The sequence below is a fragment of the Phocoena phocoena genome, chromosome 19, assembly GCF_963924675.1.
Source record: "Phocoena phocoena chromosome 19, mPhoPho1.1, whole genome shotgun sequence".
In the NCBI taxonomy this organism is placed as follows: Eukaryota; Metazoa; Chordata; class Mammalia; order Artiodactyla; family Phocoenidae; genus Phocoena; species Phocoena phocoena.
This window is the reverse complement of record NC_089237.1, coordinates 17,944,721-18,082,489: the sequence shown is the minus strand read 5'-3', so window position 1 is coordinate 18,082,489 and position 137,769 is coordinate 17,944,721. Positions and strand designations below refer to the sequence as shown.

At 52.5% G+C, this 137,769-nt stretch overlaps 7 protein-coding genes and 1 non-coding gene across 17 annotated transcripts in view; 4 read left to right on the top strand and 4 right to left on the bottom strand.

Moving 5' to 3' along the window:
* The first annotated feature begins 6,842 nt into the window (after positions 1–6,842).
* Positions 6,843–20,616, top strand: HROB (homologous recombination factor with OB-fold). Its single transcript, XM_065897969.1, has 10 exons — positions 6,843–6,944; positions 8,179–8,229; positions 11,391–12,560; positions 13,775–13,858; positions 14,976–15,116; positions 15,733–15,841; positions 16,030–16,115; positions 16,490–16,615; positions 18,453–18,573; positions 20,525–20,616. Exons 1-10 carry the CDS (start codon positions 6,843–6,845, stop codon positions 20,614–20,616), a joined length of 2,082 nt encoding a protein of 693 aa, XP_065754041.1.
* A 4,304-nt stretch (positions 20,617–24,920) lies between these two features.
* Positions 24,921–33,345, top strand: ASB16 (ankyrin repeat and SOCS box containing 16). Its single transcript, XM_065897242.1, has 5 exons — positions 24,921–25,470; positions 27,518–27,785; positions 31,289–31,781; positions 32,527–32,640; positions 33,160–33,345. Exons 1-5 carry the CDS (start codon positions 25,170–25,172, stop codon positions 33,343–33,345), a joined length of 1,362 nt encoding a protein of 453 aa, XP_065753314.1. The 5' UTR covers positions 24,921–25,169.
* Positions 33,346–42,415: 9,070 nt separating this feature from the next.
* On the top strand, positions 42,416–46,481 carry TMUB2 (transmembrane and ubiquitin like domain containing 2). Of its 4 annotated transcripts, none has more exons than XM_065896516.1 (3): positions 42,416–42,451; positions 44,417–44,965; positions 45,218–46,481. In XM_065896516.1, exons 2-3 carry the CDS (start codon positions 44,442–44,444, stop codon positions 45,582–45,584), a joined length of 891 nt encoding a protein of 296 aa, XP_065752588.1. In that variant the 5' UTR covers positions 42,416–42,451; positions 44,417–44,441; the 3' UTR covers positions 45,585–46,481. The 4 variants fall into 4 exon arrangements, with proteins under 4 accessions (XP_065752588.1, XP_065752587.1, XP_065752589.1 ...); XM_065896515.1 differs by lacking the exon at positions 42,416–42,451 and adding an exon at positions 42,584–43,117; XM_065896517.1 differs by lacking the exon at positions 42,416–42,451 and adding an exon at positions 43,083–43,117 and having other exon boundaries at positions 44,417–44,694; positions 45,218–45,249.
* On the bottom strand, positions 46,208–54,108 carry ATXN7L3 (ataxin 7 like 3). 3 transcript variants are annotated; one of them, XM_065896514.1, is made up of 13 exons: positions 53,989–54,108; positions 52,522–52,632; positions 52,091–52,223; positions 51,716–51,887; positions 51,427–51,524; positions 51,219–51,241; positions 50,847–50,892; positions 50,609–50,637; positions 50,220–50,288; positions 49,907–49,950; positions 49,560–49,631; positions 49,309–49,466; positions 46,208–49,195 (listed from the first exon to the last, which is right to left on the bottom strand). In XM_065896514.1, exons 2-13 carry the CDS (start codon positions 52,570–52,572, stop codon positions 49,047–49,049), a joined length of 1,044 nt encoding a protein of 347 aa, XP_065752586.1. In that variant the 5' UTR covers positions 52,573–52,632; positions 53,989–54,108; the 3' UTR covers positions 46,208–49,046. The 3 variants fall into 3 exon arrangements, with proteins under 3 accessions (XP_065752586.1, XP_065752584.1, XP_065752583.1); XM_065896512.1 differs by lacking the exon at positions 53,989–54,108 and having other exon boundaries at positions 49,047–49,195; positions 50,847–50,913; positions 52,522–52,572; XM_065896511.1 differs by lacking the exon at positions 53,989–54,108 and having other exon boundaries at positions 49,047–49,195; positions 50,609–50,694; positions 52,522–52,572.
* An 8,056-nt stretch (positions 54,109–62,164) lies between these two features.
* On the bottom strand, positions 62,165–72,859 carry UBTF (upstream binding transcription factor). Of its 2 annotated transcripts, XM_065896746.1 has the most exons (20): positions 72,802–72,859; positions 71,127–71,302; positions 70,483–70,566; positions 70,230–70,385; positions 67,776–67,840; positions 67,378–67,498; positions 66,885–66,995; positions 66,408–66,541; positions 66,112–66,253; positions 65,776–65,817; positions 65,531–65,644; positions 65,275–65,430; positions 64,790–64,924; positions 64,407–64,517; positions 63,926–64,014; positions 63,633–63,822; positions 62,790–62,837; positions 62,617–62,688; positions 62,376–62,519; positions 62,165–62,290 (listed from the first exon to the last, which is right to left on the bottom strand). In XM_065896746.1, the coding sequence occupies exons 1-20, from the start codon at positions 72,857–72,859 to the stop codon at positions 62,165–62,167; spliced, it is 2,274 nt and encodes a 757-aa protein (XP_065752818.1). The 2 variants fall into 2 exon arrangements, with proteins under 2 accessions (XP_065752818.1, XP_065752819.1); XM_065896747.1 differs by lacking the exon at positions 66,885–66,995.
* An 18,213-nt stretch (positions 72,860–91,072) lies between these two features.
* On the bottom strand, positions 91,073–99,702 carry SLC4A1 (solute carrier family 4 member 1 (Diego blood group)). Its single transcript, XM_065897573.1, has 16 exons — positions 99,525–99,702; positions 99,281–99,416; positions 98,725–98,848; positions 98,485–98,569; positions 98,138–98,334; positions 97,426–97,636; positions 96,996–97,202; positions 96,672–96,820; positions 96,363–96,557; positions 95,277–95,450; positions 94,743–94,832; positions 94,078–94,244; positions 93,328–93,581; positions 92,117–92,286; positions 91,844–92,020; positions 91,073–91,153 (listed from the first exon to the last, which is right to left on the bottom strand). Exons 1-16 carry the CDS (start codon positions 99,676–99,678, stop codon positions 91,073–91,075), a joined length of 2,571 nt encoding a protein of 856 aa, XP_065753645.1. The 5' UTR covers positions 99,679–99,702.
* Positions 99,703–113,750: 14,048 nt separating this feature from the next.
* On the bottom strand, positions 113,751–113,823 carry TRNAQ-UUG (transfer RNA glutamine (anticodon UUG)). Its single transcript has one exon. It is a non-coding gene; the product is annotated as a tRNA-Gln (tRNA).
* Positions 113,824–134,929: 21,106 nt separating this feature from the next.
* RUNDC3A (RUN domain containing 3A) overlaps positions 134,930–137,769 on the top strand; it is a 9,360-nt gene continuing 6,520 nt past the window's right edge. Inside the window, exon 1 of one of the 4 annotated variants that reach the window (XM_065896524.1) lies at positions 134,930–135,280. In XM_065896524.1, coding sequence (XP_065752596.1) covers positions 135,174–135,280 — 107 coding nt within the window. In that variant the 5' untranslated portion in view covers positions 134,930–135,173. The remainder of the gene's footprint in view (positions 135,281–137,769) is intronic. The other 3 variants (XM_065896522.1, XM_065896525.1, XM_065896523.1) reach the window with 3 other exon arrangements.

Here is a 137,769-nt window from a genome sequence, read left to right as displayed (position 1 = left end):
AACAAAAAGTTACCCACTTTAAGGATACAATTCAACATTTTTTTAGTAAATTTACCAATTTGTACAACCGTCACATAATCCAATTTTAAAACATTTTCATCACCCAATAAAATGCCCATTTACAGTTAATTCCCATTACCACCGTCACAAATGGCTTTCTAAAATATTTAATAATTATTTTTTTCTGTTGTAAAATGTCACAAACTCTTTTTTTCTTATTTAATTTTTTTTTTTTGGCCGCGTGGAGCAGCATGCAGGATCTTAGTTCCCTGACCAGGGATCGAACCCATGTCCCCTTGCAGTGGAAGCGCAGAGTCTTAACCACGGGACCGCCAGGGAGGTCCCAAAAATCACAAACTCTTAATGTAGAGGGAGATTAGAGAAGTACAAAGAAGAAAATAAAATCACTCCTAAGTGCATAATTCAATGAGAACAATTATTAGTAATTGGGTAAATGCTTTTCTAATCTTTTTCCTATGTTCATATTTTTTCAAGAAATGGGCTTCCCTGGTGGCGCAGTGGTTAAGAATCCACCTGCCAATGCAGGGGACATGAGTTCGAGAAGATCCCACATGCGCCAAGCAACTAAGCCCGTGCACCACAACTACTGAGCCTGCCCTCTAGAGCCCGTGAGCCACAACTACTGAAGCCCGCGCGCCTAGAGCCCGTGCTCCGCAACAAGAGAAGCCACCACAATGAGAAGCCTGCGCACCGCAACGAAGAGTAGCCCCCGCTCGCCGCAACTACAGAAAGCCCGCGCACAGCAACGAAGAGCCAACACAGCCAAAAATAAATAAATAAAGTAAATAAATAAATTTTAAAAAAAAGAAAAATTGTATCACACAGTATACAATATCTTACTATCTAATTTTTTAATGTAATACATCATGAAAATATTCCCATGGCATCAAATCTTCTTCCACAACATAATTTTTAAAGGTTGCACAGCATTCCATTGTGTTGTTTTACCAGTTTCTTTATTCAATCCCTTTTTGATGGAAATTTGGGTTGTTTCAAATTTTTCACCATTTTAAATAATGATGTGATGCACCCTCTTGTAGCTAAATCCTTGCACACATCAGTTTTTATTTTCTTAGGATAAATTCTTAGAGGTAGAGCTGTTTTGTCAAAGGGTCTACACATTTTTAAGGTGTTTGATGATTTATTTCCGACCCTGTAAAGGACACCACCGTGGGACCAAGTTGTCCAAGCCCAAGTGACATTCAGCCCAAGAGAAGAAGGCTGATTGACGCTGGGTGGTGGGGTTCAGGCTGGGGGTTGGGGAAACAGGTAGAGGAGGGCAGATGAGAGCATCTACCAGGTTCTGAAGATTATCAGGTACTGGAGAGACACTATGTGGGACTGGGACCTCCCTGGAAACCAGAGGAATGCTGCTGCCCCTGCCCCATCCCCTCCTCACCACCAGCCACAGGTGCTCCAGGCAGCAAGCTTCACCAACTCCTTCCCTGCTGACCCCTGTTGGTCTTGGTGCTCCAGGCAAGCTGGATGTCGGCTCGCAGAGACCCAGCCGGCTGCAGCCTGCCCTGAGCCCCGCCCACCCCCACGGTTCGGAGAGAGTCAGCCTCCCGTCCAAAGCCAGACCTTGGCGTCCCACCAGGTGTCCAGCCTCCTTGCCCCCACCTCCCAACCTTGGAAGAAGACCGTCTGCGAGAGGCTTGGGGGAGGTGGGTGTAGGACTGGAGGCGTAGATCTTGTCATGATTCACACGCCACCGGAGGGGAGAAAGGGGCTGGAGGATGAATGGATTGCAAACCAAAGGGAGGGGCCGAGGAGATGAGCTTTAGTGCCTTGATCCGCCCGCGTCAGTTTCTTCAACATCTGCAGTGCGTGGGGTTGAGCGATCCCACCGGGGGGTTGGGGGGTAGGACTGGGAGGCTGGCTGACGTTAGCTTCCCGCCTGCTGGGTCGGCCAGAGCAGTTCATGAATGACTCACCTCATTGTCAGGCTGATTCACTGCTCGCCTGGGGACTTGCGGGGGGTGGAGGGGGGAGCTGGTTGGGGGGAGGCGGTAGCAGCCCCCTCTGTACGTCTCACACGCGCGCACACGCGCATACACGCGCGGGCGGGGCTCCAGCGGGTCTATTTCCCTGCTGGGGTCGGGACGCGATGGATGGGTTTCCATGATAAGAGGGAGGGAGAAGCACATCACTTGGTCTGTGGAGAACAAGTTTGAGGTTTCTGTCAATAGTCTACCTGTGACTATTTACATTTAAATTGATTAAAATTAAATCCAATTAAAGCTTCAGTTCCTCAGTCTCACCAGCCACATTTCAAGTGTTCGATAGCCACATGTGCTCTTATTAATAGCTACTCTATTGGACAAGGCAGAAAGTTCTATGCGACGGTGCTGGTCTACACAGCCTTCACACACATAATGCCACACAAACAGACCAGCCCTTCCCCCACTCCCATACACTCAGACCCCCACCCTCGTAGGTAGCACACAACACACACTTAATTCCACACACATTCCACATGCTCATTCAACATGCAACACCCACCCACCAACACAGCCACACAAAACTCTCAGTGTGTGTACACACTTCCAGTGTATGCCACTGTCCATACCAAGACAAACGTAAACACATAAACACGCATCATCACCCCGAATCGCATACAACTGCTCATACGATCAAAATACAAATTAGGAAGAAATACACTTGCAAATATGCTGAAATAGATACAAACTCAAGCCTTGTGGTTCCCATAACAAATCTCAGCACAGGTTTGCAAACTCAAGTAGAGGGGGAAGGGAACCCACATTGTTTAGCCCCTGCCAATGTGCCAGGCATGGAGTTAGCCATTTCAATGCATTAATTCCTTTAATCTCACAGCAACCCTGTGAGGAAGATGCATTATTCCATTTTCATAGAGGGGACAACTAAGGTTCAGAGAGGGAAAGCAACTTAGTCAAGGTCACACAGCCAGTTAGCAGCAGGGTCAAATACGAACCAACATTTGCCTAACTCCATAGGCAGTGCAGCATGCTGTCTCCAAACACACACACACACACACACACACACATACACACACACACCACACACACACAAATACAGGTGTTCTCTCTCTTGTGTCTAAGAAGGTGAGGCTCCGCTTCCAATAAGTACGGGTACTGTACAGGGAAGTGAGCATGGATTTACCTAGACTCCTTTGCACTCCCTTCTGACAAAGGGCATTAGGTCATTCAACAAACGCTTACTGAGTGTCTTCTGTGTGCCAGGTCCCATGCCAAGTGCTGGCTCACAAAAGTGAAACCCTATGGTCAATTGCCCTGAAAGAGTTCAAAGGCCAGCAGGGAGGTGTCAGGGAAATTTGAAGGCAATACAGGGCATACAAGGGACCTAAGCTATCATGGAGGTAGCCCCCAAGTGCAAGGACCCAAGAAGGAAACCTGGGTCTGCCTGGGGCAGTCAAGGAAGGCTTCTTGGAGGAGGCAGCATGTGACATGAGGCATGAAGAATGAGTGGGGTGGAAAGGGATTGGTATTGACTGGGATATTGGTTGAGAGATGAGATAGGGCAGGGGATCAGATGACAGGGCATTGCAGTCCCTGGGGATTTTATATGTCATCCTCAGGTGACTGGGAGGGACTGAAGAATTTTTACAGTGGAAAAATAGTATGCCATTTGCATGTTCAAAGAGTGGACAGAAAGGAGGAGAGTTTGGACTAGGGAGACCATGCAGGAGGCTATGGATGGCGATAGCCCAGGCAGGAGATGGTAAGGCCTGATGTAGAATGTAAGGCATCCAGACAAGATAAGGGATGGAGGGGGATGAGGGGTTAGGGTGTATCCTGGTCCTGAGACAGTGCAAGGCAAAGTCTTCTGACCCATGAAAATGTAATAAAAGCCATGATTTTCTTTCAGAATAAGGCATATGTGCATAGGCACATGATGTTTTGGGCAATTATAAGGGATTCATATTCCCTAAATCCCCAGGTTAAGAACCTAGTTCGTTGGAATTCTAAAAGGCAAAACAATATAATGGGGACTTCCCTGGTGGCCCAGTGGTAAAGAATCCGCCTTCCAGTGCAGGGGATGCGGGTTCATCTCTGGTGGGGGAAATAAGATCCCACATGCCTCAGGGCAACGTAGCCCACGCACTGCAACTACTGAGCCTGTGTGCTCTAGAGCCTGTGGGCCACAACTAGAGAGAAGCCCCCGCGCGGCAACAAAAGATTGCACACGTCGCAGCAAAGATCCCGCGTGCTGCAACTAAGATCCAGTGCAGCCAAACAAATAAATAAAAATAAAATCAGGGGCTTCCCTGGTGGAGCAGTGGTTAAGAATCCACCTGCCAATGCAGGGGACACGGGTTCCAGCCCTGGTCCAGGAAGATCCTACATGCTGCAGAGCAACAAAGTTCATGCGCCACAACTACTGAGGCTGCAATCTAGAGCCCACGAGCCACAACTACTGAGACCACATGCCATGACTACTGAAGCCCGCGTGCCTAGAGCCCATGCCCCGCAACAAGAGAAGCCACTGCAATGAGAAGCCCGCACACCGCAACGAAGAGTAGCCCCCGCTCGCCACAACTAGAGAAAGCCTGCGCGGCAATGGAGACCCAATGCAGCCAAAAATAAATTAATTAAAATAAATAAATAAATAAAATAAAATTGGAAGATGGAAATTACGGTGTGAGTAGGAGTTGATATTATTCCTTTTGGCTTTTTGGGCTCTGTGGTGTCCCTTCAACTGGAGCTGACAGAGCCCAGATCCAGGGTGAGCTGTGCCTGGGATTCCTGGGAGGAGAGGGGGCCTGTAAATGGGAGGGTTGGGGTTTTGTCCTCTAGCTCAGAAGCACAGAGACCTTGAAGGAATTCCTAACTTGAATGAGAATTAGAAGTCCAGGTTTCCTCTCTCAGTACCATTCTGGCCTCTATTCTGACATATGACAGGTTAGCTGGTCCACATGGAGTAATGATGGAAGCCATAGGCTGCCCAGTGGCCAGGCCAGACCAAGCAGGCTACCCTAGGGAAGATCCATGGCTGGTTCAGATCAGATTGTTAAGAACTCGAGTCAGCTACCTTCCTTCTGCCTTTTGAGTCCTCAAAACCATGCAACTCTTGTCTCTCTGACTATCTCTCTTGTGACAAGCAAAAAGGGAAACTGAGGTTGGGCTGAATCAGTAACCACAGTAGGCTTTAGTGATAAGAGCTGGCCTTCCCAGATCTCTGGGCCCCTGCCCATCTGTCTGCACAGCTCTCCTGGACTCTATCTTTTGATCTCCCTGACTTGTTCATATTTTATTTATTTTATATATTTTTTGGCCACCGTGCGGCTTGTGGGATCTTAGCTCCCGAACCAGGGACTGAACCCATGTCCATGGCAGTGAAAGCACATAGTCCTAACCACTGGACCACCAGGGAATTCCCTCCTTGACTTGTTCATGAACTTGAGAGCACAAGGAGTCATTCATTTCTTCATCTCCAGTGTCAAGCACTGTGCCTGTTAAATAGTAGTCGCTGTGTCACTCATTCAATAACTCTATGGGTCATTGTTCTAAGTGCTGGGATACAAAATTGAACAAGCCAGACAAGGTCCCTACACTCATGGGGCTCATATTCTAGTGAGGAAGACAGACAGTAAAGATGTAAATCATGGGATTTCCCTGGTGGGCCAGGGATTAAGAATCTGCCCTGCAATGCAGGGACACCGCTTCTATCCCTGGTTGGGGAACTAAGATTCCACATGCCGCGGGGCAACTAAGCTTGTGCGCGGCAACTACTGAGCCTGCGCCACAACTAGAGAGAGAAGCCTGTGCGACGCAATGAACAGCCCATTGCACCACAACGAAAGATCCCGGGTGCCTCAACTAAGACTCAATGCAGCCAAAAATGAATAAATAAATATTTTTGGGCTTCCCTGGTGGCGCAGTGGTTGAGAATCCGCCTGCTGATGCAGGGGACACGGGTTCGTGCCCCGGTCTGGGAAGATCCCACATGCCGCGGAGCGGCTGGGCCCGTGAGCCATGGCCGCTGAGCCTGCGCGTCCGGAGCCTGTGCTCTGCAATGGGAGAGGCCACAGCAGTGAGAGGCCCACGTACTACACACAAATAAATAAATAAATATTTTTAAAAAGATGGAAACCATGACAATTATAAATAATGAAAAATGCTGTGAAGGAAATTAAGCGTTGTGATGGGGAGAGGGATGTTACTTGAGAGATAAGGTGACAGGGAAGATCTGAGATCTAAGCTGAAACATGAAGGATGAAAAGAGCCCGACGGAGAATACCTTGCTTAATATACGCGTGGCAAGAATAGATGGATGGATGGATGGAGAGATGAACAGACAGACAGAGCAACAGGGTAGATTCTGGTGTGAATGAGAGTCCCGCTGTAGTACTCAGTCCCTAGTATGCTTAACACAAGAGAGGAGCGTGGGCAGGATGGGATGCAATGGGCCCCAAATTCCCAACCTTGCTCTCACCTGAGCGCGCATTGAACAAGCGGATTGGGCCCTAGGGGCCGCTGGGGGGCGACCGAGAGCTCATTCGTTTCCCTTTAAGGCCGGGGCGGAAGACTGCGGTGAAGGGCCTTTGTGTCGGCGGGATAGAAATAGACCTGCCCCTTTAAGAGGGCGGAGACGCTGAGTGGCGGCGGCTTCGAAAGCGGCCTAGGACGCCAGCCGCAGCTTCCCGACCACCCACCTTCGGCCTCCACCTGGGCTGCGAAGACGCCTCTCTCCGAGCTCGCCCCAGAGACTCTGTCGCCCGGACTCTGACCCTGCCACCTGGACCAAGGCCGAGGCCCCGGTGACCCCTAGAGTCGGGGTCTACCCGGCCAAGCCGCGGCCGGAGACTACCGGCCGTCGCCATGGTAATGCCCTGCCTGGGACCACCCGGCCGCCCGGTCTCCTGGCCGCATGGACCTGCCTTCCGGGTTCCAGCCCCTCCCCCGTGCGAGCTGCAGGGCCGGGTTAGGGTTTAGGAGAGAGCTCGGTGGGGTCGGGAGGCCTGGGCCCTAGTCAGGGCTCGACGTGGACGCGCCCGGACCCTCAGGGAAGGCCTCTCCACTCACCTCCCTCTGGGCCTCAGTTTCCTGCCTCTTGCCTTCCATTTCATCCTGGAGAACTCCTGTTCATCCTTCCCGGTGTGCTCAAACGTCACGCCTCTTGGGCCCTCCTTCTCCCCCTAACCCTTCCAGTCTGATCCTTGACGTTCCGGGATCGGTCTCCCTAACTGTAGCTCTTGCTGCTCTGGCGTCTGAGGTTAGGCACAGCCCTTGACTCTAGGAGTGACACACTTTTAATGTTGGCCACAGCAGCCCTGCTGCCCAGAACGAAGGAACTGAACTGTGGACTGGGAGGCATCCCACCCTCCTGGGACCCTAGCTTTTGGGTGTTGGATTAGATAAAAACTACTAGCTTGACTCTCAGACTCAAGGCCACTAGGCTGGGCATGCTTGGATTTATGGGAGTGTCCTTATGTTTGACAAAGGTTCCAAACACCAAACCTTTGGGATGTTGCAAAATCCTTAGGCCCACTGCACAGTGCTGGGTCTAAAGAATGACGCAGGCTCCCGTGGGCAGTCTTCTCTTTGCTTCCTCCCTCTTATTACAAGATTAATGCAGGGCTTCCCTGATGGCGCAGTGGTTAGGAATCCGCCTGCCAATGCAGGGGACACGGGTTCGAGCCCTGGTCTGGGAAGACCCCACATGCCGTGGAGCAACTAAGCCCGTGCGCCACAACTGCTGAGCCCACGTGCCACAACTACCGAAGCCCGCATGCCTAGAGCCCATGCTCTGCAACGAGAAGCCACCACAATGAGAAGCCTGCGCACTGCAACGAAGAGTAGCCCCTGCTCGCCACAACTAGAGAAAGCCCGCGCGCAGCAACGAAGACCCAACACAGCCAAAAAAAAAAAAAAAACAACAACCAAATAAATAAATCTTAAAAAAAAAGATTAATGCAAATGGACCTGAGTGAATTATTTTACAAGAAAGGATTCTAAGTCATCTAAGTCTTTAAGTAAATCCCATCTCTTCTCTCCTCATCCCTTATTCCTCCCCCCAACACTAGCAGAAAAACAAACAAACAGAAAACAGTAAACCTGATGGTCTTGTTAGAATTGGGAAAAAGCAGAGTGAGGACAGAATGTACTTGCAAACGGTATTTCTCCTCCAACCTCAATTGCTTTGTTTTCCTTTCAGGCATGCAGTCTGCAGAAGCTGTTTGCTGTGGAAGAGGAGTTTGAAGATGAGGTAAAGAAGTGTTGGTGAACAGAGATGGCAGAGAAGGTCTTAAGATGTAAACACCCAGGCCCAGAGCCCAAGTTTCCTTTTACTTGACATGTATATCTTTTTTTGTCTGTGAGAGGCTGAGAAATGATGAGAAATGTAAACAACCCACTTAACTGTCTTGGAAACAAATGAAAAACCAGAAAGATGAGCTGCTTAATTGTCATACCTTTAAATTATAAGGGCCCTTGCCTGGAAGCTGTGTCACGTGGATGATTGGATTCACCTTCACGATGACATACTTTTTTTAAATATAAATTTATTTATTTATTTATTTTTTGGTTGCATTGGGTCTTCGTTGCCGCAGGTGGGCTTTCTCTAGTTGCGGCGAGCGGGGGCTACTCTTGGTTGGGGTGCGTGGGCTTCTCATTGCGGTTGCTTCTCTTTGTTGTGGAGCACAGGCTCTAGGCATGTGGGCTCAGTAGTGGTGGCTCGCGGGCTCTAGAACGCAGGCTCAGTAGTTGTGGCTCACGGGCTTAGTTGCTCCGCTGCATGTGGGATCTTCCTGGACCAGGGTTCGAACCCGTGTCCCCTGCATTGGCAGGCGGATTCTTAACCACTGAGCCACCAGGGAAGCCCCACGATGACGTACTTGATGTGGGAAGAAAATTTAGGGAGAGACAGCACAGTTACTGGACAGCAGGAGGCCTGGGGTCACCAACTGGCTACCTGAGCCAGGGCAAAGTACTGCATTCTGTGGCCTTCCATTTTCTCTCCTATCACACGTGATGGCCGTTCTTCTGCCATAAACACTCTTCCCTTCCCCCTCTCTCCTCAGAAGATGACACGTTAGACTAGATATGAAGCTGGCATGTTAGAATCACCTCTGCCGAGGCCCTACCACACACCAGTTACATCAGAATTTCTGGGAATGGGCGCAGGCAGGGGTATTCCTAATCTCTGGGTGCAGCCAGAGACCACTGAACTAGTGATCTGCACAGCTGTCTTCCCACTCAGATCTAACAGATATAGTTTCATCTAGGAGGCCCAAAATTGCTATCTCAAATCCTTTTCAGAAAGAAACAGGATTTAAATGAGTAAATCTCCAAAAGGTAAATAATTGCTTAAGAATACAGCACCAGGGACTTCCCTGGTGGCGCAGTGGTTAAGAACCCGCCTGCCAATGCAGGGGACACCAGTTCCATCCCTGGTCCAGGAAGATCCCACATGCCGCAGAGCAACTAAGCCGGTGCACCACAACTACTGAGCCTGCTCTCTGGAGCCCACGGGCCACAACTACTGAGCCCGCGTGCCACAAATATTGAAGCCCACGTGCCTAAAGCCCGAGCTCCACAACAAGAGAAACCACTGCAATGAGAAGCCCGCGCACTGCAACGAAGAGCAGCCCCTGCTCGATGCAACCAGAGAAAGCCCGTGTGCGGCAACAGAGACTGAACGCAGCCAAATAAATAAATAAATAGATGAAAAAGAAAGAATACGACACCAACAGCCAGGATGGCCTCCTGACTCCAGTCTAATGTACATGGAAACTATTAAACTACATTTATAGACTAGAGTTGCTCTAGTTTTATCAATGACAAGCCATTCAAGCCTACTTTTTTGTCTCCCAGTGATTTGCTTTAAAAATCACGTTTAGAATTTGTCCGGATGCCTAATTGGTGCCTAGTGAGATGGTGAATGCTGCACCAGGGACCCTTCTGGCAGCCACAGTCCCATGCTTCCCTTCCTTTGAGGCTTTTGGAACCCGAGGTTTGAAGGGAAAAGCAGACCTTCCTCAGACCTCTTAAAATTCCATCTCTGGCTTGTCTCATTCATTGAGGCCCCAAGACATAGTGACAAAGGCACTTATGGGTTCCAGTCCTGGTTCTGTGAAGTTACTTAACCTCTCTGAGTCTCCGTTTCTGTATCCATAAAACAGGGACAATAATAGTACCTATTCATAGGGTCATCATGAGAACTCATGGAGAGAATTCTGGTAAAATGTTTACATGGTACCTGGCACCCAGTGAGGTTTTTCAAATGTTAGATGTTTTGTTATCACTTGGGGACTTGATTTTTGTTTTTACAAATAATTCAAAACTGCCAGGTTTGTCAAGGAGATATGCGTCCTTGTCTTTGTCTTTCAGCTTTGGAGATGTGTAATTACGGGCTGAAAAAAATGACCCTCCTGGGTCTTACCAGGTCATGGTAGGACTGCTAGGCTAGTAATGGAATTAAGAGTGAAGGACTCTGACAGCTCAAGTTTCTGTTCCATGACCAGTCCCTTTCCCCTTTCCCAAGACAGATGACATCATGTCTGAGAGTGAGCTCTTCAGCGGAAAAGGGCTGCATCAACTCCCAGGGCCATCAGGATTTTATTGCTGCTGTAATTATAATATTATTATTACTAAGTCCTAAGGTAGTCCTGTTAGAGTATGCTACTCTCCTGATGATACACGAAGCAAGAAAGATCCTTTCTCTAGCCTGGACAGTCCAGTACAGCAGCGGGGGGTGGAGGTGGAGGGGACCTTCCTGTCAGTTAAATCAGCAGTTCTGACACCTTCGGAACAGGTCTGTTGCTCTTGAAGGTGTCAATCTCCCCTTGCTTCCCAACCGGAATCCATACTTCATTTACCTGCCTGAAAAGCTATATTTAACTTCTATCTATTTTGCAGGCTCCAAGGACTCTCTGGCTTACTGAAGACTAAGCGTGTGCGTGTGTGTGCGTGTGTGTGTGTGTGGTGGGGGTGAGGAGTGGGTGGAGGACAGGCAGCAGGACCAGATGGATAGATGCCTAGTGCACAGGCTCGACACCACGAAGCTAGTTTCCTTGAGATGGGTGTGTGACCTTGGATGATTTGTTTGACTCCTGGGTGACCTGGTTCCTTTGCTTCTCCTACTGCTCCCCCAACTGCCGCCACCACCCCTCCCCACCCCCCCACCTGAGACTGAAGAAAGAGAGAAGCTACCTGAAGACTTAACCTTAGAATGCATCTGGCAGAAGCCTCGTTGTGGGCTCCTGGGCGAGGTCAAAAGTGGTGAGAGAGTCCACCACTGCCTTTCACACCTTGGTTTCTTGTTTGCGAGTATCTGTACACACAGACACACGACGTGCCCGAAGCAGTAAAAGCAGAGTGTTCCTTGATTTCCAGATGCCAAGACCTGCTGTCTCTGCTTCTTTGTAGGATTTCTTGTCGGCTGTGGAGGATGCAGAGAACCAGTTTGTTGGCTCACGGCCTGTGAATGCTGGATGCTTGAGACCTGTCTCTTCCCGGCCACAGGAGGCCCAGCTACTGCCATGCCCCACTGCTCCTTCAGAGGCTGCGGGCCTGCCAGCCCTGGGACTCCGCCTTTCTACCTCCGGCATGCCCAGGGCCGTTGGAGGTCCACCTTCCACAGGAACAGCTCCCCTAAGGCCTGTCTCAATGTCCAGCAGCTGGACTGGCAATCAGGGAAGAGTGACACTGACAGAAGTGCTCAGTGAGACCCCAGTAAGACCCCAGTCCTCAGTCTCCCACCCCCAGCTCACCTTCAAGAGCAAACAGCAGGTGATTGGTGGCTTTGAGGGGCCTGAACAAGATGAATTTGATAAGGTCCTGGCAAGCGTGGAGCTGGAGGGCCCCGTCATGGAGCTGGAACTTGGAGTTAGCGGTGAGGCCACAGGAATCCTGCCCACCTGGCAGCGGGAGGACTCAACATTGGCTAAAAAGGCCCGGGCAGCTGATCTGAGCAGACCTTGCCAAAAGGGGCCCGTGTCTGCAACCCACATAACTGGTATCCCGTCAGCTCGGGATGTGCCCCCGTATCCTGTTGTCCGCTGTGGGACTCCACAGTCCCGCTTGAGGCCTGGTGCCACGGGTAACCTTCCTGTCCCAACTGCCTCAGTGGTTCGCGGTCAGCAGCCCCATTGGGAAGTCTCTCCCGGTGGTCCCCCTCCTCAAGCACCCCAGCCTCTCCAAGCTGCTGGCAGGCTCATTCAGAGCAGCCCTCAAAATCATTTCCCTGGTCAGCCATTCCAGTCTCCAAATGACTGCTTATCTGGCAAACCTCATTTTCTTACACCACAAACTCCCAACTCAAGCTGTGCTACTCCCTCAAGGACTATCTCTGGATTATTTCCTCGGGGCCCCTTCCAGCCCCGAGCTCCAGCGTCTTCTGTCAAGTCTCCTGTCAGCACCCTGAAGGGCCCCCGTCCTTCCCCAGTCCCTCAAGCTGCTCTGCAGACGCCCATCGTCACGAACCACCTGGTGCGGCTGGTCACTGCTGCCAACCGGACACCCCAGCAGCCCACTTGCACTTCCACCCGCGCCAAAACGCGTCGCTTCCCCGGCCCAGCAGGGCTCCTGCCTCACCAGGTGAGTGACAGCTTCTCTCTGGCCAGAGCCTGAGCTCCCCAGGCTGCTGGGGGCCCAGGAGAGCAGCAGAGTCCCAGAGGATCTTCACGCCCCCCAGGGAGGGGAGGAAGGAAGTGCAGAGAGGGAGCGTTTCCAAAGCTGTGGAGGAAGTCAGAAGAAGTGGGAAGAATTGAATGCTTGAAAACCCACATGTGAGATGCTTAAGGCTTGAGAATGTCACAATTTCCATACGTTTGTTGAACATCTACTGTTTCCTAGCACCAGGGCAGAAAGATTCATTCACTTATATTTGCTAAAGACTGGTATGTGTTGGGCACTTTGCTTGGACCTGAGAATACAGAGATTAACATAGAAATAATTCCCATCCTAAGGAGCTTCCAGGAGAGTGGAAGAAGCAGACAAACGATTACACATAAAAGGCACAGGGAGAGTAGAGGTCATTCCCTGGGTGCTGGGGAGACACTGGGCTCCTTGGACTTGCTGCGTGGGCTCTGGAGGGACGAGTAGGAGGTTTACGGAGGTGTGTGTCAGAAGGCTGTGTCTTGGAGGACATTTCAGCAGTGGAAAGACGGGAGAGCATGTGCAAAGGCACAGATGCTCTGGGAGATCCACAGAATCACTCATAGCTGGTGTGGGGTCAATGTGGGGGAGTTGGGGCTGAGCTGCGTGTGTAGATTTCGGCAGCAGTGGAGAGACAGGGTCCATCAAACTACTCTTGGATCAGATCCCAGATAATTGGACTCCGAGGATCTGGTCTGGTTGTGATAGGTTACCCCCTTTCCTCACATTTGAAAGGTGTTTGAAAAGATTCCTACCTGTTAACTTGCTCTTCCCTGGCACTTTTAAGAGAAATCCAAGGAGACCTGGGATGGATCTCTGTAGGGAAGGATGAGGTCCCTGAGAAGGGGTGTGGTTTGGAAAGCTGCCCCTTTACTCATCTCAGGCCTCTCTATTCAAGTCATCGCCCCCTTCAGGAAGCCCTGGGGTTTGTTCCTGGGCCAGCTCTAGCTTCCTCACACTCCCAAAACGATCCCCAAAGCATCTTTTTTGAGCTGCCAACGAGGCTCCTGAGACTTCCTTAGGAGAGATGTACTATGTGTTAATTGTCCCTGGTAGTTTCCTGAACTCATTTATGTAACCCAGACAAGAAGCTGTACTTGTAAATAACAGCTGCTGAGCTTGCTCTCGCCTTCTCCTCCTCTGTCCCCTTGTAGCACAGTGGGAAAAATCTGGACGACATCATGGTTTCCACGCCCCAGACTCCGACTCATGGTGCTCTGGCTAAATTCCGGACAGAGGTAACTAATTCCATGCAAATGTTAACTTCCTGGGGATCGTTTAAGAGTGAGGGACATCCCTACATGTTTCAGTAGCTGAGGATCAGAGTCTGTGCTGCTCGGCCCGTTCCCTGGGGTCACACACCACAGGGCATTTGGGGAGGTGGCAATTTTCCTGGCATAAACTGAAGCCTATCCTGATGCCAGAGGGGTGTGAACCGATACCATGAGTCCAGCCTTCTTTCCCAGCTAAGAAAGAAAGGCCCAGCTAACTCCATCTTCCCTCAGAGGAGGAGAGTGTAATAGCTGTCGGAATTGTATCTCAGGACCCCTGCCTTTCAGGTTTCTGGGCATCAAGCTGGGAAGGACCTGGCTTCATCTTGCCTCTGGTGGGTTCCCTCTTGGTGGGTGAGACCCAGCCTCCCTCCTCCCTGGGATTCTGGTTGACCTGCTCCGTTCCCAGACCCACTTTTGCTTTTAATTCTCTCTAGAAGTTTTTCTCTTTCCTGTAGCTCTGCAGATCCACCAGTCCATTTCAGCTCCAAAGCAATAAATACTCACCTGGATTCAAAGCATTTTTTTTTTTTTTTTTTTTTTGCGGTACGCGGGCCTCTCACCATTGTGGCCTCTCCTGTTGCGGAGCACAGGCTCCGGACGCACAGGCCCAGCGGCCATGGCTCACGGGCCCCAAAACATTTTTTAATATAATAAGGTGAATAGTTAAAGCCAGAGGCATCCCAGATAAAATATAATTGGTTTCAAAATTGCCTGGAAGCCTATAAATATATGTGGGAGCTCCCTAGCCCTAAGACTTGGCAAGTCCGTTGTAAGAGACAAGCATAGATAGCCTTTTGCATTAATGTAATTAAAGTCAGGGCCTGATTTAAAGTAAACAAATGCCTCAGTGAAAGTACTTTTGCTAGTGTACCTTTGCTATTGCTTCTCAGTGAAAGATGTGATATGCCACAAGGTTTCACACACCATTTTCTGAACTTGGAGATACACGAAGGGAGAGAGTGTGGCCACCGTGCTGCAGGGAATTCACCCTTGCTCTCCCACCCCTCTATCCCAGCTCAGTCAAGGCCTCTAGCAAAGCGGACCTGTTAATGCAGGCTCCCCTTCTGCTCTGTTGTGCCAGATTGTTACTAGTTCCCAGGCATCGGTGGAGGAGGACTTTGGGCGAGGGCCCTGGCTGACCATGAAATCTGCTCTGGGCCTGGATGAGAGAGACCCTACCTGTTTCCTCTGTACCTACAGCATCATCATGGTGCTGCGGAAGGTAAGGGTCCTGGGTGCTGAGACCCAAAGGGAAGACCATTTTTATCCCTTTCACCAACCTCCTGCCCTGTTCCACCTTAGGAAAGGGGCTCTCTGTTTGCTCCCTGCTACCCCAGGCCTGTCTCTGAGTGGCAACGTGAAGCCCCTTCGGTTGTGTCTTCCACTCACCTGCCTTTTCACAGTATCTGGCATAGGTGGAGGTGGGTTATGGGCATGTCTCTGCACATCTGGGCCCTGAATGGGGTAGGGTAAACACACTGCTACCCCTAGAGCTCCCCAGAGATCAAAGGTCACGTGCAGACTCACGTTAGTACGTGTGCTGATGTATTCCTGCCTGTGGCCTGTGAGATGGAGCTCTATATGAATACATACACATAAACACACAAAAGAAAGGAGGCAGGGCAGACAAATGAAAGGCCCGCCAGCTTCAGGTCTGCCAGAGGGAGATGGGATGAGCCCTGTAGACTGCCTCTTGGCCCTCTGAAAAGGAAGACCATCACCACACCAGTGCTCTGCCCCCCTCCCACTCCACCCCCCTCCCTGGGTTGTCCTGGCACACTTGGGAACCTTACAGGTGGGACGTGGCTGGCTCAGCAAATGCCTCTCCTTGTAACCAGGCAGCCCTGAAGCAGCTGCCCAGGAACAAAGTCCCCAGCATGGCAGTGATGATCAAGTCCCTGACCCGGAGCACAGTGGACGCCAGCGCGGTTTTCAAGGACCCCACGGGTGAGGAGTTAAGTCCTGGGAGTGTCTGACGAGTGGCCGCATTGAGGTCAGGAGCTGAGGAGGAGCCACCCTCTCCATTTGCAGTTGGGAAAATTGAGGCGGTTTCCAGCCCCCTTCCCCTCCAGGGCCCAAGCCAGTCACTGTGCTGCCCTTGGCCCTGATACTGATGGGCGGTGTGGCGTTTGCAGGAGAGATGCAGGGCACGGTGCACAGGTTGCTGCTGGAGACACGCCAGAATGAGCTGAAGCCTGGCTCAGTGCTGCTGCTAAAGCAGGTACGGGAGCTCCAGGTGGGGACCTGCTCTCCCGCCTCCCGCCCTGGAGGAAGCCCCGGGTTGTCTCTCTGGCTCCCTGCCCTCCCAGGGCCCAGGCAGAGTGGCTGCCCTAGTGCAAGACCTTGGCTCACTGGAGCCGAGTAAAGGCCTGACTGCCATCCTTCAGGGGGCAGATGGGGGTGGAGGTCGTGCTGTGAGGGGCTGGGGATGGGGTACGCAGTTCTACTCTGGCAGCAGGGCTGCGGCAGGAGTGATTTCTGTGACCCTGGTGCAGAGGCTAGCAAGGGTGAGGCAGGCGGGACTGGGTGGCCGTCCGGCAGCACCTAGCGCTCTGTCAGGACATTGGACACCTTCCCCCCCTTTCTCTACTCCAGATCGGAGTGTTCTCTCCTTCACTCCGAAATCACTACCTCAACGTGACGCCCAACAACCTGGTCCACGTTTATAGCCCAGATTCTGGGGATGGGAACTTCCTCAAGCCATCTCAGCCCTTCCCTAAGGTAAGAGGAGCAAGATGGAGTGGGGATGGGTAGAGCCGCTTTCCGCCTGGGTCTTCTGATTTCTTCCCCTCCTCTATCCTGGGGAGCAGGGATGTGAAGTGGACAGTTGCCCTGAAGTGAAAAGATGCCCTTTGGGGACAGGGCCATCTCCTCCTGTCCCTGGTCCAGCCACCTGCCAGATGGCACAGTAACAGGACCTAGAGGAGCAGCTGGCTTCTGGGTGGATCCCTGAGTGTCTGATGGCAGACCTGAACATTGGAGAGCATGGGAATCACTTGAGAACTAACCGAGTTGAGGGTCCACGATGGGGCGGGGCCCTCAGTGAGTGACTGAGGGTTGGATTTGCTGCAGGTGGCAATGCAGAGAACAGACAGCTGCAGATGGTCTGTCAGGTGAGCCAGTACTTGCTCTGCATCTTCCCTCCTGGTTTCCACCTCTGCTAGGTGAGGGGGCGCCGGCCCAGAACTCCTTTGGGAGCCAAGGGAGGCTGGGTTCCAGGCAGCTCCACTCCAGGGTGAGGGTGCAGGGCCCGGCCTTGACTTGACACACAGTGTCCCGTCTGTGGCCACCCCCACCTTCCTGGGATCCTGGGTTGTCGTCATGACCTGGCCTGGGGGTCAGGAGACCTAGGTCATGGCCCTGCTCTGCTGGAAATTTGTAACATGACCTTGGGCAAGTCCTGTCCCCTCCCCTGCTGTTGCTTTGTCTATAAAATGAGTGGGTTAGACTAGATGACATCTAGTCAAGTTACATGCTTAGTTCTAACTTGCTGCTTCTCATCTTTCTCCCTAACCTTCTTCATTCTCTCAATATCACCCCACTTCTAAAAATAGCATCTTGATTTCCATTTTTTTTTTTAATTATTTTTTTGGCTGCGTTGCATCTTTGTTGCTGCGCGTGGCTTTCTCTAGTTGCGGCGAGCGGGGGCTACTCTTCACTGCAGTGCGCAGGCTTCTCATTGCAGTGGCTTCTAGTTGCGGAGCGCAGGCTCTAGGGCGCACGGGCTTCAGTAGTTGCAGCGCATGGGCTCAGTAGTTGTGGCTCGCAGGCTCAGTAGTTGTGGCGCACGGGCTTAGTTGCTCCACATGTGGGATCTTCCCGGACCGGGGCTCGAACCTGTGTCCCCTGCATTGGCAGGTGGATTCTTAACCACGGTGCCACCAGGGAAGTCCCATCTTGATTTCCTTTTAAATTTCAAGTCACCCCAGGAATTCCCTGGTGGTCCAGTGGTTAGGACTGTGTGCTTCCACTGCAGGGGGCACGGGTTCGATCCCTGGCCAGGGAACTAAGATCCCCCTCGCTGCAAGGTGTGGCCAAAAAAAAAAAAAAATTTCAAGTCATCCATACTTGTTGAAAAAAATTGTACAGAATAAAGCAATGTGAAACTGACCCTTCTCCACTTCCATTCCCTAGGGCTAACCATGGTTAACAGGTTTAATTACTAATTTTAATTACCTGTTCATATATTAGCTAGTTTGGGGATTGTTAACAGCTCATTTTTAATTCCAGGCTAACTCCTCAGCATAATTCTGAATGGCGTCTTCACTCTCTGCTCCAGTTATAGAGATTCCCTAAAACATCAGATACCAGCAGAATTAGAAAAGAAAATCGGCCAAAAGTTTTCTGTTTTTCTTTTATTTTTTTAACTGTCTGCTGTTTGGGGTGTTTGGCGTTTCAGCCCCCTCCCCACAGCATGGGCCTGGGTGACTGGCCGCTGCCACGTTCCTCTCTCCTGTCTTTCCTGAGCCCCCACCTATTCCTTTGAGGTTGTTTGGGCAGAACTGTCCAGAGGGATTTCAGGGGCACAGGTATTGGTAACCAGATCCTCTGTCCCCAGGATCCAGGAAGCTTCCATGAACGCCTCCAGCATGAGACCGAGAAGCCTGGGAAAGGCCTCAGAATAGCACAGAACCCAGAGGCAGGGGCATCACCTGAGAAAGAACTACTCCCAGAAGCAGGTAAGGCCGTCAGCCCACCCAGGAGCAAGAGAGGTTCTCCTTCTATTTCCTCTTGAATAGCTCAGCCAGATTGTTCCTCTTCCTGTGAGTCTTTGGATCTTACAGAATCTTAACAGAAATCCGATGTGGTGTGTTCTCTGGCGAGGCTGCAGGCCACAAACTAATTAACACAAAGAATGTGAACCGAAGCGCCCCACTTTCCAGGCCATGTGCTGTTAGCCACAGGGGGAGATAGACTGGCACCATCCTTGAGTCTTCTGTGGACTGATGGCCAGACCTCAGAGGCAGATTTCCCCATAGTGACTAAGCTCCAAGGCCCTCCAGATGGTGCTGAGGGGTCGAACATCCATGAGGTTAGGGTGGGACCAGGATACATACCTGAGAGGCCCAAATACAGACCTTTGAGGGGAGGGCCAACTTGTTCCTCAGGAGGGAGCCTCACCCAGGTGAAGCTAACACAGTCCAGGTCTGGTCCTTAGCTCTTTGATTCAACCCTGTTTGGCCCGAAAGTTCGTGGGATTATGGATAGGTGTCTTGGCGTTAACCAAATTTCACAGTAGACCAATGGGTAAACCACAAAGCCCATTTCTTTATATTGTATGAAAAAGTATCTACCCCGTATGCTGGAATCTTCCCTAGAATCTTGTACTGTCTCCTTGTAGGTCAGCTTGATGACAAGCCGAGCCATCATCAGAAGGCTGCTGGTGGTCATAGTATAAGAGTGAGGCGAGTTGCCTGTAGAATGTGTGGTTGGTGTCATATCTCCACTGTAGGGACAGATCTGCCGGGCAGGCAGCTGCTGGTGGTGGCCGGGCAGCGCTAGGAGACACAAATGCGGATTCCTACTATGATTCCCGTTTTCCTAGGCTCACACTGGCTGGCTCACTCCCCTTCATTTAACCTAGTGTTTCTTCAGACGGTCACAGTGTAGCTAGTGAGGGGCAACTTTTTTTGTTATAATCAAATTGCCGTCCTGCTTCCCTGAGCACAGGGCTGGTCACCCTAATTAAATTTGAATGCCCCAAAACTGACTTCTGTCCTTCCAGCAGCAGTGTTTATCGAGTGCTCTGTGCCAGACTGGGAGCTGGCCTCTGCAGGTATAGTTTCCAGCCTGACTGACTCTAGGGCTGCCTGATCCCGTCCATTCAGCGGGAGTTTTCTAGTTGGAAGCTAGGGCTCTGGTGTCAAAGGGATGCTACTTGGGGAAGTTGTTGACCTCTTTAAACCCTGTTCTCTCAGGTAAAGTGGGGATTATAACATGAACTACCACGAGATGCCCTCTAAAGGGGCCCTGTGAGACCAAAATGAAGTGATGAGTATAACATGGGCAGCCCTGTGCTGGCACCCAGCATGCCCCCGGTATGTGTTAGCTGCCCTTGTTAACAGTCCGAGTAGCAGTAGGGCTTACTGAGGTCAGCTCTGTTTCCAAGTTCTCAGACAGAAGCACCCCATCCAGGAACTGTAGTCAGGGACAGTTACTTTTGTCCCCTCTGCCTACGAGGCACTTTGGGGGAGGGGATGATGATGTCTCCCACTCTGCAGATGAGAAACCAGGTTAATGAACTGTGTGATTCTGAACACATCTAGTGACTCTTCCTGGCCTTCTTTCTCCCTCTGTCCAACGCAGAGGTTGCACTAGGGGACCTCTGCTCAGGCACGGTACCTCTGGATGGAAAGAGGAGCCATGAAGGCCCGAGGGGAGACTCTTTCTTAGCAAAGTGGCCCGGGCGTTTTGCCTCTGCCTTTGTTGTGTGTGGGTATGTGGGGGGCAGAGGGGAGGTGGAAGGCGGGCCGGCCTCAGGCCCGTCAGTGTGGGTGCTGGCGGCTGGGCGAGCCACCTTCCTGACAGCCCTCCCGAGGGGCGGGAGCCTTGGCTCTGAGTCACGTGGAGCCCTAATATTATCACTAAGTCTCCCCGCCCTCTCTTCCTCCCCCACCCCTGCCACCGCAGATGACCTAGATGGACTCCTGAGCGAGCTCCCTGAGGACTTCTTCCGTGGCACCAGCAGTTGGGACTCCCCCAAGGCAGGGCACCCCCCATGAGCCGGCAGCCTCTCAGCACCCAGGAGAGAGGAAGACCAACACAATTGGAAAACAAAGTTCCGGGACTTCTCTGGCTGCTCCCACCCTGGACACTTACCCTGAGAACACCCTCGTCCCTCGGGTTCTGCAGTGCCGTCACTTTGGGTCTTCCTTTGGCAACCGGAACTCTGCCCAGGATCAACTCTCCAGCTCTACTGTCCTCCAAGCCCTCGGGTGCATATCCCTTCTCCTCTCCAACAGGGAAGGTGTGCCATTCTCCCACCTCAGCTTGAATTTAGGATGCTGGGCCTGGTCCCTTTACTCCCTGGTCCGCGGGCAGCTGAGGAGCTAAGAGGAGCCGCGCCACAGCAGTGGCGACCTGTCCCTCTGGACAAGGAAGGAACGCTCAGACTTCCCTCTGCGTCGTCTCTTGAGGCCTGTAGCTGGCCAGCTCACCTGTGCCCAGGGCTCCCAGGAGCGGGGGCAGGAGTACGGCTGAGGTGCCTTATTCTGAAATAAAGCAGCTGCCTGCTTCACCCACCTCCCTCTCGTTTCCAGCCTCGCTGCTCCTTGTTCTGTCTGCCCTGCTGGCCAGAGCAGAGCCAAGCCACTCGTTTTCTCTCTCTCTGTCTCTCTCCTTTTTTTTTAAACTATAAACTTTTTCTTGTAGACAGTTTTAGATTTATAGAATTATTGCAAAGATGTTACAGGGAGTTCTCATATACCCCACACCCAGTCTCCCCTATTGCTGCCATCTTACATTAGTATGGTAGATTTGTTGCAACTAAAGAACCAGTATTGATACATTATTATTAACTGAATTCCATACTTTATTCACATTACTCAGTTTTCCCCTGATGTCCTTTTTCTCTTCCAGGATCTCACGTTACATTTAGCCATCATGTCCCTTGGCTGTGGTAGTTTCTCCAACTCTCCTTGTTTCTTAATGACCTTGACAGCTTCGAGGAGCGCAGGTCCAGCATGTTGTCGGATGTCCCTCTATGGGAATTTGTCTGGTGTGCCTTCATGATTAGACTGGGGTTATGTGTTTGGGGGAGGAAGACCTCAGAGGTAAGGTGCTTTTCTCATCACATCATATCAAGGGTTGGTGTTGACCTTGATCACCTGGCTGAAGTAGGGTTTTTCAGATTGGCCAGATTTCTCCACTGTCAAGTTACTCTTTTTCTCCCTTTACGCACGATACCCTTTGGAAGGAATTCACTCTGCTGCCCACACTTAAGGAATGAGGAGTTATGTTCTGCCTTCTTAAGGGCAGAATATCTACATGGATTATTTGGAATTCTTCTGCATGGGAGATTGGTCTGTTTTCCCTTATCTTTTGTTCAACCACCCATTTATATCAGTATGGACTCATGGATATTTATTTTATACTTTGGGTTAGAGTCCACTACTACTTTATTTATTTTGTTGCCAAGCAACTCTTCACCACTGTAGCTTCTCTGTACCGCTTTTCAGGCAAGAATTGGACGAGGGTCATGGGTGGGGTGTAAAAGGTCTGATTATACCAAGTTGCCAACCAACCTTGTTTTCCTTTCTGGAATGAAGGGAGGAAAGGAAGATTCTCTCAACACATGGTTGAGGGGGTGTGGGTTAAAGACCCCAGTTTGACAGCCAGCCTTCACCAGGCAGCTGTGAGTCAGGACCTCCAATGGGCTTGGTACGGCTCTGGGAGAAGGTGCTAGTCTCCCTTTTTCCAAAGAAAAGCTGATCCCACGGATCCCAGTCTCAAAGCTGAAGTGAACAAGTGCTTTAAGAACTCCATGTTCAGCTGGCTCCTGGTGGCAGTGGGGCTCTGTTCTAGAAGGCTTTTGTGGCCCAAGCCCAGGAACAAGGAGGGGCTAATTCACCAGCACCCCTTTCACACTCTCACTGGGTCTTCCTACCTGAGCACACCACGCACTTCTTTCTCTTCCCCGTGCTGCGAACTCCCCAGCTCCACCTCTGTAGCTTAGATCTGGGCCGGAGCCGCCCATCCATGCCGGGTGGTCTTCCTGCACCTAAATCAGCCATGCCCCTGGCCTGCGGTGCCCACCCGCACTCAGCCCCCTTGAGCTCTGGTCTCTACTGCTCACGATCCTGACAGATGCCCTGGTTTCTTGTGTGCTTCATTCCCCGCCACAGGCTCTGAGCTCCCAGAAGGCAGGCTGGGTATCCAGTTGCCTGGCACTGTTCCTGCCAGTAAAACTGGGCTCCCTGTGGGTTCACGTGTGGGTTGAAGTAAAGGCCTCAGGAAGTTAAGGCTAAGGATAGGGGACTGAACTTAGGTACCTCTGAGGACTGATCTGCAGTCAGGGCACCTTCAGGCCTGTGACAAGAGGCTGCAGAGAGGCTGGGGAGGTCAGAACAGCCTCAGGCCCCACTGACCATGACTACCGTGAGCCTCGCGAGAAGGCCCCTCTTGGCCCCATCGCATTTTGCCAGCTCCCAACCCTGGGAGTCCAGCTCCGGGTGCTCAGCTGGGCTGTTGGCAGGGCAGTTAAAACATCGAACGGGCGCCATTCTCTGAGGATCTCCAAGCCCTCGCTGGGCATGATCTCATTCCTCCTCTGGGATCCCCCACCCTGGAATACCACAAAGAGGCTGGGGCCAGAGTGGGTGAACAGCAGGGTAAGGGCAGAGCTGGAAACAGCCCAGGCTGCTGCCACCCACTTGGGCAGGCAGATGAGTGTCTGCTCCGGCGGAGAACAGGGGCCCTCAGTCAACGTGCTACACATGAGAGGCCGGCCCACGACAAGCCAAGGGCTCCTCAGCACCACGACAAGATCTACTGTGTGCCAGGCCCTGCTGGGTACCAGAACCCCAACTGAATCCGTTCAGGTCCTGCTCTGGAGCCCGTATCCAGCGCAGCAGGCTGTGGTCCACGGTACCTGGGGACAGGGGCTTGACAAAGCACACGGAAGGTCCTCCAGGAGCACGGATTGGGGGGTGGCTGGAACCGCAGGGGTGGGCGACCTGAGCAGGTGTCTCCCACCGCAGGTGACCTTTGAGGTGGACTTTGAGGGATGAGTCAGGAGGGAATTCCAAGCAGAGGGAACGGCAGGGAAAGGCGAGGATCCGTGAGGGCACAGCTGCCTGATGTGAGGCCAAACCAGGGCATGGGGCTTAGTGGGAAAGGGCAGGGCTTGGAAGTCAGCAGACGTTTTCAAGCTAGGAAATGAACTGTTTAGATAGATCCTTCCGTTTGGGCAGTGGAGCAGAGGGGTTGTGGCCAGAGGAGGGAACACCAGGTAGGAGGCAGGGCTGGTCCAGGTTAAAGGCCTTGAGATGGTAACTGAAAATGGGAGAATGGGAGCTGGAAAATTTGTGTGTATGTGTGTGTGTACCGGGAAAGTGTGTGTGTGTGTGTGTGTGTGTGTGTGTATGTGTGTGTGTGTACCGGGGCAGCCATGGCCTGCAGCCAGGGCGGGATGGGGACAGACGGACCCTGAGGGGCCAAGGGGCTGCCCCAACATCCACTGGCTGAGGAGAGCTTCTGGGGCCAGGGCTGACCTCCCTCCTGCCCTCCCCTTCACTGCTCGGCGGCCAGCACCTAGCGCTGTTTCACGGCCTCATTCTTCCCCCTAGAGGCTCGTGGAAGCACAGCCACTTGGAGTGAGTGGGTTTGTGGCTTGAAGGTCTCCTTGGTCCCCAGAGTTGGGAGGTCAAGCCCTTGGTCCTCCTCAGGCAGGCATGTAAGCCCTTTTAGGAGCTGCGGGGGAAAAAAAAAAAACCCTAACCGAGACGCATTAAAGGCCGTGTTAGGGACCATTCTGTCCTGCTTGGAAGGTGGGGAGAGGCTCTCTCACCAAAGTGCACCATCTGCAGAGTCAGACCCACTGTGGTCCTCGTCTGGCTCCCCCGTCACGAGCTGTGACCTTGAGCAAGTGGTCTCACCTCGCTAAGCCTTGAGTTCCTCATCAGTAAAACAGAAACAAGACCACCCATCTCAGAGGCGCTCACACTGTGATAATCAGCCCGACCACATAATTTATTGTCAAAATCAAGCTTGCTGTTTACCTGGCAAGCCAGAAAATACGTATGGTCACCTGAGTGAAGATGGATATAAAAGTGATTTAAGTACTGTTAAGCCCTGTGCGTGTATGTGCAGATGCCAAGAGGAGGTGTTCAAACTCTGACTTCACCTGCCCTTATTTCCTGGGCAGGGGTCTGACCTCCGGCCAACATCAGAGAGACCCTGTCCCGTCCATTTCCCTGACTGACTGTTTCACTCACCTCGGACCCTGCCAACCCAAGATGCTCACTCCAGAGAAGTGGGAGGTGTGGACCTGGAGCTCAGCTGAGGGCCGGCTCCCCAGCTGGAGGGTATCTGCAGGGGCAGGGGCTGTCCCTAGCCGCGGGCTGGGGGTTGACCCAACACTTTCTCTGCACCAAGATCATGACTCTGGGCAAACTGTGTTTACCAGAACAGCAAAGGGCCTATTTATAGCCTCAGCTGCTCCTTTCTCTGGGTCACGGGTTGGGGGCAGGGTGGCTCCTCAGAGCAAGGGTGGCAGTCGGGCCGAGGGAACCTGCTCTGCCCAGCTGCCGCTGCCCAGACCCCTGGATCCCTCCCCATGGCAGGGGAGACCTTCCGCTTCACCTCCTCCACCCTGCGCTCTCTCCGCCTGAAGCGGGAGTGGCTGGAATGGGAGGACCGGCGGCGGGCTGCAGCCCAGCAGTACCAGAGCCAAAGGTGCCCCCCGAGTTCCCGGGCCCAACTCACTAGGCCGCGCCGCTCCTGCCGGGACCCAGCTGTGCACAATGCCCTGTTCTCCGGTGACCTGCAACAGATCCAAGCCCTGTTCCAAGATGAAGGCGCTGCCAACATGATTGTGGAGACAGTGAGCAACCAGCTGGCCTGGTCAGCCGAACAGGGTAGGGAGCACCCGGTGGGGGTAAAAGAGGAGGGAGAGGGAGGAGGGGAGGGTGGGGAGGTGCCTGGGCCCCATCGCCCCCCTCCAGACCATAGACTAGCCCATCGCTTCCCACTGCCGATTCCAGCTCCCTCCTAAACAGAGATGAGGCATACTTAGTGATTTGTATGTCTTTTCAGATTTCAAGTTATAGTAACATGTTATATGACTTACACAGGAACAGTTGTATTTGAATGCAATTGTTTCTCTGGATGTATCTCCACGCGTGAATATTTTTTCTTTCATAGAATGAAATTATACTCCAGATGCTATTTATAGCCTGTTTTTTTTCATGTAACATCTTTCTATGTCAATAACCATAAGTCCACATAATTTTTTTTTTTTTTTTGGCCATGCCGCGCGCGGGCTTGCGGGATCTTAGTTCCCCAACCAGGGATTGAACCTGGGCCCTCGGTACTGGACGCTCAGGGTCCTAACCACTGAACTGCCAGGGAATTCCCCACGTAATAATTTAAATAGGTGCATAAATTCTATTGTATGGGCGTGCCATGATTTATATAACTAGCCCCCAAATAGATTGGTTAGATTAGGCTTCTTTTTTGTTTTATTTATTTATAGCTAAAAATATTTATTTATTTATTATTTATTTATCTATTTCGGCTGCACCTGGTCTTAGTTGTGGCATGCAGACTTCTTAGCTGAGGCATGCGAACTCTTAGTTGCGGCATGCGTGCAGGATCTAGTTCCCCAACGAGGGATCGAACCCAGGCCCCCTGCATTGGGAGCATGGAGTCTTACCCTCTGGACCACCAGGGAAGTCCCTAGGTTTCCTTTTTAAAAAAAAACTATTTTAAATAACAGTATGACCAACACCTTTGTGTACTTGTTCGATGATCTTCCTTAGGAGCTATTCTGACCAGAAGGTTTGTCCATGTAAACCAAATGATTGCCCTGTTCTTAGGCAGGAGAAAAGAAACCACCCCCGCAAAAAAAAAAAAAAAAAAAAAAAAAAGATTGACAGGAGATTGCCTCACACCCCACCCATGGATATGGGGGTTCAAAATCCTTGGAGAGCTTATGCTCTCACGGTCACCACCAGGCCAAATTCCTTCAACTGTTAGAGATGTGACCCCACCCAGGGCACCCTGGTCTCCTCTTCCAGCATGTCCACCATCTCCATCTCCCAAATGGAACTTGGCCTTAATTTCAATCCTAATAAAAAACAAAACATGCTTTACCCAAGATTTAGGAAACCCAGGGATTTGCTTAGCTACAATGCAAACAACTGACAGCAGGATATTAGCCATCTGTGTCCTTCGAACAAGACCTTGGCGATTTCTACAATTCGGATTCAACACCAGTCCCGTGATCGACCCCTCTTCCCACTCTTCTTTTCTCTACCTCCATCTCTTATCCTCCCTCTCCGCCCTTCCCCCCATTTCCATGCCACCCTCCCCACCCCAGGAGCATCCTAGGACTTCTTCAGCTCTGCTCTGGCCACTCCCTGAGTCAGTTCCAGGCCCTCCTGTGTGTAACTCCCTCCCCTTCCCAACACCAGAGCGCCCAAGTTAAAAGAGCCAAGGACTCCACCAGCAGCTCAAAGACCCAGAGGTTTCCCTAACAGGATTCACCCTCCTTAGCTGCCCTTGTGGTTTTAAAGAGCAATTAAGGGAATTCCCTGGCAGTCCAGTGGCCAGGACTCGGCGCTCTCACTGCTGGGGCCAGCGTTCGATCCCTGGTCGAGGAGCTAAGATCCCACAAGCCTCTCGGTGTGGCCAAAAAAAGAAGAAAAAAAAGAGCAATTAAATGTTTTTCCTATGACCCACGTGTTATGTTTTGTTATAGACTGACAAACTGTTCTAAAAGGCTGTTCCAATTTACACTCTCAGCTGGGGGCTTGAGCAAGCCCCTCTCCACAGGTACAGACGAGCACAGGGTTTGTGCTCAGCCAGGCGTACAGAAGGCAGGGCAGCGTCAGTTGTACATGACAGCCTGCCCTGCCTGCCAGCCTCATACCCACCCCCCTTAACACTGCCTGCTCCCCCCAGGGTTCTGGGTGCTGACCCCCAAAGCCAAGCATACGACACCCCTCACCATTGCTGCTGCCCGAGGCCACACCGACTGCGCCCGCTACCTGATCCGGCGGGGAGCTGAGTTGGACGCCCGGGTTGGGGGCCGGGCCGCCTTGCACGAGGCCTGTGCCCGGGCCCAGTCCGACTGTGTGCATTTGCTGCTGACCTTCGGTGCCAAGGTCAATGTGTTGTCTGAGGAAGGCACGACGCCCTTGCACCTCTGCACAACCCCTGAGTCCTTACAGTAGGTGCCCAGGGGCTGAGACGGTTTCGGGAGGGGGTGTGTGGGTATGTGTGTGTGTCTCCAGCTCACATGCCAGAAACACATGTCCTCACAACATCATGGGAGACAGGTCTCATTCTTTTTTTTTTCTTTGAATTTTATTTTAGTTATTTTTTTATACAGCAGGTTCCTATTAGTTATCTATTTTATACGTATTAGTGTATACATGTCAATCCCAATCTCCCAATTCATACCACCACCACCACCCCCCTCCCAGCCACTTTCCCCCCCTTGGTGTCCGTACGTTTGTTCTCTATATCTGTGTCTCTATTTCTGCCCTGCAGACCAGTTCATCTGTACCATTTTTCCAGGTTCCACATATATGCGTTAATATATGATACTTGTTTTTCTCTTTCTGACTTACTTCACTCTGTATGACAGTCTCTAGATCCATCCACGTCTCTACAAATGACCCAATTTCGTTCCTTTTCATGGCTGAGTAATATTCCATTGTATATATGTACCACATCTTTATCCATTCGTCTGTCGATGGGCATTTAGGTTGCTTCCATGACCTGGCTATTGTACATAGAGCTGCAATGCACGTTGGGGTGCATGTGTCTTTTTTTTTTTTTTTTTTTTTTGCGGTACGCGGGCCTCTCACTGCTGCAGCCTCTCAAGTTGCGGGGCACAGGCTCCGGACGCGCAGGCTTAGAGGCCATGGCTCACGGGCCCAGCGGCTCCGCGGCACGTGGGATCCTCCCGGACTGGGGCACGAACCCGCGTCCCCTGCATCAGCAGGCGGACTCCCAGCCACTGTGCCACCAGGGAAGCCCCATCTTTTTGAATTATGGTTTTCTTAGAGTATATGCCCAGTAGTGGGATTGCTGGGTCACATGGTTATTCTATTTTTAGTTAGTTGAGGAACCTCCATACTGTTCTCCATAGTGGCTGTATCAATTTACATTCCCACTAACAGTGCAAGAGGGTTCCCTTTTCTCCACACCCTCTCCAGCATTTGTTTGTACATTTTCTGATGATGCCCATTCTAACTGGTGTGAGGTGATACCTCATTGTAGTTTTGATTTGCATTTCTCTAATAATTCGTGTTGTTGAGCAGGTTTTCATGTGCTTCTTGGCCATCTGTATGTCTTCTCTGGAGAAATGTCTATTTAGGTCTTCTGCCCATTTTTGGATTGGGTTGTTTGTTTTTTAATATTGAGCTGCATGAGCTGTTTTTATATTTTGGAGATTAATCCTTTGTGCATTGATTTGTTTGCAAATATTTTCTCCCATTCTGAGGGTTGTCTTTTTGTCTTGTAGTTTCCTTTGCTTTGCAAAAGCTTTTAAGTTTCATTAGGTCCCATTTGTTTATTTTTGTTTTTATTTCCATTACTCTAGGAGGTGGATTAAAAAAGACCTTGCTGTGATTTATGTCAGAGTGTTCTTCCTGTGTTTTCCTCTAAGAGTTTTATAGTGTCCAGTCTTACATTTAGGTCTCTAATCCATTTTGAGTTTATTTTTGTGTATGGTGTTAGGGAGTGTTCTAATTTCACTCTTTTACATGTAGCTGTCCAGTTTTCCCAGCACCGCTTATTGAAGAGACTGTCTTTTCTCCATTGTATATCCTTGCCTTCTTTGTCATAGATTAGTTGACCATAGGTACGTGGGTTTATCTCTGGGCTTTCTATCCTGAGACAGGTCTCATTCTATGGTGAAAAAACTGAGACTCAGAAAGGTTTAGTGACTTGTCCAAGGTCACATCAGCTAAGCCCAGTAGGCAGAAGCCCTGTTGCTTTTTGGAAAAACCCTGTCCCAACTGCAGTCTCCTATTCCCTGGGAACCCTCTGCAGCCACATTCCTAGCTATTTTGAGGTTAGGCATCAAGAAAGATCTAGCTCAGTGTTTCCCAATCTTAGTGTGAAGGACGCTTCCTCTTCCCACCTTTTTAAGGTCAACAGTTTCTTGGCCACACCCTACATGAAGGTATTTGCACTTTGACAAGTCAGGTCCACTGACAAGGCTGGCGGGGGGGCAAGGAATCAAGGGCTCCTGAAAGGCGTTCCACAGCCCACATGCTGGAATCTACCCATGTAGTTCTAGATCAGTGATGGACCCAGTCCTTTCTTGAGGTCTTATAGGCATGTGGTGCACCTTCCAGCACACTTGATCCTTTGAAGTGAACTGAGAATGGTTTCGCTTACTGGAACCCTACTGAGCGAGCTTCTTGGAGTTATTTAAATTTAGTATATAGAAACAGAAATGAGTCTATGATTAGAACTTACCGAGGTAATAAATTAAGTAGTTTGTGGCTGGCTGGCTGCTACTCAGAGCTTGGCCACTGAGCAAAGTGCCTACCGGACATGCGCACTGAAGGGAGCTGGAATGCTGGCCATTTGGGGGAAGGATACTTTTTCATCAGGGTTTCGATGGGGCCGATGGATCTGCTCCTGAGTTTCCAGTGGCTACCGTTCTGGCTTTTTAAATGACTGTTAGTTTAGTGCCGTCATTAATTTCGTTTGCAGCATGTTTGGTTTACCCCGAGGTGGGGAATGATGCATATCTGCCTCAACAGCGTTCTGACCTATGAAACACCTGTGAAACACGTGCTCCCTAAAATCTGGTTTTTGTTGTTTGGTTTTGTTTGTTTTCTCCAGGGGAAAGTGAAGTAAGCAGGACCCAAGTGCCTTCCTTTGCTGGAGTGGGTGTGGCTGGCTGAGAAAGGTGGTCTTCATGTTTGGAGACAGGAAGAAAATACTAATTACGACTTTTTTTTTTTTTTTTTTTTTTACTAATTAGGACTTCTATTTCTGTTTTCTTTGGGGGTCATACTCCTTAATTTTCTATGCTTCACAGTGTACACATTAGTGGGTTTTCAAAACTTTTTGTGCTTTCAAAATGTTAGGAGAAGGGCTTCCCTGGTGGCGCAGTGGTTGGGAGTCCGCCTGCTGATGCGGGGGACACGGGTTCGTGCCCTGGTCCGGGGGGATCCCACATGCCGCGGAGCAGCTGGGCCCGTGGGCCATGGCCGCAGGGCCTGCGCGTCCGGAGCCTGTGCTCCGCGGCGGGAGGGGCCATGGCAGTGAGAGGCCCGCGTACCGCAAAAATAAATAAATAAATAAAATAAAATAGGGCTAATTAAAAAAAAATGTTAGGAGACCACTGACAAGTGATTCAGAACAAGGCCTTGGGGTCCCTATCTGATAGGGGAGTCAGGTTAGACTCCGGGAGGGACAGTCTGAGGCAGTGAGTATTAATTCCTCCGCAGTCACTAACTTGCTGTATGTCCTGGGCTGTACCACAACTTTTCTGGGCTGAAAACTGCAATGCTCCCAGTGACTTGGATGGGCCTTCCAGCTCTGCTCTCTGTCATGGGGCTTCTGTGAGTCTGGCGGTGGGCGCCAGGCTCGCTTGAGCCAAGAGAGGTGGGAAGAAGGGGTCAGGGATGACAGCAGGCTGAGGGGGTCCCAGGCCAGGCCTGGTCCCTCAGGATTTGCCTCAAGGGCCTCGTACCCTGCCTCCAGGTGCGCCAAGCAGCTGCTGGAGGCGGGAGCAACCGTGAACTTGGCGGTGCAGGACAGCGAGGTGACGCCCCTGCACGTGGCGGCGGCACGGGGCCTGGAGCAGCACGTGGCTCTCTACCTGGAGCACGGCGCCGACGTGAACCTGCGCACCAGCCAGGGCGAGACGGCCCTGAACGCCGCGTGCGCGGGGGCCGAGGGCCCGGGCAGCAGTCGGCAGCACCAGGCCGCCGTGCGCCGGCTCCTGGAAGCCGGGTCAGATGCCCGGGCGGCAGGGCGCAAACGCCACACGCCGCTGCACAACGCCTGTGCCAACGGCTGCGGGGGCCTGGCTGAGCTGCTGCTGCACCACGGGGCCTGCGCTGCAGTTCCCAATGGGGCGGGCGAAACGCCTATGGACTGCGCGCTGCAGTCCGTCCAGGACGCCCCCAACTGGGAGCCCGAGATCCTCTTTGCTGCCCTGCTGGACTACGGGGCCCAGCCTGTGCGACCTGAGGTGCGCAGGGAGGGCCTGTGAAAGAAGACTCCTGACGGGCGGGGGATGCCTGGAGCTGGAATTGCCCAGCCTCCAGGGAGAGAGGCTAAGAGACAGAAAGCCCGCTCTCTGGGCCAGAGATCTGTCCCCCTTTTGGGAAGGACCAGTGAGGGCTATGGGAGAGGGTGTCTAAGGGAGAAAAACAGCCCCCAAGGAAACTGGCTGGGACCAAGAGGTTGGAGCACACTTGAAGGTAGGGTAAACTGAGGCTAGAAAAGGATGAGGAGGGACTCAGATCCTGGCCTCTCAAATTTGGATGTGAGACTTCCCTGGGAGTCCGGTGGTTAAGCCGCTGCGCTTCCACTGCAGGGGTCACGGATTCGATTCCTGGTCGGGGAACTAAGATCCTGCATGGCATGTGGGCAGGCAAAAAAAGAACAGATTTGGATGTGAGTGGGGCTTTGGCCCAGGCTGGTTGGTAGAGGCATGGTACCCCTGAGACCCTCTTTTGTTTTCTAGTCTGAGACTCCCTTTTTTTTTTTTTTTTTTTGTGGTACGCGGGCCTCTCACTGTTGTGGCCTCTCCCGTTGTGGAGCACAGGCTCTGGATACGCAGGCTCAGCGGCCATGGCTCACGAGCCCAGCCTCTCCGCGGCATGTGGGATCTTCCTGGACCGGGGCACGAACCCGTGTCCCCTGCATTGGCAGGCGGACTCTCAACCACTTGCGCCACCAGGAAAGTCCTGAGACTCTCTTTTGATTTCTAGATGCTGAGACACTGTGCCAACTTCCCTCGAGCCCTGGAAGTCCTGCTTAATGCCTACCCTTGTGTTCCATCCTGTGATACCTGGGTTGAGGCAGTGCTTCCAGAGCTGTGGCAGGTAAGTCCGCCCCATGAGCACAGCTCCTTCCTGGGCTCTGGGGGAGATGGAGAGGAAGGATGAGCCCCAGGCCTGTCCCTCCAGGGTGGGCTTCCTGGAGGCAGGAGCAAGAGGGACCCTGGGTGGGAGGAGGATGGGCAGAGTGAAACCTCTGGGTTCCAGGGTACCCCTGCCCCCGGAAGCTCAGGACAACCTTCAGTTGCACACAACTCTCTAGCCTTTCTCTTACCTGCATCAGTATAGACAGCTATCAGGCATCTCTGACTGAGTGGGCACTGTGCCAGTATCTTTGGAGTGGGGGTGGGTGCAGACATGGCTGAGACCCTGCTCTGCAGTGTGGTCCCAGCTCCCATGACCCCTGCAGGGCCTTTGCTTCTGAATCTGAGTCCTTCAAGATGAGCCAAACGCCCAGGTGGGTGCAGGTTGCAAAATCCCAGGGCCCCACCACTAGGTCACCCCCAGATGGAAGGGCAAAGTCAGGGCGTTGGGCCATCTGACCCTGTTCCACTCCCCATCTAGGAGCACGAAGCCTTCTACAGCTCGGCCCTGTGCATGGCGAATCAGCCGAGGCGGCTGCAGCACCTGGCCCGGCTGGCCATACGTGCTCAGCTGGGTAGCCGCTGCCGACAGGCTGCCGCCCGCCTCCCCCTGCCCCCGCTCCTCAGGGACTACCTGCTGCTGCGTGTGGAGGGGTGTATCCAGTGAGCCCCGTGCCCAGCTGCTCCCAGAGCTTGTCCTGCCCCCTCCGTCAGTTGTCCCCCGCAACCCTGGAGGACCAGTCCCTGGCTTCTTATCCACACTCTGCATGTCCGCTGGGGCCAGCTCATCCCTCTACTGGCTTCTTGAGCCACCCGCTGACCTCCAGCTCGACCTGAACTTCAGCTCCTCTCTCCCATGGGAAGGTCTGCAGGCTCAGCCTTTGTCGTCTGCATCTTCCTCCTTCGCCTAAGTGGATGATGGCCCCTCCATCCAGGCAGGCCCCAAGCCAGGAGGAAGTGATCTTTGTTGTCCCGAGACCTGCTACCCATGTACCTGTTCAGACTCCTAGAGTGACAGGCTCTGCCTCTAGCAGTACTGCCAATGCCCGTCCTGCTTTTGTCACTTCAAGGGAGGACTTCACTGACTGGACTTGAAACCCATGCCGTGCAAGGATGTTGGGACGATCTTTGGGAATCAGAACTCTGATGATGCCCTTCAGTGGCTCCACACCACCTTCAGGCTAAAATAAAAACTTAACAAGGCAGACAAACCTTCTAGCCCCTGCCTCCGCCAAGCTCCCTGGCCTCGTGATCCGCCTTCTCCCTTCTAAGATGCCTGTAACTCAGCCTTAGCAAACTAGTTACCGGTTGCTGGATATGACCTGCTCCCCTTTGCTTCCAGGCATCTGCATGCTGTTCCCTCTGCTTGGTCTACGCTTCCCACTTTTTTTTGCCCTGGTTGAAGCTGATTTGATCCCCAAGACTTGGCCTAATAGCCCTCTTTCTGCAGAGCCTTCTGGGTGGTTGCACTGGGTGGTTTTCCTCACCCCTCAGTGATGCACAGTATCTTAAACTGTGGTCACCGCACCCATGGTCTTTGAGGGTCTGTGACAGGAGGACCAGCCACCAGCTTTCCCTTCTTTCCCTCTCACTTCCTTCTCTGGTCCCAGAGTCAAAAGTACCACCATTCATCTTTAAGAGGAAGCTTTTTAGGCCAAGCCAGTTTTCGTTTTCTTTTGTTTTGTTTTGTTTTTGTTTTTGTTTTGCGGTACACGGGCCTCTCACTGTCGTGGCCTCTCCCGTTGCGGAGCACAGGCTCCGGACGCGCAGGCTCAGCGGCCATGGCTCACGGGCCCAGCCGCTCCGCGGCATGTGGGATCTTCCCGGACCGGGACACGAACTCGTGTCCCCTGCCTCGGCAGGCCGACTCTCAACCGCTGCGCCACCAGGGAAGCCCAAAGCCAGTTTTTATGAATGCAAATAAATGATTTGTGCACAGAACAAAAGTGTGACTGTTAGGTTGAAATGTGGCTGAGATACCTATCGCTACATGTTTATTCCTCCTCTTTGTACCCTTCTGTGGTTCCCAGGTTTTCTGCACTGAGCAGTTGTTACTCTTGTGATAGGAGAAAGAGTGTAAGAACAACACAGGAACTCTCCCAGACCCTGAGCCTGTAGTACCCCCTGGAGGAGGTGGCTGTTCTCCTGTCCCTTTGCTGAGGTGAGGGACCCTGGGCTCTCCACTGTAATTACCACTTGGAGTCACACGGTAGAGATGTATCAGGAGTCCTGGGTCGGCCTCCTGCAGTTGTTGCCCAGCCTCCCCTCCTCCGTGGAAAGTTGTATCTGCGGGTTTTCCTTTCACCAACATGAAGACAGCCTTTTACCTCGTTACGCAGAGCAGCACCATCTCCTTTCTAGGTGAAATTTTTGCTTTAATTTCACAGATCCAAAAAGCCCGAGAGAAGAGAGGGAAATCCTCTCTAGTCCTGGGGCCACGCCAGGAGCCTCACTCTCAGGGGAGGATGTCGAGCTGTCTCCCCCTTTACAGCAGGCAGACCCTAGCGAGCGTGGCCTTTTCTGTCATATTTACAATGACAAATACCTGCTTAAAGGAAACCCAAAAGATGCATGTGATTATGTATCTGATTTGGGGTAAGAGAAGATTTTCCAGGATAAAAGCATAAAAGAAAAGACTCATCGGTCTGGATACAGAAAAAATTTAAATTTAGTTATAAAAGCACCGAATCAAAAACACAAGTAAAAGGCAAAATGTTGAAAAAGTAACTGCCACTAAAAGATTTCATTTCCTTGATTTGTAAGGGCAGGAATGACATCTGTTTCATTCACCATTGCTGACTTGGTGCTTGTACAATGCCTTGCAGAGAGTGGACACTCAAATATCTGTCAAGGCAGTGAATGGTCATGCTCAACCTCACCAGTAATTAGGGAAATGCAAATTAAAACAACAGTAAGATATAATTCTCCTACTAGATTGAGGGACTTTTTGGTGGCTTGCAGGATCTTACTTCCCTGACCAGGGACTGAACCCGGGCCACTGCAGTGAAAGCACCAAGTCCTAACCACTGGCCTGCCAGGGGATTCCCAGGGGACATTTTAAAGATTGATAAAATGCAGTGCCTGTGAAGATATGGAGACATAAGTTCTTGCTTATCCTGTGGGTCAGAAAGGAAACTGCCTCTTCAGTGGGCAAGAGCAGTGCCCTTAAATTGCTCCCCAGTTATACAAAAGGCTGGTACACACAGGAATATTCATCCCAGCCTAGCTAGCAACAACTCAACATGTGGGAAATGGTAAACAAATCCACACTATGGAATACAATTCAGTCCTTACAAAGGGTAGTACCCACAGCAGGAGAAAACTGGGGAGGGATTCCAAGTGACCAGCATATGTACTGCCTTGGAAAGATTACCAAGACTGTTACCAAGGTTGGAATACAACATGTACAGCAAACAAAACCAAGCCCCATGATTAGAGAGGAATAGAAAAAGGCCTGGAAGGCAGGTTCCCAAATATTTCCCTCTGGGGAGGGGAGAGGGACTGTGCCAGTGGGGCTTTTTATGGTCTGCATTTGAATTTTTTACAAAGGGATCCCCCTTTGTAAAGGATCCCCCATGGATCCTTGTGAAATTAAAAAAAAAAATTGAAGGGAAGAAAAGGCATAAGGCCTAAACTATTAATTTACAAGGTGGTTGACGGAACATGACAGACGTGCAAAAACTCACTAGTAATCCAATGAATGCAAATTAAAGGAACAGACACCTTTTTGCCTAGCAAATAGGCAAACACGAAACAAATAGCATCTAGCGGTTAGGGAAGGAGCACTTTTTGATTTTTTTACAGGACGGATTTACTATAAACATTTAGTTAAGGCACCATCCAGGATTTACAGATACATTCACCGTTCTATAGCCATCATAATTGCGCTTAAAGGTATAAAAATACCCAAGTTCAATAGTTTAGGAAAAATAAACAGATAGGGAGCTAAGATCCCTTAAAATCTTCTGTTAATTTTAAATTATTATTATATGTGAGAGACCAACTTTGGGCAGTGATATAGTCCCAACTGCAGGCTTCTTTCTTTCCTCTCTTTTCCTCTCATAATTCCTCCACCCTCAAAAACCTAACCCTGAAAGCCCCTCTTTCAAAACACCCTTAACTCAACTGCATCCTGTCCTTTGCTGTACACACTCACAAAACGCATCCTTGTCAGACTCAACCTCCACTTTTCCCACCCCTTCATCCCACCTGCTGAGCATTCCAAGGATATTCCAAGCAGATCCGCATCCCCAGCCAATTCTTCCTTCTTCCCTTCTATCCATTTTCCTCACCGCCATGGCTATCTTAAGACTTCACCTCTGGTGAGCTAACTAAACGTAAAAGCTTTTGCACAGAAAAGGAAACCATTGACAAAACAAAAAGACAAGCTACTGAATGGGAGAAAATATTTGCAAATGATTACGACCGATAAGGAGTTAATACCCAAAATATATAAACAGCTCATACAACTCAACATCAAAAAAAAAAGAAAAAGAAACAGCCTGATTAAAAAATGGGCAGGAGACCTGAATAGACGTTTTTCCAAAGAAGACATACAGATGGCCAACAGGCACAGGAAAAGATGCTCAACATCAGTAATAATCAGAGAAATGTGAATCAAAACTACAGTGAGGTATCACCTCACACCTGTCAGAATGGCCATCATCAAAGAGATCAAAATAATAAATGTTGCTGAGGGTGTGGAGAAAAGGGAACCCTTGTGCACTGTTGGTGGGAATGTAAATTTGTGCTGCCGCTGTGGGAAACAGTATGGAGGGTCCTCCAAATTAAATATAGAACTGCCATATGATCCAGCAATTACACTCCTGGGTATATATCCAAAGAAAATGAAAACACTAATTCAAGAGGATACATGCACCCCAGTGTTCATAGCAACATTATTTACAATAGCCGAGATATGGAAGCAACCTGTGTCCATCAATAGATGAATGGATAAAAAAATGTGATAGATATATATATATATAGTATTCGATTGTGTATATATACATTCAATCGTATATATACACAATTGAATATTCAACTGTACAGATATATATTCAATTGTACATGTGTACAATTGAATACTATTCAGCTGTAAAAAAGGATGAAATTTTGTCATTTGCAGTAACATGGATGGACTTGGAGGGTATTATGCTTAGTGAAATAAGTCAGACAGAAAAAGACAAATACTGTACGATATCGTTTATATGTGGAATCTAAAAAATAAAACAAACTAGTGAATATAGCAAAAAAGAAACAGACTCACAGATATAGAGAACAAACTAGTGGTTACCAGTGGGAAGAGGGGAGGGGGAGGCGGGAGATAGGGGCAGGGGATTAAGACGTACAAACTTCTGGGTATAAAATAAAAAAGCTACAAGTATATATTGTACAGCACAGCGATATAGCCAATATTTTATAGTAACTATAAATGGAATATAACCTTTAAAAATTGTGAAATGGGGCTTCCCTGCTGGCTCAGTTGTTAAGAATCCGCCTGCCAATGCAGGGGACATGGGTTCGAGCCTTGGTCTGGGAAGATCCCACATGCTGCGGAGCAACTAAGCCCGTGCGCCACAACTACTGAGCCTGCGCTCTAGAGCCTGCGAGCCACAGCTACTTAGCCTGTGCTCTAGAGCACCTGTGAGCCACAACTACTGAGCCTGCATGCCACAACTACTGAGCCTGCGTGCTGCAACTACTGAAGCCTGCACGCCTAGAGCTCGTGCTCCGCAACAAGAGAAGCCACTGCACTGAGAAGCCTGTGCACTGCAACAAAGTGTAGCCCCTGCTCACTGCAACTAGACAAAGCCTGCGTGCAGCAATGAAGACCTAAAGCAGCCAAAAATAAAAAAAAAATAAAATAAAAATTGTGAGTCACTATTTTGTACACCTGAATCATATAATATTGTAAATCAGCTATATCTCAACTTAAAAAAAAAAAAAAAAGACTTCACTTCTGGCCAGAAGACAACTCTCTCAAATTCCCTATCTCTTCCCCCAACTTCTCTGAATGCATCTATCATTCATTTAATAAATTTTTATCAAGTACTCGTTGCATGCAGGCATTGGATAGACTTTGGGAATACTGGAATAAAAACAAACAAAACACGGTTCCTGCCTTCAAAGAATTTGGTAAGACAGAAGACGTGTAATGTGGTAAATGTTATGGTAGAAGTCAACCCATGGAGCCTTGGGAACACAGAGTGTATGTTCCTAACCCCAGATGGATGGATTGGGTACGTGGGGCAGGGGGCAAGCCAGATTTCCCACATCCTCTGCAGGGCAAGCCCAGATATCGGCCCAGCCCTCCCTGGCTCCAGAGGCCACTCTGCACATTCATTTATTCCCTTCTCAGATTGCATTTATCTTCACTTCTCCCCTTCTCCTCTGCTCTTTCCTCTTGGCTTATAAACATCTTGAGGAGTCTCACATCTCTCAAGCCGCAGGCCCGCCAATATTCCCTGTTCCTCTCTAGCCTCTACCCTGTTTTTTGGGAAGAGAACAGTAAGGGGTGCTCTTCACACTGCTGATGGGAATGAAAACAGGTACAACATTCTAGAGGACAATGTGGCACCGTGTATCAAAAATCTTAAAAATGTGAACATCCTTTGACCCAGTAATTCCACTTACTGGAATTTACCCTAGGGGGAAAAAAATCATGGATGTGTACAAATAACTGTCATAAAGATGTTTATTAAAATGTGGTTTAAAAACAAAATACTAGGGCTTCCCTGGTGGCGCAGTGGTTGAGAGTCCGCCTGCCGATGCAGGGGATGCGGGTTCTTGCCCCGGTCCGGGAAGATCCCACATGCCGCGGAGCGGCTGGGCCCGTGAGTCATGGCCGCTGAGCCTGCGCGTCCGGAGCCTGTGCTCCGCAACGGGAAAGGCCACAACAGAGAGAGGCCCACGTACGGCAAAAAAAAAAAAAAAAAAAACAAAATACTGAAAACAATCTAAATGTCTATCCAAGTGAGATGATTAATTTAAAAAAGTATAGTGCAACGTAATACTGTTGAGCAGCTATTTAAAACTGTGCTCTGATGCTACAAAAATATTCACCGACATGTGAAATGCTTTATGGTAATAGCTAAGTGAAAATAGTAAGGGAGCAAATATTGACAATAAGATTATATTTTATATATTATATATATATATATATATAATACATACACACACATACATAGAGAGGAGGAGAGAGAGAGGGAGGGAGAACTGGATAACTTTAGCTATACCACTAACTGCATAACTTGGACAATTATTTAGTCTCTCTGAGCCTCAGTTTCCAAATCTGTAAAGTGGATACAACATGAGGTACTTGATAGGGCTCCATGAGATAATGTATGTGAAGTACTTAGCACAGTATCTGGCATATAATAAACTCTCAAAAGCATTAACAGTGGTTCAACTCAGTGCTTTTTCATTCCCTCAAATATTTATTGAGAGCCCTCGAGCCTGCTGTTCTATTTGGAACTTCACTTGGTAAATCTGTACTCATTCTTCAAAATTTTCTTTAACTGTACTATGATGCCGTGCCTTCTCCTGTGTTCATCACAATAAAAACACTAAACTTTAAATCCAAAACGTACATTTATGCAGAAGTTGAAACAGTACCTTTTATCTCACAAACATAATGTTGATCAAAAGAAGTCAGACAAAAGAATTGAAAGCAGGAACTCAAACAGATACATGTACATCAGTGCTCACAGCAACATTATTTATAATACCCCAAAGGTGGAAGCAACACAAATGTCCACTGATGGATAAATGGATAAAGAAAATGTGGTATATACATACAATGGAGTATTACTCAGCCTTAAAAAGGAATGAAATGATATGGTCTATAACGTGGATGATCCTTGAAAACATGCTAAGTGAAATACACCAGACAAAAAAGAACAAATATTGTATGATCCCACTTACATGAGATAGCTAGAATAGGCAAATTCATAGAGACAGAAAGTAGAAATAAAGGGGGGAGGAGGGAAAGGAAAGGGATAAATAAAGGAAATGGATAGTGATGATGGGTGCACAACATTGTGAATTAATGTCACTGAATTAGCCACTTACAAATGGTTAAAACGGACTTCCCTGGTGGCGCAGTGGTTGAGAGTCCGCCTGCTGATGCAGCGGATACGGGTTCGTGCCCCGGTCCGGGAGGATCCCGCGTGCCGCGGTGCGGCTGGGCCCGTAAGCCATGGCCGCTGGGCCTGCGCGTCCGGAGCCTGTGCTCTGCGGCGGGAGAGGCCCGCGTACTGGAAAAAAAAAAAGGTTAAAATGGTAAATTTCATGTATATTTTACCACAATAAGAAAAGACTGAAAAAGAAAAAAAGAAGCCGGACACCAAAGAGTACATACTGTTTGATTCCACTTACACAAAATACAAAAACAGAAAACTATGGTGACAGAAATCATACTAGTGACTACTCTTTGCAAGTTAGTGGCGAAGAGGCCTGAAGGGCAGTTCTGGGGTCATTTTCTATTTCTTTCTTTCTTTCTTTTTGTCTGCCTTGGGTCTTTGTTGCTGCGCACGGGCTTTCTCTAGTTGTGGCGAGCGGGGCCTACTCTTCGTTGCGGTGCACGGGCTTCTCATTGCAGTGATTTCTCTTGTTGGGGAGCACGGGCTCTAGGCGCACGAGCTTCTGTAGTTGTGGCACGCGGGCTCAGTAGTTGTGGCACGTGGGCTCAGTAGTTGTCGCTCGTGGGCTCTAGAGCACAGGCTCAGTAGTTGTGGCGCACGGGCTTAGTTGCTCCGCGGCAAGAGGCATCTTCCTGGACCAGGGCTCGAATCCGTGTCGACTGCATTGGCAGGAGGATTCTTAACCATTGTACCACCAGGGAAACCCTCATTTTCTATTTCTTGATCTGAGTCCTGTTTCCACCGATGTGTTCAGTTGGTGAAAACTAACGAGCTCTTCGCTTTTGAGTTTTCCCGTCAGCATTATTTACACCTCAATCAATAGTTCACCGGAAAACAACAGCAAAAACCCCAAAACGTCTTTAGAACAAATTTTAATTTCAAAAATCCGGATAAATTCTTGTAAGCTGAACCTTTTTTTCCCTGTCTTTCTTGGGGCTCCTGCTTTTCCTGTGTCCTAAGCCTGCAATGAATCTGTGCCTTCTTTTGAAATGCTTTCTTGCCTTATTTACCAAGGTTCCACACTACCTGGGGCCTCATTCTCGGAGCACCGGCTGGTGACTAAATTGTCTCCTTGTCTGTCATCTCGACTAGCCCTGAGCTGGACTCTTTGAGATCAGAAAGACCAGTCCCGGCTGATTCCGCTAACCCGGAGCTCAGTGCGCGTTGCAGAGCAGTAATAAATCCAATCGGCCCGGGAGGCTGGGAGCAAGGCCGGAAGAAAAAGGTTGCGAAGAGGAAAGCGCCGCTCTGGTGCGCCCAGCGGTGCCAGCCCGCTCGGACATCCAGACGCGAAGTCACACCCCTTGCCCAAGCACCTCCCGTAATTCCCTCCTGGCCCCGCCCCGCATCCATGGGCTCCTTAGGCCCCGCCCACCAGCCGTGGCCTTGCCCCGGGAGGGCCAGGATCCCGCCAACAATAACTCCGCCCCTCCTTCCGCTGAGAAACCTGTCCCTTTTATTTAAAGAATACGTTTACGTCAGCCCGCTTTACGTAGCCTGTCGTCATCAGTGCAAGGCGCGGAGGCGGAACTTCCTGTCGCTGTTTCTAACAGCTTCCGGGAGAAGCCGGAAGAGACCGGACCCTGGACAGAATCAGGGCTAGCCAGCCCCTCCCCCGGCCCCTACAGAAAGGTGAGTCCACGGGCCGTCTTGGCGAAGTCAAAACACTTAGTCTGGCCGCTTCAGGTGAGGATCTCCTTCCTTATCCAGGCACAGTACCGGTCCAGATCCCCTTTAATTTCCCATGTTCCCCCGCGTACTCAAGCCCCGCCCCCAGTCTCCCGGCCCCGCCCCGAAGTGTGAGGGGTGTGGATGGTTTGTGAACCCCTCACCTGACTCTACCCGTCTCGGGCTGGGAGAAGCGGGTTTGGCCACGGCGGCCGGAGGTGGGTGGACCCACGGACTCCTCTCCAGCGCCGCGGGAATAGGACCGCCCAAACGCGGAGCCTTCGCGTCAGAAAAGGCAGGATCGGGGACCCCCTCCTCACCGCGCCGTCAGGGTCGCTCACAGGTTGAGGAGCGAGCAAAGGCCTCTGAGGAGGGAGACCTGGGGTCCTGCCCAGTCCCTCCCCTCGAAAGTTCCCTGTGCCTGTGCCAGTCGTTTTTGCCTCTGTTCGCCGCAGTTTCCTTTTCTTTAAATCAGGGTTAATGCCGTTAACCTTCTTACCATTAGGGGTTAGTTGTGGGAGTGATAAATAACTGCTACTGTTTGTTTACTGAACAGTTGCAATGTGCCAGGCACTGTGCTAAGTATTTTGCTTCAATGATTTCCCGTCATCTTCAAAACAACCTTATGAGGTAGGTACTATTTTTAACCCTATTTTACTGATGAGAAAGCTGAGTCTCTGAGAAAATTGTTTGAGATTACAGAGCTAGTAAGAGGCAAAGGGGGTTATAGTTAGTTTGGGGGTTTTTTTGTTTGTTTTTTTTTCCTGATCCCAGGGCCCATGTACTAAATAAGGATGTGAAAATTATTCAAATGTTGATATGTTCCGCAGTGTTCTTTGAGCAGCTACTGTGGGGTTATGCTGGGCACTACGGTACATAGAGAAATACATGCGAGCCTTTATCTTCCAGGGGTCTAGTAGAGAGATGGACTGGTAGATAAGTATAATGAAGTTTTATAGGTGCTGTGAGAATAGTCTGGTGATGGTAATCATCAGACCGGATTTGCCCAGGGACAGCTCTGAAAGCAGCAGATTCTCCAAGGGAAAGAGTAGGTACTCCAAGGAGCAAGCAGATATCCTTCCTACCTTTCTAAGAAACTGCCGAGGGAGAACACAGGACAAGAGGGGAGATTGCGATATGGATTGTGAGAGCCATTTTGGAATCTTGTCCGAATCAGTTCCATGCAGGTAGTGGTTTTGCATTTGTGAGCCTACAGTGACCCAGGAGGGTGGTGCTTCTGGTGTCTGTTCTGCTTTGCTGCCCGAAGAATTTCGGAGGAGGCAGACACAATGTCCGCTGCATAGTGTCTGTTGATGGCCCCTACTGAGCTGTCCCTTTGGGTTGGTCTGACTTTGCTTTTGATAAATTAATTTTCTTTGGCTCTTGACATCTGGACCTAGATCCGTGACCATGAATGAGACTGAGTTCAAATGACACGATCTGGCAAGAGTGGCTGCGCTATGCCTCCAAAGGGGCCCCAAATAAAACATTCCGGGCTTTTTCGGTTTCTCTGAAGCCACCTTAGAGGCATCTCAGGGGGGGTATAGTTGCTTTACCAATGGATAAAAATCCTAGAGAAACTCAGGGCTCACAGAAGCACATGTTTTCCCCACCTGCCAAAAAAGCAACGAACAGTAACAGCAGCAGCAGCAACAAAGCTGTAAGGTTTTCCTGATGATCCGTGCTTCCTCGGGGGGTGGGAATGTGAGAGAGGAAGGGCGTGGAACCTGAAAGCCAGCGTTTCAGGTTAGAGGCAAGGGGTAAGTCCTTAGCTGTAGATTGGGGGTCCAGAGTTCGGAAGGTCTGTGTCTCTACAGGACACTGAACTCCATTTTCTTTCGGGGCTGGGTCAGTTAGAGCCTAAACAAACAGGAAACCTGCTTGCGACCCCTCATGCCCTGCTGATGCTGTCCCCCTTTGTTCCCGCAGTGTGGACCCAGTCAGCAGCCAGGCCATGGAGCTCTCTGATGTCACCCTTATTGAGGGTGTGGGTAATGAGGTGACTGTGGTGGCAGGTGTGGCGGTGCTGATTCTAGCCTTGGTCCTAGCTTGGCTCTCTACCTACGTAGCCGACAGCGGTAGCAACCAGCTCCTGGGCACTATTGTGTCAGCTGGCGACACATCCGTCCTCCACCTGGGGCATGTGGACCATCTGGTGGCGGGCCAAGTCACCCCAGAGCCAACCGAACTCCCACATCCATCAGAGGGTAATGATGAGAAGGCTGAAGAGGCTGGCGAAGGTGGGGGAGACTCCACAGGGGAACCCGGAGCTGGGGGTGGTATTGAGCCCAGCCTGGAGCATCTGCTTGACATCCAAGGCCTGCCCAAAAGACAAGCGGGCCCTGGGAGCAGCGGTCCAGCGGTGCCCCAGAGATCTGAGGATAGCGCCTGCCTCATCAATGTGCGGCTCAAGTTCCTCAACGACACCGAGGAGCTGGCTGTGGCCCGGCCAGAGGATACTGTGGGTGCTCTGAAGAGGTAGGTGGGCTGGGAAGTGGGAGGCTGCTTGTACCCCATGCCCCCAGCCCTTGGTCTTCTCGGAGGAGGCTGATACAGACGTGGGAGCAGAAGGGAAGCGTCAGGTGCGGCCCTTACAGGGCGGGTGGGGGAGTACTGCCTTAGAAAGCCACCATGCAATTTCCCCCCAGTGCCTTGCTTTGTTGGTCCAGGCCTTTCGGCCTTCTCATTCCTTGCCCTCTGTCTGTCCTTCTGTCTGTCTCATCCTTACAGTAAATACTTCCCTGGACAAGAAAGCCAGATGAAACTGATCTACCAGGGCCGCCTGCTGCAGGACCCAGGCCGCACACTGCGTTCCCTGAACATTACTGACAACTGTGTGATTCACTGTCACCACTCACCCCTTGGGTCAGCTGTTCCAGGCCCCTCGGCCTCCCTGGCCCCCTCTTCAGCCACTGAGCCGCCCAGCCTCGGCGTCAGTGTGGGCAGCCTCATGGTGCCTGTGTTTGTGGTGCTGTTGGGTGTGGTCTGGTACTTCCGTATCAATTACCGTCAGTTCTTCACAGCACCTGCCACTGTCTCCCTGGTGGGGGTCACCGTCTTCTTCAGCTTCCTAGTATTTGGGATGTATGGACGATAAGGACCGTAGGGAGAAAATGAAAGGCGTGGTCTTCCTCCTTTATGGCCTCCCCCCTTTCCTGGCCAGAGCTGGGCCCAAGGGCCTGGGAGGGAAGGGTGGAAAGGATGTGGTGGGTCCCCCTCCATAGGACCCAGGAGGCAGGCACGGGGCCTCCCCTTCACGTCCACGAGGGTACAGACATCCCCTCTGTGCAAGCACAACTCAGGTAGAAATGAGAATGTCATCTTCCTTCACTTTTAAGGTCCTGAAGTTCAGAGGTGGGCTGGTATTCCAGCTCAATGGGGAGCCTGGGCTCTGAGGATTCCCTCCCAGCCGTGGCCCTAGCTCTTTCCCATTATCCTGCATGTCTGCTCCTCAGCCCCCAGGGCTGCCTGTCAGGGCAGTTCAGCATGGCCCCAGCATACTTCTATAGGGAGCCTGGAGTATCTTTCGGTTCCCTAGTGGAATATCCATCTTTTGAGACTGAAATCACATGGGCAGGAGTGAAGTTTGTGTCAGCCTTCCCTGTAGGCACCTGGCCACCTCCACCTTCTCCCTCCACCCCGTAGCAGGAATAGGGTGTTCTCTGTGTTCTGGATGGTTTCCAGTGTTCTTTTTCTTTTCAAAGCACTTTGCTTATATTCTTTTTTTAAAAAATAGTCCCTTATAGAGCTCAGTCAGGAAGGGGATTGGGGCACAAAGCCAAGCCCCCAGCATTGGGAGAGGCCGGGCCACAGCTGCTGCTACCCTAGGCCTAAGGCTGTAAGCAAGAGGCAGCTCTGGCCCTCAGCCAGTGTCCTACTCTGCCCAGCTCCAAGGACGAGCTCTGGGTATGGAGCACTGGGCCCCAGGCCCTTGCCTCTGGGGCTCTTGGATGGAGGGCCGTATCCATGACCGAATAAAGTTCCATTTTGTGGCCGTGGAGTCTCCTGTGACATTAAGAGAAGGCTGTTGCTCTGCCCCCAGCAACACGGGAATGAGGGTGGGTAGGCCGGGCTACCAACGGGAGATGCAGTTTATTTACACCAGCAGCCATGGGGGCAGGGGGAATACACAGCGTTTACAAAGTTAGCTACCTGTACAGGATGGATTACATATGCAAAAATAAAAATCTCAAGACCACAGGACAGCGTGAGCCCCACCCCCCTCCCCCAATGACCCCAGCATGCGGTAATGCCAGGCGGGTGGCCCCTGGGCATGCGGGGGGGAGTGATGCATGGAAGGAAAAGCCACCGGCCATGGAAATTAGTACAGAACCCCCCCACACACACTCAGACACATGATAGAATACAGGGTGGACGACACCTAGCCGGGGTGGGAAGGATGGGAATTGAAACCCACACAGCCTGCTGTTAGAGGGAAGGGAGTGGGGAGCTCCTAGCCCCTGTTCAACTACATGGTAGGGGGGGGCACACTCTCCCCGGAAGGGAAGGGGTTTGCTCCCTCAGGGTCTCTGCTGGACCAAGCCCATCTCTTACCCAGCCTGGGCAGGGGGCTCTGCCCTGAGGGCGGGCCAGGGAACAATGGGGAAGTGGATGTGGACAAACCAGTTCCCAAACTACTTCCCACTTCTCCCTCCTCCAACCAGAAGGGGGAAAGGGAGAGGCCAGAGGTGAAAGGGTGTACTTATTAGGGCCTGAGCTGCAGCTGCCTCTCAGAAGGAAGAGTGGCCCGCGGCCTTCCTCCCTTCACCTTCAACCTACTCCCAAGTCTTCATTTGGGAGCAGGCTGGAGGCTGGCTGAGATCCTCCTTTCCCTCTGGCTTCCCTTAGAGGGAGAAGGCTGTGGAAGAGCGAGAACAGAGGAGCCCAGGCCCCAGGATTTATTCTAACTCCTGCCAAAATTTGGCTTTTTAAAAAATAACAATTCTTGGGTTAAAAACCAGTTTGTAACCAGGCGTCAGCCACAATCAGAGCCACCCCAGGGGGAGATTGGGGTTCCAGACAGGGTACTACAGCCCTATCTCTTGTTCCCTTAACCCTCTAGGGTCCCTAACCCAAATCAGTCCAACCAGTCCTGGGTACTAGCTACCCAAATGTGGGATGGCTCCTCCTGGGAGGAGGACAGGGGACACGTCCTGCAAGTGCCAGAGAACATGGCTCAGGGTCACCTCCATGCCTGTGTCAGTCAGCTCTGCTCCCCGCCCAGACTGCAGGCCTCCAGCTCAGCTCCTGAGAGCCATGGTGCCCGCGTGGAGGTGGGACGATACATCTCTTCAGGATGTAGACCAGGCAGGTGGGCACACTGGCACCACAGTCCCACAGAGGGGCACTGTCTAGGCATGGCACCCCTTCCCCCTCCGCTGACAGCCCAGAGCACAGAGACCACCCTCTCTTCCTGCCCCACTCCTAGCAAGGGGGGAGAAGTAAAAGATCAGGATTTTCCTCAGAGCCCCAAACCACAAGTACAGAATAAATAACTTAAAAGCGGCTAAGGAAGGGGAAACAGGGCAGGCTTCAGAGGCAGGAGCATCGAGAGAGGAACTGGAGCTGGTCAAGGTTAAAGAGGGGGTGGCAAGCAGCAGTTGGGAACTTGGGCTGCCCTGGTAGGGCAGTGGGGCAGGGTAGGCAGGAGGAACATGGGGCCACCCCAGGAGGGTGAGGCTGGGCCCCTTCCTGGGGCAGGGAATGAGGTAAGAAAACATTTCAAATAAAGCAGCACCGTTCCCTCTCACCTTGGGGCCCCACTCCTCGCCAGCCCTGGGTCAGGGAGGAGAGGTAGGGGGGGAGTCATTTTGATACACAGCTCCCTCTTCCTACCCTCCCCCTGCCCTTGAAGCTGTAGAGGCTGGAGGCCCTTTCCTGGCACCCAACAACAAAAGGACAGCTCCTGCTGCCAAGGAGGCCCATGGGGACTGAGGGGAAAGGGCTGCCCCTGTGAGGGGCAGGGAAGGCGGCGGCAGTTCTAGACGCCTACCTCAGCAGACAGCTCGCTGTGCCTGCCTACCCCTGGGATGGGGGCGTTTGATAGGCTTCTTCTGCACACAGACAGGACACGCCCAGCCCTGCTCCTCAGCTGCAAGCACCGGACCCATTCACATTGCTGAGGGCAGCTGGGGGAGGCCCCCTCCAGGCTCAGCTTCCAACCCACCGCCTCCCGGGTAGCCACGATGCTCCTCGGCAGGGCTTAGTCCAGTTCCTGGGGTGGGGGGCGGCAGTGCCCTGGCACAGTGCCCAGGTCAGGCCCCTGGCCTAGCTGGACATCCAGTAACTCACAGAATAAATAGGAAAACCGCCTCCCCACCGAACTTATGTCCAAGGCATAATATGTCCAGGTCTGAGTCCTGCACGCCGAGGGCTCGTGCTCCATCGCAGAAGACCCTGACACCCCCCAGGGGTGCATAATTGGATCCTCTGCCTGCCTGGCCCACTAAACTTCCCAAGCCCAAACCCCCAGCAGCCGTCCATTTGCCAGGCTATGCCACCTGGGTGGGGGTCGGGAGGGAGGGCTCTGCTCAGCCAAAGGCTATCCCTTGCACCCAAGTCAGTTGATGTCATCGTAGATGCTGGGCGTCGGGGGTGCCGGAGGCTTTGGCTTTTTCTTCTTGTTGGAGCCCAGGCCAGAGGCAGTCCCTACCAGGCTCAGATGGGATTTCTTTTTCTTGGTTTTCCGTGACTCGGAGCTGTTGGTACCTGAAGAGAAGGAGGCGCGAGGGTTGAGGGGAGGGTCGTGGCAGGGGAACGCAAGGTGCTCCCCGTCTTTGGCTTCGGGCAGAGAGCCCCTGGGGCCCATCTGTATCACCTACCTAGACCCCATCCCTGATTCTCACTCGTCTTGGAGGAACCTGAATCAGAAGGTGAGAGATCGGAGGAGCCATCCCACTGAAGCCGGCTGATCAGGGCCTGGCTGTCAGTCATGTCAAAGCTGTCATTATCCAGGGAACTCTCGACCTCTGGAAGGACGCTGGAAAGGGAAGAGGCCAGAGAAGGGCTTCAGGGATACCAATCATCATCCTTAATCTCCACAACCCACCACCTTTCCTGAAGGGTCACTCACGCCGAGGGTCCAAGGAAATAAATCCGCACGGCTCGCCGCTGCTCATCCGTGTGCTGGGGGCAGCGCAGGGACCTGGTGGGGAGAGAATTATCAGACCCTGACAAGGCAGGAAGGGTCTGAGGAATACAGGTGAAGCCCCTCCCCTCAGCAGAGGTGGGAGGGATGGACACAGGCAGGGAAGGGATGAACGGAGAGCCCCCAGATTGTGGCCTCAGGCCTGACCATTAGAAGAGGGGAGGGGAAGGGTGGGAGTCCCGCTGCTCAAGTCCAGGGGTACTCCCGACCCGTGTACCCAGGGTGAGTGTGCAGGAGGGCCCCCTGGCCCTGTTCCTAGGTTCTGAGCTCACCTTGTGCACATCTTCTTGGTGTGTTCAGAAATCACCCCACATTGCTGGAAGAGGAATATAAGCTGAAAGGAGGGATGGAGGAAAGCCTACTCTAGACACTAGACATTCTCTTCCGTACACATGCTAGACTGTAAGCAGAAATGGCCCCAGGGTGTCCACGGCAGACGGCCCCAGACCACCAACGGCCAGGAAGCCTAATTCCAGAGAGAGACCTAGGTGCCCTCACTGCCATGTCAGCAGCCTCCTTCAGGGCCTCAACCACTGCCTGTGGCTCAGCTCGCTCCCGAGGGCCTCCCCTTCCCTGGTCCCTCACCGTGGTGAGCAGGCTACGCAGCTCCTCCGGCCCCAGGGTCTCGTAGCTGATCCCAGTTGAGTTGTTATACTGGGCAAGAACCAGAGGTACAGGTTAGAGAAGGGGCAGCCAAAGAAGGGAGGTTGGGGGTGGGGGTTGCAGAATCAGTCCCTCTCATCCCTTCCTAAGTGAGAAGGCCTTAAGACTGCCCAGCAGTTTCCCAACAATCCCTTCCATCCCACCTGCACAGGGGTAAGGGGTTGGGACCTACAGAGAACATACATATGCAAGACCTAAATACCCCATCTAGTGCTTCTGGCTGTCAGCATTCTGATCCCCACTTGTCCAATCCCACGCAACTCACAACAAGGACAATGAGAGGGAACCTACAAGGGGCAGCCCCTACTCACCTTAAAAGGATCCGAATTGCTAAGTTCCCCTGAAGAAGAAAAAAGAAGGGGAAGGGTGTTTGATGCAGAGGTACAGACAGAGAACCCTGAAAATAACCAGAGAGGAAGTGGGGGTGACAGAAGGATCACAGGCCCTCCCTCGATACCCCGGCCCGCCCCCCGCGCCCCCCTCTGCCCTCCAGCAATGAGTCCCAGAAGACTCAGCTAGAATCACTCCCGTTGTTCCAGCCCCACTTACCATTTTTGTGTTTTAAAGACTTGGATCTTCGAGGGGAATTGGGGTTCTGGAATGGGAGATACCATAGCTTTGGGGAAAGGGTAACGATAAGGGGGAGCCGAGAACCCAGGGAAGGAAAAAAGATTTGACAAAGAAGCATCCTCAAATCCCTACTCTTCCCCATCAGTAAGAGGCCCGTCTACCCAGACTCCCTCCTCCCACCTTCCCCCAAGGCCTCTGCTGCCCTCCTGCCCACCAGACACCCTCATCCCAGAACCCAGAGAGGTACCCAGCGACCTCAGACATGAGTCAAGACACCCGAGGACTCCCTACCCAAAGGGGAGGGTATGTGTCCTTCGCCCAAATCTCCCTCATGCTTGCCCCAGCTCTCACCTTGTCTGATTTCCTCTTCTTGGCTGTGCAGGACAAAAGGATAAAAGGTAGGGTCACTTTAAGTTCCCAATCTAAGGGCACCTAAAGCAAAGTACAAAGCTACACTCTCCCCCCTCATTCAGGATAACAACTTGTGACCGTTACATACCCAATTCCTGCGAGCCCGCCTCACCCCAATGGCCCCCAAATTCCCCAGATCCCCAAACACCTTTCTTCTCTGAGCCATAGGACCAGTCGTTGTCATTGATGTCATCGTTATCCTCTTGGTCACTCTCAGACTTGTTCATGTTGTTGCTATTGGCAATCCTGCCAAGGGTAGGGAAGAGGAAGGGTCAAGGCTGCCACCTCTCTGCCCCCCACTTCACAGGTAGAGTGGAGCATCTGGGGCCAAGCATGACCCACCCTCTGTGCCCTACAAATGCCCCTGGAGGGCTACACCATGGGACGGGCTGCAAAAGGTGAGCCGCTCTGGTTCTAGCAGGGGGAGAAGCCCTCACCGGCGGTTGGCGATTCGACTGCTGTTCCGACCCATTCCCAGGCACTTCTCCAGATGGGGAGCAAAACGGGAGGCGGCAATGCTGCGGCTGCAATTGGGGCAAACACACTCCTTGCTCTTCCACTGGTTGAAAACCTGTCCAAAGATGTCCAACCCCGGCTGGTCCACGATCTCTGGGGACAGGAGAGGCGTGTCGATCAGGGCGGGCAGGGGACCCTCACCTCTCGTTCCCACCCATGGCCCCATGGCCTCTTCAAAGCCCCTGCCTAAGCTCACAGGAGCTCCACGTTCTACATGTGGTGCGGCTGCCAGAGAAGGACCCTCCAAGCACTCCCAGGACAGGGCTAGACTGCTCTCCTTCAACCCTGAAGCTCACCAAAATCCTTCATGCTATCAGGGTCCGTGTCGTCCAGGAAGAAATAGCCACACTTGACAGCCCGGTGTACCTCAAAGCAGAATCCCAAACAAGAATCCTCGACCAGGTCCGCGTATATCTCCTGAGCGATGGCCTGGGCCCAGGGGAGAACATCCAGGGTCACAAGAGTCATAGTCCCATGGACTGAGAGCAACTCTCACCAACCAAATCTCCTGCCAATTCGCCCTGGTCAAAAATAATGCTTTCTTTGCCATTTTCCCCATCTTGACTTCGAGTTCTTTCTTCTTCTGGATCCTCGGGCCTCCTTAGCTGGCTATTCCCTTTAAGGAACAAGGCTGACTACCCAAATTCCTCTCTGGTGCGGATGCCAGATAAAGTGACGAAGAAACATCAAGAGAAAGAACTGGAGGCACACGTGGGGGAGCCCTCACCTCTAGTTTGCTGTTATCCAGGCCAGACAAAGACATTTCCTCCATTTTCATTTGTAAACTCTTGTGGAGACGGCGCTCTGACTGCTCATAGCACAGCGGGCGGCAACACGGCTGCACACATGGGGGTGGGGGTGTTGGTGTGAGTCCAAGACACCTCTGATGACTGCCACCTCCCCTCCGCACCTCGCTGCCCAGAGCTCAATGGTGGCATCAGGATCTACCTCTCCCTAAAGCCTAGGCTCACTAAGTCTGGATGGTCCTTCAGGGCCTGAAACCCAAGGGCGGCCTAGTCCTTCCCAAGCCTGAACTCAGGCCCTGGACTCTACTGCCAATCAGAGTCTGGGTCTACAGGAGGCAGCAGCTCCCCCCAGGTCCCCAAAACTCAAACCCCTCTTCGATACCCATGGTGCAATGCAGCAGGGGGAGGAGAAGGAACTCTAAGGCCTCAAAGCAAACCCACAGGGTGTGGCAAAGAACTGCACAGACTCCTAAATACACTCCCCTCCCTTCGCTAGGCTCTCCTCAGAGCCACCTCTGCTTTCAGCCAGGATGTCCACTTGGGGGGGTACTGCTACCAGAAGTAGGAATGGCCCTAGGACCCTACAACCTTCACCCCACTTTATCTTCCCTTGCAATAAGCCTGCCACTACAGAAGGGGAGCAGAGCCCACAGAAATCTAGAGCTAAAGGGGCATTTCTAGCCACCATGAGCAAGAGGAGGTAGAGTCCGGTGGGATGGCAGGCCAAGAGTGGGCACTCCCCTTACCTGTTCTTCTTTTAGATAACCACCCTCCCTCCCTCAGGACCAGCCCGGAAGTCTCTCCAAGAGCCCCAAAGTCCAGGAATCCCCACCAAAGGATTCAGAAACAGCGCCCACAGTCCGGGGCCCCTCTGAACGGTGGGTACGAGTTTAAGGAGCTGCCGGCCTAGAGTGGGGTGGGGACTGACAAATGAGCCGGGGGCACTGGGGAGGGTAGGAGGCCGGGCCTCGGCTCTTCCCCCGTCCCTGCGGCACTGCTGCTGCATCATACCAACTGGGGGGAGGAGAGCCGAGCCGCCGGAGGCCGGCGCCGGTCCGGGACAGACCGACCCTTAGAGAGTGGGCAGAGTGGGACGCGTCCCGGCCCCTCTTCCTCCCCGCCCGCCGACAGCCCCGGCCGGCCGGGGAGAGGAGTCCGGGAGGGTGTCTCTATTGTCCCGGGGGCTGGGGCCTGGCTCCCTAACAAAGGCCCCGCGCCCCCTCCCCGGCCGGCCCTGCCCCGCCCAGGGGGGACCCAGACAGGGGGAGAGCGGGGGGCCCCGGCCGGGCCGGGAAGCCGGGGGAAGCCGGGCGTTTCCGCGGCGGCCCGGGGGGAGGGGAAGGGGCGCTGACCCAGACCTGGGGGGAGGGGGCCCAAGCCCCGCCTCGGGCCCCGCCCCCCGCCCCCCGCAGGCCCCTCCCCCGTCCCCGTCTCCGTCCCGTACTCACCCCGCCCGGGGGGCCGCGCCGGGGCCCGGCGGCCTCTCAGGGCCGCGTCCTCCGGCGGCGGCGGCGGCGGCGGCTGCTCCGGAGCCCCATGTCCGTCGGTCCGTCCTCGCCTCTCCCCGGGGCCCAGGGCCCGGGGCCGGGGGGTCGGGCCGCCCCCCCGCCTCGCCGCCTCACCGGGCGGCCATGGCCCCTTCCCCTCCCTTCTCGTCCCGTCGCCGCCTCCTCCTCCTCACCTCACCCCGCCCGCGCGCAGTCCGCGCGCCGTCCGCGCGCCCCTCCCCCCGCCCCCCACTCCAGCCCGCCTCTCCCGGGCGGGGGGTGCGGCGCGAGCCCGGAGCGCGCGCGCGTGCCGCGACCGGAGGATGGATGGATGGAGCGAGCGAGAACGCGAGCGTGCGCGCGCGCGCCCCTCTCCCCCCTCCCTTCGCGCGGGCGCGAGGCCAAGCGCGAGCGCGCTCCAACCTCCTCCTCTTCCTCCTCCCGCCCCTCCTCAACACCCCGCCCCCGCCCTCCCTTCCTCTTCCTTCTTTCGCTTTCGCGCGCCCAGCGACTGCTCGCGCCTGCTAGAAGGGCCCGAGCGCGTGCATCTGCCCCGCGGCCGCAGCTCGGCAGCATTTGCTCCAGGGGGCGGGGACCGGGCGGGGAGGAGGGGCGCCACGCCGCCGTCCAAAGTACCGGCGGACGGGGACGGGGGCGGGGAGATGGGCGGGGCCTTCGGGAGCCACCTCGGCCAATTGCCGTCTCGCCCCGGCCCGGCCGGCCCAATAGGATGGCGGTGGGTGGAGCGGCGTTCAAGGTGAGGTGCGCGGTGCGCTGGGGGCGGAGACGTTGTGCCGTCCCGGCCGGCTCCGGGGCGGGGGCAGCGGGTGGCGTCGAAAGAGAGCGCCGGCTCCCAGCCTAGCCTGGGACGCCTTCCGGCCCAGGCTCCCCCGCCCTTCCCTCCGGGCTCCCGGCTCTTTTTACCCCCAGCGCCCCCACCCCAGAGGCCAGAGTTGAAGTGGGACGCAGCAACTCAGGCCATAAAACCTGAAGGGGGCTCGTCCGAGCCTCGGTTCCCCGTGTTCCTGGGCGGGTCTCAGCCCACTCCAGGCCTGAGAACCAACAGACGCCCGAGTTGAGGGTCCTCCGCTGAGGGCAGAGGCCGAGCTGTGCCAGTCTGAGCGGAGCGCCCTCCCCGCCGTCATCCTAATTTAGATCCCACACCTGCTCGCCTTTCCTGCTTCCGGAACCCACGCTGGACCGCCCCCCACCCCACCTCTCCTCTCCACAGCTTGCCAGTCAGTGGCCAGACCCTTACTCCGACCCAGTTCTACTTACTCCCCAGTGTGTGCCCCTATCCGCGCGCTCTCACAGTCCCTCTTCTGGAGCAAAGGGCCTTTCCCAGCCGCAGTAGATGCTTAGACTGGCGCTTCCATCTCAGTTACTCTCTGTGTCTGGAGTCCTAAAACGGGTGTATGACAGCCCTCTTCCTTCAGAAGATGAGATTAAATGAGGAAAGTCTTAAATCATATACTTTGGGACCATCACTGATTCTTTAGTCTTCAGCAAGCATTTATAGAGGCAGTAGTCCTAAGTGGTTAAGACCAGGAATCATCTGAATTTAAATCTGTGGACTTGACAAACGAACTTGAGCAAACGAGCTCTCTGTTGCCCCAGTTTACACTGTTGTCACAGGGTATAATGATAGTACCTATCTCATTAGGTTGTTGTGGGGATTGACAAGTCAGTGCCTGAGAAACTCGGCTCAGTGTGTTTGATAAATCTTAGCTGTTACTCTTACGGTGCGCTGTTAAGAATTCTTATGGTGCATCCGTGCTGGGATGCAAAAATAAAATAAGACAGTTATACTTCCTCAAGAAGTTCACAATTTGTGGGGTAAACAGACCTGTAGGAAAATAATTGCCAGTGTAATAAGAATAAGGGAGCTCGGGACTTCCCTGGTGGCCCAGTGGTTAAGACTCTGTGCTTCCACTGCAGGGGGCACGGGTTCCACCGGTGGTTGGAGCTGACCATAGGGGACAGAGGTGGCCAGGTGAAGGAATCAAATGACGTAAAAGCGTTGGTCAGGAAAGGCTGCTTTTAGTGGGAGAGGAGCCAGGTCAAGGCAGGCCAAGAAGGCACTAGATATCTCACACAGAAGTTTCAGAAGTGAAGTGCCCAGGGACTTGCCTGGTGGCGCAGTGGTTAAGAATCCGCTTGCCGATGCAGGGGACACGGGTTCGAGCCCCGGTCCGGGAAGATTCCACATGCTGCGGAGCAACTAAGCCCGTGCGCCACAACTACTGAGCCTGTGCTCTAGAGCCCGCGAGCCACAACTACTGAAGCCCGCCCGCCTACAGCCCGTGCTCCGCAACAAGAGAAGCCACAGCAATGAGAAGCCCGCGCACCACAATGAAGAGTAGCCCCCGCTCAGCTCACTGCAACTAGAGAAAGCCTGCATGTTGCAAGTAGAGAAAGCCTGCGTGCAGCAACGAAGACCCAACACATCCAAAAATAAATAAATTTATTAAAAAAAAAAAAAAAGTGAAGTGCCCAGGAGTCTGGGCACTGGCTGGAACATAGGAATATATGGGGAAACAGCAAGAAGTAAGCAGGGCAGACCATGCAGGACTAAGGGTGTTCTGAGGAGTCTGCGGGCTTTAACCCTACAGGCTGTGAGGAGTCCTCAAGGGGAACTGTTTGACTTGCATCTTAAGTAGATCACTCTGGAATGTGGAGTCTGGATAGCTTAGAAGTAGTAGGTTTTTGTTATAGCTTGAGATCTGTGGGGTAAAGGAGAGAGAGACCCTGAATACATCATTAACCAAGATGGGGAACTCTGAGGAGGAGATGTGAGGATACAGGACAATGACAAGTCCAGTTTGAGATATGTTGGAGTTACTGTGGAATCAGCTGGTGGAGACTCTCAGAAGGTGTTTGAACTTGAGTCTAGAGCAAAGTAGTGAGGCCAGGACTTCAGGTGTCTCCACAGTGTGAATCAGGAATTCTCCACTCCGATGACCCTGATCTGTTTCTTAGTCTCGGAATATGTGCAATACATCCTGCCCTGAGGAATTTACACATGCCCAGGAAGCCTTCCTATCTCCTCCCTGTTTACCTAAATCCTTCCTCACTTCACCCCTGGCCACCCTCACAAGAAACTCCTTTAAAACTGGATTGTACTATTCATTTGGCACTTGGCCTGAGCAGTCTGTGGTGGTGACCTCTTTGGGCACGTGCCCGGTCTCCACAGTTAGCACCAGTCAATAAACACTAAGGACTACACTGGTCCAGGCTCTGGGCGAAGTGCAGTGAGCCAGAGAGACACACAGACCTTGTCCTAGTGGGGCTTACAGCCCAGCAAAGCCTGAAGTGGAAGAAAGATTGAATGTGAAGGCATCCAGGCTGCTGAAGAAACAAATGCATAGAGATCTTTTAGTCAGGGGGTCAGGGGAGGCTCCCTGGAGGAAGTGGTCTTTTAAGTGGAGCCCTGAATTAACGAGGAAGAGAGGTGAAGAGGAACATTCTAGGCAGAGGGAATGGTTATGTGCACAGGCAGAACGTGGGAAGAGAGTGTGGTGTGTTTGAATCTTGGATGGCTTGTGTAGCTGGAGTTGGGCAGAGAGGCCAGCAAGGGCACCAGATCCCCCAGGGCATTGTGGGCCCTATTTATTCCCTCATTCAACAAATATTTCCTTTTTTTTTTTTTTCTTTTGGCTGCATTGCACGTCATGTGGGATCTTAGTTCCCTGACCAGAGATCGAACCTGCGTCTCCTGCAGTGCAAGCACAGAATCTTAACCACTGGACCGCCGGGCAAGTCCCTCAACAAATAATTCTTGACTGTAAAATGTATGCCAGGCACTTTTAGGTGCTGGGATTACTGTAATGAATGAACAGATACGTTGCCTTCTACTTGGAGAGATAGACAATGAACAAGTAAACAGATACAGAAACAAGGAGATGTAGAAGAAGGCCTCTCTAGAGAGGGTGGTCAGGGAAGGCCTGTGAGGTGACATTTGAGCTTAAGTCTGAAGGATGGGAAAAACAAGCTATCTGTAGTGTTGGGGGAATGGCATTTTGGGTAGAGAAAACAAGTGCAAAGGTCCTGTGGTAGGCATGTTTGAGGAACAAAAGACAGATCCCTTGGCTCGATCCTTGTGAGTGATTAGGAAGAGTGGAGTGAGAGAAGGGTGAGGGGAAACAAGGCTTAGGCCTTTTAGGGTCATTGTAAGACAAGGAGTTGTAAGTGTAAGGTCATCAGATTTGTTTTAAAAAGATAGTTTTGGTTGCTGTGTGCAGAATGGACTGTAGGGGGCAAGAGAGCAAGCAGGAAGACCAGTTTTAGGTCTTTGCAGAAGTTGAGCAATGGTGATGGCCTGAAGAGGATGGGGATGGAAGCAGGTAGACAGATTTGAGAGAGATATGGGAAATGGAACGGACGGGTCTAGGTGAGCGAATTTCACCTCCTTTCACTAAGAGATGAAATAGGGAGTGAGGACTTAAGGATGATACACTGATTTCTAGATTGAATGACCAGATAGTTAGTGATCATCTGGGGTCTTGAGGTATGAGGTGCCTGCAAGATATCCCAAAGGATACACTGAAGTCTGTACGGGTCTGCAGCTTGGAAGAGCGGTCTCTATAGAGACCACCTTTTGGAATGGTTACTGTGGGTGATAACTGGGGGTTCATAGAGTGACTTGAACACCTAGGATAGAATGAGGAGGAGGAGGTGGGACTTCCCCTCGTGGCACAGTGGATAAGACTCCATGCTCCCAATGCAGGGGGCCTGGGTTCGATCCCTGGTCAGGGAACTAGATCCCACATGCATGCTGCAACTAAACGTTCGCATGCCTCAACTAAGGAGCCCACGTGTCACAACTCAGGAGCCCATGTGCTGCAACTAAGGAGCCCACCTGCCGCAGCTAAGACCCCACACAACCAAATAAGTAAATAAAATAAATATTAAAAAAAGAAATAAAATCAATCCCTTATTTAAAAAAAAAAAAAAAGAATGAGGAGGAGTGGATGCCAGCAGAGACGACCAAGAAGTCAAGAGACAGGCAAGTGGGACTTCCCTGGTGGTCCAGTGGTTAAGACTCCACACTCCCAATGCATGGGGCCCAGGTTCAATCCCTGGTCAGGGAAGTAGATCCCACATGCCGCAACTAAGAATCCACATGCCACAACTAAAAGATCCCTTGTGCCGCAACTAAGACCCAGAGCAGCCAAATTAATTTTAAAAAAAGAGAGACAGACAAGTGTCCACTGGGTGTAACTGATGAACATGTTGGTGACCTCAGCGAGTCACCTCAGGGGAATAGTGGGTGGGAGGTGAGGAAATGGGAGACCATGAGGGGCAAGGAGCTTTTCAGAAGTTTGGCCAAGCATGAGAGAGGGGTGTGGGGTGAAGGGAGAGGTCTTAGACGGCCCTGGGTCGTTAGCCCTTGGTGGTTGCAGGAACCCAGCCAAGGCTTGTGGAGGGAAGGCTGTCCTCCTTAACATCAGAGAGCAAGTCATCTCAGCCCAGCCCACTTCCCATCAGAGGTCTGGGTCATTAGGAAAGTCATTCCTAACCCTGGTGAGGCTGAGGGCTCAAGGTGGGAGGGTTACCCCAACTCCCAAAGATAAGCCCTTGCATGACCATGGTGAACACCCCTGACCCTAATGGTTCATTCATCACCTCCGTTTTTCAAGGCAGTGCATTCTGGGAGAAAATAATGTATCTGTTTCCCAAATTCTCAGGCCTTAGTGGTCTGACAACCCGAGGTGAACAAACTGAAATGAGAAAGTGCAAGAACAGTAGCACGAAACAATGTGAAGGCAAGCTGCCTACGGAATCGTCAGGGATGAGGAAGATGGTTCTAGAAAGAAGGGGCAAACAAGCTGGCTTCAAGGGTCTTTCCACATCGAGACTGTCCGGTCGCCCCTGTCTCTACTCGCCCTTCATTGAGTCCAGTGATCAGACAGCAGTCAAATCTTTGTTTTTTACTTTATTGTACAAAAAAAGGGAAAACAAAACTTCCACAGTTGGCCTTCAGCTTAGGCAGACACCTCTAAGCCATTCCCTCCCACCTCCCATGATGCAAATTCAAGTTGCAGTTGTTGTTGAAACCTACAAAAACACTTCTTAAATATTAGAAAAAAACAGGGAGGTGGGGTGGGAGTGAGGGTCCTCCCACCCCAGCCGTCCCATCCCAGTGCCAAAATGCACCGAGTCACCTCTCACAGCACTAACTCCCCCACCACCACAGCCCTGTTTGTACTGTAAGAATTTTTCAAACTTTAAAACAGGAAAAAAAAAAAGTGCCCCATTCAAAGTTGTTTTTAAATGAAAACACATTCCGCTAAAACACAACAGCGCAGGGGCACTCAGGGTAATGGGGTTCTTTGCAGGGGCTCTTGGGAAGAAATAGAACCTTACGGACCCCTGTACCTAATTCCAGGATCCGGACAAAGAGGAGTAGGAGTGGGGAGTGTCCCTCCCTAGCCACCCCCTCCCCGCCACAGCACCATGGCTAAGGCAAAGCAGCTGGTCTGCCTTCCTCTGGGAAGGGGACCTACCTTTCCCATCCCACCTCCTAGGTAGAGTTCCCATTCTTCCCCGTCCCTTGGCTTCCATTCGGAGGGGAAGGTGAAATGCACAAAGCCCCAATTAAATAGGTCACTGATGTGATTGTTTTTTTTAAAAAAGAGAGAAGCCAAAATTTAATAAAAAACAAACCAACAAAAATTAAACCCACAGAGGCAAGGTGGCTTGGCTTATGAAGAATCTAGGAATCAGGGTACCAAAATGAGGGGGATGGCTGGGAAGGTTTAGGAGGACAGCTTGCAAAAGCAGCTTTTGCAGACCTCTTCCCAAAGCTGTGGATTTGGGGAGGTGGGGCGGGGAAGGGAACACACCTGAGAAATCAAAGGAAACAGGCGTGGGGTAGCTGGAGGATATGCGGGGTAAAGACAGGAGGGATGTGTAAGTTAAGAGCTTCCAACACATTTCTTGAAGGCCAGGTTCAGGGCTCAGGGTGGCTGGGTGACCCCTCAGATGAGCTGCAGGGGCCTTTCCCACCAAATCAAAGCTTTAAGCTTCACCTGGTCCGTTCCCCCTCCCCACAGTCCTGCTGGGTACTGGAGACTAGCAGTAGCTCCAATGACCCTGACAGAGGGAAACCAGTATAGGAGACATCAGAGTGGCTTCAGTACACCCCCCAAATTGAATTAGAGATCAAGCAAAGCAGAAGATATGGAGAAAGGGGCCACCGCGGCCTATCCCCACCAGGATCAACGTCTCCCTGGCCCTCACCAACCCTTTTACCAGTTTCACACACTGAGGTGGGCGCCCCCTTCTCTCTTACACGCACAAACGCCCATGTGCCTTTGCACGCATCCACAGGTGCACCCATGCTATGTATAGGCCGCACACGCACGCGCACACACACACACGCGCACACACACTTTTCCACACGCATCAAGACCGTTTTAAAAAAGTCCCAAACCTACCCCCTAAACCCTCCCTCTCCCAGAAATGACAACAGAGACGGCAGCCGAGGTCGGTAGGAAACGTCTCGTTGACAGCTCAGAGCTTAAAAAAAAAAAATATATACACATATATAAAAAACACTTCTGCCCCCTCCCCGCCATGAGTGGGTCCAGGCAGCTCCTTCCCGCAGGGGGCAGGAGAGGGCCATGGGGCAGTGCCTATTTTCCCATAGGCGCCCGCCCTCCTCTCCCATGTTCCCTGCCTCCAGTTCCAACGTAGGGGTCCAGGCTGCAAGCCCCTCTGGAAAGAAAGGGGTCTTCCACAAGCTTCCACCCTCCCTTGGGTTGGGCTGCAGGTGTAGGGGGCCTCACTGAACTCTTTGGGACCCACCCCCCCCCATCCCACTCCCAGGTCCATTGTCCATGCCGGAACCGCAAGTGCAGACGGGGGTGGGCTGGGCCAGTCCAGTGGTGGCTCAGTCTGATGGTTGTGCTCCCTGGAGGGCCCCCCAGGGCTGATGTCTCTGAGGCCGAAGAGTTCTGGCCTGGGCGCCTCCAGTGCCTCCCCCCACCGTATTTTGTTTTTTTTTTTAAAAAAAAAAAAAAAAAAAAAAAAAAGGAAAGAAAGAAAGTGGGGGAGGCCAAGGGGCAGGGGACAGAACATGGGGGAGAAACAAAGGTGGTCAGTCGGGGAGGGGAGCCCCGGGTGGGGCTGAGCCTCAGTTGGAGTCAGAGTCCGAGGAGTCCCCCGAGGAGGAGGAGCTGGAGCTGCTGCCCTCGGACTCGTTGTCCTCATCCTCGTCGTCGTCCTCGTCGTCGTCCTCGTCGTCGTCATCCTCCTCGTTCTGCGAGGCAAGGAGTGTGCAGTCACCAGGTGGCCGTCCTGGCGGGACCCCACTCTCCCCTCCCATCGGGCCCCGTCCATCCCACCTCATCCCCATCCTCGCTCTCATCCTCGCTGCTGGATTCGGAAGAGTCCCCCCCATCCTCAGAGGAGTCCCCGTTCTCATCATCTTCCTCCTCTTCCTCCTCCTCCTCCTCCTCCTCATCCTCTTCATCGTCATCCTCAGACTCCTGGGAGGGACGGAAGCGCATCAGTGGTCCCTGCCACACCGCTCCAGGCACCGTGGACCCCCCGCTCCCGGTCCCCCTTCTGAGAGGGGCTCCTTACCGACTTAGACTGCAGGGTCGTCCGGCTGGACTTGGGGCTCGGGCCTCGCAGCTTGGTCATGCTCTTACGTTTCTGTAGGAGAGGATGGGGACGTGGGCAAAGGGAGCAGCTAACACCCCCCACCCCGCCCAAGTTCCCTCCTTCTCCCAACACCAGCCCGCTCCCAGACTCACATTCGAGATGTACTCTTTATATGCTGCACGGTCCTGGGGAGACAGACTCTGGGGGAGACAGAGAAGACGTGAGGGTTGAAACACGACCCAAACCACTGCTGACTGAGCATGCTGGCCAAGTGCCAGGCAGTGGGCTGAGCACTGCCCACCATCCCACCTTCGCCCGTCCCAGTCTCCCCGTACCTTGGGTCTCTGCAGAGAACCCCAGGGACCTGAGAACACAGCTCAGTGTTTCTGCTTAAGATGCCCTGAAGCCTTTTCTAAGCTACCCTGTCCTAGGACTGTTGGTTTTCATGTCTGTCCTGTTACTCTACCCAAATGGAGGCTCCAGATTCAGGGTCTTCCTCAACTCAGAGAAGCCCCAATACGATGACTTCCATAGCCTGGCTGCAACACTCCTCCCCAGAAGCCAAGTCCAGAGCCACTGCCAACGCAGTGGGGCTCACCAAACTTCTGAAACACTTAAACCCTGCTAATTCCCTGGGTTCTTGGCCAACCTGCCTGGGTGGCCGGGGAGGACATCAGTGACTCTCCCCGCTTTACAGATCTGACTGCTCAAGCAAGGCACAGAAAGGAAGCTCAGAGGCTAGGGGCTGAGCCAGAATCTAGGAGAGGTCCCCCGGTCCCAGCTGCAGGGAGGAAAAGGCAGTCTGATTTGGATTTTCCCACTCACTAGCTGTGTGACCTTGGCTAAGTTACTTAACCTCTCTGAGCCTTGGTTTCCTTATCTTTGACAGTAATCATTACCCTGAAGGACTGCTGGGACACTGAATGAAATCATGAATGCAGACCAGCCACCACGATGCTTCCGTCTTCCTTCCTAGGGTCCCCCGGCCCTCTCACCTTGACCCAGAGGTCCAGGTGCACTTTGTACTGCTTCTGCTGCTCCTCGGCCTGCTTTTTGTAGTGCTCCTTCTGGCTCTGGGAGATGCGCTGCCAGCGGCTGCCAATCTCCACCATGCGCTCCTTCAGTGGCAGGTGGTTCAGCTGCCCGTTGGACAGAAGCTCCTGGGAGAACTTCTGGTAACCGTTCCTGGGAGGCGGGGGTGTTGCAGGGAAGGTCAGGAGACCAACCAAGCAGCCGTCCTGCGCTGACCCTCCCCATCCCTAGGGTGAACTCCAGCCCCCAGACTCACATGGGAGGCTTCTTGGGTTCTCCCTGGAACTTCATCTTCTTGGATGAGTTTGCAGTAGCCGGGGGTGCCCGCCTCTCACTCAGCTCTCTCTATGGGGACACCCGGAAAGGTCACACTCATCCTCCCGCCTGCCCCATGCCATCTGACTCTCCTTTTATGTACCAGGAAGGAGGAGAAACTGAGGCACAGCCAAGGAGCAACTTCCTAACAGCTCACACCTGTGTCAGACAGGCACTGCCGTCTAAAAGTGCTTTCATAATTGCACTCACACGACTAATATCACTGCCCTCGTTTTAGTGATGCATCACTGAGGCTCCCAGAAGGAAGTTAAGAGACTTACTTAGGGTCACACAACCCAAGCTGGGACTTCTGGCTCCAAGTCCCACGCAGTGAGGAAAGCCGCCCACCCAGGAGGGTGGTGGAGAGAGGTGGCCCCAGCTCCATCCTGCCCCACCGCGCTAACCAGAAGCCCTCTTTCTACCTCATATCGCTTTTGGTCTTCGGCCGCCTTCTTAATCCACATTAGTTTCTCCTTCTTTTCCATGTTGTTCCAAGTCATCTCCATGGCTTTCAAGGCCTTCTCCCGGTCGTTCTGGGGACAGACAGGGGTGTCAGCTGTGGGAAGGGTCACCCAGGGCTGGAGCGGGTCTGCATGGGCGGTGGCAGAACAACCCCTTTGCTATGAAATTAATAATAAAGCAACTACTTATCAAGAAAAAAAAGAGAAAGAAAAAGAAAACGGAAAAAGAAAGCAGGAAAGCAACAACAACAACCCCACACACACACACACACCCCCCAAAAGAAAGAAAAAGAAAAGAGAGAAAAGAAAAAACCCCGAACCACCCCTTTCCCACTGCCTGCCACCTTGAAGCGGGCCAGGTAGTCGCCGATGACGCTCTGTTGCCAGATCTCCTCGGCTCTTTTGGGCGACTCTGGCAGCTTGCCCGGCTTCCTCTCCGACTGGGCCTTCAGGGCGGCCTCCCGGGCCTTGTACTTGGCCTGCGGAGGGGCGGCAGAGGCGTCAGCCTTCCGGCCACCCCCAGGGGGCGCACGTGGCTCGTCCAGCAGTTGAAGGCTCTCCCCGCCACCGGCAAGGGTGGGGTGAGCAGAGGCGTGGGCCGGTGCAGAGGTCTCCGGCCAGGGGCACAAGCCGCCCAGCGGCCCTGCTCCCCAGGGAGCTCACAGCCCACAGCTGACAGCTTCCCGCCTTCCGGCTCGCTGGGTTCCCAGCCCCACCATCTGCGCCCAGGCACCCTTGCGGCTCACACCCCACACACACCTGGGGCAGGGTGAGGAAGTACAGCTAGCCCCCAGGGGAGAAGCAGCCCCTCCGGTCTTGCAAGCCTGACCTTTTTCTTCTCTGACAGGTCGTTCCACATGCGGGCCAGCAGGCGGGTCAGCTCGCTCTCTGAAAGCTCAGGCCGCTCTTCCTGCAGCTGCCGCCGCTTTTCTTCCGAGAAGATGAACATGGCTGACACGGGCCTCTTGGGCTTCTCCGAGCCACCCTTGTAGATGTGCAAAGAGGGTCGGGGTCCACGGGGTGCTCACAGGGAGCCCCGCCTCCCCCCCTCCCCAGGACCTGCTTGGGTCGTGCCCCCTGCCCACCTTGCCCCCTTCCTGGGAGGGCTTCTTGGAGGCTGGGCTGGTGGCTTGCTTCTTGTTGATGTTCAACATCTTCTCCTCCCCCAGGACCCGCTGCTGCTCCTCCTCAGGCAGGCTCTGCTTGGGGAGAAGGGGCGCCACGGGGCTGAATGTCTGGTCCCCAGGCTGCTTCCTGGTTGCCTTAAGGGCGCTGCTCACCAATTCCCCGGCCTCTCTCTGCCCGCTGCCCTCCCGAAAGGAACACTCACCTCTAGAAAACGGAGCAGTTCCACCTCATAATCTTTCTTTTTCTGGGGAAGGAAAGGGAGTCAGGGTCAGTACGGGGGCAGCCTCACGGGAGACCCTCCCATGCTCAGGGGACAAACAGTAGCCCTCAGCAGACCTTCCAGAGCCTGGACAGGGCCTAGTCTCCCTCCATAGGTGGCAAGCGCGAGGCCCAAGAATCTGCCTGGATCAGCCCAGATGCTAAGCCTAGCACCACACCATGTCTGAAGCAGGTGCCCAGGGGTCAGACCTCACGCTTCAAACCCCCAAGGCTCTCCAGGAGTCCTCCCTCTCCAGGGCTGGCTCCTGCCACCGCTCACCTGGTCGCACTTCTTGTGGTAGGCATCCTTCTCCTTCTGGGAGAGCAGCTTCCACTGCTGGCTGCACAGCACCATGCGCTCTGTACTGGGCACGTCCTTCATGTTGGCCATCAGCTCTGCGCAGTACAGCGAGTAGCTGTTCCTGTCACAACCGGCAGCAAGGGAGGAGCGGCCCTGTGAGCGACCTGGGAGGCCCAGGGCGGCAGCCCCCTCACTTCCAGAGCCTGGGCTGAGGCCCTGCCCCCACCCGGCTCCCTAGCTGCCCACTCGCCCACCCGCCCCAGGGCAGCGCTCACGGAGGTGGCTTGGTGGGTCGCCCGTCAAACTTGTCCTTGAGCTGGCGTTCGGCCTTGGTGAGGGTGGACTTGGTGATGCCCTCCTCACTGATGTTGAGCTCGGGGTGCTTCTGGATATAGTCTCGCATAATCTCCTGCAGAGTGAGGTGGGGGGGATGGAGGGCAACGGGGTGTGGGGTTAGCTGGGGCCGGGGGGGTGGGGGAGAGCCGCTGGGAAGGGGAGGCAGGGAGCGAAGCTGGGGGGTGGCCGCGTGTCTGCTGTGTCACACGAGACGTGGTGCCCTGCCCTGCCCTAGCCTGAGATCTCATGGGGTGGGGCGGGGCGGGGAAGGTAGGGGCAGAGGTGAGGGGCCCGAAGGCCCCTCCCTCAGCGGTAGGACGGGGAGAGACTGCCTGCCGCAGAGTGCGGAGGCCGCAGAGTCAGAGGGCAGAGGCTCGTGAAGAGCCGGGCGGGGAGGAGCGCAGCGGAAGCCTAACCTCGTACTCCTTCCGCTGCTCCAGGGCCTTATGAATCCATTTCAGCCTCTTTTTGTCCGAGAGCTGAGACCACTGCTTCCCCAGGGAGTCCTTCACCTCCTTCGTAGTGGCCTGCAAACCAAAAGCCGTCAGACACACACAGGCAGCCAGGGGCAAGGGGGGAGGGGCAGGGGAGGGGGACACAGAGGCCCCCGCCCCCTCAGGCCACAGGAGGTCACGAGAGTGTCCCCCACAGGCCAGGAGGGGAAGGCAGAGAGGCGGCGGGGGTGGGGTGGGGTGGGGCGGGGGGTCCCGCCTGGGTGCGAGGGGACAGGCTCACACACGCACACATGCACGCACTCGCACGCCAGCTGGCCCAGGCCCTGTCCATGCAGCCCACCCCTGGGGAGGGGCCTCCTCTCCTGCTCCCCTGCACCGTGCCCGGCCGATCTGGCGCGGCTCCCCCTTGCCACTACCGTGCGCCCTCCCTGCCACCCCTTGGCCGGACACTCACGTCTGGCCGCACTTTGAGGTACACCTTCTTCTCGTGGGTGTACCACAGCTGCTGGGGGGTTTTGGGCTTCTCAGGGATGTCCGACTTCTTGGCATTCTGGATTAGGTCTGGGTGATCCTCCCTAGCCAGGGCACGGGGAGCAACAGTCAATGGGGGGAGGGGGATCCTGCCAGGGCAGGCCCAAGCTAGCTGCCCCACCCACCAAGGCTCCTTGGCCTATCAGCTGGGGCCTAGCGGGACAGCGGTTGCCTGCCGGTCCCTGCCCTTGAGCCTAAGCCACTAGGGTCTACAGGTAACTCATCCATCTCCCGTGCCTCAAGTGCCAGGCTCTGGTCATTGCTACCCTCTCCTGCCGCACCCAGCGCCCTGGGGCCCTCCTCTGGGCTCCACTGCCTTACCTGAATCGGGCGAGGTTTCGCTCAAACTCCTGTTTCTCCCTCTGGAAGTCCTGAATATATTTCATCTGGGGGGAGGAGGTGACGGGGTCATCCACAACCCAAGGCCTGAGCTACAAAACCCACTAAGTCCTCCTTGCTAGCTATTCTGCCTCCCAGTTGGTGATGTATACAGAGGATGTCATGAGCAGGAAAGGGATGGCGGTCTGCCTTCCAGTGGGCTGAGGATGGGGAACTCAACCGTAGCCCAGACAGCGGGAGCTACAGGGGTCTCCCAGAACACATCCTACATCCTATCCCCTCCCTTTAAGAAAGGGAAAGAGTCCCAGGAAAGGGACATGGCATTATCCAGTCACACAGTAAGCAGCGACAGGGCTGGGACTCCCCGCAACACTACCCCTCTGCCTTTCCCCAGCGCCAGGACACTCCCAGGGAGAGTCAGGAGATGTAGGTCTCGCTCCTGTCGCGCTCTCCTCCCGAGTCTGTGGCAGCTAATGCTAATCCGCCCCCTCAGAAGTGGCCCACAGGGCAAGTGGCAGGCTGAGTCCTGCTCCAAAGGGAGATCGCACTGAAGGGAACCCAGAGTGAATTCCTGTATCTGGATTTTTCCCCCCCATCTGCTACCTTTGGGTCCCTGGCTGTCCTCGGTGATCCTGACACCATCCCCACCCCCACCCCCTTCCTCAGTCATTGCCACCTTCCCTGCCTCTGATCCCTTCTTCCAGGCTCCTGGCTCCTTGGCTCCTTGAGCCCTCCCTCCCCCAGCCCCATCATTCTCCTTTGCTGTTTGGCTTCCCTTCCTTCGCCTGCACCGGCTTCTATCAGCCTGGTCCTCCCTTCCCACCATCCCACCTCCAGCCCGGTATCCTTCCTGCCTCTCCACACCCCTCACTCTGACTTCCTTTCCAGCCTCTTTCCCTTTCTCATCTACATCCTGTCCTGGCTCCCACTCAATGTCCATCTTTCCTTTATCCCTCTTCTTCCCAGATTCACAAATGAGTTCGCACTGGAGGAGGCCAGGGTCTCAAACTCATTGAGCGCAACCCCTGCCTCTCATCAGGCGCAAGAAGCGAGGCAGCTCCACTTCCCTCCGAGGTTCCCACAGAAAACCGGGAGCAGAACCCAGCCGGCTCAGCCCCAGTCGCAGCCCTCCTCACGCAAGACAGCAGCTTTTACAGCCGGAACGCACCACCCAGATCAGGCTCACTCTCCACACCTCAGATCAAGATCAGGCCCGAAGGACTGAAGTAACTTACCGAAGCGCACATACACAGCGATTCAGCAGTAGCCAGGAGAACAGGCTCAAGGCCTGTGTCCCCTGGGCCGGCACTCTGTCCACTCTACCACGGAGTTTCTTCTATCCCTCCCTGAACCTGAGACCCTCTGCCTCTCCCTCCCACCCCGCGGAAATGTCTCGGTGTTATGTGTACAGTCAGTTCTGTGACGGCCCCATTGTAGGGGTCAAGAATGGCTCCAGCGATTCATACTCTGGCTCGGCTCAAGCAGTAGTTGCAGACAGCCGGATCTACCCAGCCAAGCTAGCTCCTTTTCTGGGTACAGAACCAGGCCACGTGAGCCCGAAGCCAGGGTCTGCAGACCAGGAAGAGGGCTACTCCCAGCGCTGGTGCCCTCCCGAGAGCCGGCTGCCTGCAACTCTGTGTCCTCTCCCAGCAAATAAATGTGCCCTCTTGTCTCTCCTGCTGCCCCTTGCCAACATCTCTCCCTGGCTCCATCTTACCATGTAGCATCTCCTCTGTGTGTGGGTCTCTCTCCCCACCCCACCTCACTCGTGTCCCAGCTGCAGTGCTTTGCTGTCTATCTCTGCAAGGTACCACATGATCTCACTGTGCTGTGTCCACCCCTGCCTGGGAGGCTGGGCAGCCCCTGCCCAAGGTTAACGGGCTTGAGGGTCTGGGAGAGCGTGAGGCCACGAGGGACAATGTGTGCAAGGGGAAGCTTGCCCATGTAACCTGTGGACGTGGCAGTGGGAAAAGCACTAGGCAGGGAACCTGAACACTAAACCGGAGTCCTGGGACACGATACCCTCCTGCACCCCCGTTCATTGCCCACAAGATCAGGATAACCCAGTCTCCCGGCGTTACCTCTACAAGCATCAAACGAGACCACGTGGGGAAATAGCAGAAGTGAACAGCTCTGCAGGCCTAACAGTGAGGACGTGTGTGTGAAAGAACACTACGGGTTTTGCCTGCCTCCGTCAGGGTTACACCTGCAGCAGTGCCCACGCCGGACAGTGTGTGGGCCTGGGAGAGGGGGATCAGGTGTAGCTGCCCAAGGCCCTACCCTGCTCAGCTGGCCCACCCACGCCCCTGATGCCAGGTCCCTTGGTCTAAGCCCTCACCACCCCCGACAGATGACCTACACCATATCAGCTGCTCCCGGCCTTTTCCCTCCCCGCACTTGGTCCCCCTCCCCCCACCTTGGTCCCCCTCCCCCCACCTTCTTCTTCTCTGGCAACTCTTTGTATTTCTTGGACAGAATCTTGGTCAGGTCCAGGTTGCTCATCTCGGGGTGGAGTTTTGCGTACTTGGCCCGCTTCTCCATGAAAAAGCGGAAATAAGGGGTCAGGGGCTTCTTTGGGAAGTCCGGGTGTTTCTGGAAGGAGGGACAAGGACATGGTCAAGGTGAGACACTGGCCGTTCTTTGGACCTTGCCTCTCCAAACCTTTGTGCTCCTTCTCCTGGAAACTCACCTTGAGTTTTTTGCCTTTGTAAGGGTTTTTAACATGTTCCTGAGCATCGAGGATCAATTCTGTCAACGTACGGAACTTCCTCACCTGGAGGAAGAAGGGAGGTGAGTGGAAGGGGAAGTTCCGAAGAGGGGGACACCACCCAGGAACGAAGCCTTGTTCCCCAATGGGCCTTCTTTACTTTCCACTAGACTGAAGTTATCAAAGGAGGAGGGCAGGGGCCGACAGTGACACAACTCAGGCAGCCCTGACACCCAGGCAGACACCCAGGCACTGGTCTGTGCTTACTGCAGAGGCCCAGGCAGTCAGTACACAGCACAGGACAGCAACAAGGTGACCGCCTGAACTCGAAATGGTTGTTCATGTCAGCACCTCATTCAAACAGCTCAGGCAACAGACGCTCTAAGACGGTAAGTATTCAAGGCCACACAGCTAGAAAGTGGCAGAACTGAGAAGTCTTGGCCAGTGCTGTCAACCGTGCCACCTCCCGAAATGCACAAGGGCGACCACAAGAGCACCTCGCCTAGTCTCTTTCCTTCCTGTTTATAGACTTCTGTTCCATCTCCTCCACCAGGAAGGTTGAGGCAAGGGTAAGTGTAGATGTGTGTTCGAATGTGTCAGGAAGCATGTGGGGGGGGATCCGTTACCTCGTTAGAAATCTCCACCCATTTGAGCTTGCACATGTCTCCAGAAAAGTCTTTAAATGCTACTTTTTCCCAGTCCATATGTGACTCAGTGGTTTTGAACTTGGAGCTGTCATTGGATGGAAGGTTGTTCTTCATGCATTCCAGCAAAGTCAGCATGTCTTCCTGGGACCAGCGGTCTGGGGAAGGGTAAGAAAAGCCATCACGCCTAGCTCATGCCAGCCCCCATCTGCTCCCCGGTCCTTAAGCACTCAACCCTTCCTTCCCAGAGCATCCCAGACCCTGATTATTTCCCATCTGAAGGCATACACAAGACATGGCCTGGCCTTAAGGAAAAGCCATGGCCATACGGATTAGAGTGGGGACTCCAGTCTAGACAGCATCAGGCCTAGAAACCCAGACGTGGACTCAAGTCTGGCTTACTTCAAAGCTATTATCATTTCTAACATGCCAGCCTGACACGGGTTACAGTTTACTGTAGCGAAGTGGGGGGAAAGGACGCTACAGTGATTTGGGACACTGCTGGAGAACAGCTAGCTTATCGAAGAAAGGGAAGGAGGGAGGCAACACATCTAAACGTGAAGCTAAATTCAATCCAAGTTCTAGGTGGCTACCCTAAATGCGCAGACTGAGGAAGGGGTGTGGGCAGTAAGGAGAACCCATGCTGTTGTTTCTCTCCAGCACAGCTAGAAACTAGCATTAGAGGCATGAGTATTCCACCATCCTACCCCTCCTCTCAAAGAGGACCAAAGGAGAATCTGGGGTAAGTAAAACAATGGTAGAACCATATAGGGCAGCTGTGAGGCAAGGCAGGCAGGTGGGCAAACGCTCCCACAGCCCTGCTCCAGGGAAACACCGCCCCTCTGCTCCCTCCCCTAGAATTCTGAGTTGTCTTCTCAGCCCAACTCCCCATGCAGGCAAAAAACGGAGTCTGGACCAGCTATTTCCAGCCACTGAAAGGTAGCTCCAGTGAGGCCTCTCTGGAGGGTGGCTACCCTGGAAAGTGAGCTGGGAGGACATCTATCCAAGGCTAGGAGTCAAAAGGGCTCTTGTATTTACATCTGGTAACCTGGGCCAGGGTTTCCACAGATGGGTCACATGAACCCATAATCCTCTCTCTTCTCAATGTCCGACAGGCAATGCCAGATGCTCAGATTCATCCTACCCCCTGCCACCCTACACACTGGATCCCCACTGGGTGGGGTAGGGTGTAGTTATTTATCTTTGAGGCCTCAAGCCATCAAAACACCCTTTCTCTCCAACCTGCCTCACCAAAAACTGTCCTCTTAATAACAATAAAGAACCTGAAAAGCCTCCCCAATCCCTCTCATCTCCCCCTTCCTCCACATTCCTCATCTTCCCTCCCGTTCCAGGACACTGTTGGGGACACACTAGAGCTGACTGGGAACCCCAGAAGGAAGACTTGCATATGCCTCCTTCTCCCCCTCTGATGTGGGGGTAATGGAGTGTGAAAAATACAGTTTATAGGTTCAAGGCCAAATAATTTGGGTTTAGCCAAACCCCCAGTGTAAGGGATGTTTGACACTCAAGCCGCTCCCTTCCATATCATTTCAGAGAATGCAGACTGGAGAAAACCTTTAGAAGGGGAGTGGGCCTTGCAGACCTACGTGAGAAAAGAGAATTTAAGTTAAAGAGGCCTGAGGGTCGGGGCTCCTACCTTGGCCTTTGGGGGCGGCCATTTCCAGGTCTGTGGGGCAGTCGGCTTCTCCGTTCATTCTCCAGCCGTCCAGCCACCTCCTCGGTCGTGCTGGCCAGGCAAGCCGGGGTCAAAGCCACCTCACCCTTTAGAAGAGACACCAGTCCCCATTCAGGCGGACTGAGAGGTGCGGGACTGTCTATCCCTCCCTCCCCCAAAGGGGAGGGGGACATAAGCCCACACTCTCAGGGAAACCCAGCCAAGACTCTAGGAGGTTTAATGAGTTGGTGGGGGTGGGAGTGCGCTCCTCCTCTACCTCCTAACCACACCCCCCCCACCCCCGCCCCACAGCTCCTACAGCCCCGCTCCTCGGCGTGCGCCCTCCCCTGCCCACGCGAGAGACTGCTCCCAGCTCCCGCGTGCAGCTATAGCACCCGCCCTCCGCCCTCCTTCCCCCACCCCGGCCAAAAAAAAAAAAAACAAAAAAACTCCTCCTCTTCTGTGCGCCCCGCCCCGGGGAGGCCCCAGGCTGGAGGGCGGGGGAGGAGGAAGGGCGGGTAAAGGGCGCGCGCGGCCGCGGAAGCGGGCACGCGCTGTAGTCTCCTCCTCCCGCTCCCCCCCGGCCGGTTCCCCCCGCCTCCGCAACCCGGCGGGGACCCGGACGCAGCGCAGCCGCCGCCGGCCCCGGAGCGCAGCGGCCGCATCGCCCCCGGGGACCGGATCTGGATTCCCGCCGCCCTCCCCCTCGGGCTCCCGACGCCGTCCCCGCCCGCCTGGGCGGGCGAGCAGCCGGAGAGAAGCGGCCTGGCCTGCCCCCCGCCCCCGAGCCACCCACCCCGGCCAGAGGCGCCGCCACCGCCCAGCCACCCCGACGCTCACGGAGGAGCCCGGCGCAGAGGCGCGACCACGGCGGGAACCGCCGCCTCCTCCCCCGAGCCTGCGGCCCAGCCCCGCCGGCGCCCCCGCCCCGGCCTCCGGGGAGCCGAGCCAAGGAGAGGGCGGGAGGACGGCGGCCGGGAGGCGGGGGAGCAGCGCTCACCGGCCCCGCCGCCCCCTCCGGCGGCCGGAGAGAACTGCGCCTGCCGGCTCGGAGAAGCGCGGGCTCCTCCGCCTGCGGCCGGGGCTCGGCTCGGGCCTCGCTTCCTGCCCTCCCCTCCCCCGGTTCTCGGCGTCCTCTCCAGTGCCCTGGTCCTCTCTCGCCCAGTCCCCTGCCCGGAGATCGCCCCGGGTCTCCTCCGGGTGTCCACCGCACCCACGGCTCGCTCCCCGCCGCCCGGCCCCGGCCCCGGCCCCGACCCCGGCGCGCGTCCTCAGCTGCCTCGGTTACCCGGCGCAGCGCGGCCTCCGGGCTTCCCGCTCCGGCGGCTCCCTCCCCGGCTCTGAGCGGCGGCGCCCTCCCCCGCTCGGCCGGGCACAGCCGCAGCTCCCTCCCGCGGCGGCAGCGGCTCCTCCTCCGGGCGCTGGGGCGGCGGCGGCGCTGGGGCGGCGGCTGCTGCTGCTGCTGTGGCGGCGGCGGCTGTGGCTGCTGCCTGCTGCTCCTCGCGGCGAAAAGCACAAAGCACAGCGCCCTCAGCCTGCAGGCAGCCCGCCCGCCGCCCGCCCGCCGGCCCCGGCCTCAGCTCGCACACCCCCCGCCGCCGCCGCAACCTCCGCCGCCGGAGCGGGGAGGAGGAGGGAGAAAGGAGGAGGAGCGGGAGGGGGGGCGGGAGAAGCGGGGCAGCGAGCGCGTCCTTCCCCGTAGAGCGCACACCGACCCCCGGGGAGCGAGCGCCAGCCCGCCCGCCTCGCCGGCTCCGCTCCCTCCCACAGCCTGCCCGGGCGGGCTCGCGGGGGGCAGCTGGGAGGAGGGGCGGGAGCTGGGGGGACCCGGGCGGCCGAGGCGGAGGGAAGGAAGGAGGGGAGGGGGTGGTGGTGGTGGTGGCGGCGGCGGCGGTGGTGGTGGTGGTGGTGGTGGTAGTAGTAGTGGTGGCGGCGGCGGCGGTGGCTGCCGCCGGGGAGCGGGGGGGGGCCGGGGCAGGGAGACACGCAGCCGCCGGATGGCGGCAGGGCTCGGAGCCGAGGCGGGCGGGCGGGCGGGCGGGCGGGCGGGCGCCAAGAGCGACCTCGCCAGACCCGCGGGGGAACTAGCAGGCTCGGCCGGCGCGGGAGGGAGGGCGCGAGGTGCGGCCGCAGAGAGGGTGCCCGGAGGGCCCCCAGGCGGCCGTGGAGGCTCAGGGGTCGGCTGCAGCCCTGCTCCGGAGCTCTCTCCCCAGTCTTCCCAGCTCAGATTCGGGCTTCCACTCCAGCCCTCATACGCTCTCTTCGCCCGCCTCGCTGAGCGAGGGCGGTCCGCGCCCACCCTTATCCCCGGAGCGTAGCCACCGGCTCGGGGCGCACGCACGCCGATTGCGGCGCCAGGCTTCGGCGCCTGCCTCGCGGTCGTCTAGCTGCCGAGCAGCACACACACGAAACTTTCAAAAAAAATTATCCCTACAAAATATCCTCCTTGCTAATTAAAAAAAAAAAGTCTCCTTTGCTCTTTAAACCCCGAAAGGGCGAGGGGGCGACGGGCTCCGGCGGAGGAGCCTCTCTGGGAGCTGGTTCAATCCAGCCCGGCATGGCTCCCCAGGCCTGACCGGGCGCATGGAGATCGGCGCCGCCGCCACTCTCAGCAACCCCTCTCCCCCGAAATCGGCGGCGCCGGGGCTCACTTACCGAGCGGTGGTGAATGGGAGCGCGGGCCAGGGGCACCTTAGGGGTGCGGCGGGCCGAAGAGCCGAGCCGCAGCTCCGCCGCAGCCGACGCCGGGGCAGGCAAGTCGCCAGACAAAGCCCGAGATGGCGAAGCGGAGCGACGGCTAATGGCGAGCCCCACGCGCCGCGCTCCGCCCGCCCCGCTCCGCCCGCCCGCCCGCCCGCCTCGGCGCAGCGCAGCGCCGCTCCGAGCGCTCGCCCGTCAGAGCCGCCTCGGCGCCGCCGCCGCCTCCCGGGCCACCCGGGCCTCGCCTGGCCCCTCCGCCTCCTCCGGGCGGCTTAGCCTCACCCCTTCCCTCCCACCGCGCTGGGGGCTGCACGAAAATAAAAAAAAAGAAAAGGAAAAATGCTTTTTTTTTTTTTCCTTCGGTAGGGCGGGCGTGTTGAGACTTTCGGATCTTTTTGCCCCCAGCTCGCACTCACCTGCGGAGCCGCCGGGGAGGGCTGGGGGTGGGGGGCGCGCGGGGCTGGAGCCGGCAAGCGCGGGTTGAAAGCTAGCCAAGCTCTGCAGCGCCCGACCCGGGCGTATACGCCGCCGCCAGTCCCCGCAGAGAAATCGTCCTCCTACCCCCGCCTCCATCGCTCTGCGTTTCTCTTCCAATCAGCCGATCGCTTGGCGGCTCCTCCATTCTCCGGCCAAGCCCGATGCCTAGAGCGAGCTCCACTCCTCCATCTGCTCGCCCCGGCTCCTCGCTCCCCTGCCGCGGCCGGCGAGACGACGTGGGGACGGAGGGGGATTTGCGAGGGAACCTGCGGCTTCCCGGTCCCATTGCTCCCTCCCCGCTGCCTCCTGCCTCCTGCTTCTCTCCTGCGTCTTTCCAACTCTCCCCTGTCGCCACTGGTGTGTGTCTGAGTGTGTGCGCGCTTTTTTTTTTTTTTTATTGCTCTTTGCTTTTGCAACCCTGGAGCCAAGTGGGGGGGGATAGAAAGGGGGGGGTGTTACCAAAAAGAAGAAAAAAAAGCAAGCAAGAAGCTCTTAGGTTTGTAACACATTGGAAAACCGGGGGAGTACCCCGCCTCGTCCGATATCGGAGCCCCGCGAGGGCCTTCCGGGTTTTAGAGCGAGCCTCACGCTATTCTCAATGCCCCTCACCTCCTTCGGGTTTAGGGTCCAAGGAGTCCGAGCAAATAATTCTCCCCCTGGGCCGTAGCAAGGGGGTGTCAGGGTGAGAGTTGGGGGGCATTCCTCAAGAAGCAAAACCATCCCTCCCACCCCAGCTTCGGTAGCTGGGCCGGAGCCCGGGTTGAGAGCAAAAATCCTGGTTGGTTTAGGCGAAGAGGATTCCGGGGCAAAGTCGGAGCCGCGAGACCGCGCTTCGAGTATCTCCCCTTCGGTCTCTGCCTCCTGTCCCCTGCCTGCTCCCCGTTTAATTTTTTTTTTTTTTTTTTTTTTGCCCCCTCGCCTTTAATCTAATTTCTTCCAACTCCACCTTTGTTGTTAACCGGCGTCACGCCCGGACTAGCCAATCCCCGCCACGCAATCAGCTTGTCAAAAAGGCTCGGCCAGCCCTGGGAAAACAGGCCGCGGGCACTGCCCCCCCAACCTTACCCCCCGCCCCCCGCACGGCGGCGGCGGCGGCGGGGAGCCGCGAGGGGAGCCTTGCACCCCGGCCTCGCCGCCCGAGCCGCAGCGGGGCAGCCTCCTCGTAGGTTTCCGCTCTCCACCGTCCTGAGGGCCAGGGATTTTAGGGCCTGGGCGGGGATCGAAAGGCCTGGGCGGGACCACCATCTACCCTCCCATTGCCGTCGGCTGTGGTTGTCTGTCTCTGCCTCTCCTCCTCCGAGAAAGGTTCATCTGGACGCAGGAAGCCAGAAGACAGTCTGAAGAACGCCTGCTTCCAATCGGCGAGCCTACGGCTTGGGCCATCGCTCCGGGGGCAGAGCCATTGCTCCCGGGTCCCGGAATGCCAGTCTACCACACCAATACTGCTACGGCCCACGTCTCGACCAGCTGGATCACCGGCCCCTTTGGACTCTCCCCTGGCACACAGCCTTCTCCATCCTCACACAACAGCCTCGCTGCTGCTGTAATTCCTCTTGTCTCCTGGGAGAAATGAGATTCCTTTCCCAGGACTTCCATAGCCCACATCTGCCACGTTTCACAAACAAGGAGGAAAATCCTGTCAAGGTCTGGTGTGTCTGGATTTTTCAGTGGGTAGGGCTTGTAGGAGGGGCCGATTTACCTTGACGCTATTGAAGCTTACGCTTCAGGGCTCCTCATCGCAGGGCCTGTTCAAGGCCCTGTCCTTAATTTTGATTCATCATTTGGTATTATTTTTGAGTCTCCCCCTCCCCTCCAATTGTACAAGTTTTAGCCCCACAAACCCAGCTCTGCCCTTGGAACCTACAGAGTGCATTTTGTGTAGGACCACGACATCTCACACTGCACTTCGAGCCTGCAGGGACTGACTTTCTTGTTTTGACTGGGAAACAGCAAAGGGTTTGGAGTCAGAAGTCCCAGCTTCCGAGCGGCTTCCCAACCTTCTTAACAGTGTGAGTTTGATTGAATCTCTTAACCTCATCTGATCCCAGTTTCCTTGTCTATAAAATTAAAATAGCAATCCTATGTTCTCTGCTTTCCTCGCCAGGGGCTGGAGGGTCGAGTGAGATGATATATGTAAAACTGTAAAATACTCCACAAGGTCACTTGCGATGTTTACAATGAGACTTAGACCCCAAGAAAGTTCCAAGTCTTCCACACACAGATCTGGAGTCCAGGTGTCCTGGCTCCTGGCCCTGAACTTCTTGGCTGGGCCAAGGGGCCTTTCGGTAAAGGGCTTTGGAATAAAACAGGATGAACGTGAATCATAAGAATGATAATAATAATTATTATTTTTAATTAATTAATTTATTTTGGCTGCATTGGGCGTTGGTTGCTGTGCGCGGGGCTTTCTCTAGTTGCGATGAGTGGGGGCTACTCTTCATTGGGTTGCGTGGGCTTCTCATTGCAGTGGCTTCTCTTGTTGCGTGCAGAGCACAGGCTCTAGGCGCGCGGGCTTCATTAGTTGTGGCGTGCGGGCTTCATTAGTTGTGGCGTGCGGGCTCTAGAGCGCAGTCTCTGTAGTTGTGGCCCATGGGCTTAGTTGCTCCGCGCCATGTGGGATCTTCCCAGACCGGGGCACGAACCCGTGTCCCCTGCATTGGCAGGCGAATTCTTAACCACTGCACCACCAGGGAAGCCCAAGAATGATAATTATTGATTTTTCATTTCTTGGGCAGCAAAAACCATAGCTGGCACTTTTCCCACTTGGAAACCAATTGGCTTGTTTTACATCTATTGTGTCTCTGGTGAGGTCAGGAGTCTAGGACTTGGGCTATGGGCCAGAGCATGAGGGAACCTACCCTTGGTCTTTTTTATATGCCACCTCTCCCAATTCACTTCCCCCTCCCTCCCAGTTTTCTGCCCTGAGCCTTGAAGCAGAGCCTCAGCATTCCACAACCCCAGCCAGGCTGGTGACAAGGCATAATCCTAGTTACTCATTCTCCACTTGGCCCCAGCCTTTCCTTGGGTTGCCAGTATCCCAGCACTAGCTCATATAAAACCCCTACTGTGCCTGGAATGCATTAACCAAAGTGTGGCACTTAAATTCCTAGTGTACATGGAGTAATTTTAGATAGTGTACAGATGAATATATTGTTTTCAAAGTTATGTATTATATTGCGTATTTGGAAATGCATTTTTTTTTTAAATTTAAGATAGTGACATAAACCTGCTTCTTTTTTGGGGGGAGCTACTGTCCCTCATTTATTTTTTTCTTTTTTATTGAGGTGTAACTTACAGATAATGAAGTGTACACATCTTAAGAGTACAGCTTGATGCATTTTTACCTATGTATACATAGTTTACATGTTACATATATGTATGTATATATATTCATGCATACATATACATACATGTATAATGCAACTACCACCCTGATCAAGATATTGAATATTTCTAGCATTGAGCAAGCTCACTCAAAGTCAATATTCCCCTCCAAATGTCACCAGTATTCTGAGCTATTGCCATAAGTTTTGCCTGTTTTTGGAGTTCATATGCATGGAATCATTTAGTATGTATTCTTTTACATCTAACCTCTTTCACTCAACATTATGTCTAAGATTAATTTTTATGATGTTGCACGTAATACTGGTTCATGCCTTTTCATTGCTATGTAGTATTCCACTGTATAAATATACCACAATTTATTCTTTCTACTTCTAATGGGCATATGGGTTGTTTCCAGTTTTTGACTACTATGAATAAAACAGCTTCAAACCTTCTTGTGCCTATATTTTGGTGGATATATGCATTCATTCCTCCTGGGTGTATTTCTAGGAGTGGATTCCTATATCATAGGCTATAAATATATTGGACATTATTTGATACTGCCAAGTAGTGTTGTCAGTGTTTTTGGATTTTGGTCATTCTAATAAGTGTGTAGTGATATCTCGTTGTTTTAATTTGCAATTCCTTAATGGCATGTGATGTTGGATATCTTCTCATATGCTTAGTTGCCATCCATATATCTTTTTTGGTGAGATGTCTGTTCAGATCTTTTGCCCAGTTTTTCAATCAGGTGGTTTTCTTTTTTTTTTGGCTTGCCATGCAGCATGTGGGACCTTAGTTCCCCAACCAGGGATTGAACTGCCAGGGAAGTCCTGACTTTGTTTGTTTTCTTATTGTTGGGTTTTAAGAGTTCTTTGTATATTTTGGCTAACAGTCCTTTATCAGAGGTGTCTTTTGCAAATATTTTCTCCCAGTTTGTGGCTTGTCTTCTCATCCTCTTGACTTTGTCTTTCTCAGAAGTTTTTTATTTTAATAAATTCCAGTTTATCAGTGATGTCTTTCATGCCTTTGGTGTTGTATCTAAAAAGCCACCACCATACCCAAGGTCACCTAGGTTTTTTCCTGTGTTATCTTCTGGGAGTTTTATAGTTTTGTGATTTAGATTTAGGTATATGATCCATTTGGGGTTAATTTTTTGTGAAGGATATAAGATCTATATCTAGATTGATTTTTAAATTTTTTGCATGTGGATGTCCAGTTGTTCCAGCAACTTTTTTTTTTTTTGGCTGTGCCACGCAGCTTGTGGGACCTTAGTTCCCCCGACCAGGCATTGAACCTGGGCCCATGGCAGAGAAGGTGCCCAGTCTTAACCACTGGACCACTAGGGAATTCCCCAGCACCATTTGTTGAAAAGCCTATCTTTGCCACATTGTATTGCCTTTGCTCCTTTGTCAAAGATCAGTTGATTATATGTATGTGGATCTATTTCTGGGCTCTCTATTATATTTCATTGATCTACTTGTCTATTCTTTCACCCATACCACACTGTCTTGATTACTGTAGCTTTATACACATCTTGAAGTTGAGTAGTGTCATTCCTTGAACTTTGTTCTTCTCCTTCAATATTGCATTGCCTATTCTGGGTCTTTTGCCTCTCCACGTAAACTTTAGAATCAGTTTGTTGATGTCCACAAAATAACTTGATGGAATTTTGATTGGGATTGCTTTGAATCTGTAGATCAAAATGACAAGAACTGATGTCTTTTTTTTTTTGGCTGCATTGGGTCTCCATTGCTACACGTGGGCTTTCTCTAGTTGCGGCGAGCGGTGCGCGGGCTTCTCATTGCGGTGGCTTCTCTTGTTGCGGAGCACGGGCTCTAGGCGTGCGGGCTTTGGTAGGTGTGGCATGCAGGCTCAGTTGCTCCTTGGCATGTGGGATCTTCCTGGCCCAGGGATCGAACCCGTGTCCCCTGCATTGGCAGGTGGATTCTTAACCACTGCGCCACCAGGGAAGTCCAGAGCTAATGGCTTGAAAATATTAAGTTTTCCTATTCATGAACATGGACATTTCTCCATTTATTTAGTTCTTCTTTGATATTTTTCATCAGAGTTTTGTAATATTCCCCATATAGTTCTTACACATATTTTGTTAGATTTATACTTAAGTATTTCTTTTCTTTTTTTTTTTGAGTGCTAATGTAAATAACAGTTTTTTAATTTCAAATTCCTCTTGTTCATTGCTGATTTATAGGAAAGCAATTGACTTTTGTACATTAACCTTGTGTCCTGTAACCTTGCTATAATCATTTATTAATTCCAGGAGTGTTTTTTGGTTGATTCTTTCAGATTTTCTACATAGATGATCGCGTCATCTGCAAAAAAAGACAGCCTTATTTCTTTCCTCCTAATCTGTGCTTCTTTCTTCCTAAACTTTCCTTTCCTTTTCCTTTCTTTTCTCCTTATTGCATTAGCTAGGATTTCCAGTACGAGGTTGAAAAGCAGTGGTCAGAGAGAACATACCTACCGTGTTCCTGATCTTAGTGGGAAAGCGTTAAGATACGCACCATTAAGTATGTTCGCTGTACCTTGTTTGTTGATCTTCTTTATCAAACTGAGGCGCATACTCTATTCCTAGCATGCTGAGAGTTTTTATGATGAATGGGTATTGAATTTTGTCAAATGCTTTTTCTGCCTCGATTGATATAATCGTGTGAGTTTTCTTCTTTAGCCAGTTGATGTGATGGATTACATTAATTGATTTTCAACTATTGAACCAGCTTTGCATATCTGGAATAAATCCTCCTTGGTTGTGGTGTATAGTGCTTTTTATACATTGTTGAATTTGATTAGCTAATATTCTGTTGAGAATTTTTGCATCTATATTCATGAGAGATATTGATCTGTAGTGTTTTTTTTTTTCTTGTAATGTCTTTGGTTTTGGTATTAGGGTAATGCTGGCCTCGTAGAATTAGTTAGGAAGTACAGTTATCCCTTGGTAACCACAAGGGCTTGGTTCCAAGACCCCTGCAGATACCAAAATCCACAGATACTCAAGTCCCTTATATAAAATGGCTTAGCACTTGCATATATCCTATGAACATCCTCCCATATACTTTAAATCACCTCTAGATTATTTATAATACCTAATACAATGTAGCTGCTATGTAAATAGTTGAAAATACAATGTAAATGCTACATAGATACTTGTCAGCACACAGCAAATGCAAGTTTTGGTTTTGGGAGCTTTCTGGAAAAAATTTTTTTGGAATATTTTGAATCCACAGTTAGTTGAATCTGCAGATGTGGAACCTGAGGATACAAAGAGTTGACTGCTTCTATCTTCTGGAAGAGACTGTAGAGAATTGTTATAATTTATTTCTTAAGTTTTGTTTTGTTTTTGCGTTACGTGGGCCTCTCACTGTTGTGGCCTCTCCTGTTGCGGAGCACAGGCTCCGGACGCGCAGGCTCAGCGGCCATGGCTCACGGGCCCAGCCGCTCCGCGGCATGTGGGATCTTCCCGGACCGGGGCACGAACCCGTGTCCCCTGCATTGGCAAGCAGACTCTCAACCACTGCGCCACCAGGGAACCCCTTTCTTAAATGTTTGATAGAAATCACCAGTGACCCATCTGGGCCTGGTGCTTCTTGTTTTAGGAGGTTACTAATTATTAATTCAATTTCTTTAATAGATAAAGACCCATTCAGATTTCTTCTTGTGTGGATTTTGGCAGATTGTATTTTTTAAGGAATTGGTCCATTTCATCTAGGTTATCAAATTTGTAGGCATAGAGCTGTTTATAATATTTCTGTATTATCCTTTTAATGTATATGAGAGCTATAGTGATGTCCCCTCTTTCATTTCTGATATTAGCAATTTGTGTCTTCTCTCTTTTTCTTAATTACCCTGGCTAGAAGCTTATCAATTTTGTTGATCTTTTCTAAGAACCTGCTTTTGGTTTTGTTGATTTTCTCTGTTGATTTCCTGTTTTCAACTTCATTGATTTCAGCTCTGATTTTTATGATTTCTTTTCTTCTGTTTAATTTGCATTTAATTTGCTCTTTTTGTTCTTGTTTCCTAAAGTGGAAGTTTAGATTATTGATTTTGGTTCTTTCTTCTTTCTGATACTATATGCACGTGGTGATATAAATTTCCCTGCAAGCAATGTTTTTGCTACATCTTACAAATTTTGATTAGTATTTTTGTTTTCGTTTATTTCAAAATATTTTTAAATTTCTCTTGAAATTTCTTCCTTGACCCATGTGTTATTTAGAAGTGTGCTGCTTTATCTCCAAGTATTTTGGGATTTTCAAGCTATCTTTCTGTTGTTGACTTTTACTTTAATTCCATTGTGTTCTGAGGGAAGACATTGTATGATTTCTTTTTTTTATTATAAATTTATTTATTTATTTATTTGTTTATTTTTGGCTGCATTGGGTCTTCGTTGCTGTGCAAGGGCTTTTTCTAGTTGTGGTGAGTGGGGACTACTCTTTGTTGCGGTGTGCAGGCTTCTCTTGTTGCGGAGCACAGGCTCTAGGCGTGCAGGCTTCAGTAGTTGTGGCACGCGAGCTCAGTAGTTGTGGCTCAAGGGCTCTAGAGCGCAGGCTCGGTAGTTGTGGCGCATGGGCTTAGTTGCTCCACGGCATGTGGGATCTTCCTGGACCAGGGCTCGAACCCATGTCCTTTGCATTGGCAGGTGGATTCTTAACCACTGTGCCACCAGGGAAGTCCCTTTTACTTTATATCTATACAAGATGATGGATGCTCACTAAATTTATTGTGGTAATCATTTCATGATGCATGTAAGTCAAATCATTATACTGTACACTGTATATCTTTGATATACGGGTCATTTAATTCTGTTACGGACATAAATTATACTCTGTATGATTTCAGTTCTTTTACATTTGTTAAGGTTTTTTTGTGGCCTAGAATATGGTCTGTTTTGGTGAGTGATCCATGTGCAGTTGAAGGGAATGTGTATTTTGCTATTGTTGCTTGGAATGTTCTACAACTGTAACCTAGGTCAAGCAAGTTGATGGTGCTCTTCAGGGGTTCTGTATCCTTAATAATTTCCTCTCTACCTGTTCTATGGATTATCGAGAGGGTAGTTGTAGTTTCCTACTGTAACTGTGGATTTATCTGTTTCTCCTTTCAGTCCCATCAGGTTTTGCTTCATGTATCTGAAGCTCTGTTAAAAAATTATATATGCTCCATTAAAAAACTATATATGTGGAAATGAGTGTTCACATATAAATATATCTGGAGGAAAACACTCTAAATTATTAACAATGGTTACTGGGGTGGAGGTGGGGTATTGGAGGCTTTTATTCTCTATGTTAAATAGTTCTGTAATTTTAAGTGTTTTATAGTATACATGTATTATTTTTGAAATTTGAAAATATACAGACATGTTTTAAGGGAAAGAGAAAGATGATTGCATGGCTGCAAATGTGTCCTCCTAGCCTGGGCTATCTTGGAAAAAAGTCAGCTGGGTGCTCTCTGTCCCATTCCTGCCAAGCTCCCAGACCATGGCTTCTACCTCCTGCTTCTGCTTGCTTACCAGCCCTTCCTTCCTCACTTCCTGTCATCTGGCTTTGGGCCCAGGTGCCTGGGAAAGAAACAATTTTTTGAGGTCACCATGTGGCCTGCCAACCCAGCAGGCTTTCCACCATGTGACTTGGCTTTGCTGAGCAAATTTCACCCACTTCATCTTCAGATTATTTCTCAATGTTTTCCATTTTCCAGACTCTTATTCTCTCAAGATATCCCCCCTTTCTCATCACTGGGCCAGCTCTTACTTTTCCCTCAGGAATCAGAGTAAATGTCTCCAGGAATCCTTGCCAAACCTCAGCCGGCCTCTGCCCCCAGCACTCCCTGCAGAATTACGCATCATTCTTGTTGAACGCCTGGCTCCCACGCAGACTGGAAGTCCTATGAGAATTGGGGCTATGTCCACCTGCCTCTGCTATTGACTCACTTACATGGAAGGATTCCCAATTTGCCTCTTTGCAGCCAACCTCTCCTGTATATAGCTCCCAGGTGAATCACTTTCATCATGTCATCCCCAGTTCTAGAACCTGCAGTGACTTGCTGGTGCCTGTTGAATCAAACCCAAACTCTTCCTCTTGTGTATATTTAATTACATCAAGGTTAAAGATTTCTGTTCAATGAGGTGGACAAAGTTAAGAGAGAGATGACAAAATGGGAGAATATTTTTGCAACGTCCAAAACCAACATAGATCCTTCCAGATCTCTTGCAAATCAACCTCCAAAAAGGCATCAATAGAAATATGATCCAATGATGTAAAAAGACTTTATATAAGAGGAAACGTTAAAGACTAATCACCAAGTGCAAAGATGCTCAAACTCTTTGGTGATCAGACAAATGCAAATAAAACAACAGTGAGGGGGCTTCCCTGGTGGCTCAGTGATTGAGAGTCTGCCTGCCGATGCAGTGGACACAGGTTCGTGCCCCGGTCCAGGAAGATCCTACATGCCGCGGAGCGGCTAGGCCTGTGAGCCATGGTCGCTGAGCCTGCGCGTCCGGAGCCTGTGCTCCGCAATGGGAGAGGCCACAACAGTGAGAGGCCCGCGTACCGCAAAAAAAAAAAAACCCCAAAAAACAGTGAGATAATACCTCAGTCGGGGTAGGAAAAATCAGACAGCTGGATAATATCAATCATATGGGAATATAGGAACCTCCTGCTCTGTGTGTGGGAGTGTGGCCTGGTGCAGACATTGCGGAGAAAAATATGGCTGTACTTAGTCAAATGAAGGCAGGTGTATTTATACCCTATGACCTAGCAAGTCCACTCCTGGCTTCAACATTTATAACTCAGAGAGATTCTCACTAGATCCGTAAGAGGACAAGGCTGAGGATGTGCATTGCAGCATTGCTTACTGGAGGGGAGTTGGGTGCAGTCAGATGTCCCTCCCTGGGAGAGTGAAGAGGTCAAAGGTGGGGAATGCCCCCATGGAGCGCCCCACAGCAATTAAAGCAACTCTGTTCCTGGCTGGATCCAACTCAGGGCAACCTGGCTGGATCTTAAGGCCACAGTGCTGGGTGCAAAGAGGACGAACAGGGCAAGGCCTAGAACACAGTGCTGGTAATTTATAGAAATACACACACACTGTATGGTCAGGCCATTCAAGATGGCTGTTCTCTTGCTCTGTGTACATCCCCTGCCAGACCAGTGCGTGCTTCACCTATACCCTACGCACATGACTGACCTTCCTATGTACTTGCCCCAGGCCCAGCTAGTGATAGCTTATCAAAGGGGTGGTGAGGGGCATGCCTCTCTGCTTCTTCCCCTGGTAACTAATGAGCCAACCTGATGTCAGTTCCCCCTATATGTGGCAGTCTCCCGTTCCCTTAGGGAGCGAAGACTGCCACCACGTCCTGTCTGCCGTACATGGTGAGGTGTCGCTCCAGGGCCTTGCTTCACACATGTAAGCTCCCCCATCCATTAAACCATCGATGTGTCTGTTGCTGACTCTGGGCTCTTTCTTCGGTCTCGAAGCTGGGCAAGCACAGGGCTTGTAGGCCTGTGGGGTACAGCCCAACACACACATACCCCCTGAAACCAACCAAAAAGAGACATTCTGAGAAATTTAGTTATGGATTGAATGCTAATTTTTTGCTAATTTTGTTGGGTGTGACAATGGCACTGCAGTTGGGTTCAAAAATGATCAGTGCTGGGGGGGACGCATAGCTGAAAGGTATAAGGGTGAGATGGCATGACGTATGAAATTTACTTTCAAGTATTTAGTTCAGCAGAGGGAAAAAAGAGAAAGTGTATTTTAGGCAAAGATTTAAGCAAGATTTTAAGGCAAAATCTTGATAAGTTCTGTGTCTGGGAGATGAGTATATGGTGGTTTGTCGTACTATTGTCTCTACTTTTGTGTATGTATTAAAATTCATAATAAAACTTAAAACAATATCAATGACACATATTTTCAAGACTATGTTCACACAAAAAGATACACATTAAACATGTGAGAGTGACCGCCTATGGAGGGGAAAGAAAATAGGGAATAGAAAATGAGGACAAAGGGGAAGGAAGGACAGAAGGAAGGAAATAAGAACGGTCAACGAAAATCCACTCTGGGAGGATGATTAACGTAACCCTTTGCACCTAAAGTCCAAAAGAAGGAGGAAAGAAATTGATATCCCCTATACCTCTACCACCGTTGCATTTTAATTTTTTCCATCTAAGCCTCTAACCTTCATTCCTGTGCCCACCGTACTTTTCCACAAGGCTGTCACCATGACAGTCACATCACTGCATGCTTCCCCTAGGAATAGGAATGCACTTTTTCTTTTTTAATTAATTTATTTATTTATTTTTAAATTTTTGGGGGGGCTGTGTTGGGTCCCGTTGCTGCGCAAAGTCTTTCTAGTTGCGGCAAGCGGGGGCTACTCTTCACTGTGATGCCCAGGCTTCTCATTGCGGTGGCTTCTCTTGTTGCGGAGCACGGGCTCTAGGCGTGCAGGCTTCAGTAGTTGTGACACGCAGGCTCAGTAGTTGTGGTGCACGGGCTTAGTTGCTCTGCGGCATGTGGGATCTTCCCGGACCAGGGCTCAAACCTGTGTCCCCTGCATTGCCAGGCGGATTCTTAACCACTGCGCCACGAGGGAAATCCTAGGAATGCACTTTTGCTTACTCAGTGCCAGCACTGGGCTAGGACCCACTGGTGTGTGATCTCAACTCATCCTCTCAGTAACATTGTGAGGTAAGTACCGTGTCCTGACCTCCATTGTGCAGATGCAGAAAACTGAGCTCAGGAATGTGGTTCTTAGCTGGAATTTCAAATATCTCGGCCTCAGATGCCCAGGATCACGTGATTGCACCAAGCTGATCCAATCACTTCATCATCATCGTTATTTTTAGGGCCTGCCTAATGGTCCATTATATTGATGTCGGGTAATTCACTGTAATTTACTAACAGCTCTCCTATTGCTGAGTATTTGGACTCTTTCTAGCTTTTTGCTTTCATAGACAGTCCCGCAAAGAATAGTTTCAGGTACAGAGATTTTCAATTCTGTTGAGTTATTTCCTTGCCAGGAGTGGGTTAGGCTTAGGTTACTCTGTGTTCACACGAAAGGGTGTTCCTCATGGCAGTTAATTCACGGTGAGGTAGTTTTCCTGAGAGGAAATGTGGACGTGGGGGGCAGGGCATCTGCGAGGAGAGGGGGCAGGAAATGTCGGGAGAGTAAGGTCTCGGGCCAGGCAGGAAGCTGGATCCCGATGGATTTTTTGTGGTCTTCACATTTCCTTAATGCCTTCCCTGCTGACTTAGGGTGTCCCTCTGTCAAGCCCTGGGGACTGGGACAACTCTGTGGGACATGACGCTGCCGTGTGTGGGAGGTGAGTGGCTGAGACTACTACCCTGGGGCCACAGTAGCTCTCTGGCCGTTTGGCGGCTGCCCTGGCCAGCCTGGGAGGGGTCAGCTGGGGATAGGCAGTATGTAAATATAGATCCAGGGAAGGAAGTCAGGCGGCCCAACACTGCACTGACCTCTCTTTGGAAGGTTGGGGTGGTGAGGGGTGATGTCCTGACACCTTCCTCACCAGGGGTGGGTGACACCTGGCCCAGCAGTCCCCTAGAGTTGCTGGAAGTGGCTGGGGGTGGGAGTCGGGGGCAGGGCCTCCAAGGGCGTCACAGTGGGGGCTGGTGGAAAGCTGGTCAAGAGTTGCTGTTCCTGTGTGACTGATGGCAAACCGCATTTTCTCTCTGACAATTTGTGTTAGCGGTGCTGCCCAGACTGATGTGTCCAGGCTAAGGGGCTAACTGGTCCTAAGGAATGTGGGGTTCACTGTGCAAAGGGCAGGAGGCGCCCCTCTCCCCACCTCCATGGGTCTTGCTTATTTTGGAGAGGAGGGATGTCCGGGGCATAAACTTGTCTTCCCTTGCTCTCCCACCCCCTCACTGGGTGCTGGCCCTCTCCACCCTAGGGCTCTGGCCTACCAGCCCTGCCTCTCCCCCAACTCTAGTGCCACACCCCTCCCCCAGCCTGGCCCTTCCTGCCCCCTAGGGCCACAGCCCTGCACTAGCTCCACACCATACATTCCTTCTCCAGCCCAGACCCCTTGGACCCCCGACCCTGGGAAGGGAATTCCAGCATGGCACTCACTCCACCACAGATGCATTTATTAGTAAAACCTATTCCCAAGCATCAAGGGGAAGGGTGCTAGCAGGGTGAGTGACTTTTTCCACTTGGCAGTGTTCAAGTAGCAGAGGGTAGGAAGGGGCAGGGGCATCCCAGTCAGAATAACAATACCAGCAGCTAACTTCATTGAACTCTTCTGATGGGGTCTGAGGCCAGGCGCTGTACTAAGCAATCACTTTATAGGCAATGTCTCCTTTAATCCTTATAACAAACCTGCGAAGTAGGTACCATTATCGTCCCCATTTTACAGATGAGGAAACTGAGGCATAGAACAGTGAAGTGGTGGGAAGCAGCTGTGAGCCTTCAGGAGGTACCTGAGAGCCCTCTCTCAGCCTCCTTTTTTTCTGTCACACCCTGATTCTCAGTTTCAACCATCTCTCACCACTTCCAGTTCTTTCAACTCTTTTTATATTTTTCTTTTGTAAAAAAATAGATTTTGCCCATATTCTGCAGCTCCCACTGTCTCCTACCCCAGTTGGTCAAATCTGGGTTCTCCCCAAGATTTGGTTCAAGTGGAGCTGAGGACGGTGTGTCTCTAATTGGGGCTCGCATGCGCGAGCGTGCCTGTGTGTAGCTGAAGTACAATGAAAGCTCTGAGGATACACGAGGTATAAATTACAAACCTCCCTCCCTCCCCCTCCCCATCTCCTCCCTATCTTCCCACCCTCCCCCACCCCCCATCCAAATCAAGAATGGACTGTACACTGCCCCCCACTCCCAACCCCAAGGCAAGGTCTTGTCTCAGTCACCTCTGTGTCCACGGGGGCCCAGGGCCTTAGATAAATGTTTGTGGAATGAATGGATGAGTGAATGAATGAGAGCGTGGGGGAGGGAGCAGCACTTAGGAGTCCTGAGTCCCAGCCCTGATTTTGTCCTCACCTGCACCTTGCCCTCACCAGGACACCTTCCTCCGCCCCAGAGAAGAGGGTCCCCAGTGGGAGCAGAGAGGAGGAAGAGAGGGGCCAGCAGGGGCATCTCTAAGCATGGAAAGGTGGGTGACTGAAGTAGATTCTGGCCTCAGAGGCCAAATCCCAGCTGTATGGCTCAGGAGCTATGTGACTTTGGGCAGGCTTGAAGAAGGATGACTACTGTATAATAGTTCTTTCAGATTTTACGAAGCCCTTTTTTCACATTAACTTTGGTCCTCAGAAACCATCCTGTATGTGGGTGTGATTATCAATAGACCCATTTTACAGATGAGGAAGCAGAGGCTGGAGAGATCCAGGGACTTGCCCAAGGTCACACAGAAAGCAGGAATTTGAATCCCCCCCCCACCAACTCCCATCCTCTTTACTTCCCGTGTCTGTGTCATGAGGAGGTAGGGCTTGAATCTAAGTCTTCCAGGGTGGGACCCCCAGGTGGCAGTATGGCCACAGGAGGGACTGCACAGCGAATCCCCCTACTGTGGGCCCCACTGGCCTTTTCTATCCAGAAAAGCCAGTCTACCCTTCATACAAGGTTTCCTAGACACCCTTTCCTTCCCCCACCCGTGGCCCCAGGGCCTCGACTGCTGCCCCAGGAGGGACCTGGGAGTCCATAGGGTGCCCATAAACTTCTGCTTTTCCTGGGAGAGTGGGGAAGTGGAATGATGGAGGGGGCTCTGGGGCCTGGGCCCTCCCCTCACACAGGCATGGCCACCTCATCATATTCATCCTGACCGTTCTCCTCATCGAAGTTCGGCTTGGCATTGTCAGCATCCAGCTGCGGGGGGGCAGGAAGGACATAGGGTGAGTGGCTGAGGGCCCAGGTGAGCCCTCCCCCCAGCGCTGAGGCACCTCTGGGGTCAGGAGAGCCTGTCTCTCTTTGAACCTTGGACAAGTCTTGTCCTGTCCCTGCATCTCCTAGGGTTGGTCTAGATGAGAGGTTTCCTCAGGGCGGGGAGCCTCCAGGAATCTGGTGCCCTGGTAGGGGAGGGCCTCCAGACGGCAGGCAGGAGACCCCTTCACCGGGGCAGCGCCACAGTGACCTGTGTCACATCGTGGAAGAATTCTACTGGAAGAGCCACTCTCCGGATGGTTTATAAGACCACGGGACTAGCTGCTCAGTGGTGGGGACCACCCAAGTGGAACACATCTCGTGAGCCTCTCAGTCCTCTCACCAGCCCTGTCATTATTCCTCTCTTTACAGGTGAGGAAACCTGAGATACAGAGAAACGAGGCCGCTAGCTCCAGGTCACACACTGGGATGTGGCAGTGCCGGGATTTGGACGCAGGCCCCAACCTAGACCTTAATCACGCTGCTCTTCTGCCTTCCTTAGTTCCCAGACACACTTCTCACATTCGCTGAGCCCCACTGATGTCCCCTTGCTGCCCTCCGCTCTGGAGTTGTGCCCTCTGGCCATAGGAAATGGGGGGGAGGGGCGCGGGCTGGGTGGTGGGAGAAGCAACTCACACACTGGAGCTCCAGGTTCTGGAAGATGAGTGGCAACAGGAAGCGGCGTAGGGGCACCGTGAGGATGAGGATGAATGGCAGGGCCAGCGAGATGGCTTTGATGCTTCTCACCACCCACAGCACTACCAGGCAGATGATCTGAGTGCCCGTGAACAAGTGCATTCGCCAGGTTCTCACCTGCGGGCGGAGGCTGGGGTCATGGCCTGCCCTGCCCAGGCACCCAGCCCCCCCCCACCCCCGCCCCTGACCTGGGCAGCCGGGAGGGCCCCGTACCCGCTTGGCGTAGGGCACATCCGGGTGGTACTTGCGCGGCTTGAACAGAAGCAAGATGCGGTCAAAAAGCTGGATGCCACTGAGGGACGTGACCCCCATGTAGAGGAAGATGCCAAACAGCACAGCCAAGGGGATGTGGGACAGGACGGGCCCCATGAGGATGGACAGGCCTGTGGGGAGACCCACGCAGTCTTAGCCCCAGCTGCCCCAGAGGATCGGCACAAGCAGAGGCTGGGGAATGATGTCACAGGGACTATATGGAACCCTTTGTGTGGATCCTCTTTTTTTTTTTCTGGCCGCGCCAAGAACCTTCTGGGATCTTATTTCCCCAACCAGGGATGGAGCCCGGGCCCACAGCATTGCAAGCACCAAGTCTTAACCACTGGACCACCAGGGAATTCCCTGGATCCTCTTAATAGATATTACCCCCATTTTGCAGATGAGGAAGTAGACTCAGAGAGGTGAAGCAACTAACCTAAGGCCACACAGCTAGTAAGTGGCAGAGCAGGGAGTCAGACTCTTGCCTGCCTGACTTCAAAGCCTACTCCTTTAACCTAGGGAGTCACAGAGGGCAGAGAAGCCCACCTTTCCTCTTACCCCGGTCCAGAATGCCTCCATCACCCTCCACCTACCCAAATCCCAGCCCTCCTCCAGCTAGCATCAGCTTCGCCTCCTTTAGGAAACTTCCCTGGCCTCTGCATCCCGTGGCACTGCCCACACCAAGCCCAACTGGACTCTCAGCTGCTCTGGAACTCAGATCAGTGACACTCTGTCTTCACCTCACACCCCCACCTAGGAGCACTGCCCTTTGTATGAGTCACAGAGCTAGAGAGAGCTCAGGCATCTAATGAACCCTCTAATGGTGCAGAGAGGGAAACTTGAGGTCCAGAGAGAGACAAGGCGGGATACCTAGTCAGCAGCGGGGCAGGGCTGGAACCCACAGTTCACTGAACTGTTGGAGAAGCTCAGAGTACAGGGTCTTGTCTAGAGAAGCTTCCAGTAATGGAGTGCCCCCCCATCCCCCTCAGATCCCATTTCAGTGCCTTGGGTATTTCCTCCAGAATTCCTTCATGTGAATAACTGACACTGGGGAGATGTGGGCAGTGGGTGTCTGGGGAGACCTGGCTGCAGGGTGGGTGGGGCTGGAGGGGCACTGGATCCTAAGGGGCAGGGGCTGAGGGTGCTGGAAAGTGTGGCCAATCCTCACTCACCCACGAGCACAGAGACCAGGAGCCCGCTGATCCGCTGTTCCTTGACTTCCTGAATCTGGGCTGCAGCCCCTGGGGTGCTGGCCTTGCCCATGACCGTAAGGGCATTGGCGTGGGTGACAGAACGCACAGTGGTGGCACTGAGCCAGGGCATCCCAAAGAGGGTGGCCACCCCGCCCATTCCCATGACCAGCAGCAGGTCCAGGTGGAAGCCAGAGCCCTTGGCCACCTTGCGCTCCGGTTTGCTGATGATCAGCCTGGGGGTGTGGAAGGTCAGGAGTAAGCAGGGCTCTCCTTCACCCCAACCCTCTTTACCCTCTCTTTCCTCCCCTAGACTTGGGTCCCTCTGCACTTTAGTTTATCCTTCTTTGCCCGTCTCCCTTAGAGTTCCTTTCTCCCCTCCCTCCTGCACCATCTTGAGAAATCGAGACTCTTAAGAGCAGAAGTGTTTTCATCATCACCTAGAACACCCACCGGCAGATCTACACTGAAGCTAAAGAAGAATAAGCTTCAGGGAACCTCACGGGCACAGGCCCTTTCCAAGATCTAGCACCTAATTTTATAGTTCTCATTTTATATTCTTTTTATTAAAAAGGGCTCCCTAAATAGTACCACGTCATGTCCCACAAAACCTGGACCTCCTTCCCGTCCATCCTTCCTACTAGCATTCAGTCCCTGGTGTCCTGCCTGCCTGGAGCCTGTCCCTTTCTCTGCCTCGGACCCTCCCAGGCCCAGTCCCACCCTGGCTCTTACGTGGTGATCTGGGACTCAAGGAAGATGAGGATGAAGACCAGCAGGGCAGGCAGGGCGGAGGCAAACATCATCCAGATGGGAAATGGCTTATATAAGCCCAGCGGGTGGATGAGCCAGCCTCGGGCCGAGGTGTTGGATACGGTGAGCCCTTTAGGTACACTGAGTTTCTGTGGGAGGGGGATGCTGGTGAGAATACCTGGGGGCAGGGGGATGGGGAAGGGTGGGGACAGGGAGAACCAGGGTCCTGGGCACTTGGGAACTTACTTATATTGAGCATCTACTTTGTACTCAGTCACTGCACTAAGCCCTTTACATACATTTTCTCATTCCCTACTTTATAGACAAGGAAACAGGATCAGGGAAGTTATGTAGCTGGCTCTGCATTGCACGGCTATTTGGTAGCAAAACTGAGATTCATACTCAGATCAACCTGGCTTCAAAGCGGATTCTTTCCTACTGCCCTGGATTAAGGAGTGAAAGGGGGCAAACTGACCCAGGCCCTTTCTTCAGCCAGAGGTGTCCTGAAGGGCCGTGGGAAGAACATGGGGCTGCTTGGAGAGACAGGACTGGGGAAGGGGTAGTTCTAGCTGGTTTCAGGTTTGGGGAGGCAGTTTGGGGGAGGGTGCATGCTGGGGGAATGAAATAAGGGTGGGGGAGAGGGTCACCTGGGTGTAGGTGTCCTGGATGAGGGCATCCACCATGACCATGATCAGGATAGAGATGGGAACCCCAAAGTCCCCAATGACTCGTCGCAGCTGAGGGCAGGTGAAGGGACCAATGGTCAGTGCCCAGTTGCTTCCCACCTCTCACCTGCCACTTGCCCCCACCCCTGCCCCGTCTTCACCAGGGGGTCCCACTCTCCCCAGGGGGAACATCTAATGCCCTGTCCTGCTTCTCAACATACCTGCCTCCTCTCTTGTTCACCTGGCCCAGCCCCACCCCCGGCCCCACAGCTTCTCCACTCCCTTCCAAGAACTGTCCTTGGTTCCCCACTGGGTTCTCAGCCTGGACGTGCTGAGAAAGGGAGATGCGCTTGTCTCAAGAGTAAATTCCTGCATGATGAGGGGGGAGGGAGGCTTGGAATCGGAAATGGGAATCTAATGTAAGAAGGGGAACTAATGGCACTGGGAAAGCTGAGGGGAGCGCTGTAGACTGGGACAGGGCAGTGTAGGCAAGGACAGGTGGGGGGACGTGCTGACCTTGCCAGGGAAGTAGGAGCTGTTCTTGAACTTGCGAAGCATCATGGCGGACAAGAAGGTGCCAGCCATGAGCACAAGAGAGAGGAGGGCTGTGTTCGGCAGGGGCGCCTGAGGTTTGGGTATCCTTGTCACGTTGTGGTCGTAGTTCTCCAGCAGTGGGTGGTCCTGGAAGATCTGCGGCAGAAAACCAAGGCATCCTCTTTCCTCCCATCCAGCCATCCTCCAGCCATCGTGATACATGCATCATGTATCATCTGTCTAGCCATTGTCCACCCATCCATCATCCATCTCTCTATTCAGCATCCATTCATCCATCCATCTGTCTATGCATCATCCATCGACCTCTTTTCTTCCTCAACTGACATAGTAACAGAGAGGCAATGGGATTCCACAACTTGGTTTTCAGGACTGAGGACCAGGCCAGGCTTGGGCGGGGCAGGCCATGGAGGAAATGAAAGTGTTTGTGTGTGTGTGTGCGTGCACGCACGAGCATCCAGGGCCTGGGAGCCATGACAAGGCTGGAGGGCAGGAAACAAGTGCCAAGGAGGTTCCTAAAAAGACTTAGGCTCCAGACACTTGGAAACCAGAGAAAGACCCACCGACCAACAGAATCGGGTAGATGTCCAGTATCCACCCTTCCTCCATGTAAAACGCAGACACAGACGTAGGCATAGTTTAAGGTGACAGAGCTGAGGAGGCGGGGCATGCCCTCTGCAGGCCCTGCAGTTCCTAAGGGCAACTGCAGGAGAAGGAGTGGGGGACTTCAGAGTCTCCAGGACCCCTGCTACCCCACCATGCCTGCAGTTTCCCACATTCAGTCTCACACGTGCCCACTGGTTACTGCCTGTGGTTATACACATGGGCCTGTGCAGGCAGAGGGGAGCTCTCATGCACCGTCACTCCGCACAGCCATGGTGAGAATACCGGCCCACAGACAGCAGGCATCAACATGTATGTGGTCACAGTCACATACCGTGAAAACACGGGCACATAAATGCCGTACAGACGCATGTGCAATGACACCCACAGTCACACACACACACACATGCACGCACACGTGCCTCTTAACACTCCCATGGCCCTCACCGTGACCAGCTTGGAGAAGGTCTCATAGATGAAGATGAGGGAGATGAGGAAGGAGAAGATCTCCTGGGTGTAGCGGGAGATGAAGCGGACCAGGAAGCTGCCCTCGAAGGCCACCACCAGCACCACCAGCAGGATGAGCCAGAAGCCAATCCACACACGGCCCACGATGTACTCCAGGCCGTTACTCTTGCAGAACTGTAGGGTGGTCAGAGGGAGCTGGGGTCAGATAAATGGGCCCAGGCCCCGTGCATGAAGCGGGTTGGGCCAGGGGCCAGTTACAGGGTGACAGTGGGGCCAGAACAGAGCTACCGAGAAGAAGGCTTCCTCAAACACGAGCAGGGGTCCTGAGAAGCCCACCACGAGCAGGGGCTGAGCCCCCAGCAGGGAGAAGAGGATGCCCTGCGCCGCGGTGGAGATAAGCAGTTCCGACACACCCATCAGGTTATGGGTCTTTTCTCCTGTGGATGGAAGTGACAGTGCGGTCAAGGTCAAGGTCATTTCCAGAGGCCGATAGAGTATCTCATGGACAAGATGATGTAGGTGTCCGGAGTGTCAGATCGGGGCAAAGTCAGGGCTGATACTGAGGCCAGAGGGTCAGAGGTGAGGGTTAGTGGGACACACAGAGGCACTGACCCAGGAGGCCACCGAAGGTGATGGCGGGTGACAGGGCAGCAAAGTAGATGAAGATGATGGCAGACAGGACCTGGGGGTTCAATGCGTCTGTGATGTCACTCAAGTAGCGGGGGTAGCGGCGCCGGATGTCACGTACCAGTCCCCCGAAGAGCCTGCCTGTCCGCTGCAGAGGGTCATCCTGGGTGTCCTCTAGACCCCCATTCAAATCTGTAGTGAAGGGCAGGACCACGGTCACGGGGGGGTGGAAGGGGGAAGTGTGGGGAAAAGGGAATCGAGAAGGGGATTGTCTGATGGGAATGGGGTGGTACAGGATACTGGGAGGCATGAGGACAGGGAGAGGGGACATGGGAGATTTAATGGGAAGAGGGGCGGTAGGGGCTCACAGGGCTGTGCTGGGCTCAGCAAGCCTAGGGCTGGGCAGGGCAGGTACCTAGGCCCTTGAGGAAGCTGGGCTCTGGCTTGGCAGAGCTGGGCAGGTAGCGTCTTTTCAGCAGCTCTTTCTGCACGGGCACCAGACTGAGCAGGGCATCCTCAGAGGGCAAGTCCGTGGGCGGCAACACCAGACTGCAGTCTAGGAAGCCCTCTAGGGAATGTACCAGCATCTCCTTGTTCTGGGCCAAGTATGCATCAGTGCGGAACACCTGGGAGCAGGAAGGAAGGTCAGAGCCACAAGGACCTGCTCGGCAAAAGGATCCAAGAGGCCACAGCCAGGGCCTAGGGGCCCCTGTCCCCCAGCCCCTGCTTGCTGGGGACTGCTTTTCCTTCCCCCCTGGCCTTCCACCTTCTGCTCTGAAAGGGCTTTGGGGAGGCAGACAGGGCCCTGAGTCGGGAAAGCAGAAAGAACTAAAGCGAACCAGGTGGCTTATAGCAGACCAGATGGAACGAGAGCAGATCAGGCTGGACCAGGCCAGACCTAACCAGACAGAACCAGGGCAGAGTGGGCCAGACTAGACCAGGCATGATCAGGCAGGGCTAGGCCAGACTACACGGGCTTGGACTCCCCCTGGCCAGACAGGACGGAAGCAGCTAGATCAGACTGAATGGGCCAAACTAGTGAAGTTAAAGTAACCAGGGCCGGGGACAAGGCTTCAGCTGCCAGCCAGCCCCCTGGGCTCCCCGAGCCCTCGCCGGCCCCTCCTCACCCTCTCTGACATGAGGGTGGCAGCAGCCCGGCCCAGCTGGGTGTAGTCGATGTTGGGGGCCTCAGGTCCCAGCAACACAATGAGGAAGCGCACAGGGACTGCCGGCCCCTCTGGCTCCTGTGGCTTCTGCTCCATCTCCATAGGCTCCTTTAGTCTCACAAAGCCCAGCACTGGCCGCTCCAGGAACCTGGCACAGCCTGTTGGGGACAGACGAAGTGAGGTGGTCGGGCCAGGCCAAGGGGGGCGCGCTGCTGGGGTCCAGGCTTAGGGAGAGGCAGGCTGGGCCAGGGCAGGAGGCAGGAGCAGGGGACATGAAGGGGTGAGGGATGGACGCTCTGCCCACTTACCCACCAGCACCAGGGTGGCCTCCCGGTCCTGGGGACTCTTTCCCAGCATTCCAGATGACGAGTGCCCTTCCGCGCTCCCCTCTCCCTGTCGGAAGGAGGGTGGTGAGGGGAGTCCTCTGGCCACTCTGGACCCTGGACACTGGAGTAGCCCACCCCGTCTGCCCTACCCACTCTCATTTCGAACCATGTTCAGGTTGGGAGCTTTCCGGCTCTCCTCACACACCCCTGGTACAGCCTCACCTGTTCACAGAAGAGCTCTGTCTCCAGCGAGGGATGCTGTGGGAGCAGAGGCTGTGAAGGGTCCCCAGAACGTGTCAGGACCGCAGGCTTCACACTCCCCAGGGCCTCCACATCTCTGGCGTGGCTGCAGGACGACACACAGGGCACATGGGCTGAGTAGGCTGCTCAGCCTGGGCTGTCAGCAGAGTGGAGACCCGTGGTGGGAGGGACATGGGACTTGCCAGTGACCAGACTAGAGAGGCCCAGGCCTCCTCTGAAGGACACTGTGGATGGAAGCGGGTGACCTCTGTCTGGAACGACTAGGTGGAGCCAGAAAAATGGATGGAGAGAGGGACCTTGAGAGTCCGCCCTCCTGGGGACCAGCGGCCCCCAACCCTGAGCGTGGAGACATGGTTACCGCTCGAGAGGTGTCGGAAGCAGGAGACATTGTGGAAGAAAAGTGGGACCCAGCCTGGTCGGGAGGGGCCGTCTTGACCCCCAGGGAGAGCTTGGGGCAGGCGGGCCGGGGAGATGGGCCCTGTGGGTGTGGAATCCAGGGCCTGGCAGGCAGGGGCACCTGTGTTTGAGCAGCAGGACCCGGAACAGATTTTCTCGGTCCTGAGGCTGGATCTGCCCCTCGAAGATAAACCTGTCCAGCAGCTGGCTGGCCACCCCGGCCAGGGATTTCTCTGGCAGGTCCAGGAGGACAGTACCTGCAGGCAGGGGACGGGTGAACGGGCTGGCTGGCCCTGGCCCTCCTCCTCCCTAGCAGCTTCACATGCAGGGGCCACACGCAGAGGGACACAGAGGGGCTCACTCACCCTTGGCAAAGGCTTTCTGCAGCTCCAAGAGGCTCCAGAAGGTGAGGTAAGACAGGTGTGGGCGGCCCCAGATCCCGTCCTTCCCCAGGTTCTCCTCTAGCTGCACCCAGCGCGCTGTCTCCATCCATTGTAGCTCCTGGTTCTTTTCATCCATCACCAGTTCCCACAGCTCCACGACGACCTGCAGCCCCACAGGCCTGAATTAGTCCCTCGGGCCCCGGGCAGGGCTATGGGGAGGCTGGAAGCCCAGGGCACGGTGGGCACTCAGCAGGCTCTGAGAGATGTCCGTCAGAGGCCCAGGGGTCCTGGAGCACTGAGGGCAGAGCCTGAGCTCAGAAGGCACCGTCAGGAGCTACATCCTCAGGGTGTAGAGTGAGGTGTGACATGTGAGGAGATGACTGGGGGTCGCCCACCTCTGGCTCTGTTCCCCAACCTCCTGACCAGACCCCTCACCCCATTTCAGAGGCATTTGAAGAAACTCTGGGCCAAAAGGGCTGCTAGAGTGAGCAGGAGAGGAAAGAAGAGGGAAGCCTTTGGGGTCACTGGGTCAGCCTCCTGCCTCCAAGATTGTCGTGAGGGCTCAGCATGCCCTTGGGGTTCCTTGGGGCCAGATGGCCAGTCCCAGGGGCCTAGCTGAGGGCAGACCCGATTTTCTAATCAGCTAGACCGTCTGGAGTCCAGCAAGGACGTGGGGGGCCTTGGGGGACTGGGCTGAGGAGAGCATGTATTTAATTCTGTGCTTCCCCGGGGAGTAACTGACAGCCCAGCCCGGGCCAGCGGACCTGGTGGCTCAGACCTCCAGCTGTCCATTCATCTTTGTCCAGGGAGCTCCCCCATCAGTGGAAGGGGGCCCCGGGTCTCCCCCTCACTGGTAGATGTCCTTTACCTATTTCCCAGGAGGCCCATGCCTTCTCTCCCCCATCCTGAAACTGTAGCTATCCCTCTGCTCCTCTCCTCCCCTGGTAGAATGATGGATCCCAAGGGCTGCACAGGAAAGAGAATCGGGGGAGGCTGGGGTGCTCACCTCGAGGACGTCTGGGGGGCGGTGCGGCGCGGTGTGGTAGTCTGTGGCTGTCGGCTCGGTGAGCTGAGCTGAAAATCAAGAAGCCGGTTAGCGCTGGCCGCAGACAATTCCCGCAAGACTTTCCTGCACCACCAGCATGAGCCTTGGACACCACAGGGATGATGCCGCTCTCCCTCCCCTTGCCCCTGGCTGGGACCCTGCCCCTGCTGCTCAGTGGGCTGTGGCCCCCCACGCGTGTTCTTGGCCGCCCAGCCTGGCACTGTCACTCCCCATCTGAGCGCTGTGGAGGACCCCTGGGGCTCATCCTCAGTGGTGACGAGGAGGGTCATCTCCAAGGGGATTGGGGAGTCCTGAGTGGCAATTCTCTTCTCTCTCCTGCTACCTTCTGGGGCCAGATTCCCTTCTTTCTTCCCACCTGCCTCAACGATCCCACCAGCCAGTAGCTTCTCGCTGCCTCCAAGTGGAGCTTGGGTGCCCCGTGTGGTCTGCCCTTATATTATTGGCCCCTGCACCCCCAGCCCTCATTTCCCAGAGGGGCCTCTTATCTCCAATACCAATTGCTAGCACTTAAGTCCTGTTGACAGTAAACAGGTCCCTTCCCGGGGCTCCCCAACCGAGACCTTGGCCAGGCCCAGGAAGGTTTCCTGATGTTTCTCCGCCCTGAGGGTCTCTATGGCCCCCCCCATTTCTCAGGACTCCTGGACCCCCAAACAGAACAGTGTTCCCAGAACAGGCCCAGTGCCTGGCCTGGAAGCCGGCATTGGATAGGCACGGGTGGCATGCGGGCTCATGCCCTCGTCCCCGACAGGCCTGGCTGCCCTCTTACAAATCTAAGGGGCACAGTGATGGGTGACTGGTCCTGCCTCCAGCACCCACCCCCAGTCACCTCCTGTGATCATTTCAAACAAAACTCTGTTTATCCTTCAATCAGCCAGGATTGTGGGAGAACTGGCCCTGGGGCCGGGCCGGGGGGGAGCGGGGAGAAGGGGAGGACAGGTTCCCCACCTGTGTCTAATGGGACTCAGCAGCTCATCCCAGCAGGAGAGAGGGAGATGGGGCTCACCTTCTGCTTCCTCCACCTGGAGCGTGGGGAATCCAAGGTCTTCATATTCCTTCTGCTCTAGAAACTCCTCCAGCTTATCTTCATTCTCCTGTGAGAAGTTGCCATCAGGGCTGGGCTGTGGAGGGGGCTCCACAAACCTCCGTGAAGGTAGGAGTCCAGGGTTAGGAGCCCTGCAGATGCCACCCAAGACTCACCTGTGAATCCCCCATGGCGCTGTCCTGATTGTTCAATTGTCTGCCGTGATCTGAGCCCCCAGCATAACCCACACTGCAGGTCCCTGCAGGGGAAAGGCACAGGCTCAGTGAGGCACAGGGCAGCCTGGGGTCTCCCATTCGTCCCCACAGGGGGCTGTATTTGAGTGAAGGGGGATCCCAGGTGTTGGGAGACAATGGGGTCAGAGGAAAGAAGTGTGAGTAGGGGGTTGGATTTGTAGGTCTGAGGGCAGGTGTGCAGGGGTCGGAGAGACAGGGCAGAGCAGGGAAGAGGAAACTTAGCTGGCACTGACATAAGGATGTTTGGGAGGATGGGATGGGGGGTGTTCTTCCAATCCGACTCCTTCCACCATCCACCAGTCCTCACCTGGCTTCCTTTTCTGCCCATCCCCAGGAATCACCAACTCCAAGAACATGAAGTGTCCCTCCTTCAGGGAGCTTAGCTGAGAGTCTCCACGGAATACCCTCTTCTCCCAGAAATGGCTGCCTCCTCCTGGGCATGGGGCCGCAGTATCCTTAGGAGTGGCTCACAGGTCCTGGATGATATGGCCTTGCTTCTCTCCCCTACTCCATCTTGAACTCCCTCTCTCTTGCTCTCTCACCACCTATTCCATTGGCCTCCTTACCAAGCCCTTTCCTGCCCCAGGGCCTTTGCACATGTAGTTGGCCACATCCTGGATGCCCCTACTCCCACACTTCAGCCCTTCCCACATCTCAGCTCATATGGCTACCTCTTCAGATTCCCTTCTTGACCACCCTAACAGTCACTAACCCAATCTGTCATTTTCTGGTTTCTTAATTCATTTGTGGATATATGGCCTGAGGACGCCTCTAGAAAGGAAGCCACATGAGTGCTAGGATCCTGCGCGTCTCAATCCTCACTGGATCTCCCACTCCTCGCAGAGTGGTTGCCACATAGTAGGCACTCAATAAATACGTGTTGAAAGAATGTAAGAATGGCTCCCCCTTGCAGGCTTGGGGCTCTGGGGCTGGGGAGCCAGGATGACTAGGACCCAGCCAGGAGGCAGTGGAGCCCTGCGCCTCCGTTTTCTCAGTTGTGTCTCTAGTGGAGAGGAAGGATGCCCACTGCAGGAATGTGAGGACCAGCCCAAGGAGAGCACAGGGGTGCCCTGGCGCGGCCCCAGGCTGGGTGTGGAGGGACATCCTCCGCCTTACCCACAGCAGCAGAGCGCATTGTAGACGCAGGGATTTGGGTCAGGTTGACAAACGTGCCCACTCTGTGCCTGGCATGGAGCCTGGGAAGCTGAGATGAACAAGACACTGTTCTACTCTCCAGAAGCTCGCAACCCTGACTGGGGAGACAAGCTGGGGACACGTGACAGGCTAAGGCGTTCAGGAGAAAACACGTGCCCCAGACAAACACAAGCAGTGAGCAGACCATGCTGGGTGCTGAGGGTGCCTGTGGCATGGGGAAGTAGGACTCGCAGTGGGGCTGCAGGCGGAGTGTCTCTGGTGGAGGGGACACTGGTGCTGGGTCCAGAAGCACCGGTGGGATGTGAAGGGCTGAGAGGTGGGGAGGGCTAGCCCAGGTGCCAGGAATGGTGGGCAAGATGCAGAGAGAGGACCATGCGAGACAGGGCTGGGCACTGTGGGAGGGAACAGGGCAGGGAGTATATACGGAAAGAGCCATTCTGAGGAATGGTTGGCCCTGAGGTCCTTAGAGATAGAGAGAGGGGCGTGCGTGAGCCCCTGACCTACACTGAGAAACGCAGCGGTCCCTGCCTTGGGGGGTTGTAGGGCAAGTGATGGCCTTGGGGGGGCGGTTTCCAAAGCCTGAGGATGGGGTGTTCCTACTGCAGGGGACTTGCCTTTTGAGGAGTCTGGTCATGTACCTTTTTTCTCTCCCTTTTCTGTCTGTCCGTGTCCCCTTCTCCCCAGGTTCCCCTGCCTTCCTCTTCTCCCATTTTTATTCTTTCTCCCTTCTCTGGCCTTGTTGCCTGAGGTGCTAAACATACGCTACGCCCGCCCCCCCACAACAACGCCCTATGGGCTGGAACTGTGGTCTTAGTTTCCCATTTGAGAGGGGAGAGGGTCAGAGGGTCCCTTCGGAGCCCGAGAGCCCAGACATCCAGGCTGCCTCTCTGCCACTGACTGGCAGCTCCCCGCCTCTCTCTAGGGCTCAGTCACCCTGTCTGTACAATGGGACGCCTTCCTGCTGGGGTTCTGAGACTTCAGTGAGAGAGGAGAGGGGAGAACAGAGGCGTCTCGAGCTCTGCTGGGGCCTCAGAGGGTGCACCCATGACCCAGATTGTAGCCGCCACCAGGCCCAGCCGCCCCCCAGCTGCAGGCCTTGCTCTGCTGACACTGATAAGAGTCTGGACCCTGATGGCACCAAACACCTGGAAGCGCACCAAACACCTGGCCAGCCCGCCAGCCAGGGCCAGGCAGATAAGGGGGAGCAGGGCATCTGGAGCCCCGGAAGTAGAGCACAGCTGGAAGAGGCTGGTGGGGGTGGCGTGGACCACAAGGCGGGGAGGGCTACCTGGTGGCATAGCACCAACTTTGTGTAATCGTCCCGACACCATACATGGCTGTGCCGTTTTATCTCTCCCCAAACCACTCTGTGAGGCGGGTAAGGTCATTAGCCTCGCTTTACAGATGAGAAAGCTGAGGTTCAGAGAGGTTTACTGCTTCGGTGCCCTAGCAGGTAGGTAGCAGAGGCAGGATTAAACCCTGCCCTATCTGACTCCAGCTACACCTCTAACCATTGCCCTGAGTTGTCTCCCAGAAGAGAAAATAGCTAGTAGCTTGTTTAGTATCAGTGACTAAGAGCATGGACCCTGCAATCCAGCTGCCTGGCTTCAAATCCCAGCCCTGCCACTTACTGTGTGACCTTAGGCAAGTGACTCAACCTCTCTGTGCCTCAGTTTTCTCATCTGTAACATGGGGCTAATCATAATGCCATCTACCTCATAGGCCTGTTGTAGCGTTAAGTAAGTTCACGTATATAAAGCACTTAGACTAATGCCTGGCACAAAACAGCTCTATGTAAACGTTTGCTATCGTTCTCACTGCTACTAGGGATCAAGTACAGACTGGCTATCTTCATCCCCCTCTGATTTTCTTTCAATTCCCATGGAATTAACCTAGGTGTTTTGAGATCCTCAGGTGGTGGGGGACTCCTCCTTTTCTTCCAAACACCCCCTGGGATGGGGACAGTGCCAGGTCTCCCTGGTTAGATTCCCTGGAAGTGTTTCAAAATGAGAAGCAGTGTCAGCTGACGATTCTCCTCTTAGGAGGGAGACGGGGTGGCCTGGGGGTGCCCATATGCGGGGGAAAGAGGAGGCTGCGGGGTGAGACCCAAGCCTGTTCGATTCAGGGGCTGGTAAATAGGAACCTGCCAAGGACCCACACCTGGAGGGGAGTCAGATTTGCCCCTCCACACGCACTCACCCAGCCAGCTCACCCACGGCTGCTGCCGCGTGCCAGCCTTTTCTTCCTAATACCTGCCGCCCCACTCTTCCCAGCCGCAGGGGCCAATGGGCCTGTGCCCTTAGGGGCAACAACACACATTGTAACGTTCTCATCCCGCCCACCAGCACCCCTCTCGCAGGTCCAGCATCCATGCCCACGGGCACAGATTCAGGTTGGGCACCTGCAGAAACCCTCAGGACAGGCACCTCAGGATCACCCCAGCCCCTCCCCGCCCTGCTCACCTGCTCACGAGCCTCCAGGTCCCTCGGCGAACTCCTGCAGCCGCCGGTGGCCTCTACGACCAGCTGAGCTCACACCCGCTCTAACCGCACTTGGTCCTCGCTCCCGTGCCCCTGGGGCAGCTCCCAAACCCCTGACTCATGCCCCCGCCTCCTAATCTGCCCGCCCCATGGGCCCTGGGAGCCCCTTCCACCCCCTGCCCCGCTCCCGCTGGATGCCCAGTAAACAGAGTTATCTCTCACCCACATCTGGACAGCTGTGAGTCTGGCCCACCCCACCCAACCCCGGATGGCCAGCCTCCAAGGCCTCCCAAGGCCCTCCTGTCCCCTACGAGTCTCCTGGGTCTTCCTTCGTGGACTAACATTCGATGGCTGGGTTCCTGGAGCTCCCAGCCTCCCAGCGGGTCTGTCCCAACATCTGGATGCCCCTGTCCTGCCTCTGTCCCTCCTCATTCTGGCCAGGCCCCTCTGCTCAGGTCCCAAGATGCACGGGCGCTTGCTTTCTCCTCCCTCCTGTCCTGGTGCTGTCCCTCGGGACTCGCTCACTCTTCCTCTGTAGCCTTGCCCTCAGGGACTGGTGTTCATGGAGGGGGGGCACCCAGGCAGCCACTGCCCTTTCTTGCCCCAGACTAGGGCACCCCCTCCATCCTCTCCTCAAGACCCCAACCGGCTCCAAAGAACTGGCGCCTGGGCGCTAAGACGCAGCCCTTCAGTCAACCTGAAACAATCTCAGGTCAACAAAAACAACGTCCCCACACGGAGCTCTGAGCTCACAAAGCCCCAATGCCTGGGCACACTGGCTCTTCTGTCGGCAGCCGACCCAGGCCCCGGGGCCTGAGCAGCTGGCATTCTCAGCTCCCACCGCCACTCCCCAGCAGGGCAGTCTCTGCTCTTGGCGGGTACTGGGGCTGGTCACCGGTTCCTGGGCTCGGGCTGCTAAAGAGGCAGAGACTGAAAGAGGAGGTCAGATGGGCACGAGTGAACAGAGGTTTGAAAGCGGACAGAAAGGGGGTTTTGTGGACACTGCGTGGAGGAAGGAAACCGTCCTAGCCCAGCTCCGACCCTGCTTGGCTGCGGGACGCACGGCAAGTGCTTGCCCTTCTCCGCGCTTCCGTGACCTCATCTGTAAAGGGAGAGTGTCGGTCCTGCGGCTGCCAGCTTGGGGATTTCCTGCTTCAGACTCAAACAATAGAAACGCAGAGACAAGGACTGAGAGGTGGCATATCCAGTAATTCCACAACCATTTCCTGGGGCTCACCACAAGCCCGCACGTGCCGAGCCCCGACAGAGAGAGAAAGGGCATCCATCCATTCAGACCCGGAGCTGGAATCCTCCAGTTTGCAGAGGGTCTGTTCCAGGCTCTGCACTGGGGGCTTCACCTGGTGGTCACACTTAATCCTTATAGCCTCCCCATTTTACAGAGGAGGAAACTAACACGACAGAGAGGTAAAGTGGCTTCCCAGTAAAAAGAATAACCAATGAATGGGCACCGGCTCTGTGCTGGTGCCATGCCCAGCGCTTCACAGGCATCACCTCTCTGAGCTCTGCAAGCCCCTGTGAGGAAGGCGCTGTTCACTATTCTTTCCCTCTTACAGGTGAGAAAGCTGAGGGTGGAGAGGTAGGTGACTCCCTGCAGCTGGTGCCCTGTCTGAGGCCAAGCCCTGGGCTCCCTCCTGCCACCCTTGGCCTTCATGCCAGTCAGGAGCAGAGCGGCCGTGGCGAGGGGGGATGGGGATGCCTCCTCTGCTCCGCCTTCGTGTTCAGTCTCCCAGCTGGTGGCATCTGTTCCAGGCCCTGGTCCAGACTGGACTGTTTTCTGCAGCTCGCGGCAGCGAATACCAGATGCAAGCCCTGCCTTCCCACCACAGCCCAGAGGTCCCAGGCACCTTGCCCTCTGCCTGTCCCAGTTGCTGAGAGGCAGCTGAGTGCAGGAGACTGAAACACAGCACCTCTCCCAGGGCCCAGAAGGGACTGGCAGCCAGCTAGGTGAGAGGCGGGGAGAAGGGGGGATGACAAATGGGAACGTCTGGCTCAGAAGGAGAATCCACCCAGCTGTTCGGCTGTCCTGCGGGGACCAGCCCACCAGTCACCGAAGCAGCAGCAGAGCGGACCGGCCTCTGGTCCTTCTACTCACACCACGTGCTCTCGGTCACTCTTGTCACCTTGACTGGGCGTGGCTGTTTCCCCAAATCCACCCGACGTCGCACTTGGCTTGTTAATGATTCTCCAGGAAGTAGTGATGGCTCCTTTCACTCATTTGATTCCAATTTGGACTTGGGTCAGTTCAATTTATTTGAAGGCTTCAGTGCCTCGCACTGCGCTGGGCTCTGGGGAAATCAGACGAGAGAGGCCTGCCTCCCCCTAGCCATGCCCCTGGGCTGGATGGAGATGGTCAGAAAGCCTGGGCTTTGGGGGAACTGAGCAGGGCCCCAGGATGCCCTGAGAGGGTATCCTGATTGGTCCTCCAGGGCCACCCCCCACCCCCTCATCCTCTTCACTTAGAGCCCCTCTTGACATCCAGACCCCGCCATTTCCTAGAGCACTAGGGAGGCACCTACCTGGTCCCCTCTCCAAGGTCCACGGATGCCCCTGTCCAAGTTCATGCTTGTAGAAGTTTGGGTGCCAAGTTCAAATGTCGGCAGGAACAAGGTGAGCCGAGGGTGGAGCCCCGAGCTGGGCCTGCGGAAGCCCACCCTGAACTGGGATTTGATTGCACTCCCATCTGATATTATTCCAGACCACACGGCCCAGATCATGGGTTGGGACTGGTTGTCCCCGAGGGAGACCCTGTGGGCAGGGTGTGAAGTTCTTCTGAAGGGAGGAGACGTTCGTATTTTCAGTCAGGCTGGGACTCCGGTCAGTCCTCGATGAGAAGTGAGGATTTGGCAGTAGACCTTGAAAGGGAAGAGGCTGCCTTCCTTCGCTTGGCCTGAGGGAGCTGAGGGGGGTGGGGTCATGGTGAGTTGCCCCTTGCGATGGGCTTGACAGTGAAGTGTTAGGTGGGCTGGTGACCACTGAAGGTAGACCCATCTGGTAGTCTCATACCTACTCTTTGGTGCCCAGTGGGTGAGCCTCTGCTGCTCTCCCCAGACCCCTAGCAAAGCCTTGCTGGACAGTTCCCTTGTGGGAACGGAAGGGAGGGTCTGGGCCCAAGCTCAGGGCATAGTATGCAGTGGCAGCTGAGGTGAGTGGAGGTCCAGATAGCACGGGATGACCCATCGAAGGGAGCCAGGAGGCTGGCAGACGGGACAGGGTCTGGCCAGGTCTGGAGAGACCCATGGGTATCCCTTGTGAAGATGTGGCTTCCTGTGCCCTCTTGGATTGGGGACCCAAACCACTGGGATTTTGCACTAAAGGCACGTGCGCCACAGCTGGGGCACTTAGGTTCAGTGTGAACTGCTGGGGCAGGTGGCTCTCCCCTTCGCTAGGTGATCTTGAGCTGGTCACATCCTCCCTCCGGTGTTGATTTTCCTTTCTGGGCCGATGTACGCACCAAATGGGATGACAGATGGAAAGGAGTTTGAGAATATAATCTGCTCTGGACGCAGGTAAGGGACTGAGTCGTGAATGGGGACATACACCATGGAGACTGAAGGTCACCTGTGTCTCAGGTGACCAGGGCCACACAGCATCCATCCTCAAGGAATTCGTGTCCAATGGAGATAGCAGGTGTCAGCACATAATAATAACTAGAGTGTGATGACAGCAAGGGGTGTGAACAAAGAATGGGGAGACCGAGGGATGAGTAATTTGGGAAGTCAAGATGTCTCCAGGGAGTCCTCTGAGCCAAGTCTCAGAAAAGTCCATCAGGAGAAGTGGGAGCAAGGCCTCCCAGGTGGAGGCACCAGAGGTGTAAGGTACGGCATGGGCTGGGGACAGAGCAGAGTTGGGGTGAATGGAATTGGGACAGTAATTCATCTACATTGTGAATGGACCAGTCATCCTTATGGCGGGGGGAGGGGGGAGGGGTGGGAGAACAGGGAAGCAGGGCGAGGGATTGGAACTGGAAGGGCATTCAGGGATGAGCCCGTCCAGCCCTCCTCTCCTGGAATCCTGTACCCGTTGACTCGCATCCTCGCACCTTTGGCTGGTCCCAGGCGGTATCCCGAGAGCAAGGAGGCTTCTGCCTGTCTGGGGGCAGCAAGGTCAGATCTTGCAAAGATAAGTCCCTCCGAGATACAAACCAGGAGTCGGCAGGATCCCCTGAGAACTGGGTGCTCACAGAAGAGGGGGAGGAGCGTTCCAGGGGTTTCTCCAGAAGGGGAGGAGGGAGGTCAAAAGGCAGCCTTGGAGAGCTGTGAGGTCAACCTGGCTCTCCAGGGAGGGCAGGGAGGTGGGGTGCCCTGGTAGGTAGGATCTGCTCAAGGGGCCTCAAGGCAAGGCTGAGAGCTCTCCCAAAGGGTTGTTTTTTTTAATTAATTAATTTATTTATTTATTTATTTTTGGCTGCGTTGGGTCTTCGTTGCTGTGCGCTGTGCTCAGGCTTTCTCTAGTTGCGGGGAGCAGGGGCCACTTTTCGTTGTGGTGCACGGGCTTCTCGTTGCAGTGGCTTCTCTTGTTGCAGAACACAGGCTCTAGGCGTGCGGGCCTCAGTAGTTGTGGCAGGTGGGCTCAGCAGTTGTGCCTTGTGGGCTCTAGAGCGCAGGCTCAGTAGTTGTGGCGCACAGGCTTTGTTGCTCCGTGGCACGTGGGACCTTCCCGGACCAGGGCTCGAACCCGTGTCCCCTGCATTGGCAGGCAGATTCCCAACCACTGTGCCACCAGGGAAGCCCTTTTTTTTTTTAATATTTATTTGTTTGTCTCCGCAGGGTCTTAGCTGCTGCTCGTGGGATCTTTAGTTGCGGCTCTAGTTACCTGATCAGGGATAGAACCTGGGCCCCCTGCATTGGGAGCATGGAGTCTTAACCACTGGACCACCAGGGAAGTCCCTCTCTCAGAGTTTTGACACTTGCTCTCCCCTGAAGGTTCTGTATTCTCTGGGCTTCTGGTTTGTTTGTTTGTTTGTTTGTTTTTTGGCTGCGCTGTCCTGCTTGCAGGATCTCAGTTCCCTGACCAGGGATTGAACCCGGGCCATGGCAGTGAAAGCCCGGAACCCTAACCACTAGGCCACCAGGGAACTCCCTGGGCTTCTGGGTTTTTAGACATGCTGTTCCCTTGTCCTGAGACACCCTTCCTTACTATATCTGCTGAAATGAAGCTTCAGGGTTCAGCTCTTGCATCCCCAACTCTGTGAAGCCTCCCTCCCCTCGTGCTCCCCCACCGCTGGAGGACTGAAACGGCTCAGCCCAAGCCCACCTGTGTCATCGCCCGTCTGGGCTCTACTGGGATGGTCCATGGCCCTTTCTCCTCCACAGACCATGAACCTCAAGAACAGGGACCATTGTTCAGTCCCTTAAACCTGGCCCAGAGCTCTGTCCATAGTTGATAGTTCATACGCGTTTGTTGACTGTGAATGCCGTCAATGCAAAAATCGGTTCCCTAGCCCACTGCTGAAAGCATGCATGAGGCAATTACTATTTGAGAAAGGCAATACGGGTGACACAGGTTAACAGTCTTGTTTAATTCTGACCTTTCCCCCTAAACACAAATAAGCAAAGGAACAAACTCTGGGCCTCGTCCAGTCTTCACCCATTGGTTCCTCGTGCCCCCAGTCCAATTGCTGGCTTGATTCCTCTCTTCCCCTAGCTCCACATCCAGCCACGGCTCATTCTATTGTCTCCACCTCCACTTTTCCAACCTCTTCTCTCCCTCTCTACTGTTTCTCCCCAGGCCCACCGTCCTGCTCCTCCGTCACCCCAGGAGCCTCCCACCTGGCCTCCTGACTTCACAATACAGGGGCCACCCAGCACTCAGACTCACCTTTGAGAAACAGAAAACAGAAGACATTACTCCCCTGTGTAAAATCCTTCATGACTTCCCCACACCCATTCCCTACTCTGGGCTACTCCTGCCCTCTGCTCACCCCCCTTTTTCTGCTCTGCCAAGGCCCCAGCGCCATTCCTGCCTGTGTCTCCCCATCCTGCCTGGGTGCTCCTCCCCAATCTCCCCCTGGCTGGTTCTTTCTCACCGTTCAGCTTTCAGATCAAATGTTACCCCTGCATCTTTGATCACCCGTTTACAGATAACCCCATCGACTCTACCATCACGTCCAGGAAAATCAGGGTGGGCTGTGTATGAGAGAAACCCCGAATCGTATTGGCTTAAGCAAGACAGAAGTTTATTGACACCTCCATGGTGTCAGGGACCCCACCCACATGCCTTCTTTTTTTTTTTAATTAATTAATTAATTTATTTATTTTTGGCTGAGTTGGGTCTCTGTTGCTGCGCACGGGCTTTCTCTAGTTGCGGCGAGTGGGGCTACTCTTCATCGTGGTGCGCGGGCTTCTCATTGCTGTGGCTTCCCTTGCGGCGGAGCACAACTTCTAGGCACGCCGGCTCAGTAGTTGTGGCGCACGGGCTTAGTTGCTCTGCAGCATGTGGGATCTTCCTGGACCAGGGCTTGAACACGTGTCCCCTGTGTTGGCAGGCGGATTCTTAACCACTGCGCCACCAGGGAAGCCCCCACATACCTTCTATCTGTGGCATCTTCAGCGGGTGCTTTCTCCTCTTGGTCAAATATGGCTGCTTGAGCTTCAGCCATCACCTCTGTATTCCAGCAGGTAGGAAAGAGGAAGGGGTAAAGAAAGATATGCCCCTTTCTCTAAGGACATTTCCCAGAGGTGGCTTCTGCTTATATCCCTTTAGCCAGGACTTAGTCACATGGCTACGCTGAGCTTCAAGGGAACCTGGGAAGCCATGTGTCCAGAGTTACACAAGAAGAAAAGGAGGGGAATTCCCAGGTGGTCCAGTGGTTAGGACTCCACACTTTCACTGCCAAGGGCTCAGGTTCAATCCCTGGTTGGGGAACTAAGATCTTACAGCCCCCCCGCCAAAAAAAAAGAGAGAGAATGAAAATGAGAGGACACCCAGTAATCTCAGTCAGGATCACCTGCTTTGTCCTATCAGCTGATAATTTCCTGTTTTATTTATTGTTTATTGTTATCTCTCTCCACTAGACTATAAACTCCATGAAGACAAGTTCTTTTTATTTTTATATTAAAAAAATTTTTTTTATTGAGGTATAGTTGACAATAAGATATAAGTTTCAGGTGTACAACATATTGATTCATAATTTTTAAAGATTATACTCCATTTATAGTTATCATAAAATATTGGCTATATCCTCTGTGCTGTACAATATATCCTTGTGGCCTATTTATTTTATACATAGTAGTTCGTTGAAGACCTGTTCTTTACTAGGCTTGTCCATCACTGTGCCTGGCACAGGGTAGGCTCTGAATTTTTACTGAATGAATGATTGAATGATTCTCCACAATAACTGTATGAGAGATGTATTCTCATTCCCATTTTACCGATGGTGAAAATGGGTCTCAGAGAGATTAAGTAACCCGCCTAAGGTCACACAGTAGGCAGTAGGGCCAGAATTTGAAACTTGCTCTCGGCGGCTCCAGTGTTCTTTCAACTTTCACCTCACACGCTGGCTTCTCTGATCTCTCAGCTCCACCCTGGATAAGTTAGAAGTCAGGACACAATCACCTGGATTCTGTAAATGCCATTTCCCTGTGAAATTCTCAAGTTCTCACTTATATCGTGCTCTAATGGGATTAACATCAGAAATGGTTGGGACAAGTTTGTGTAACCTTTCTGTTACTCACTAGGTGAGAATGTTACTGGAATCCATGAGATAAATTCCTCCTGGAAGTAAGCACATTTCATCCTTCCCTCCCAGGGCTATTAGGAGGATTAAATGAGCTAATACATGGGAAAGCTCTTTTTTTAAAAAAATATTTATTTATTTGGTTGTGTTGGGTCTTATTTGCAGCAGGTGGGCTCCTTAGTTGCGGCTTACGGGCTCCTTAGTTGTGGTTTGCAAGCTCTTAGTTGCAGCATGCAACTGGTTCCCGTATCGGGAATCGAACGCGGGCCCCCTACATTGGGAGCGTGGAGTCTTAACCACTGCGCGCCACCAGGGAAGTCCTGGCAAAACTCTTTACAAAAAACTCGGTGATGAATAAATGGTGGGCCCCTATCACATGCAGTAACAGGGAACACTTAGTTAGCCAAGGCTAAGCTGCAGCTTCTCAGGCCCCAGGAATTCTCCAGTAAGAGAATGAAGTGGTCAGAGAAGGCTTCAAGGAGGAGGGAGGAGGCATCTTTTTGGGGGGCTGTGCTGTGCGGCTTGTGGGATCTCAGTTCCCCCGCCAGGGATTGAACCTGGGCCCTCATCATTCAAAGTGTGGAGTCTTAACCACTGGACCACCAGGGAATTCCCAAGGAGGAGGCACCTTGAAAGCCGGAGGCGGGGCGGTGGGGTGGGGGCGTTGGGGAATCCTCTGGTGTAGAACATTTGACAGTATTATCTCTGTCCCCTGCTGTGTTGATCCCTGAGGTCCCTGCCATTTTCCAACCTGGTCTGCACTAGCCTGCATCTTCCCACCCTTTCCCGGTACTATCTCATCCATCACTAATCCCACCATCTAGCCTCTGTCCTCAGGGGGTGAAAACACAGCCCACAGGTGGAGACAGTAGCTCTAGGATGGCTCACAAGTCCCCAGAGACCACAGGGCTTCAAAATGAGGAATAGTCTTGGAACAAGCCTCAGCCCACAGTGGGATGCTGAAATCTAGGCCCCCTCCACCTCATCTCTTCCCCATTAAGTAGCAACCCCTGACCCTCTGCTTCCTCATCTAGACAAAAAGACTTGATCACATGGCACAAAGACCACCCTCCGTAAGGTAAGCTGTCTTTACTCACAGCCTGTTCTCGGTTAATCCTCACAATACTTGAAGAAAGTGGGGCACAGAGAGGTGATGTAGCTTCCCAGGGGTCACCCAGCTCATAGTCAGCCAGCTGGAGCAGGGTGTGCTCACAGACAGCCAGGGTCTAAAGCTTGGGATGGGGTCAGGGAGGGAAAACACTCAAGGAAATGGCTCTTCTGGGTCAGTGAGAGTTCAAGGTCACACCGACCAGGCCCAGGGAGCAGCGCTGGGGCGGGGCTGCAGCAGACCGGAAACCACTGCCCACTAGACTGACTCAGGCCTGGAGGGCGGGCTGGCCAGTGGGGGACAGTCACTCAATTCCTGTCCTGGATCCACTATGCGGGAGAGGCTCAAGACCCCTGCTCTGCCCACTTAGGGCCCAGGCGGCCTGGACTCAGGCCTGCTTGGGGAGCTCTACACCTGAAGGACCTGCAGGGAGCGGCAGAGAACCTGAGGGTGGGGGAGAACCTGTGGGGGGGGGGAGGGGGAGGGGACTGTGTTCGAAGAGGACCCATCCCTGGGGGCCTCTGTGTGTGGGAGGGGATATCCAGGCCTGGGGAGCCCTGAGCGGGCGGAGAAAACCCATGGAAAGCAGTTCCCTCTTCCTTCCCAAAGCGGGTAGGGCACGTAGGGGGTCTGCATGTGCTCCAGGGGCCCACTGATCCTGCCCACCTAACCCGCTCCTGCCCTTCTAACCACTCCTGCTGCCAGCTGCTCCTGGCTTCCCAGGATAAAGTCCAAATTCTTCCTTCTGACCCGATTTTTGCTCACCTCCCGGCCTGGCCTTCCTGTCTGTGAACTTGCTCTTGATCCCAGGTCCTGCCCTACTGGTCCTAGCTTCCGTGCTCTCCTCTGAACTGGTTAAGTGTTAAAATTGAGCTCTGTCCCTTCTCCAGTCCAGCCACACCCGCCTCTGTTGACTAGCTGCCCAGCACGCATGACCACTGGTCCTCCTCCCCTTCCTGAGGGGCCCCTTGTGAGTGTCATCCTCTGCTTTCAGGGCAGGCCTGCACCCAGGAGGGAGCTCAGAACTAGGTGTGGCAGGGGCTGACTGTGGAACCCACTGGGAAGCTGCCTCTGTCCTCCCTCCCTTCCTGACCCTTTGAAATACTCAGAGCTGTGGAGGGGCCGCTTTGCTGGGGGGGCGGTGGTATTTGTGCCTGCCATGTCAGTGTTCACTAGTGAGTTCTGTGTGGCAAGACAGCTGTTGGTGGACCCGAGGGGTGGGGGAAATCCCCTTCCACCCTCCCTCTGTCTTGTCCCTGGCTTGTCTCTCACTGCATCCCCTGGGATCTCTCTCCATGGCTGACCCACCCCTCCCGGGGTAGGTGGGTCTCTCTGTGAGTCTGGCCCTCCCCCGCCTCTCAGCCCAAGAGAGCGTCTTCTCTCGCCATCCCTGCTGGAGGAGGGGTCAGGTGGCTCCTCCAAAAAAGAGCCCAGCCTGACTTGAGGGACTGCCCCTCCCTCGGGGAGCAGCTCCATCCCTTCTTGGTCCTCCCTATCTGCTGAGCCAGATGCGTGGGGCCTCTGCCTGACAGCTGATGGCAGAGTCTGTCTCAGGGCCTGGGCCTATGGGTGTGTCCCCCACTGTGTATGTGTGTGTGTGGTGCGGGGGTGGGGGGGGAGTTGGGGGGAGGAGTTGTGGTTAAACCAGTGGCTTTGGAGTCAAACCAACTGGGTCTGGCCTCTTACTAGCTGTGTGACCTTGAGTAAGTTTCCAGATGTCTTCAAAGTCTCAGATTCTTCACCCATAACATCCAGCCTCCCAGAGAGGTTGTGCAGGTAGAATGAGATACTGTCCAGAAAGCCCTTAGCACAGCTGCAGGCACCTAGTAAAGTTTGATAAATAGTAGGTTTTGCCATGGTTAGGAGAAAACCCCAGTCAGCCCGAGGGTCCCTCCATATGTTGGACCCTGAGGTCTGATGATCCTGGCAGGTGAGGGTACGTACCCAAAGACCTGGCTGATGGGGAAGGGGAAAAGCAAGGCCTCTGGGTCCCAAAGCCCCTGACCCTAGCTTCTCCTCCTTCGTGAACTGTCCCTATCAGGAGACATTGAGATGCCCACCCCGACTCCCAGCAGGAAGGTTGAGCTCTGGGAAGACCTCCTGAGGGAAACCTCAGAAACCTCTATTCCTCTCAGGAGCCTCTGTCTTCCTCGGGGGGAAGCCAACCAGGCTCCAGAAGACTTAGCTTAATAACTGTCTCTCCAGGAACCTGGAGGAGGGCAGGGAGCCCCAAAGTCCAAATTGCTTCTTGTTTCTTTTTGTTTTCAAGTAGCACATTTTTATTTTATTTCAATTTAATTTATTTTTGACCACACCGCAGGGCATGTGGGATCTTAGCTCCCCCACCAGGGATGGAACCTGCGCCCCCTGCATTGGAGGCGAGGAGTCTTAACCACTGAACTGCCAGGGAAGTCCCTTTATTTTTATTTTATATTAGGGTATCGTTGATTTATGGTTGTGTTGATTTCAGGTGTACAGCAAAGTGATTCAGTTATACATACACATATATCCATTCTTTTTCAGATTCTTTTCCCATATAGGTTATTACAGAATATTGAGTAGAGTTCCCTGTGCTATACAGTAGGTCCTTATTAGTTACCTATTTTATATATAGTAGTGTGTATATGTTAATCCCAAACTCCTAGTTTATCTGCCCCTCCTTGTTCCTTTTTGAATAGACCTGGAGCAGCCAATCAGGACCCAGAGCATCAGCTCTACCCTTACACTGGTTAATTTCAAATGGGGCTTGACCAGTGGTGCTAAAGGGGCTTGGGTGGGACAGGGTGGGGAGTAGAGAGCGGTGTCTCAGCACCCAGGCCCCTATCTCAGGATCCAGCGCTGTCAGCTGGCAGATTTGGGAGGCGACTACATTGACCCATCTTGTCTGGGAGAAAAAAATACTGGGTCTCATATCCGAGGGGAAGGGAGGATGGGGGAAGGGTTTCCAGTCTGTCCCTCAGTTTACCTTCGGATAACTGGAGGAAATGGGGTTTTCTAAGCCTCAACTTTGAGAAGATGGGGAAGTTAGTTCATTTATTCACCCAAGAATAGGTCCACAACATTTATTTTGCATCTATTAATGTGTCAGCCACCCTGCTAGGTGCTTGGGGATGCAGAAACCCAGGCGGACGGGCCCGGGAGCCTCAGAGTCTGAGGGAAAGTAAATACTGCAGTCCTGGGACTGTGCAGAGAGAGGCAGCAGCCCAGAACCAATGGGAGCCTCCTGTACCCCAAGTTACACATCAGTTTGGCCGGTAAACACCAAGAGGGAGCAGGGATTTCCTCTTGTGGTTTAGCAGAGAGGTAAACAGATGTGCTCAAAGCAGTGTAGCAAGTGTGTCCGTGAAGGAATGAGCCAACAGCTTGGTGGATCTGCCATCTCTTCTCCATCTCAGATGGGAAGCCTTGGAAGGCAGACGCTAAGATGGACTGCCAGGGCTTCCCTGGTGGCGCAGTGGTTAAGAATCCGCCTGCCAGTTCAGGGGATACGGGTTCAAGCCCTGGCCTGGGAAGATCCCACATGCCACGGAGCAACTAAGCCCATGCGCCACAACTACTGAGCCTGAGCTCTAGAGCCCGCGAGCCACAACTACTGAGCCCACGTGCCACAACTACTGAAGCCTGCACGCCTAGAGCCCGTGCTCCACAACAAGAGAAGCCACGGCAATGAGAAGGCTGCGCACTGCAACGGAGAGTAAGCCCACGCACAGCAACAAAGACCCAACGCAGCCAAAAATAAATAAATAAAATAATTAAATAAATTTATTAAAAAAAAAAAAAAGACGGACTGCCAGTATCTGCAATGTATAGACACCCTCATCCTTCTGCCTCATCTGCCCAGCAGATCCAAAACCTTGCCTGACCAGGGGGTGTCCTCTCACACCCCGGATTCTGCTGCTGGAGGACATTGCTCAAACCAAACATGGCCTGACTCCCGTATTTACCTCTCGAATCAGTTCTTCCACCAAAGGAAATCTACAATTCCCAGGACGATAGTGGTTTCCGTATCCTGGGGTAGCAAGAAAACTTTCAAGGATGTCAAGGGGCCGTGCTGAGGAGTCCTTCTGTCGGGCAGGGACAGTGCCAGCATCAGAAGGAGAAGGATAATCAGGCTAACCTGAGATAAGCCAGGTGTGAAACGCAGCGAGGCACTGCAGACAGGATGTCCCGATGGTCAAAACATGCTTCTGACAGTGGACAGGCCAGTGCAGGAGAAGTGGCCCTCCATGTGCTCAAGGGGGCAGAAAATGAAGGCAAAAAATTAGTAAGGACATAAGAGATGTCTCTGCCCGCTGGCTTTAAGTTCCCTCTCCTCATTTTGTACTTTAATACCAGAGTTTAAAGGACTTCCCTGGCGGTCCAGTGGTTAAGACTGCGCTCCCACTGCAGGGGACACGGGTTCCATCCCTGGTCGGGGAACTAAGATCCCAAAGCTGCACCGCGCGGTCAAAGAAAAACACAAAAGACAGAGTTTAGATCACTGGGAAATGACCATTGCAAAGAGAAACCTCAATTCGCCTGATAACCAGACATAATACTTTTGGAAATAATCATATTTGTGTATGTGTTGCCAATTGTTTAAGTGTTCAGAAAAGTCAGCCATGTTTTCATTACAGTGTGTAATTGTAGTAGAGTCTCCATGGCCCAGGTGACTGAGTACAAATCCCAAGTGTAACACTTACCAGCTGTGTGACCTTGGGCAAGTTACTTCACATCTCTGGGCTTCAGTCGCCTCAGCTGCAAAATGGGAACCAGGTGATAAACATAGCACCTTCCTTGAAGGATTGTTGTTAGTATTAATGAAGTAATACATGTAAGGCACTTCAAACAGTGCTTGGGGCATATAGTAAAGGCTAATATTAAGTGTTACCAATTATTATCGTCATTCATGTTTAAAATGTTAGGAGACATTTAATTTGTCAAATTCCTAAGTGTTAACTTGTGCTCGTGTGATTATCAGAGAGATGTTGATTGTTTATTTTTATTTATTTTATTTTTATCTATTTATTTGGTCGTGCTGTTTGGCTTGCGGGACATTAGTTCCCTGACCAGGGGTTTAACCCTGGGGCCACGGCAGTCAAGGTGCCAAGTCCTAACCACTGGACCGCCAGAGAATTTCCTTTTTTATTTTACTTATTTTATTTTATTTATTTAATTGTTTTGATTGTTTAAAGTAATGTCAATTATTCAGTAGATTCAGAAGGTTAATAAACTGGACATGAGGGGAGGGGGAAGGGTAAGCTGGGATGAAGTGAGAGAGAGGCACGGACATATATACACTACCAAATGTAAAATAGCTAGTGGGAAGCAGCCGCATAGCACAGGGAGATCAGCTCGGTGCTTTGTGACCACCTAGAGGGGTGGGATAGGGAGGGTGGGAGGGAGACGCAAGAGGGAGGAGATATGGGGATATATGTATATGTATAGCTGATTCACTTTATTATAAAGCAGAAAGTGACACACCATTGTAAAGCAATTATACTCCAATAAAGATGTCAAAAATAAATAAATAAATAAACTGGACCTGAAACCAAGTTCAGGTAGTAGTGAGGATTTCTCTCCATCAGTAAAGACCCTTGAAGGCTGAAGGATTTAATAAATAACCTCTCCTCCCGCAACTCCGGTAAACTTGTCTGTAGTGATAGCACCCGTCCTCTAGGGGGCTCAGGTTGCTCCATGGGACACTCTACCTCTCTGGAGCACTCCACCCCCACCCTGAGGCACAGGCCACTCTGGACTTCCTCCCTCCATTCTCCCCACTCTCCCTCTCTCTCTCCACTCGCTCCTTCCCCACAGCCCTAAAGAGCTCAAGTCTATCCACTGAAATAACCAGACAAGCTTCTCTTGACGCTAGAGAGGTTGCCCTGTTGCTCTCCTCCCCTTCACAATGCCTAACACTCTCTTTCTCTCACCTCTCATTCCCTCCTCTGCCCGACAGCTCAGCTTCTCCTCTATCTCCCCTTTCCACTAATAACCTATAAGTTGCCAAGTCTAATGAACACTACCCAGCTCCCCAGGTGGATTTCTCTGTACCATTTGACATGTGCAGCCCCTCCCATCTTGGAGGTATCTGCTCTCAGTTCCCCTCCTATCTATTTGATGGTTTCTCCTCTATCTTCTTGGCTGGCTCATCTTCCTCCTATCACCTCACCCCCATGTTGATGCTCCCCCAAGTTCATCTCTCCTGAGCTATCTTACCTCCACGGTGCATACTCTTGTGACTTGGCCCTCCTTCAAGGTGCCCTGTCTCAGCCAATGACACCCCAGTCTACCCAATGCTCAAGCCAGAAACCTGGAAGTGACTGCAAAACTTCCGCCTTATCTGGCCAATCACCAAGGAACCATCCATTGACTTTCCTGTAACTGATGACCTTTCTAAAGCCCAAATTGGAGCCTGTCACTCCTTGGTAATGTTCAAATTCTAACGTTCAGAACTTATGGTTGGTGGGGGGGGAGGGGTGGAGGGATAGTTAGGGAGTTTGGGATTGACATGTACACACTGCTGTATTTAAAATGGATAACCAGGGACTTCCCTGGTGGTCCAGTGGTAAAGAATCTGCCTTCCAATGCAGGGGACGTGGGTTCGATCCCTGGTTGGGGAACTAAGATCCCGCATGCCGCGGGGCAACTAAAACCTGCGTGCCACAACTACTGAGACTGTGTGTCACAAACTACAGAGCCCACGTGCTCTGGACCCCACGTGCCACAACTAGAGAGAGAAAGCCCGCACGCCACAACTAGAGAGAAGCCCGCGCCGCAACGAAAGATCCCGCACGCTTCAGCGAAGACCCCGCGTGCCGCAACAAAGAACCAAGGCAGCCAGAAAATAAATAAATAAATAAATAAAAGAAAATAAATAAATAAAAAAATTTAAAGATAAAATGGATAACCAGCAAGGACTTACTGTATAACACAGGGAACTCTGCTCAATATTATGTAACAACCTAAATGGGAGAATAATTTGAAAAAGAATAGATACATGTATATGTATAACTGAATCACTTTGCTGTACACCTGAAACTATCACAACAGTGTTAATCAACTCTACTCCAATATAAAATAAAAAGTTAAAAGGATGCTAATGTTCAAATCCTGTAGCTCTGTCTAACCTTGAGTTTCATTCTTCCTCTTCATTCTCTCCCCTTATATACTAAAACTACATGCAGATCCTATATGATTAGCACAGGGCAAGGCACACAGTAGGTGCTCAATAAATGTTTGCTGAACATGCATGCTGAAAGGTAAAGGTAAGAAGATGGGAAATATATATAGCATGCAGTTTCCAGTGGCCAAAGCTAGAACAATTTGAACAGCAAAATAAAAAAGTATTGGATTACAACCCAAAGTATAAAACAAACATCCATGAGTCCATATTGATATGTTTAAGTAATTGAATAGATTAATAAATGGAGCAGAAGAGACACTAGCTCAGCCAACGAGCAGGATCAACATCTTCAATCACACATTATGTTGATAGTACATACATTTGAGATGATGGGATGAAGATGGGACTCTGTGATCTTCCTCCCCAAAACTCATTACCTGAGTCTAATCATGACAGAAGCATCAGACAGACAGTGGTGTGATGGGTAGTTCCATGTGTCAACCTGGCTAGTCCACAGTACCCAGTTATTCAATCAAACACTAATCTAGGTGTCGCTGTGAAGGTATTTTGTACATGGGATTAATATCTACAATCTGTTGACTTTAAGTAAAGGATATTCTGGACGGTCCTCATCCAATCAGTTGAAAGGCCTTAAGAGCAAAACTAAGGGTTCCCTGAGGAAGAAGAAATTCTACCTGTGAACTGCAGTGTCAGTGCCTGCCCTACAGATTTCAGATTTGTCTAACCAAACCCTCACAATTGACTAAACCAATTCTTTGGCAATAAAACAGTAAATCAATTTCTCTCTCTCTGTAAATATTTATCTATAAATATATCTAGAAATACACAAGTATATTTATATCTGCATATAAATATCTATATTTATATATGTATGTCTATAAATATATAGAGAGATGTTTATATATCTGTACCTATATGTCTCTACATATTTGTCCTATTGGTTTTCATGGGTTTAAGAAGAAACCATAATGGAAGTTATAAAATGTTTTGAATTGAATGAAAAGAATATTTGTGGGATATGGCTAAAGCAATACTCATAGAAAAATTTACAGCCTTAAATGTGTATATTGGAAAATAAGTTTATAATGAACAATCTAAGTTACCCATTTCTTTTTTTTTTTTTTTTTTAATATTTATTTATTTATTTATGGCTGTGTTGGGTCTTCGTTTCTGTGTGAGGGCTTTCTCCAGTTGTGGCAAGCGGGGGCCACTCTTCATCGCGGTGCGCGGGCCTCTCACTATTGCGGCCTCTCTTGTTGCGGAGCACAGGCTCCAGACGCGCAGGCTCAGTAGCTGTGGCTCACGGGCCCAGTTGCTCCGCGGCATGTGGGATCTTCCCAGACCGGGCTCGAACCCGTGTCCCCTGCATTGGCAGGCAGATTCTCAACCACTGCGCCACCAGGGAAGCCCCCCATTTCTTTTTTTAAAAAATTATTTTCGATATTTATTTGGGATTATCCCTTTGGAGGAACCAGACGCCAGCGTACTCTTTCTTGTATCCTCAGGCTTCTTCTTGCTGTTTCTTTTTTCTTTTTTTTCTTTTTTTCTTTTTTTTTTTGTGGGATCTTAGTTCTCTGGCCAGGGTTCGAACCTATGCCCCCGGCAATGGGGGTGTGTGTGCAGAGTCCTAACCACTGGACCACCAGGGAATTCCCTAAGTTACCCATTTCTGTAATTTAGTAGAAGAACAAAATGAGTCCCTTAAAAGAAGAAAGAAGAAAAATAGCTAATAATAAAAATACATAAAATACAAAATAAAGCTTCAATAAAGGGAATCAATAAAGACAAAGGTAGTTCTTTAAGAAGATTAATAAAAGTTAAAAATCTCTAGTGAGATTTATCATTGGAAAAAAAAGGTCACGTACTGCAAATATCAGAAATGAAAAGGTGAGTTTCACTACCAAATTTAAGGACATTTTAAAAAATGAGAGGATATTACAGATACACTTATTTTATGCCAAAGAATTTAAAATTTTCAACAAAATAGGCCATGTCCTAGAAAATTATGACACCACAGACCAACTCAAGAAGAAATAAGAGAATTCTATCTCATCATGATGGAGTTATAGGGACTGGAATTGCTGTCTAGCTGTAAACAACAAGAAAACTATATGAAACAACTGTTTTAATCATTGGATAGGCAGTGCAGGTCTGTGATCTCTAGGAGAAAGGGAACCAAGTAAGCCCTGTGATTACCCTAGCTTCTGCCTGGAGGCACTCTCTAGACCCCAGTGCCAGGAAGGGGTCCCAAAGCAGTGGATTTGCTGGGTTGGGATGAGAGATCGGAGTTTCGGGAGGCTGTAACACTTGGAATTTACAAAGTGGAATACTAAAGAGAAGGGAGCTGTGTAGGGAGAGAGCTCCAGCAACATGCATCAGAGTATACTTGAGAGAGTCTGAATACTAAGCCACTCGTGTAAGGGTGAACTGCCACACACCTGAGAGATCAGATGTGCTGTGAGCTACAGAATTCCCAGAGCTTACAGAAGCCTAGGATATAGTCAAGTTCTGACCACCCAGAGTGGAGAACGCTTGTTAAAAAAACCAGGGCATTCAGTAGAGACCCCAGAAAGGTAACACTTTAGTAGTTAATGAGGGCTGTTTTAGCCATAGGCAAATTTAGACCTTCCCTAATACCTTAAAAATAAACTTCAAACGAATTAAGTTAATCATGAATAAGTGTGAATTGCCTCTTAGAACAAAGTCCAGCATTTTGGAAAACAACAAAATCCAGCACCTTGATCCTTAGAGAGAGTCACAGTCTGGGCAAAAATGTTTGCAATACATTTATCTGACAGAAGCCTTGTATCTAGAATATATAAAGAATTCCTGCAACTCAATTATGAAAACAAACAATTCAATTAAAATTTTGATGAAAGACTTGGACACTTTGCAAAAGAAAATACACAATGGACTAATAAGCTCATGAAAAAACGTAACATCATTAGTCATCGGAGAAGCGCAAATTAAGTTCACAATGAGATACCACTACATGCCCACTCAATGGCTAAAATGCAAAAAGACTGGGGTTTCCCTGGAGGTGCAGTGGTTACAACTTTTATTGCTGTGGGCCCAGGTTCAATCCCTGGTCGGGGAACTAAGATACCGCAAGCCTCGTGGCATGGCCAGAAAAAAACAAAAAGAGAGAGAGATTGAGAACACCAAGTGTTGGAAAGGAGATGGAGCATTGGCAATCTTACATTTTTGTACATTGTACGAGGGGTAAAACCACTTTGGAAAAGAGTTTGGCAGTAAAAGTTAATCATACACTTAGCCTATGATTCATTCATGTGCTCCTAGATATTTATCTAAGAGAAATGAAATACATGTCGACTAAAACCTTCAATGAGAATGTTCATGAAAGTTTTCTTCATAGTAGCCCAAACTGGAAACAGCTCAAACGTCTATCAACAGGCGAATGAATAGACATCTGTGGTATATTTCTCATCAATAAAAATAAACAAATTACTTATACATGGCTACAACACTAATGAATCTCAAAAACATTACACTGAAGGAAAAAAGCCAGTGCCAACGAATATTTATTGTATGATTCTATTTGTAGAAAGTTCTAGAATAGGGAAAACAGATCTATGGTTCAGATCAGTGGTTGTTTTGGTGGTGGGGGGGATTGACTGAGAAGCGGCAGAGGAGAACTTCCTGGGGGTGATGGAAATGTTCTGTGTCCTAATAGGTGTGTGGGATACCTGAGTGCATGTATCTATTAAATTATTGAATGGCAGTGCTTAAAATCAAAACATTTTGCTCTATGTATGTAAATTACACCTCAATAATGAAGAACCACACTGAGGTACTGGAATGACTACAATTAAAAAGAATAATAGAATGGATCAACAACAAGTTCCTACTGTATAGCACAGGGAACTATATTCAATATCCTGTGATAAACCATAATGGAAAAGAATATGAAAAAGAATGTATATATGTATAACTGAATCATTTTGTTGTACAGCAGAAATTAACATAACATTGTAAATCAACTATACTTCAATTAGCTAAATTTTAAAAAAGGAATAAAGATGCTGAACATTGGTGAGTATGTGAAGCAACTAGACCTCTCATACATTGATGATGGGGATGTAAAATGGTACAACCACTTTGCAAGTTTGGAGGTTTCTTACAAATGTAAACACATACATCTCATATGATCCAGAAATTCTACTTGTAGGTAATTACCCACCAGGAATGAAAACGCTTCATTACAAAAAAATTTATACAATACCATTTTTAGCAGCTTTAGTCATACTAGTGAAAAGAGCTGAAATAATCCTAAATGCCATCAACAAATGAATGGACAAATAAATTGTGGTACATTTATACACTGGAATATTACACAGCACTGATAAGTAATGAATTAACAACACTTGCAACAACAGGAATGAGTTTCCAAAATGTTATGCTGAGTATGAGAAGCCAGACACAATGTAGTAAATCCTATATGATTCCATTTAGATGAAATTCTAAAAAAGACGAGTTCACAGTGACAGCAAGTAGATAAATGGTTGCCTGGGGCTGGGGCAGAGGACTGACTGGGAAGAGGCACGAAAGAACTTTTCCAGTGATGGAAATATCCCCTATCTTGATTGTGGGTGTGTATGTTTGTCAAAACTCATTGACTGGTACAATTAACATGGGTGCATTTCTTGTGTGTAAATTATACTTCAGTAATGTTGTTTTTTTTTAATGGAGGAATTAATTGACGAAATAAAAATAAAAACCTTCTAGGAATAAAAAAAAGAATACAATACCTACATAGTCTACAATCATAAAAGAAATTGAATTAGCAGTCGAAAATATTCCCACAAAGCGAGTTCCATGACCAGAGAGCTTCATCATTGAATTCAATCACATAATCAAGAAGGAAATACTTCCAAACAGTCACAAATTATTCCAGATTACAGAAAAGGAGGAGGCACTTGTTCACTCACCTAGTAGCATTATCTTAATACCAAAACCTGGCATGGATAGTACAAGGAAGAAAAATAACGTGTCAATCTGGCTTATGAACATAGATTCAAAAGTCCTAAATAAACAAAACATTAGCAAACTGAAACCAGTAATAAAAGAAAAAGGTAATACATCATGACCAAACGGGGCTATCCCAGACATGGAGCTTAGTAACATTAGAAAAATCAATTAAATGTAATCCTCCACATGAACATGAAAAGAATGAAAACCATATATGCATCTCAGAGATGAAAAAAGCATTTGATAAAATTTGCCACTCATTAATGATTAACACTTTGAGCAAATTAAGAATAGGTGTGAACTTCTATAACCTGATGAGGGATATCTATAAAAAAAGCCTACAGAAAACATCACACCTAATATTGAAATCTTTCCTCCTGAGGTCAGAAACAGGACAAGGATGCTTGTTACTTGGCGAGGAAAAAAAACCCTGTTATTTGCAAATAATTTAATGGTGTAGCAAGAAAATTGCTACAGTAAATCATTTCAATTTATAGAAATGTTTAATAAATTAAAAGAATCAACTTAAAAATTAATTGCACCAAGACAAACAACCCAATTAAAAAATGGTCAAAGGACTTGAATAGACATTTCTCCAAAGAAGGTATACAAATGGCCGATAAACATATGAAAAAATACTCAACGTCATTAGGCATTAGGGAAAGGAAATCAGAACCACAATGAGATACCACCTCACAACTACTAGGAGACCTATTGTGAAAAGGGAAAGACAGTAAGGTGAGGCCGGTGAGGCTGTGGAGAAATTGGAACCCTCGTAGTTAAGGTGGGAACGTAGAATGGTTCAGCCACCGTGGAAACAGTTTGGCTGCTCCTCAAAATGTTAAACATAGAATTACCATATGACACTGCTGTAAGGTAATGTAAGAAAGAACATCATAACCTCAAGATAGGGAAGATTTCTTAAGAGACAAAAAACACCTGTCATAAAGAAAAAATGATATATTCGGTTAAATTACAATTAAGAACTTTTGTTCATGAAAATATACCATAAAGAGGACTAAAGGACAAGGCACAGAATATGAGAAGATGTTTGTAGTACATATAAGTGACCAAAGATTCATATTTAGAGGCGATAAAGAACTACTACAAAGCAGTGAAAAAATAATCCAAGAGAAATTGAGCAAAATACTTGGAACAGGAGCTTCAGAGTAGAGAAAACCCAGATGACCAATAAGCATGTGAAAAAATGCTTGAACTCATTAACAATCCTGGAAATAAATGCCAACTAAAATAAAATGTATAACAACAGTATTCAAAGTCAGGGAGAGAGGCAATGGAAGTATACTTTTATAAGGTTCTAATCCCTTTTCCTTCACCAAATGGGTAGCCACATACTAACTAGCAGGGACTATGTCGACGTGCTCTAGGATAATCTGTGGGATCATCTGGTGCAGTAGCTAAATTGGGGCTACCGCTTGGTTACGTTCTCATCATCTACAATTATTCACCTGGTTTTTGCAAGGGCAAGATTGATGTGTTAAATGGAGATGTAACAGGGACCACCACTCCTGCATCCTTTGTGGGTGACTGTAATCGCTGTCATTTCACCTGGGATGAGGTATTGCTTCTGATTTAATACCTTGGCAGGGGTAGGGGGCAGTTCCCACTTGGTCTTTCCTACTCCGATGGCTCTTGTTTCAGGAAACCAATGTGAGAGTTCTGCTATCTGCTAAGTACATCTATTTCAATTATGTATTTAGAGACCAGGGAAATAACCACCAGGTGGGTCTGTGGACCTATTGGACCCACTGTGGGATGGACTTGGCCAGGTCTCCTTTTATCACTTGGCCTCTGTATGCCCCACTCTAACACATGTCCATGGTGGCATTCTGATCCCTTAATATCTGTCAGCTTAAATCCTGTACCCAAAAGCCTTGAAAGATCTGAGTATTCCCCTTTCCTTAGTTGCTCTGAGAAATGACTTTGGAGGAGTGAGGTAATTATTATGATGGAAGTTTACCGTGGCATTGCAAGATTCTTCCCGAAGGCCACTGGCCTCTGCTTTAATCAGTGGGTTCTGTAGCTGAAAAATGCTTGGGGTCTGGAAATTGGGTGATGAATCACGATTTCCCGTTGCAGTGGCCGACATCAGCCTTCTACTCACACTCTTGCTTGTTTGTTTTTGGTTATATAAGTCAAGAAATACTCTCATTGGCTGTCCACCTACCTAGGAAGACCATGGTCTTCCACGTTGAAGACCACTGGCTATCACAATAGATCCCAGCTTGTCGCTTTGGTCTTTCTGCCCGTTATGGTAATTACGTCCACTTTAACTCTGATGACTAAGTGGCATCACCTGGCCTCTGTTCTGGGTTCGTGTCATACCCACTGACTTGACAAAGCCCAGTTCCATAGATATGTCCACTGCCATCAACTCCGGCCTGCAGAGAATAACCCCTACTGAACTGCAAATGATGTCGGTGCCTCTCTGACAACTAGCCCATTTCTTATCACTATTTCAGTGAGTGTCTCTGGGTCCTCATGAGGAACACAGGAAGCTGGAGCGTTCTCTGGTCTTATACAATAATAATACGTCTTTTAAAAAAATTTTTATTTAATTTTTGTCTGTGTTGGTTCTTCGTTTCTGCACAAGAGCTTTCTCTAGTTGTGGCGAGCGGGGGCCACTCTTCATTGTGGTGCGCGGGCCTCTCACTGTCGCGGCCTCTCTTGTTGCGGAGCAGGCTCCAGACCCACAGGCTCGGTAGTTGTGGCTCACGGGCCTAGTTGCTCCGCGGCATGTGGGATCTTCCCAGACCAGGGCTCGAACCCGTGTCCCCTGCATTAGCAGGCAGATTCTCAACCACTGCGCCACCAGGGAAGTCCAATAATAGGTCTTATACAATAATAATTTCATTCTGGTGGGCTTATCTCCCTGAGCCTTTTGACCCTTCCCCAGCACTCAGCCAAGGAAATTCTAGCATCTCCACCTCATTTGCTGTAACATACGGTTTCCTCCAAACCTTGAAGCTCTATCTCAGTAGCATATTGCAACTGGTTTCAGACGTCCTTGCTAAGGCTTTAAAATGTTAAATCCTTAGTCATGGTAGACTATCCCAGATCAATATAGACTCTCCACTATCCAGCCTTATATTCTACTCCCTGACCGCAGTCCGGCACCCTCAAGATCTGTTCTCAAGCATGTTCTCCCAGTTTCTGCTGCTACGTTAGCCAGACGCTGCAGCATTTTTGGTGAACAATCCCTTTCTTCCTATAGCTGGGATAGTACTTCCCCACTTGTTCCAGGACGAGACTCGTCCATGGTCTAGAATCATGGAGTGGGGTCAGAGTCAGATCTTGAAGAGAGCAAGTATCATCTTGTGAGACATCTGCCTCAGGTGAGGACTTTGCATGTTATCCAGGCAAGGAGAAACTGCGCTCTTCTATCAAGGGGGAGAGGCCACTTCTCCTTGCCCAATGGGTTCAGGATAATATGGGGATTCCAGAACAGATGTTTTCATACCAGGTCTCAGTGTCCTACTCCTTCCTTATCGGGGCCCTGACTTGGTGGGGCTTTAAATAAATAATCTTGCTATTCTTACAGCATTATGGGATTGATTTTCAGCCCAGTCAGCCCTGCACAGGCTGCAGGTAAGAGTCTCCTTGAGTGCTGCCCTAAAGGACTTCTGGGTTTTACACTGTACCCTGAGTTGATAGCTGATGTGAGTTTGTCATTTTTTCCTTTTAGCAATTTGAAGGCATTTACCAACAACTGACCAACTCCACAAGCTTTAAAATTCCCATTTCCCTCCCATCTCACAAATACTAGAGATACGCACAGGCAGTGCATCCCTGGACTCACCAGGGTAAAAGTTTTAGTAATCTTGCTGGTGCTCTGGCTATCAGCACCCACACTTACCCCAGCAACGGAATCCTTGTTGCCATTTGGATGGTGAGTCATTCGATTCCAGAATCCCATTTGGGGGATCTGCTTCCTAGGACCACTCCAGATACCAACTGGGTTTTTTGTGGGGAGGGGAGGTCCCCCTAGGAATAAAACCTCAGTTGAGGATTTGATATTTGAGGAGGTTTTTTGTTTGTTTTGGGGGGGTTTTAGTTTGTTTGTTTGGCCACGCCACGCTGCTTGTGGGATCTTCGTTCCCCAACCAGGATGGAACCCATGCCCCCTGCAATGGAAGCTCGGAGTCCTAACCACTGGACTGCCGGGGAATTCCCGATATCTGAAAAATGATGCTAGGAACTACCTGCAAGTGAATGGGAAGGTGACACAGAGAAGGGACGGAGGCTAATAAAGGCTGTGCTATGAACCCCATTAAGCGTGTGGACAACTGGAACTTAGTCCTGCTGGGGACTCAGGGAGCCAGTGATAATGTGAGCCTCAGGACTATTCCACCTGATGGCTGAGAGAACTGGGGTATTTTTCCACCATTCCTCATCAGTTATTGCCTGAGGTTTGCTGAGGATGGGAGGGCCCAGCGTTTGAGTAGTGCAGGCTCCAGTGGCCAGAGAGAGCCTTCAGGTAGAGTTGCAGTTTTTCTGGCGGTTGGAAGTTCGTTCAGTGTACCCAGGCGCTTAGGGAATGTGGGAGGGATACTGACAGCATCTGCTACCCCAAGGGAGGAATCCGTTCACTAGAGGCAACAGTGGTTCCACTAAACGGGTAGCAATCCAATTCTGAGGATTTAGATTCTTCAAGAATGAAGTGGTCACCTGACATGGTTTAAAAAACAAGAGCCAACTGGGGTGCTGGCTAAGGGCAAAGTGAAAATGAAATGAGTGTTGGAAGAGGAGATTATAAATGTCAACTTTGACCAGTTACAAAAATAAGAATCATAGGGGCTTCCCTGGTGGCGCAGTGGTTAAGAATCCACCTGCCAATGCAAGGGACACGGGTTCGAGCCCTGGTCCGGGAAGATCCCACATGCCGCAGAGCAACTAAGCCCGTGCGCCATGACTACTGGGCCTGCGCTCTAGAGCCCACGAGCCACAACTACTGAGCCCACATGCCACAACTACTGAAGCCCGCGCGCCTAGAGCCTGTGCTCTGCAATAAGACAAGCCACCAAAATGAGAAGCCCGCGCACCGCAATGAAGAGTAGCCCCTGCTCGCTGCAACTAGAGAAAGCCCACGAGCAGCAACGAAGACCCAACGCAGCCAAAAATAAATAAATTTAAAAGTAAAATAAAATAAAGTAAAATAAGAATCGTAGATGCTATGGGTATTTGCTTGCTTGCTCGCTTGCTTTATATTATATACTCTGTATAGTATTATTTCCCCCTTCCTTCCTTTGCCTTATTATCTTATGGAAGGATTGTTGTTGGCAGTGAGCTTTATTATTTAGTCTTTAGGTTCCTCTAGAGGAAATGTGGCCGAACTCAGAAAGGTATTAACATCACCCAGAGATGGATACTGTTACAGCAGAGACTTTGCAGCTCAACGTTGCAGGGGAGGGCGCTATAGCACCTTCACTTGTACCAAAGACAACTGCATCTTAATAGGCAAAGGCAGGAAGTTGTTACTGTTCAGATATGTATAGAAAAGATGTGTGTGGATGCTGAGCAGCAAAAGGTCCCCACTTTTCCTGTGCCAGTTACTTATTTCTTGCTTTTCTGCTCCAAATCCATTCTTCACGTCTCTCTGCTCTCCGATGCTGAGGGGTCGGGAGAACTCTACCAACTTGTTTCCCAGACTCCACTACTAACTGGCTTTCTGTTAGGTTCTACTAACAGAAAGCACTAGAGGGAGATGGAAGGCAGGGAAAGGAGAAGGGCCGATATTCTCTTTGGGTGTTTTGTTTAGGGTCACCCTATCTTTGGCAGTTGGCTCCAGCCTTCAGCTCTTTTCTGCATTCTGAGAACCGGCTTTGTAGATGGCTCCTCTTTGTAGATGGCACCAGTGGCAGCCCACTGGTGGCTCTGGCTGAGTCTGAGCTCCACCCATGGGCTCCCACCTCTTCCCTTGAGTTCCCTTAGCCCTTGCTACTTTCTTTAGTTACGAGTTTCACTACTTCCATGTTGTCTCCATGTTCTTTCTCTTTTTGGTCTTTTGGTCTTCCCACTCCTGTGTAACCAAATCCCCTCTATTTCAAATACATCGTGTGGTTTCTATTTTTCTAACTAGGCCCTATCTGGTGCACAAAATACCCTCAACGGTAGAGTAGATAAATTGTGATAGAGACATACATTGGAATAGTATACTGCGAAAATGAATCTCCCTAACGTGACATTGAAAGAAGCAAATTGCAACTGAATTCATATAGTATGACTCCATTTCTACAAAGTTTAAACACCATTAAACTATATATATATATTTTTGTTGTTGTTGTTTTTGTTTTTGCGGTACGTGGGCCTCTCACTGTTGTGGCCTCTCCCGCCGCGGAGCAGGGGCTCCGGACGTGCAGGCTCAGCGGCCATGGCTCACAGGCCCGGCCGCTCCGCGGCATGTGGGATCTTCCCGGACCGGGGCACGAACCCGCGTCCCCTGCATCGGCAGGTGGACTCTCAACCACTGCGCCACCAGGGAAGCCCTAAACTATATTTTTTATTGATGGATGTGTAGGTGGTAAAACTATAAAGAAAAGCAAGAAAATGATTATCGCAAAAGTCTGGATAGTGGTTATCTCTTGCGGGGATGGATGAAGATGAGATCTGGGAGAAGCATACGGCAGGTCCTGGGGTGTTGATAATGTCCTATTTCTTGATCATTGAGGTTATGACATAGGTGTTTGCTTTGTAAATATTCTTCAAGCTGCACATATGTGTTTCAGGTGCTCTTTTGTGCATCCGATATATCTTGCAATTGAAAAACAAAAGAACGGGGCTTCCCTGGTGGCGCAGTTGTTGAGAGTCCGCCTGCCGATGCAGGGGACGCGGGTTCGTGCCCCGGTCTGGGAAGATCCCACATGCCGCGGAGCGGCCGGGCCCGTGAGCCGTGGCCGCTGAGCCTGCGCGTCCGGAGCCTGTGCTCCGCAACGGGGAAGACCACAACGGTGAGAGGCCCGCGTACCGCAAAAAAAAAAAAAAAACCCAAAAAACCCCCCCAAAAAACAAAAGAACGAACATCACAATCACCCCTGGCAATGGGTCTGGAGGCAGGAGGACAATAAGAGGGGCTTCTTAGAGGTGAAGCAAGAGGGAAAAGTCAGAGAAAAGGGACTGAAAAGACTAAGTCTGAGGTGCCAAAAGCCAAGAATTGAGGCTGACGCTGAGTGAGCAGGAGATCTGTGCTGGGAGTCAGGACCTTCTTCCCAGCCCCCAGGGAGGCAAACCAAGGTTGGAAATTTCTACAGGTCTTTCATCTCCTGCTCCTCTGTTTGTGCTAATGGAGGGTCCCTGCCTGCTGGTCATATTCAGATGTGGGTGCACATCTGAATCAGTGTGGTGACATTGATCTGCCACTAGCTAGCAGAGTAAACCCAGTGAGTGGGCAGAGTTGGTGAATGGACGTTCTTGAGGCCAGATGGAGAAAATGGGTGGACCCCTTGTAACTGACACAGAAAATTTGCTTTCTGTGGGAGCTGGGGATTTCAGTGGCTGAAAGAGAACAGGCTAAACAGAGGGATGGAGCAGGTGGGAGCAGTGCTGTGAGGGAGCAAAGGGTGGCAGGGAAGCCGGACTATGCCTCCATTTCCCCACCTTTCCCTAAGAGATGCGACCAGCACTGTAAATCGACTATACTTAAAAAAAAAAAAAAAAAAAAAAAGATGCAACCAGCTTTTCTGGCCTTGCAGAGAGGGTTGATGGCACCCTTCAGCAATTCTGGCAGCCAAGGGGTTAACCCCTCATGTCAGCTGCCTCTGGGGTGGTGTGAGGAGGTAGGACTCTGAGGAGAAGCAGTTACCTTGGCACCACTGTGGGCATCAGCTCTACTGCTGGAAACCTCCACAGAGCCCAGGCCCTTAGCTGCCAGTCTACTCTTCACTCATCGTCCCGAGTGGTCCCAGGCGCTGGGCTCCTACGGCTTATTCTGGTTTCCCCTCCCCCACCCTAGTATCTGTGGACTCCGCCGGCTGGTGCAGACAAGTCAAGCCAAGGCGCAGACAGACAGATATGCAGTCTCTGACTGCTCCTTGGTCTCCCGGCTCAGCAGCGTAGGGCCACCTGCGTTCTCTAGACGCGGACCTGGCCTGGCCTCGCTGGGAATGCCGAGACTGAATGGGTGGTGGTGGGGGGGGGCGGGGCCGGGATGAGGGTACAGGAGGTGAGGAGAAATGAGAAATCTGAGATAGACACCACTGATCACAAGTCAGAAACAAGGGAGTAGAGGCGTCGGAGCTCAGAGACGCTAGGCGTGGGTCCCGGGCTCTGAGCATGGGGGTGGAGAACAAGCCAGAAGCCCCCTTTCTTCCTTCCAATCGCTGCCTCTCCCTGGGACCCTCTCCGCCCTCCCTGCGGCCCCGGTCCTTTCCCCTCCCCCCCAAATCCTGCGTCCTCTGCGGATTGGTCCCCGGCCTTCGGGGGCGGGGCCCGAGGACCCTGACGTCACCTGCCAAGGGGGGCGGGCGGCTAGGGAAGGGGGGGTGACGGGCCCCGGCTCAGCACCTCGGAGAGCTCCCTCCCCTGCCTTGTTTTGCTCCGGAATCGCCGCCGGGGGAGGGAGCCAGGGGGCCCGGCCAGAGGCGCAGCGGCTGGAGGATGGCCGTGGAGGGGTCGAGGGGCCCCGGCGGGCAGAAGGCCCAGCCGTGATCCGGCGGGGGGCCGGGGGTGCGGGCGGGTGGCGGGGGCAGCTAGAGGCGGCAGCAGTGGCTACACATCTGGATGGAAGCGAGCTTTGTCCAGACCACCATGGCTCTGGGGTTGTCCTCCAAGAAAGCGTCTTCCCGCAATGTGTCTGTGGAGCGTAGGAACTTGATCACCGTGTGCAGGTGGGCACCGCTGGCGGGTGGGGGTGGGGTGGTCAGGAAGAGGCGGCGGGGCGGGCTGCGGAGACCTGGACTGAGCGTGCCCGCGGGAGGATGCACAGCAGCCGCGGAGAAAAGGGAGGGAGCACAGGGTTAGGAGGGGCGCGTCCGCTATCCTCAGGCCCAGGCCTGGAGGGGGTTTGGAGGTCTGGTCCCTACCCTTCTAGGCCAAGCCAGGCCTATGCCCAGCCTGGGACCTGGGGGTGAGGGGTGTTTAATTGGCACTGCAGCTTCCTGTGAGAACCAGGAAGTGACATTGTGTGTGAGGGGGAGGGGTGGGGATGGCTGGCTCCCTTGCTGGGGGCGGGAGCTGGGTGGGCAGAGGAGAACTGATGGGATAGGGGGATGAACGCCCTCCAAGCGTACCCTCATTCCCACTCCTGTCAGCCTGGCCTCTCTGGGGTGGGGCTTTTCTGGGAGATTTTCCAGTGCTCAAATCCTGGATCAGGGATGGTGCCCTCCTCCATCTCTGGGCAGTTGCAGCCTATGGCAGGGTCAACTGGGCATGTAGGCAAAGTCCCTGAATGCGTCCAGTGAAGGCACGGCACTGCCACTGCCTTGGGAAGGACTGAGGGCCTGACCGCAGAAGTCTGGGTCTCCTGGGTTCAAGGGGAGGAGATTGGGAGGGCAGAGCCATTGGTTCCTGAGGGTGGGGCTGTCGCAGTGTTGGGAAGACCTGCCCACTTTCCTGGGGCCAGGAAGTGAAGCTTCCCACTTCCCAGCCCTGCAGTGATTCACCCCCGCTGCCCTGCCGTGAAGCCAGGAATGGCCAGTCTCTCAGCCCCCACCTGCACTCATCTCCCCGCCTAGGATGCCCCTGCCAGCTTCCTTCTCCACCTCCCCTCTCCCCCACGCCGCCTCTGAGGGCAGGGTGCCCCCAGTGCAGGGCTCGGCTGTCTTCCCTTGCCAGTCCCACGTGCCTGCACACTGGCCTTGGTCCTGCCCCTTCCCCCAGGAATCAGTGCCCACCTGATGCCCTGGCTTCCGTATCCTACAGCTCCTTCCAGGTTCCTGGGCACACACCCAACCGTACTGCGTCTGTCTCACACCATTATATCCCTAGTGCCTAGCACGGTGCTGTGCACATCTGACCTCTGTAAAAATGCCTGGAATGTTATAGAAGGAATGAGTGCAGCAATGGCCCAGCCCAAACGCGGCCCCCTGCCTCCACGCTCACCCCCCACACCCTGCCAGCGTGTGGTGTAAAACACAGATGGTCCTAGATTCAAGCTCTTACTTTATCAGTTATGAGCCGTACAACCTTGAGGAAGTCTCCTAACCACTCTGGGCCCTGGGTACCTCATCCTCCCCACTGTAGACGTAATAGCCACACCCAGGAGTGTGCCGAGCCCTGGGCTTGGCACACGAAAATCGCCCCGTCCCGATGCCATCCTTCCAGTCCCTCTCCTCTCGCTTGATCTCCTAGGTTCCTCTTCCTTCTCTTGCCTGCCAGGACAGCTGGGCCTGTCGAGTGTGTGGGAAAGGGGGGAACTCCCCTTGGCCTAGGCTGCAGAAGCAGAGGTTCTGGTGGATTGGAAGTGCGCTTAGAGCTGGGATGTGAGGGATAGAGTTTTGGGGAAGATTGGGAGCATGACAAAGGCTCAGGAACCCCTCGGGCCCCTGCCGCCTCTTCATTGTCACGTGGTTCGCCTCCAGCTCCCAGAACAGTTCCCTTTAGCAGGCCGAGGGCTCCCCTGGGCCCTGGCCGCCCTGTCTCCATGGTAACCTGCAGCAGCCTTGCACCTCTGAGCAGGGGACACACCATGGGGCTCCTGGGGGGGCAATGACCAGCTGCAGCACCCCTGAGGACAGATGGCAGATGGCTGCCATGCTGAAACCAGCCGCAGGCCCCCACTGAGGTCTGACCCAAATGACCAGAAGAAATCACGGGGGCGGGGCTGCATAATGAAGCCCAGAGGAATGCCCTAAACACAGGCTCCTTCTGGCTATCCCATTAATGGCCCAGCTCCTCACCACCCCTACCCCATGGCCTGTGCTCACCTTCTCTCAGTCCTTCCTGGGATCTGAACCAAAATTTGATGAGACAGGTACCATTGTTCTTGTTTGCACCTGGGGAAAATGGGCCTTGGAGAGATTAAATGACTGTCCAAGGTCACCAGGTATCACACGGACACAAGATTTGAGTCCATCCAGGCTGCCTCTCCCTGGACGGGAGCTCCATCCAACTCCAGCACTGACCTGGCTCTGATTTCAGGCCAGACCAAGTAACTCTAAGCCCATAGGGAAGGGAGGAAGGTCCATGGGCTTGGTTGTGCTATTGCCCTGAGAGCCTCAGGGGCCAAGGCTTGAGGGCTGGAGCACAGAGGGCAGAGGAGGCAGGGGTTGGTCGGGGCCTCGGTGATCCTGACATCCACCAGGAGGCCACAGATATAGCAGAAAGAGCAAGGCCTTTGGAGTCAGACATACCTGTTGACTTCTCACAAGCTGTGTGA

What these genes read in the sequence shown, in the direction of transcription:
- HROB (XM_065897969.1), top strand. Translation starts at nt 6,843, where the DNA reads ATGGTAATGCCCTGCCTGGGACCACCCGGCCGCCCGGTCTCCTGGCCG. An exon ending in TGGCTAAATTCCGGACAGAG is followed by an intron (nt 13,859 to 14,975) that starts GTAACTAATTCC and finishes CTGTTGTGCCAG; the next exon opens with ATTGTTACTAGTTCCCAGGC. An exon ending in AGAACTACTCCCAGAAGCAG is followed by an intron (nt 18,574 to 20,524) that starts GTAAGGCCGTCA and finishes CTGCCACCGCAG; the next exon opens with ATGACCTAGATGGACTCCTG.
- ASB16 (XM_065897242.1), top strand. Translation starts at nt 25,170, where the DNA reads ATGGCAGGGGAGACCTTCCGCTTCACCTCCTCCACCCTGCGCTCTCTC. An exon ending in ACAACCCCTGAGTCCTTACA is followed by an intron (nt 27,786 to 31,288) that starts GTAGGTGCCCAG and finishes CCCTGCCTCCAG; the next exon opens with GTGCGCCAAGCAGCTGCTGG. An exon ending in CCCAGCCTGTGCGACCTGAG is followed by an intron (nt 31,782 to 32,526) that starts GTGCGCAGGGAG and finishes TTTGATTTCTAG; the next exon opens with ATGCTGAGACACTGTGCCAA.
- TMUB2 (XM_065896515.1), top strand. Translation starts at nt 43,083, where the DNA reads ATGATTTCCCGTCATCTTCAAAACAACCTTATGAG. An exon ending in CTTCAAAACAACCTTATGAG is followed by an intron (nt 43,118 to 44,416) that starts GTAGGTACTATT and finishes TTGTTCCCGCAG; the next exon opens with TGTGGACCCAGTCAGCAGCC. An exon ending in ACTGTGGGTGCTCTGAAGAG is followed by an intron (nt 44,966 to 45,217) that starts GTAGGTGGGCTG and finishes TCATCCTTACAG; the next exon opens with TAAATACTTCCCTGGACAAG.
- ATXN7L3 (XM_065896511.1), bottom strand. Translation starts at nt 52,572, where the DNA reads ATGAAAATGGAGGAAATGTCTTTGTCTGGCCTGGATAACAGCAAACTA. An exon ending in GCAATTCGGATCCTTTTAAG is followed by an intron (nt 50,289 to 50,608) that starts GTGAGTAGGGGC and finishes GTTCTTGCCCAG; the next exon opens with TATAACAACTCAACTGGGAT. An exon ending in TATTTCCTTGGACCCTCGGC is followed by an intron (nt 49,467 to 49,559) that starts GTGAGTGACCCT and finishes TTCCCTTTCCAG; the next exon opens with CGTCCTTCCAGAGGTCGAGA.
- UBTF (XM_065896746.1), bottom strand. Translation starts at nt 72,859, where the DNA reads ATGAACGGAGAAGCCGACTGCCCCACAGACCTGGAAATGGCCGCCCCC. An exon ending in GGCCGCCCCCAAAGGCCAAG is followed by an intron (nt 71,303 to 72,801) that starts GTAGGAGCCCCG and finishes ACCCTTCCCCAG; the next exon opens with ACCGCTGGTCCCAGGAAGAC. An exon ending in AGAGCGAGGATGGGGATGAG is followed by an intron (nt 62,291 to 62,375) that starts GTGGGATGGACG and finishes CTTGCCTCGCAG; the next exon opens with AACGAGGAGGATGACGACGA.
- SLC4A1 (XM_065897573.1), bottom strand. Translation starts at nt 99,678, where the DNA reads ATGGATGAAAAGAACCAGGAGCTACAATGGATGGAGACAGCGCGCTGG. An exon ending in CAGAGCTCTTCTGTGAACAG is followed by an intron (nt 98,570 to 98,724) that starts GTGAGGCTGTAC and finishes TCCTTCCGACAG; the next exon opens with GGAGAGGGGAGCGCGGAAGG. An exon ending in ATGTGCCCTACGCCAAGCGG is followed by an intron (nt 92,021 to 92,116) that starts GTACGGGGCCCT and finishes CTCCGCCCGCAG; the next exon opens with GTGAGAACCTGGCGAATGCA.